At 56.7% G+C, this 138,870-nt stretch overlaps 5 protein-coding genes across 5 annotated transcripts; 4 read left to right on the forward strand and 1 right to left on the reverse strand.

Moving 5' to 3' along the window:
* Positions 1-401: 401 nt before the first annotated feature.
* On the forward strand, positions 402-36,917 carry TTYH2 (tweety family member 2). The gene is made up of 14 exons (XM_055326225.1): positions 402-573; positions 7,903-8,075; positions 12,713-12,824; positions 18,102-18,322; positions 22,271-22,366; positions 22,913-22,985; positions 26,748-26,817; positions 27,078-27,133; positions 27,397-27,489; positions 27,742-27,834; positions 29,336-29,478; positions 30,146-30,331; positions 30,753-30,831; positions 34,930-36,917. The coding sequence occupies exons 1-14, from the start codon at positions 445-447 to the stop codon at positions 35,008-35,010; spliced, it is 1,605 nt and encodes a 534-aa protein (XP_055182200.1). The 5' UTR covers positions 402-444; the 3' UTR covers positions 35,011-36,917.
* Positions 36,918-44,322: 7,405 nt separating this feature from the next.
* Positions 44,323-71,839, forward strand: DNAI2 (dynein axonemal intermediate chain 2). The gene is made up of 13 exons (XM_055328922.1): positions 44,323-44,396; positions 49,758-49,948; positions 51,392-51,553; positions 52,582-52,703; positions 55,817-55,959; positions 56,964-57,077; positions 59,862-60,001; positions 62,055-62,177; positions 64,867-65,090; positions 68,696-68,831; positions 69,290-69,436; positions 70,171-70,395; positions 71,204-71,839. The coding sequence occupies exons 2-13, from the start codon at positions 49,766-49,768 to the stop codon at positions 71,279-71,281; spliced, it is 1,797 nt and encodes a 598-aa protein (XP_055184897.1). The 5' UTR covers positions 44,323-44,396; positions 49,758-49,765; the 3' UTR covers positions 71,282-71,839.
* Positions 71,840-77,548: 5,709 nt separating this feature from the next.
* On the forward strand, positions 77,549-103,948 carry KIF19 (kinesin family member 19). Its single transcript, XM_055316280.1, has 20 exons — positions 77,549-77,665; positions 79,473-79,553; positions 90,396-90,506; positions 91,167-91,254; positions 91,588-91,724; positions 92,817-92,942; positions 93,467-93,661; positions 94,871-95,017; positions 96,363-96,485; positions 97,908-98,073; positions 98,928-99,102; positions 99,240-99,438; positions 100,043-100,313; positions 100,424-100,545; positions 101,014-101,147; positions 101,406-101,511; positions 101,678-101,774; positions 102,371-102,768; positions 102,977-103,136; positions 103,372-103,948. The coding sequence occupies exons 1-20, from the start codon at positions 77,627-77,629 to the stop codon at positions 103,500-103,502; spliced, it is 3,006 nt and encodes a 1,001-aa protein (XP_055172255.1). The 5' UTR covers positions 77,549-77,626; the 3' UTR covers positions 103,503-103,948.
* Positions 103,949-104,636: 688 nt separating this feature from the next.
* On the reverse strand, positions 104,637-108,924 carry BTBD17 (BTB domain containing 17). Its single transcript, XM_055316253.1, is given in 4 exon segments — positions 104,637-105,828; positions 107,216-107,492; positions 108,839-108,869; positions 108,871-108,924. Coding segments are annotated over 4 exon segments (1,437 nt in total). The 3' UTR covers positions 104,637-104,753.
* Positions 108,925-113,880: 4,956 nt separating this feature from the next.
* GPR142 (G protein-coupled receptor 142) lies at positions 113,881-116,511 on the forward strand. Its single transcript, XM_055316266.1, is given in 3 exon segments — positions 113,881-113,974; positions 114,808-114,966; positions 115,640-116,511. Coding segments are annotated over 3 exon segments (1,125 nt in total).
* The last annotated feature ends 22,359 nt before the right edge of the window (positions 116,512-138,870 follow it).

Below are 138,870 nucleotides of genomic sequence, written 5' to 3' on the forward strand. Positions count from 1 at the left end.
CAAGCAACGAGAAGCCCGGGGACCTCGAGGCGGCGGGGGGGAGAAACAGGAGCGCTGGGGGCAGTTTTCACTTTTCCTCCCACCTCAATTCGACCGCGGGGCAAGGAGGGAATCCAAAACAGGATTCAGGATTCTGCGGGTTCGCGAGGACGGTCCCCGCCCTGCTTGCAGCCCGGGGGCGCGCCCGGGGCGCGGGTCGGGACCGGGAGGGGCAGGGGCGGGGCCTGAGGTGGGCGGGGCGGGCTCGGGGGCGGGGCGAGGCCTGGATAGGCGGGGCGAACTTGGGGGCGGGACCTGAGGTGGGCGGGGCATGGATAGGCGGGGTCTGGATAGGCGGGGCGGGCTCGGGGGCGGGGCCGGGGCGGGGCCGGGCCGGGCCGGGGCGCGCGTCCCGGGCCGGGCAGCCGCGGCGGCCGCAGCAGGCGGGCGCACTCGGGCACAGCCATGCCGGCCGCGCGCGTGGAGTACGTCGCGCCCTGGTGGGTGGCGTGGCTGCACAGCGTCCCGCACCTGGGCCTGCGCCTGCAGCCGGTGGACAGCACATTCAACCCCCGCGATGAGAGTTACCGGGAGGTGAGTCCGCGCCGCGCGGACCCCGGCCACGGCGGGCGCCCCACGTCGCCGCGCCACCCCGTCCCCCTGCCGGCCCGCCCCCTGCGCTCCCCCGCAGCCTCGTCACCCCTGTCCCTTTCTCCCCCGGGACGCTTGGCCTCGGGCCTCCCGTCCTGGAACCTCGTGGGCCGGGGAAGCTGGAAAGATGGGAGCTCGGCCAGCGATGGGGAACGGGGAGGAAGGGCGCGGGGGCCGAGCGCCGGGGGAGGGGACCTTCGTGCGCCCTCGTGCCTGGAGCCGGGGGGTGGGGGGGGCTCCCCGGCGCGAGCTGCGGGGATGCCAGGGGCGCCTCGGGTCCCCAGACGGGCGCTCTCTTTCCGGGGGTGCGTGGCCGGGGAGAAGTTTGAGCAGAAGCTGTTCTCCGAGTTCGACTCCGCAGCCCCCCTCCTGCCCAGCCCCTGCCTGCAGGGGGGGAGTCGCCGCCCGCACCTCTGCCTGGGCCCCTCCTGGACGGCGGGGCTGGGGGCCTCCCCCGGGGGGCGCTGAGAGCGCAGGCGGGGGCCTGGGGGCAGGACCTGGCCGCGCGGCAGCCTCACCCCCTGCTCCGGAGGGACGCTGCACGGCCCTGGACCCTGGGGTCCCCGCTTCTGGGCCAGCCACTCCCCCCAGCCCTGCGCTTCTGCCCTTTCCTGGCTCTGCGGGCCCTTCCCTCTGCCGTCGGTCCTCCCCTGGAGGGGGGGAGGGGCTCCCCAGACCTCGCAGCCGGGGCAGAGCTAAAGATGCTGGGGTCTGGCCCAGCCTGCTCGGGCCCCTGTGGCCCAGCTGAGTCAGTGCACTGTTGGGTCAAAGATTCAAGCTGAAAAAACCGGGAGGGAGCCCACGTGTTGAGAGCCATGAGAGCAACGCTTGGGTGTTGGGACTTTGACCCCCGGTGGCCTCTGCCTGCAGTGTCAGGTTCTGGGGCAGGACCTGCGGGGTGGGGCAGGTCCCGGAGCGGGGCCTCTGCTGAGTCTCTGGAGGCTGAGCCGGGTGTCAGCTGTTTGCCTCTCCCCCGACCCGGGGCTTGCAGTGCACCGGGGACAGGGAGTCTAATAATAGCTCCTGTGTCCCGGTGGCCCTTAGGCCGCAGGCACAAGGTGCCTGCCCTTCCAGAAAGAGGGGAGAATGAGGACCCCTTCCTGCTGTCTGGGGGGGGGGGTGGTTGGGCGGGTCAGGCCCCCTCCTAATCCGTGTCTGCCCTCCCTCTCCCGAGCTCTGCCTGAGGAAGTCAGTTCCCTGAGAATGCCGCCGCCTGGGGATAGCTCCAGGGAATCTTCCGCTCCCAATGAATGCATGAAAAGAGGCGGATATGATTTCTGAGACAGCTGTGTTGTTGCTCTGTGTGTGTGTGTGTGTGTGTGTGTGTGTGTGTGTGTGTTCCTAACCCTGCGCCCTAGATCCTGTACCCGGGGTCTCCGACCATAATTTTCTCCTCTCCTCGGGAGGAAATCCAAACTGGCTGAGTCAAGAACACCTCTAGATGTGCGAGGGGTGGTGGCCGGGCACTCCCCTGCCTCGATGGCCCCAGAGACAGCACCTGTCCAGCCTGCAGCTGTGGCTGGTGGGGCCTGAACCTCCCCCACCCCCACTCATCCCCTGGAGAGGTGGCAGCTGAGCCAGAGGGACCCGCTCACAGTCCCGGCCCTGTTCCTCTCGGTGTAGACCCTGGCACACTGCGCTGGGCATCAGATGACTCCAGAGGGCATCCCCTTCCCGTGGGCCACTGCTCCTGGCAGCCCGACCCCGGGAGGCCCCTCCCGGCCCTCCTCCTGAGGGCCCTGAGTGGGATGTGGGTGCAGTGGGCCAGGATGCGGAGTCTGGCTCTGGGTGTTACTTGACGTGGCTCCTGTTTGGGTAAATCGCCCATTTGTCTGACCCTGGGTCTCTCCCGGAAACTCCCTTCCTCCCACGTGGCAGGTCAGTTAACGCCATGGATGGGCACCTTCTCCTGTCAGTCATCTGAGTACTTAGCAAACTTGATGGAGGCCAAATGCTGTGCCAGAGGCAGGGTCACGTGATGCCCAGTGCTGCCAGGGCCTCGGCTCCAGGCTCCAGGCTCCAGCTCCAGCAGCTGAGTAGGTAGGGCTGGGGCTGGGCCATCCAGCTGTCTGGGTTGGACTCCCGATTGGTTTTACCACTTACTGTGTGTCCTGGCGGGTGTCCACACCTCTCTGATCCTCACTCCCCTCACCTGCAAGTGTTCGATGAGATGCTCCATGCAGCGTGCTAAGTACCTAGCGGGTCCCGTAGCACGTAGTAGGACCCAGGGATACAAACCATGAGACTGGCCTTGGGGTTCAGTCATGTGTCCAAGGACAGTACTCCTCGGGGTGATACAGAAGGAAGAGACATTCTTCTCCCGACAGCGATCAGAGAACTAACTCTGATCACGCCCCAAGTGTCCAAATGAACGGTGGTGCGTGCGTGCGTAACTAAAGACCGTGTGGGGATGGAAAGAGGCAGGTGCAGGCCTGGAGGAAAGCTCCGAAGGGATGAGCTGTGCAGGGATCTGGAAAAAAAAGCAGGGGAGGGGGGGTGGTCTTAGAAGAGTGGAAATGACAGACTAGCAGCTCGCCTGGTGACCTGGAATAATCTGAGCAAATTCAGCTCCCAGAACGTTCCTGGGGAAGTAGGGGCTCTTCCTGGAGAAAATCACTGAGCTCAGCTCTGTGTCTTTCCCAGAACAAGCCACTGGAGTTCCCTCCTCCGGCTTCCCCACAGCACCCGCCCCCCCCCCCCCCCGCGCGCCCCCATTACAGGGAGGCCAAGCGCTGATGAACTAATGTACTCGAAATGTCTTAGTAAGTTCCAGAAGGCTGTGCAGATGTTAACGGTTGCCTCTTTCAGAGTGCAAGAGCCACACGTGTGCTTCCTGTCCCACGTCTTTCCCTGCTTCATGGACCAGCCATTCTTTGGGGACATGCATGAGGAGATAGAGACTTTTTTTTTTTAACTTTTTACATTTAGACATGTATTTTCATGCGTTAACTTTGGGTGGTTCCGTTCCTAGGCTCCCGCAGAGAGTCCCAAGTGTGTGTCCTCAGGCCAGGGGAGCGGACAGGCTGGGGCTAGCCCTGGCACCACTGGGCTCCCCCCACCCCCTGCCTTGGGGGCAGGTCTCAGGAGGAAAGGCCAGGCTGGGAGCCCAAGTTGGATGAGGAAGCCCCATTCATCCCGCCTGAACACTGAGTCATGGTCATCGGACAATCACGCTGCACCCCTCTCCCCTGCTGGAGGGCCATGGGGGGGGCTTAACCCCTCCCTCCAAGGGTTCCAGCTCCCCTCCCTGTGGCCTCACCCCTAGGCTGACCCCCTCTCTAGCTGTCTCCTGACCTCTTGGGGTGGGAGGTGGGGGTCTCAGGCTACCACCTCCTCCCCCGAGTGCAGAAGTCCCTCAGGGTCAACGTTCCCAGAGTGCTGCCCCAGCCTGGGCCCGGTTTCTTGCTCTGGGTTTCTCATCACAAAGTGCCAAACCAGAACGAATTGAAGTCACTTCAGTGAGGTCAGAGGCTGGAGGCCGAGCCCCGTGTTGGAGCTGTGGGCTGAGTGTTGGGCAGGGCAGGGAGGGGGCACCCAGCTGGCCCGGTGGAGGCACACCTGGGGTGGGCACCTGCCTGCCAGGCTCAGTCAGCAGGGGACAGGTGAGCAGAGCACCCAGCTCCCTCTGGAAAGGAGGTTTGCTCTCCCCCACCCCCACCTGCCACACACACAGGGGCTTGCAGTGTTAATTAGGGGCAGGAAAATAATTGCCTATTAGATGTCGGCAGGTGACACCCAGGTGGCAGGGAGAGGGGGGGGGACACTTCTGCTGCTACCACTCCTCCTCCCTCTAGCTCCTCCCTCCTCCCTTCTGCACCCTGCTCCCCCACCCCAGTCACCCAGTACCCCTTGGGGGAGTCCTGGAGGCAAACTGCGAACCAAAGGGCCCTGCATTTTGGTTTCCCAAATGGGAATGTGGGATGTGCAACTACTTGAGGCCAGCTGGCTGGCTGGGAAGGCCCTGCCCCCAGGACTGGGCTGCAGCAGGGGCGGGGTGCAGGGGCCCGAGCGGGTTCTGAGAACAGAAAGCAGGGGAGCCACCGCACAGACCAAGGACACCAGCTGGCTGTGCTTTGGGGAGACTGAAATGTCACCAAGCCACATCTAGACTGCTCCTTGGAGGTGCTTCCTTGCCGGGTGGGACACGTGGTGGAGTCGTGGCTTTTCCTGTTTGGGGAAAGACTGGGACTGGGACTGTCCAGACCAGCTGGGAGGAGGTCTGGATGCTGCCCACGATCTAATGTACACAAAAGGTCTGTCTGGGTCTCTGTTGCTTTTTTTGTTTTGTTTCATCAGGAACCGCTTACAGGAAAGTGCACAGCCTTAAGTGTGCACCTGAATTGGTGCATGAGAGAGACCGTTCCCCCCGCCCAGGGGCCCCTCACACCCCCCTCCAGGGCCATCCCCACCAGGGGTGGCTCCTGTCCCCACCCGTCACTCACTGTAGGTGCCCTTCTCTGACTTGGTGCTTTGTGTCTGCCGCTTGGCCTGGCTTGCGTCCCCCACCCTCCGGGCCTGAGACCATCCGCTGCCCGTGGTGGCTGTGGCTTTCTTCCTATGGCTCCGTGGTATCCCAGCTCAGGGCTTCGGGCCACAGCGCGTCCTGTGTGTCTGTTCTCCGGCTGGTGGACGCTTGTGTCGTTCCTGCTCTGGGGCTGGGACCACTGTAGGAAGCTGCCGTGGACACTCACGTGCGTGTCGTGTGGGGAACACGAGCCTCCTCTCTGTAGGGTGGATGACCAGGCGTGGCCTTGCCGGCTCGTGGCTCGTGGGGTAGGCACGTCGCCCGGTGGTTTGCAGATTGGTCAGGGGAACCCCGGGTTTTAGCAGAGGGGCCTCAGGGGCCTGCACAAGGGTGGCCAGGACAAAGCGTGGCATTGCTGTCCTCTCCTCGGGTAGAGGAGGCCCTGTAGAGCCGGGCTCTGCTGAGCGGGTCTGTGTCAAGAAATGTTAAGCTTCTGGAAAAGGCTTGAGAAAGTCTGTTGACACTCATCAGTGCTCCCCAGACTCGAGTGGGACTCCGGTCTCCTGGGATCATCTCTAGATGCACTTCTGATTCACTTGGGTCCAGAACGAGGCTTGAGACTCTGCACTTCTTTTTTTCTTTCTTTTTAAAGATTTTTTACTGGACACCTGGGTGGCTTGAGCATCTCAAATGGTTGAGCATCTGCCTTCGGCTCAAGTCATGATCCCGGGGTCCTGGGATCGAGTCCCGCATTGGGCTCCCTGCAGTGAGCCTGCTTCTCCCTCTGCCTGTGTCTCTGCCTCTCTCTGTGTGTCTCTCGTTAATAAATAAATAAAATATTTAAAAAATATTTTTTCATTTACTCATTTGACACAGAGATAGAGCCAGAGAGCACAAGCAGGGGGTGCAGCAGAGGAAGAAGGAGAAACAGGGTCCCCCCTGAGCAGGGAGCCCTACGTGGGGCTCGATCCTAGAACTTTGAGATCATAACTCGAACTGAAGGCAGATGCTTGACCGACTAAGCCCCCGGGTGCCCTGAGACCCTGAATTTCTAACGAGATTCAGCGCTCTAAGAGATGTCCCTATGTGCCGGGTGAACTTCACTCTGAGTAGCCGGCCCCTAATGCCCGTCCTCTTCGGCTGCCTTCGCCTTGGCCTGGCACTCCAGTGAGGGGGCATGGGCTGGGGGGGCCCAGGTGGCAGCTCCTTTTCACGTCTCACCAGATGGGGAGGGGGGCCTCCTGCCTCAGTCACAGGACAGGCCGAGTGGTCCAGGCCGGGAGCCCAGCCTGGCCACACCATGAGGACTTCAGGGACACTTCAGCAGGAGTGAAGTGTTTGGGTCCACAAGGCCATCCATGCGGCTGAGGGAAGGAGGCAAGGTCCTGCGGTACCCGTGACATTTATCCCAGGTGGAGGTGAAGCTCTTGCTACGATACCTCCACCATCTCTCCCAAATGAGCCATCCCTCCGGCCCTCTTCTGGGCTGGCCCCACCGCTTTGGCCATTTGTCCACGAGGCTCAGAGCCACAGGTCCAGATGGCCAGAGGAGCAGAATGAATCAGGTCCGAAGGCCAACCCGGGGCCTCGCAGACCTCAAGACAGGGCGGGCCCAGCAGGTGCCTCACCACTGAGGGTCTGCCCGTCCCCCCAAAATGGCCCTGGCCTGAGGACTGCAGGCCCCACCTCTGTTTGGCAGGGTTGCCTCCTGTGTGTGCACCGTCCGACCCAGGTCTGGTCTCCCCCTGAGACCGGGAGGTCCCGGCACCTGCCCGACTCTGCCCGTCACCACCAGCAGCACTCGGGTTCCCTGCAACAGTGGCTCCCAGCCCAACAGCCCGCACTAGAGTGCTGGGGGGCTCGAGCCCGGGGACTGCCCGGGAGCACGTGGGGAGCAGGGTGAGGCTGCCAGCCAGGTCCCAGCCTGGCTGGTGGCCACCGATCCTCGTGCCATCTGGCGTCCATCTGGCTGAATGGAGAGACTGGAGGGCAAGGGGGGTGGGGGTTGCCTCCGGACGTCCTGACAGCAGCTCGCTTTGCAGGACCCCAAGATGCTCGGCTGGCCCGAGACAGCACCTCCTGCCCCCTTCAGAATTGGGGGCTGAAAAAAAGAATTGGAGGCTTGCTTGCTGCTACCAATGGCACCAGGGTTGGGGAGGCGGGGAAGGGATGGCTCTCCCTTTGTGGCTGCAGTGAAAGGGACCCCACAGTGAATGTTCTGACTCCCCCCCACCCTCTCCAGCACAGAGCTGGCTTCTCGCTCCCCGGGAGGGACCCCAGCATCTAGAAGGAGGCTTGGAGGAAGCAGGTGCACCAGGCGTCCCTTCCTGGCCCTGTCCTAGGTTCCTCTCAGCTTCCAAAACATCCTGCCCAAACCGGAGTCCTCCAGGAGGCCACGGCCCTCGGACCCTTGGGGACGGCCCTCCCCTTGTCTGCCCCCAGCCACGCAGCTCAGCACCCACAGCCCTCACCGCCAGCGGGTGGTTCCTGCCTTGTCTCTTGAACGGTCAGAGCGGCCCATCGGGCGGGCCTGGTCGGTGGCTTCATGCAGGGGTGTAAGCCACCCACCAGGGCCCAGCCTCGAGCTGCTCCTGCTCCCCAGCCTCTGCCGTCCACGCGGCATCCACCTTCCTCCCATCCCTCTGCCCGCTGGGCCTGAGCGCCAGGCACTGTGTCCGGCCAGGAGCCTCAACCAGGGGAGGAGGGGGGACAGCCACAGCCCCGGTGGGAGCTCAGGGCCCCAGGACGGGGCGCTTCTCGAACCCTGCCATGGGACCAAGTGCTGACGCCGAGCCTCTTCTCTTCAGTCACTGCTGCTGCTGGGGCTGGTGGCCGCCATCTGCCTGGGCCTGAACCTCATTTTCCTCGCGGCCTATGTGGTCTGCGTGTGCTGCTGCAGACAGGACGAGGCCGTGCAGACCAAGCGGCGCAACCCGTGCTGTGTCACCTGGACGGCGGTGGTGGCCGGGCTCATCTGCTGGTGAGTGTCCCTCTGCCCGGGGCTCCGTGTGCAAGGGGTTGAGGCGGGACTGGTGCCCTCAGATGGAAAAGTCAGCTTGGGTGGGCCTGACCCTCCGGGTCTTGCTGATGGTTAGTCTTTTGACCCTGATGCCCTTTCCTTTCTCTCTGCCACCAGCCCCCACCACACCCCCAACCCCAAGTGGCTCATCTGCTCCCCGGCCACATCTCCTGACCAAGCCCTCAGGTACCTTGAAGGCAGGGCCTTCCGTAGGGTGAAATCTGTCCCTGTTCTTGCCAAGCAACGGGCATCCGATGCATGGGGGTGGTGATGGGGTCTCCCTAGTGTACCTCTGCCCCGAGCAGTCGTGTTCAGCCTGGCGGCCCCATAAGGAACACCTTGAGCAGTTTACTAGATGGCATTCCTGCACAGAGGAGGTGTCTGCTGTTTGCATCCTGGGACCTTCCCAGCTGCGAGGTCAGAAAACATTCAACTGCAGTCTATATCAATTCCGTCTTCTCAAGAGATCAGTATCTCTTAGTGCCATGAGCTGGGCCTTCTTTGCTTTGGGTGGCCCCTGAGGGTTTCTAACCCCGTGCAAGAGCCCATATTGCCCGGGCAGTACCCACAAAATATGCTGGTCCCGTTTTGGGGAGTTGGTTGTATTTTTTTGTTTGTTTGTTTTCATGGCGACAGATTTTTCCAAAAGCCTTGGATCCACCCTGAGATGCTCCTGGAGGTGGTCACTCTCTTGGGGGTAGAGACCCTCATTGCTAAGCACCCCATTGCATCCAAGAACCCACAGCGGGACTTAGCTCTCTGACTGGGCAGCAGGACGAGCGGCAGGCGGGAGGCAGTGGCCTGGGAGTGAGGGCGCCTGGGCTGCTGGCCTCATTCATCTGCGGTTTCTTCTCCGTCAGAGCATGCTCACATCCCGTCCTGCCTGCAGCATGAGGGTCCCTGAAGCCAGGGTAGGAAGCAACCGGAAGCAACACAGCAGTGATGCCAAAGTGCTGAGCACTAGACCTGGGTTCTGGGGTGGGGGTGGGGGCATGCAGCCGGTCCGAAATCATAAACAACAAGGAAAGACTTCTAAGTCAGGAGTTCAAAGACGAGTCTTGACTCCCAGCAGAGAGGAGCTCCCACCAAGTAACTGGAATAAAAGCCTCCTGCTGTGAGGGGGGGGGGGCAGGAGACAGCTGAGACACCAGTTGTGCTCACTACACGGTGAGCCCTCTCTGTGTGAACTCAGATTTTTTTTTTCAAAAACACGGCAAATGACCAAAGAAAACTTTAGGAGAGTAAGAATGACTTTGGAAGGTCCGTTCTAATAAGTAATAATTACTGGCTGTTTAAGGAAACAGAACAGAAGGAATGCATGTGGCATGATTCATTCTTCAAAATTCTACATGCTCTTTGTACCAGGCAAGCGAGAGCCAGCGGTAAGCAGCACAGGCCCTAAATCTGCCTTCTGCAGCTCTTGGTCAGAGAGGCAGAGAATCACACATTTGTGTTTTTTTTTTTTTACACATTTGTTTGATTTGAGTAAACTAAGGAATAAGTTCAGAGGAAAGGAACAAGCGTAGCTGGATGGCCTGTTTGAGTTGGGCATTCCTGGGTGATGGACGCCAAGATCCACAGGGGGACCAGGCAAAGGTGGGGGGCAAGGTGGGAGGAGATACTAAAGGCAGAAGAAAGAGGAGTGTGTGCAAAGGCCCTGTGGCAGGAGGGAGCCCAGAACATTTAAGGAACTGAAAGAAGAGAGAGCAGGTGAGGGGGGCTGGGATGAGGGTACTACAAGGGGTTTTGGGGACCAGCAGTAAGTGGAAGGGTCACCAGTCACCTTCGCTGGAGTTGTGCTCAGATCAGAATGAGTTGAGGGGGAGGGTCAGGGAAGGGGAGTAGAAGAGGTAAAAGTAGAGGGATCTGAGGTGACATTGGGGTGATCAGGAGGGAGAGATCGAGTTGAGCTCTGTTAGTAAGAAGAGGGGAGATTCGACCCATAAGAGAAAGTACCAACCGCAGGTTCCCAAAATGGCCAGAGGGATAGGAGGAAGCTCAGGATTTTATACGGGGAAAGATGGGCAGAGCCACCACCACATTTATCCTGTCTTTTCCCTCAAGCAGAATGGTCTGTGTGGCCCCAGTAGGACCAGTGACTCCCAGAGGGGGCCGGGAGGCCCTCATTAAACAGCCAGAGTGATTTCTGGTCCTGGAAATTTCTGGTCTTGGTGCCCTCCTGGGCCAGCTCCGATAAATCTAGACTATGGGAAGCAGAAAATTAGAATATCTCCGGTCTCAAAAACAGGGCAAGGGATGGAAAGGCTTTGGCTGGATGCTGAATCCTCAGAAAACACTAGATCATGACACAGATCACCAGTGGAGAAGGTTATAAACAGCAAAGAGCAAACGAGTCATTTTTCAGAGCATAATAAAATAATAATAATAATAATAAAATAATAAAGTCACTAAATAGAAGCTCATAGAGCTACAGTACATCTCATGCAGGAGCATCTCAGCTGGACGTGTGGTCCCCATGAGTGCTGCGGAGAAGCAGGGACTGGACAGTGGTGCAGTTAAGTGGATTCAAAGCCAGTTGAACATTCTGGTTGGAGGCACAGAATACACAGCAGGTTGCCAAACGGTAGCCAGCGCATGTGCGTGCATGATAACAGGCGCTCCGGGCGACTCCGTCCTGTGGTCCACACACCACTTCTCAAGAAACACAGCCCCCCCCCCGGGGGTTCCATCCCAGATCCTCCCTCTTGAACAAGAAAAGAAGACGTGCGAGTGTGTGCACGTGTGCATTCGTCTCCCACCCCCGCCCTCCCTAAAGTTAGTGTTCTGGGTGAAGAACCATCACCCCGGTGGTGTGCATCAGATGAAACAAGGCAGATGACGTAGGCGAGATTTGAGATGATTTGTCCAGGCTGGAATGTTGGACGAAAACCAACTAGATGCAGTTTCACAGGGATAGACTGAAAGTTCTGCTTTTGCTTAAACAAAACAGAAACCAGCGCAGCGCTACAGGAAGCAGGAGAGGCTGGGCTCGGTGGTAGTTCCCGCGAGGAACCCCCCGGGTATGGTAGAGCCACGGGGTCAGCGGTGCAGAGAGGGGGTGCCAGGGTTGGCCCCCAGTGCACGGAGCTGGATGGACACCGGGCTGTGGGTGCCTCACGGGGGGCCACGTGTAGGAGTGACAGTGATCAGTCAGAGAGGGGCTTGAACGCGGTGGACAGTGGTGACGTGGACCAGGGTCTGGAGGACACGCGTCTGACCTGGATGGCAGGAGGGAAGGGGGACAGGGAGCCGCGTTCTGATGTCGGAAGGGCATCCCGCAGAATTGGAGGCTTCTTTCGGGCTGCCCCCAAGGACAGTCAGGAGCCAGGAGGTGGGCCTCGGCTCAGTGTAAGAAGGAACTTTCTCCCAGCTGGAAGTTTTCAGTACAGCAGGCCGCCTCGTGGCTGCTGTGGGGAAGCCGAAGGAAAGGGTAGAGGATGGAAGTGGGGTCCCCCAGCTCCTGGAAGTTTCAGGAGAGACTTTGGTGGTCCTCGAGCCTCCCGATGACAGTCATCTGGGAGCTGGTGGAGGTACAGTTCCCAGACCTACTGCCGCAGAATCCCAAAGGCCAGGCCAGCAGCCCCCTCCCCTTCGGAGCTGCTGGACTGGAAGACGGTAGTAGTATTCCCCGCCTAAAGGAAATGTTCTGTAGAGCGAGCCGGCCAGGCCAGGAACCTGGCCATGAACCTTCACCCCTACCCCGCCCCACCCCGGGTCACCTTCCAGAACTCTCTCCCCTCCCATACAGCCCAGGAAAGAGCTCCGTAGTCCAAAACCCACTTTCCATGGGTATCTATGGCAGCTTCGTTCACGATCACCCAAACTCGGAAGCAACCAAGCTGCCCTTCAGCAGGCGAATGGGTAAATAAACTGTGGTCCATCCAGAAAAATGGAATATTCTTCAGTGCTAGAGAGAAATGAGGTATTTAGCTACGAAAAGGCCTTACATGCAGATCACTCAGTGAGCGACTCCAGTCTGAAAGGGCGCCAAACTATAGGATTCCAACCATATGACGTTCTGGGAAAGGCGAAACGTTGGAGGCAGTGAAAAGATCAGGGGTTGTGGGGCAGGGAGGGGTGGAGCACAGATTTTTAGGGCCTCGAAACTCCTCTGTAGGCTACTCTAGTGGTGGAGACGTGCCTTACATTTGCTCAAACCCGCAGAATGCACGAGCCCAAGAGTGATCCCCAGGGTGGACCGTGGACTCTGGGTGATAATGACGTGTCGGTGTAGGGGGATCAGTGTGCGGAATGTACCGGTGTGGTGGGGAGTGGCGGGAGTGGGGTGGCTGTTAGGGCAGCAGGGGGTATATGGGAAATCTCTGTACCTCTGCTTAACTTTGCTGTGAACCTAAAACTACTCTAGGAGCGCCTGGTGGGGGGGCTCAGTCGGTTAAGCACCTGACTTGATCTCAGCTCAGGTCTGGATCTCAGGGTCATGAGTTCAAGTCCCGCGTTGGGCTCCACGCTGATCATGGCTACTTATGATAAAATAAAATTGCTCTAAAAAATACTGGGTTTTTTTTTGTTTTTTGTTTTTTCATTTAACAACTTTCTCTGGGAGTCACCTCTAACTTTGTTTGGGGTCTTGCCTGCAGTGCTGCGGTGGGTGTCGGTTTCTATGGAAATAGCGAAACCAACGACGGCATGTACCAGCTCATCTACTCCTTGGACAACGCGAACCACACCTTCTCCAGGATAGACGCGCTGGTAAGGCTCATGGGTGGCAACGGTCCGGGCCGGGCCGGGTGCAGCCCGTGAGGTCAGTGTGCTCAGAACAAGGGCCCCAGTCACATCCCAGCCGGCTTGGCTCTGGGTGGGAGGGCGGGGTGGCCTCCCCTTGGGGCTGCAGTTGGTCCTGCTGGGAGTAAACAGGCCATTTCTGCTCTTCAGGCAGGGAGGGGTGGTGAGGACACGGGTGAGGACCAAAGGACAAAGGCTGACTGGATCCAGCAGGGACATGGAGGGTGGCAGGGGGGTTAGGTGGCACCCGTGGAATCCAGCCCTGTTGACCTCGGGAGGGCTGAGCACTTCCCCATTTGTCCAAGGGGACCCTGAACGTGAAAATCCACCCCATGGTGTTTTGTGTTCACTTCAAGTGCTGCATATGGAGTATCATGGGGTCCCGAAGATGTCAAGGTGTGAGGCTCTTCAGAGCCAACTAAGGCACCCCGAGGGGTGGCGAGGCGATGTGTCCTCCAGACTCCGATTCCAACTGGGGTCTCAGGACGGAGGATTGTGTGGTCTGGCCAGAGGAAGTGCTGCCCTTTGAGGGCAGGAGCCACGCTGCTGGGCCTCTGGCCTGAGTGAGACACCAAGCAGGGTTACCAGGGTTTTCTCCAACACTGACCTTGGCCTCTTGGCCCCCCCGGATGCTTGTCACTTGCACCGTAAATGGCAGGTGTTTTGGGCTGTTTCCAGATTGACCCCGTGCCCCTAGAAAAGCCCCAATGGAAAAGGCGAAGGGCAGTTTTCAGGGAAGCCAGTCCCTGGACACCCATGCTGTTCCCCATCCCCTCTAGACCCCAACGCGGGGGGCGGGGCGGGGCGGTGACCTCAGCAAATGGCCAGTTTGTGTCATCAGGTAGCCTCAAGCACAAAATCCAGCCCCAGCCAGAGCATTTGGACATTGCCCTGGTACTTGCTAGAAGAGGATTCGACCTCTTTGCCCCCTCCTTCTCCCTAAGCTCCTCTAAGGCCTTAATCCCTCAGCAGCCCTGGGAGTGGGTGGGGCGCTTCTTAAAGAGACAGCCCTGCTGGTCCTCGCACCCAGGAAGGCTGCTGAAGTGCGGTCTGGCCTCAAGAGAGAGCCCTTCTGGGGAGCGGAGGGTCCCATGCCAGATCGGGACACACCTGTCCTGTAGCACTTGTCCGTCACCCCTTGTGTCCACTGGTACCCATCGCTGGGAGACTGTGTCATCCAGACACTGGGCGGAGGCCACCCTATAGGGCGAGGATGGGGTGGCTGGGATGGGGCCCTGAGGGTGGCCTCGAGGCCGAACCCGCCTGGGCAGCCCTGGAGGCATGGGGGCCTCACCCTCTGGGCCCCTTCGCCCTGGTGGGGAAGGGGCTCTGGTGGTTACTGCCTCTAGGCCCTGCCACCCGTTCTCCCTCCACCCACCGACACCAGACCCCCTAGAGGAGGAACCCAGCCCCAAAAGGAGAGTCCTCTGCCTGGGGAAGCCCCAGAGTCATGACCTGCACTGGTTGACTTGTAACCACCATAAGGAAAGCCCCTTGTCTCCCCCGAGGGAGACCGAGGAGAGAATCCCAGTGCCATCCTGATGGGAGAGTTTGGGTTCTTCGTGTCCTTATCCCGTAAGATGAGAATGTACAGGGGGGCAGCTGGAACAAGCCCCCAGACTGGCCCATCTGCCCTGAGGGCTGAGTGCTCCAGGCCAGATGTGGACTTGCACAGCAAGCCGCACGTCTCCAAACTCCCCCATGTTCCCAAAGGGAAAGGTTCTGTGTTTCCCTGGACATCAGCCCCTCGTCTTCTCTGTGCCATTCCTGAAAGTCGATGACCAGAGTCCCAGGGTTTTGTGATGGTCCAGCCAGCTAGGAGCTGCCTCCATCCTGACGATGATCACAGCCTGCCTCCTCTGGGTGGCCAGGCATTTGCTCCCAGTGGAAAGGCAGGGCTCTGGGGCCTCACTGGGAGACTGGTTTGGGCTTCGAGGTGGGCACACAACACTCCTGGTCCTGAAAGCTGCAAGGGAGGGAGCAGATTTTGGAGGGCTCCCCAGATTCGAGGGGTGAAGACCAAACAAACACGGGGGAAACGATGCTCGATGACATAATGTCAATGAAAGTGCCTGGTAATCTACAAAGCCCCCCGAGTGGGAGTGGCTGCGACAATGCGTGCCGGTAATTATAATAACCGTAATTAGGTATGTTCCTCTAATCACCCTGAAGGTGACAGGAGGCTTGGGTTGGTGGGGGTTGGGGAGGGCAGGACTTGGAGCACAGGTCAGAGCGAGGTGGACCAGGGTTCTCCTTCCTGGACCAGAAGCCCCACCCTGTGCTCTTGCACCCTGAGGGCCCCAGTACAGGGTAGGGTGGGGGGTGGGTGCTGCCCAAGGCTCAGGCAGGCCTAACAGGGTTCTGGATCAACTGCACACTTTGATTTGGGGAGCTCAGAAAGGGTCACTTGGGAGTGCCAGCTGGGACCTTTCTGTGGCCCAGTGCCCCCCATCCACCTCCCCTCCTCCAGTAAAGGGGGAGCCTGGGCTCCAGTGACTCACTCAGGGAACCAGGGGTTCCTCTCACCCCTCGGGGTCTTAGCTTAAAATAAGGGCCCCGTGAGCTTGGCTGACTCAGATTTGAGCCACATGTTCCAGTGGCCAGGGTGGCTCCTAGGGACTGTCGCGTTAGAGCCAGCAGTAAGCCAGGGGGCAGCCCTTGGGTGAGGAATCTGGGACAGGAGAGGTTGCATTCCTGGCGCAGGGTTGGAAGCTAGTGTGTTCTGGTTTAGCCCTTCTCTCTAGGGCCCTCCCCCAAACCTGCAAGGCTCCACGCCTCCTTCCCCGGGTGCAGCTGCCCTTCTAGAAAACCTCAGTAAGTGGAGAAACTTCCTCCTCTGCGGGAGGGTTTCCTTTTTTTGACAGAGAGAGGGGTGGGGGGTGGAGCAGAGGGGGAAGAGAGGGAATCTCTAGCAGGTTCCTTGCCCAGCAAAGATCTCACAACCCTGAGATCATGCCCAGAGACAAAAACAAGAGTCAGGCTTATCCCATTGAGCCATCCAGGTGCCCCTGCCCTGGGGGTTTTCAAACTGAAGCGTGCATCTGAATCCCCTGCAGTGCTTGATAAATGCAGATTGCAGATCACTGGGCCCTCCCCAGAGTTTCTGATTCTGTAGGTCTGGGACAGGGCTGAGAATTTACATCTGGTCACCCTGCTGCTGCTGGTCCAGGGACCACACCTGGAGAACCACTCTTCCATCCTATGGGGACAAGAGATTTGACACCTGCTTGCTCACAGAGCTCTTCCCCAGGGAGGAGAACTCTGCCCCAACTCCAGGGTGGCCCTGTCTCTTGGGAGCTCTGTGTAACCCTCTAAGGACCCGGGGTGGAGTGGGGACCAGGGAGCTATATGTAGGTTAATGTTGTGGTTTTATTTTATTTTTTTTATTTTTTAAAAGATTTTATTTATTTATTCATGAGAGACCGAGAGAGAGAGAGAGAGAGGCAGAGACACAGGCAGAGGGAGAAGCAGGCTCCATGCAGGGAGCCCCATGTGGGACTCAATCCCAGGACCCCGGGATCATACCCTGGGCCGAAGGCAGACACTCAATCGCTGAGCCACCCAGGGATCCCAATGTTGTGGTTTTAATTTGTTTGTTTGTTTCCTCTGGGAAGATGACAAGAGGGGAAAAGAGGGCCTGGCAGATGTTTATTGGCTTCCATTTTTTTCAAGGAGAGATTTAAGAATCTTTCAGTCTTAAAATCTTTTTTTTTTCCTATTTTTTTAATTTTTTTTTCTTAAAATCTTTCAAGGAAAGATTTAAGAAGTTAAAACTGTAGAGCTTTGGAAGGAGGAAAAGTCGTCTTGCAGAAAAAGTTCCCAGACCACTTGTGGCAGCCCTTTGCTCTAAAGTCCGTTATCTGTAATAATAGGAACATAAAAATATTCTGATCTCAGCATGTGGTACTAGGGCCTTTTGGATCAATGGCTATAAAGCGCATTGACCTTACTGAGCTGAAAGGAGAGCTAATTGGGGCGATAGGGCATCTGCTTGTGTGTCTTTTCCTTCCGCGTGAAGCCGTAAGCTCCCCAACCCGGAGCATCCCTGCTCTCTGGTATCTGTTAGTCCTTCACCAGCTCGGAAGAACCAGGGACAAGCCGGAAAATGGAACAAAGCTGCTGACATTGAAAAAACAAAACAGAACAGAACAAAGAGGGCCATTCTGTCTTCTGGAGCGGGGCAGGGCGTCACAGAGGAGCGCAGATGTGAAAGGCCACAAAGTGGCCCCCAAGCTCCCTACCGCGCCAGCCGTGGGTCACCAGGAGCCGTGTCTCATCGGCTCCTTGCTGGGCTGCTGCTGGGACGCTCCCGCCCATTCCCGTTGGCATCGCATCTTCCTTCTAGACCCGGGGGAGCGACCCAAGCCCACAGACGGGGACTGGCACACGCTCAGCCTTGTGGGTTTGGCCACGCGTGCTTGTGGGTTTGGCTTACGGAACCTCTGAGCTGCGGGCTCAGCACAGGCTTGGAGGGCCGAGCTTGGGGTTCCCAGGCTGCATCCCTGGGTCTGGCGGGGACCCTTCGTCTGGGCTGTTTGGCAGCACCTTCCCGGTACCAGGCCGCGTACCTGGGCTCCTTGTTGGAAAGCCAAGGACAGGACTGCCATCGTCCTTCCCTCTGTGCCATTGGAAGGAAGTCACTTCCTTCCAGGAAGGCCCTCGCAGCCCCAGCCAAGGGAGGGAGCCTGTCCCTCCACCTGGCAGGACGGCCGGGCAGGGGTGGGGGGCTGCGTGAGCCCGCAGAACAGGCCCCCCTCTCCTCCTGCCACATGTCCAGGCTCTTCAGAGGCAGGATCGGTCCCTGCGTGTCATTTCAAAGTCCTATTGTTCTGCTTTCACGCAGGCTCCGGACGCCGGGAACTGTTGTTAGGTCCACAACAAACCCTTTCTCTTGGGAGGCATTTAGAAATCCCATAGTGGGAACAAAAGGTCAGGTAGCGACAGAGGAGCTTTTCCGTTAAACATCCTATCCTGCAATCTGAAAAAGAACTTAGAATCCAAGGTGTTACGTTTTAAGGGAATCGTCAAGGAAGCAAAATGGGTTCCCCCGCTTGTTTCCTCATCCCCAGATGAGCCGGGGTCTCGGTTAAGACCAGATGGGCCTGCCCCGGATGCAGGGACGTCAGGGCCTCGGTCCTGCTGCTGCTTGCAGGCCTCCTCCTCCTCCAGAGTTAGGGTCAGGATGTGTACCCCCTTGGCTTTGGCCCTCAGGAGGCCAGATTCACAACCCTGGCCCTTCCCCAGGTGTCCGGAACCACCCAGAAGATGGAGGTGGACCTGGAGCAGCACCTGGCTCGGCTCAGTGAGATCTTTGCGGCGCGGGGTGATTATATTCAGACGCTGAAGTTCGTGCAGCAGATGGCGGGCAACATCATGGTCCAGCTCTCAGGGCTGCCCGTGTGGAGGGAGGTCACCACGGAGCTGACCGAGCTGGCCGACCAGACCGGCTACGTGGAGTACTACAGGTGAGAGGCCAGCGGGAGGGGCACCGGGGGCTCCAGCGGCCTCCCTCGTCCCAACCTGCATCTGGGGGCCCAGGCAGGTTGGTGCTACTGCCAGAAGGCCTTCGTGAGCCGTTACTGAGGTCAGAGGAGTGTGCGTGCCGAGTAGTGGACAGCCTCCTTCTGCAGGCAGGCCCCAGAGACCCAGAAAGGGGTAAAGGAGCGGTGACGTGCCAAGATCGGGCCCTAGGGGCTGAAGCTGGCCTCCAGGGACTCCTCCGAGACCAGCATCCTCCGTGGCTGGTGCTGGGTGAGATGCCAGTGGTTTATAGGTTCCTCGCCTGCAGGGGGGTTTGTGGGGCAGGATTTCCCTGTGCCTGCAGACCACAGGCGTACAGGGGGCCAGGGGGACGCTGGCCTCTCCGCCTGCATAGAGCTTCCCCGGTGGCAACTTCTTAGCAAACCCAGAGGTGCCCCAGCTTCACTTCTGTAGAACCTAAGGGACGGGAGGCTGAGGGGCCCTACCATTGCCGTACCCAGATACACAAACTCGGACCTCCGTAACCTTTGGAGTCCGTGTACATCTCCCCTGCCTCCCCGGACACCATCCTGGGTGAAGGCGCTGGACACGGGTCCGCTGACTGGAGACCCGCTGCCTCCCTCCGTGTGCAGGATCCTAGTGGAGATCTGGGGCGAGCCAAGGAAGGACGAGGCAGTCTTGGCTTTGGGTGGCTCCTGGCCAAAGGGGGCTCTACACTCGTGAAGTGCACGTCTGTGAGCTGCCAGGGCCCAGTGCCTTGCAGGGTGGGAGGCTCTGGGGAGGGATGGATAAATGAGTCCTGCAGAACAAGTATCAGCTCTTTGGATCTACCCCCGACCCCCTAAATGTCTTAGTTTCCTATCAAGCCATTAGCAAATGTCAGAGGCTTCACCCGCCCCGTTGCACGATTTACTCTGGTTTTCTGGATTCATTTCTCTTTTATGAGAAAACCCCACCCCAGGCTGACTAATAAGGTCACAGAGGAAATGCTTCTGGTTGGACACACACACACACACACACACACACACACACACACACGCCCTAAACCTAAACCATGTCCAGGGCTCCTCCTCCCCAACCCTCCCCCCAGGATAAAGCCAGACCCTTTGGCAAGGGAAGCCCATGAAGTCAGCCCCCAGCTCTGGCTGGTGCTCCCCGCTCCCCACTCCTCATCTCTGCAGCCCCTGCATCCCCAGGGTGTCACATCCAGCTTCTCACTAGGTTTTGTGGGGATTTTTTTTTTGTTTTTCTTTCTCACATTCAAAACTGCCTTTCTCCCAAGCAACGGAAACTCCTGACTCGGGACTGGCCGTGACCCGTGACCTGAAACAGTGGCATCTGATTAGCCCTGTGACATGAAGGCCATTCGTTTTCCGAGCGAGCGTTGGGAACCTCACTTGTGGGGGAGGGGGTGCGGGGCAGGTGGAGAGTGGGTGTCCGCTTTGACCCTGCCTTTCTCTGCGAGTGGGCCTGCAGCGAGGCCGTGTACATCCGAGGGCAACGGACGTCGGACGCTGACAAAGATGAAATCGGTCAGAGTTTGCATGTCAAAAGGGACTTATTTTTAAGATGATTTCATTTAAAATGAGAGGAAGGGTGGTGGCCGTGCATCTCAGCTGTTTCAGCGTGGGTCACTGAGGGGGTCCCCTCTGAGCCCCCGTCCGCAGCTCCCCCATTCAGGCCGAGGCAGACAAGGCCTGGTCTGAGGACACCAGCACCCGTGGCTCCTGAAAACAGATGGTGTCGTGTCCCCTCCTCCATCTGCTGTTTGCCGGTTCCTCTCCCCGGGCTGTCCTGGAACAGAAGCCTTATTCCTCGAGCTAGCCAGCCTTCCGGGCTCCCCTGAACAGACTCCCCATCTTTGCTTTCCAGATGGTTCTAGAGCAGAGCCCTCCAGCTAAGCTAATATTTTTTACCACTTTGATTACAAAGACTAAGTATCAGGCAATAAAAAGCCAAGCCTCATAACGGCTCCTAACGGGTGTGACCGAGGGGTGTGACCGAGGCGTCCTCGGAGGCCAGATCCAGGAGAGCTTTGGGAGTAAGGGCCTCGCGCAGCTCCTGGCAGCTCCTGCCGGAGCCAAGTTCTTGGTTAGAAACACATCTCGGATCACTGCTGGGCTCCTCTGGGAAAACACATCCGCCTCCCAGAGCTGTTTCCAGGAACTCCTTACAACACGAGGTGTGGATGCAGAGAAAATGCATTGAAACACGATCTCTAAGTGTGAGTTAGAGGCACTCCTAACCTGATTTCCTGCCCGTGAGCGCAGCAGGGAGAGGGGTAATGAGAAACCTCTAGGCTTGAAATGTGAAACCAGGGATTTGAGAGGTGCCGGTGGCTGCAAAATGGGATCCTGAGGTCCCTTCCTGCCCTGACTCTGATTCTAGGAAAACTGGCTCCGTGACGGCGGGAGGACCCTGCACATCCCCCCACACCCCTTGCTCCAGTCCTGGGAGCCCCTGCATGCAGCAGGCCTGCCCCTCTCTGGGCAAGGAGTCAGGGGTCTTGATTAGCACCCTTTCTTGGCACTCAGCCTCCACTCATAAAGGCCGGAAGAACCTGGCTTGGCTGCCAGGTGGCCTCAGCGTGCTCCCCTCCCTCTGGGAGCCTCGGACTTCCAGCTCCACCCTGCTCCCACCCACACTCCAGACTCCTCCCCCTCCCCCTGCTGTTAATGGAGCAGCAAACCATTACTGGAGAAGAGGGTTCCATGGGTTTATTTGGCAGTTGCATCCAGAGAAATAATAAGGGTCCAAAGACTTCCCTCTTTGGGGGCTTAGAGAGGTCCCTTCTGCTTGCCCCCCCCCCGACCCCGCAGTGTGGAGCTGTTAGATGAGGCTGGTGCTCAGTTCTGAGGAACCCCTGGGGATCCTCTGCAGAAGAGAAAGGAGCTCCAGGGCTTTCCAGGGCTTTGCTTGGGCTCGGTTCAACGCCTTTGGATTTAGGCACTCTGGATTCCCCAGCCCGCGCTTTCGAGGACAGGAAAGCAGGGACTTGGAGATCCCTCGATGGCGTGCCTTATCAACCCTTTGGACTTAGTGAGCAAGTAGCCTTCTACCCAGCAGTAGAGGTTTGGAAACTGAGTCCCAAGGGAGGGAGGCAGCTCATCGGGGTCTGCCAGGGGGTGTGTGACTGCCTTTCCCTGTCCACGCAGCCCTGGGGGTGGGGGGCCCGAGGCGTGAGGGGTACCCCGGGATGCCCTGGCCTGAGCTCCCTGGTGGTCAGGGAAGGATCTCCCCTGCCACCCCCGCATCCGGGCACCCCTGGCGCTAAGCCCCATGCCTGACACAAATGTTGGTGAAAGGAATGTACAGGCCCTAAGTGGTGAGTCCAGGCAGCTGGAGGGAAAGACGGGAGGCCTCGGGGAGGCCAGGCTGAGCCTTCGTCACAGAAGCCGGCGTCTTAGGGCCTTTCTGAGATCTGCGGGCATAAATGTCAGGCCTGATCTGACGCCGGTGAGAGTTCTCGAGGCAGCAGGAACCAGGCTCCAAAGAAGTGCCTGCTGGGAGGCTGCAGAGAGACCACATAGACCTGCCCTGTCCGGCGCGCGCGGCCACTACCACATGCGGCACTGGGATTTAAATTACTCAAAAGCAGCTAAGATTAGAAATTAAGTCTCTGTTGCACAAACCATATCTCCATTCTCCAGAGCCACATGTGGGCCGGGACAGAGGCGGTGGGCAGTGCAGCGATCTAGGACATGCCCGTCACTGCAGAGTTCTAGCTGACAGTACTGGTTTAGATCCTCGGTGTGACCCCTTTGTCCAGGCAGATTGGGGGGCGCAGCCTCATCTCCTCTGCTCGGCTGCTGGCTCGGGGCAGTTTGTCCTAACGAAGGGTTAAGCGGGCCTGGGGGCTGCTGTGCAGGCTTCCCCGCTGGGCACCAGGTGGGGTGACACCTCACCCTGACTGTCGCTCCCCATCCACCCAGATGGCTTTCCTACCTCCTGCTCTTCATCCTGGACCTGGTCATCTGCCTCATTGCCTGCCTGGGACTGGCCAGGCGCTCCAGGTGTCTCTTGGCCTCGTGAGTATCCCCACCTGTGGGGCCGGGGAGGTGGACAAGCATGTGGGGTGATGGTGTCCCCATCATAGAGAGACGGGGGCCTGGCCAGGCTTGGAGGGTGTTGGGGGCAGCAGCCTGAAGCCACCATCTGACGCCTCCTTGGCCCCCAGCGGAGGGAGACGGCAGCCATTGACTTACCATCTGGTCACCAAGCAAGGACTGGGCTTGCCTCCATGTGTCCCCACCGTCCCCGAGGCCTGACCACTGAGCAGCTGAAGGAATGTGGCCCAAGCATTAGAGCCTTCAGGATCGCTAATCAACACCTCCCCATAGCTTGTGCCCTCCGGGCTGTTTCTCTTCGGCCTAGGAACCTATGCTCCAGGCACTGGGCTGTATGCCTTTTGCCCAGCAGGCTGCTATTAGGGGCCACTGCAAGAGTCTCAGGGACCAGGGGAGGACAGGATGGTGTCTCGGAGGAAGGGCACTGGAGGTTGGTGGGGTGACAGCCCCCTGGCGTTCCCGCCTCCAGCCTGTGCCTGGATCCCACTGGCTATGCCTCTCTCCTAGGATGCTGTGCTGTGGGGTGCTGGGCCTGTTCCTCAGCTGGACGTCTCTGGCCGCTGACAGCGCTGCAGCAGTGGTGAGTGGGGGTGGGGGTAGGGGGGTGGTCTGACCAGGACCGTCTCTCCGGTGGCAAGTTGTTGTGTCCTGTCCAGAGCCCCCAGGGCAGGGCCAGCTTCCGGTCTCTGTCCCTAACCTAGAATCTCGGAACTGATGGGGCTTGGATCACCCCCACCAGCCCCCTTGCCCTTCCTATGGGGACAGAGGCCCAGAGAAAGGAAGAGGCTTACCCAAGATCATGAGGTATTGGGGGCAAAGCCAAGCTAAGACGCCTGATCCCTGACTCCTTTCCCACCCCATTGGCCCATTCCCAGCCGCTGCTTGTAAGGCCGAGCTCGGATGGCCAGGTGACCTCTCTGGGTGTGAAGAACGAACCAGGTCTGATGGGGAGGGGCAGGGTCTAACCAGAGAAGCTTCAGAAGCACACTCTTTGGCCAGCTTCCCTGGGCACTGGGAATGTTGGAATGTGGCATTTAGCTTGCCTTCGTCCCGTCGCCTTGGGCTCACACACACGGCCTGAGACACAATGGTGTGTATTTCTGGATGTGGTGCCTCAGGGTGTTTTTTAAAAAAAAAACAACACTCAAGCCGGGGGAAGCTTCCTGTGTGGGTATGTTTGGTCTGCCCTGCACCAGACACTCAGGTTAAACCGTCCACGCGTCATTCATTCAGCTGACTCTCTGGCCCTGTGGTGTTCAGTAGTGCCAGGTGCCCAAGGATCCAGGTGCCCAGCAGGACACCTTGACATAGTCTGAGCCTGCAGGAGAGAGACGTGTACGCAGATCACTGTGACGTGTGTGAATGGATACCACGGAGGTGCATGCTGCATGTGTGTGAGGGGGTGGCCAGGATTTACCAGGGGGTTTCAGGGAACCCCTGCCTGAGTGAGAACTAGACAGGCATGAGCCTACGTCCCAAGGGCTGGGGCCCCTCCAGATGCAGGGAAGGGCAGGAGGGGGGGGCCCAGGTCACACCAGAGCATCCTGTTGTGGTCAGGAGCTACGCGGGTCCATAGTCCAGGGAGCAGCTGCTGGCTAGAGCAACACGCACAGCTGCCTGGCCGACAGCCTCCCTTCTGGGGACAAGTGTGAGCACAGGGAAGCTTGCACAAGGCAAGCTTTCTGGGGGGGCTCTCCTGCGCCTCGGGCAGCTCTGCCTTCTGGAAGAGGTGGAGGCTTCCAGCTTGCTGCCTTGAGCTGCCCGTTGGGAGACAGCTCCCGCCCAGCGGGGCCTTCTCCCTCTCCCCTGGCTCCAGTGTTCAGGGAGACCAGGGGCGATTTCATCTCCCAGCTGGGTGCCCCAGGGCTGCCAGCGCTGGCCTGGCGACGAAGGCCATTTCCCTAATTGTTGAGTCAGGCCTGTGTGAGAGTGTTGTGAGGGAGCTGAATGCGCCTTTGAGAGGGCCGCGGACCGTGCTGCATCCTAATGGGGAGCGGGGTGAGGGCGAGCGGGGCGGGAGGCCGCCGGCACAGGCTGCTGTGGGAGCTTTTGTGTGGTCCTGCTGGCCCTGCCCTGGGAGGCCTGCTCTCTCCAGAGCTGTGGGGCCTGAGCACAGAGGAGCACAGCCGCTGAGCCCCTCCCTCCCCATCCCTTCCCTGTCCCCTCCAGGAAGGAGCTGTGCCCCTGAGCATCTGCTCCCGGTGGGAGCTTGGGGAGCTGAGCTCTGGGCTTTGGCCCCCCCAGCCGTGCTGTGCTGCCCACCCGCTTAAGCACCCCGACGTGGGGAGGGGCTGAGGGCTGAGAGGGGAGAAAGCACCAGGGAAGAAGGAAGGGGGCCATGGGGGCTGGGGGCAGGGGGGAGGGGTCATCCAAGCACACGGGGCACCTGAGCAGAGCATTCCCCGCAAATCCATCCACTGAGGGGGAGGCCAGACCCACTTCACTGAGTCCCGCTAGGCAGGTAGGAGGGTGGCCTCTGGAACCTCCTGCCTGTTCCACATACCCTGCCTGCCGCCCCAGTGGGGCCCCCAGGAAAATCCGATGCTCCCCAGACCTCAGTTTCCTCAAGTGTGAAATGGGGAGAAGGGTAGCTCTTGCCTTCAAGGATTGTTGATGGATGAGGTGGGTCAGTTAACCCCCGGGAGGCATATGGGAGATGTTCAATAAGCAGGAACCTCGTTGGTTTGCTTGCCACACATCTAGGTCGTTATGTGAGGGGCGCAGGGGACCCCTGCAGACGGTCACCTCTGCTCTCCGGAGCCGGCTCAGCTGGGCTGGACGCTGGGCTTCTCTGCCTGTGCTCAGTGCCCCTGCCTCTTCCCTGGTCCCCACTGTGTGAGTAGTGCACACAGAGGCCTTTCTCTACACTGACAGCAAAGTTGTATCCTCACTGAAGGGTCTGGAAGGCAGACCTGCCTGAGTGGGGTGGGAGGCCACATCCCCAGGGGAGCCTCTCTGACAGGGGCCTCTTGTTGCTCTTTGGACCCCAAACTTTGGGGGCCGTGACCCAGGCCAGGCTGGCAGCCTCCCTTCCCCCACTCAGGTCTGACTCCCTCCTCTTTGCCACTCCAGCCACAGGGGTAGGGGTGCATCCCCGGGCCTGCTGGTACAGTGGCTCTGATCTGTAGTGGTAAGTCAATCTCATGGATGTAGGTGAGTGATTTGCATGTGGAGCAATTCTCCCCGGGTCCTGAGCACATGGTTGGGTGTGAGCGCAGGTGTATGTGTGTGTGTGCTTGTGCAGACGTGGCTCTGCGAGAGCTCTGGATCTAGAGCGGCACTTTATTCCCCAACCCACCCCCTACACACACACCCTTTCTAGACCATAAGTACCGTGATACAGCTTGCCCTGTATCTCGTGCCTGGACCAGCACGTGGCACCTAGTAGGTGCTAAGTGTGTATTTATCCACTCAGAGGATGAGTGCATGAAGCTCGAGCCTGGAAGCCTGAGGCAGCCGCTTCCGAAGGAGGATGGGGCACCCGCAGTGGAAGGCTGTGGGGAGGGGGGGTCCCCTGCTTGGGGAGCATGTGCTAGAGCAGGGCACATGTTCTAGGAACAGGTTGGAGGACCAGAGCTTCCCCTGGCTGCTCTGAAAGATGGGGGAGGGGGGCTCCTTTACCTGGTGTCCCACTGCACCCCCAGGCCTGGCTCAGGGGATGGCATCCCTGCTGCCACCAATCCCAGGGCAGACTCCAGCTCCCTCATGGCCCTTAGCAGTCACCTCTCCAGGCCATGCTGTGGGGCCTGGGCCCTCCAGCTCATCACTGCCAGAGCCTGGAGCCTACGTCCCCTAACCCCCAGCCCCCAGGCTTCCCAATCCCCCATCTTATCCTGAGCAGGACCCATACCCAAAGGCCCAGAGATGGATTCAATGCCAACATAACTCTTTAGGAAGAGAGTCTGGGGCAAGAAGGGGGGATGCTTCATAAATCGACACCCTGAAAGCATGTGGAGCTTGATAACAACAAGACCAAAAACACAACGGAGATGAACGAGGCCCGTGGTGCAGTAACTCCCCCACACGCGTCGTGCAATGTGCACGGGTCCCTGAGGTCTGTCGCAGAAGCATCGTTCGGACACAGAGTAAGAGCTAACACTGCAGAGTGCGAGCTCTCCGACACTCGCCTTCCTGGGTATTTTACTTCGATTAATTCACAGGGAGGGTAGCGTTTTTCTCTCCATGTTATAAGTGAGGCCGAGCTAGGAAGGGGCAGAGCCAGGATTCGAGCCCAAGGAGGACGGAGTGCGGGTCCAAGCCGTGGGGCCCGAGGGCGCCAGCTCCCCCCAGGGTGCTGGTGTCAGAACTTTCTTCCACCGCTCCCTGTCTCTCCTTGGCTCAGGGCACCAGTGACTTCTGCTCGGCTCCCGACACCTTCATCCTGAACGTCACGGAGGGCCAGATCCGCACAGGTAACGAACCCTCGGAGCCTCTGCTGTCAGAGCCGCTCCGGGTACTTGGACCAGGTCCGCAGCCAGCCACACGTTTCAGCCCTGTGGTCCCCCCCACAGTCCCCCAACCCCCACACCTTAGTTTCGAGGGGGGGGGAACCTCTGGGCCATTTGTTAGAAGCGCCTCCTTGGGGAGTTTGGGGACTGGCTTGGCCACTGAGGAGGGTGAGGGCCCGGTCGCTTGAGCGCTCCCGCCCGACACCGATACCTTTGCCTTGCAGAGGTGACCCGCTACTACCTATACTGCAGTCAGAGTGGAAGCAGCCCCTTCCAGCAGGTACGCCCGCCCAGCCTGGTCATCACCCTGCCCACAGCCTCCTCTGCACCGCAGGTCCCAGCACCGACCAGTGAGCTGCGGGGTGGCTGGGTGCCTTTTCCTTCGTTATGAGGCTGACGCTGCTAGTCTGGGGACCACACTTTGAGGACTGTGCTGCTGTCAACCTGAGGGATGAGGGGAAGGGCAGGAATTGGGCAGGGCTGCCCGGGAACAGCTTCTGGGAAGCAGAGCCTCACGGCGGGGCTGTGGTGTCTCCCTGCCAGGCATTGACCGTCTTCCAGCGCTCGCTCACCACCATGCAGATCCAGGTGGCCGGCCTGCTGCAGTTTGCTGTGCCCCTCTTCCCCACGGCAGAGGTAAGGCGGCTGCCTCCCACAGCATCTGTGCTGGAAGAAGGGGAGCCCCAGCTGGACCCTGACCACCCTCCCCACCCCACCCCACCCCTCCCGAGCTCCAGGGCTCCTCAGAGCCAGGCTGTGGAGAGCGCTCCCTGGCCTCTTTGCACACGCTGCTGCCTGGGGTTGTGTCTGCAAGCCCACCCCCACCCGCCCCCACCGCTCACTGTCTGCCTGTCGGCCTCTCTGCGTGTTTGCCTCCTCCTGCTTCAGAAAGACCTGCTCGGGATCCAGCTCCTGTTGAACTCATCGGAGTCCAGCCTTCACCAGCTGACAGCCATGCTGGATTGCCGAGGGTTACACAAGGTGCTTGGGTGGCCCTGGGGGGCAGGCGGGTGGGGACACCCGGGCATGCCACATTTTCCCAGACAGAAGCCAGGAGATGCTAGGAGAGTGGTTGCCTGGGCTCCTTGCACAAGGCCCTGGCATGGCACAGAAGCCAAACAGTAGGAAGGCAGAAGAGGTGTCTGGCTTCTTGTTTCTCTGAAGTAGCTAAGATGAGGGGAGTCAGTGAAAAGTACCAAGGGATGGGGGTAGGATTCACTCTAGAACACTGGGGGACCCCAACATACATGAAGGAGGCTATTCTCCAGTTGTCCAGACTCCCAGCCATCTGGTCAACCTGTCCATCTCCCTGGCTGCATGTGGACATCCCTTGCTCATTGCCAGGTCATTTCTCCAAGAGTTCGGAATACCAGAGAGCCTCTAATGCTGGGAATAATCTGGGTGTTTGCGAGCCCCCCACCCCACCCCAAGCAGTAAGCCAGTGCTTGTGGACGCTTATCACATCCCATACAGATTTAGCATGAAGGGTCATATAACGATCACAGCTGCCATTTGTTGAGTACTTGATTCGGTGCTCACCTGTTCTGGGCGGTTTGTATCCTTAGTTGTCACAGTTAATATCGTGAAATACATGTTATTTCATGGGCAGTTTTATAGATAAGGAAACTATTTGCATGTGTGGATGGATGGATAGATATGTACATATAGAGCTATAGATCTATAAAGTAGCTCACTGAAGGTTCCAGAGCCATCAAGTCAAGGGCTTGGGTTTGGACCCTGCCATTCTGACTTGAGAGCGGAGAACGTGTATCCTCTCCCCCTCTGCACCTCCCACATCCAGTCCCTCAGCAAATCCTAGCATCTAGACTCGCAGGCGTATCTTGAATCCTTCCACTCTTCTCTCCCCACTTCTGCCACAATCCAAGCACCACCCTGCTCCCCTGGGTGACAGCCGCGGCCTCCTGACGGCCTCCACCTTCTCTTGCCCCCTTGCCTCCCATGACCTTTCATACACAGCGGTCTTTGTAAAAGTGAGTTGGGTCATATCCCTTCCCTCACATCCCATCACCTTCTGATCAAATGCAAACTGCTCACGTGCCTACAAGGCCTCGTGGGAACTGGCGCCACTCCATCCTGTCTCTTGCTGGCCTTTTTTCTTTCCTGAACATGTCATGCTTGTCTCCTTCCCTCATCTGCTCAAGGCACAGTCCACTCCTTGCCTTGCTGGTCTTAGATTAAATGTCGCCTGTCTTCTGGCTCGCCCGCCCCGCAGCTGTGTCTGTCGTGCCCAGAGCTGACCCTCGTGCACAGTAGGTGGTCAGCATGTGCTTAAGAAGTGAACCCAAGAAGCCCCTGCTGTTGGGTTCCAGAGTATGGACCTTTAATGGCTGGACAAAAGGCTCAGGATGGGGAAAGGTAGGAGATCCCAGGCCCAGGCCTGGGGACAGGGGGTGTCGGAGACAAGCTCAGATCCCAGGCTCTGCCCCCACCTGCCTTCCAGCTGCATGTCCTTCTCCTGCAGGACTACCTGGACGCCCTCGCTGGCATCTGCTATGATGGCATCGAGGGCTTGCTCTACCTCGGCCTCTTCTCTCTCCTGGCTGCCCTGGCCTTCTCCACCATGATCTGTGCAGGACCCCGGGCCTGGAAGCACTTTACCACCAGGTAGGCTGCCTGGGGGCTTCCCTGGGGGAGCATGCAGGAAGCTCTGCTCTGGGACTCAGCCTGGAGCTGATAATCTGGGACGAATGATGGCAGCAGGGGACCCAGGCATTCAGCCTGAACGGGCTGGCTGGATTTCTGCAGAAGCTTCTGGAAGAGTCCAGACAGACTCCAAAAGGATATTCCAAGGGGCCAGGGCAGGAGCAGAGCTGAGAATGGTGACGGTGTGTCATTCCACAACCTGGTGTCCCCCTGCTTGTCCGATTTTCCATGCAGGACTTTGTGGTGTGAGATAATGAGGGCTCTGGGTGCTGGAGGGGCAAGAAGGATAGGTGGTAGCACTGTTAGCGGGGCACCTACATTCTCATTGAGGAGGTAGAGATGAGATGGTATTTCTGTGCCTCTGGGTAGATCAGACAAAAGGAAGCAGGGCAGGGAGGGTCAGTGTGACGGGGTCAGCAGGGGGCGCTTCCTGGAGGAGGGGACGTGAAGTTGGGAACTGGCAGAGTGATCTGTGTGAGGCAGGGCAGAGGACCGTGTTTTCCAGGCACCCGAAAGGGACACGTGTGGCCAGAGAGAGTCCTGGGAGCAAAGATTGGGAAGCAGACCAGGATCCCGCTCCTCCAAGCCTCAGCCCTCACGGCCGGCTGTGTCCTGTGTGTTGTTCTAGGGACAGAGACTATGACGACATCGACAGTGACGACCCTTTCAACCCCCAGGCCCGACGCATCGCCGCTCACAACCCACCTCGGGGGCAGCTTCGCAGCTTCTGCAGCTACAGCAGCGGCCTGGGCAGCCAGACCAGCCTGCAGCCCCCAGCTCAGACCATCTCCAACGCCCCGGTCTCGGAGTACATGTACGGCGGGGGCTCCCCGGGCCTCCCCTTGTACCTGCCCCCACACGTCTGGGCTGGGGCAGGGCCACCCCCCCCCAGCCCCCAGGGAGCTAGCTCTGAGGACAGCACCCCTGCCAGACGAGGAACCCCCTGTAGATGCCAGGCCTTCCAGCATAGACACTCAGGGCAAATCGCAGGCCCCAGAAGCTGTATTTCTCCAGGCCTTGCTGCTCCTGGCCCCTGGCACCCCATCCACTGCCTCCCCCCTGGGCCTCCCCAAGTGCTCTTTCCCGGATATTCCTGCCCGCACCTCCTCCCTGGCGCATCTCCCTCCCCCAGCTCGCACCTGCACCCCCATGGGCCCCTCCTGTAGCAACCCGAGCACCCCAGTCCCCACACACACCACGCCTCCCCATCCTGAGCTCTCCTCTCGGCCCCGCAGGAACCAGGCCATGCTCTTCGGCGGGAACCCACGCTACGAGAACGTGCCGCTCATTGGAAGAGGCTCCCCTCCTCCCACGGTAACCTGGGCTCTCAGGGCAAAATCACACCTATGGCCCTTGTGGGAGAAATGATTAAAGATGAGCCCTGCCCACCCGTTGAATCTCCTCTGCAAAGGTAGACAAAAATGAAACAGGTTTGTTGTTGGACGAGGCTGCCGTGCACATCCCAGGAGGTCCGCTAAGGTCGTGGCAGACAGGAAGCTCACCTCGTAGCAAGGCAGGCTCACCCCAGTGCATGCCTGTCCCCAAGCAAGACTCCATAGCACCTTTGTCGCTCCAGTCCATCGTAAGCACCTGCCGGTTAGGGTGGCCCTCAGTGTCGCTAGTTGCCACAGAGATGGGGACAGTCCTCCGTGATGCTTACCTTCCAATGAGATGGCTCCCAGGCTCTGAAGAAAACGTTCCCGGATCGTAAAGCTGGCAAGAGCCTAGTTTAGCCTATAAGAAGGTTTATATACATCTCGGAGGGACAGAGAAATCAGTTGCAGTGATAAGTTTGCTGAAGGAAATAATCTAAAGAAGGAGTGCATCCCTGTTTGCTCTAGGGAAATGGCTCGGCTTTGGGTCGCCTTTAACCCCTTGACCCCCCGGGCTGTGGGGTGGCAGCTGGGACACCAGCCTTCCTCCAGCCAGGGAACAGAGACGCCGGACTGGGGCAGGAGCCGGTGGCATGAGGGGGTGGCATTGCGGAGAAAAGGCTTTGTCCTCTCCCAGAGGACATTGTTGCACGTGGAGACAGGAGACCGTGCAGTTCAAGGACACGGACTCCGGTACCAAATGCCTGGGTTCACACCCAGCTCGTTGCTTATGACCCCTGTGACCTTGGACAGGCATGTCGCCTCTGTGTGCCTCAGTTTCCCCACTGTAGAAGGGGGATGGTAACAGCACACACCTCACTGTGGGGGGAATTTAATTTCGATCACTGTGTGTGTGTGTGTGTGTGTGTGTGTGTGTGTGTGTGTGGTGCCGTAGATGCTCTAAATGGGAGCTGCTTGTTTTACCCCATCCTCCCACCCCACCTTCTCCACAAGCTAAGGCATTTATAAGATGTGGGGGTGGGAGGGGAGCAGAGAGCAAGTCCAGGAGTCTGCGATGGGGAGAGGTTCGCAGCAGAGTCCTCAGCATCTGTTGGGGAGGCGCCCCTGCCTCCGCCTGGCCGGACACGAGGCATGTGAATTCAGGGGGTTTGGAAGGGGCCGTCCAGCTGCTGAGCTAGAAGCGCTGGGGACTGCAGGACGAGCCCAGGCCCTGAGAACCAGGATCCTCGCATCCAGTGAGTCAGCCCCAAACACAGATGGTGCTCCCGGGAAAGAGGTGGAGACCTAATCAGTGTCTCACAAGCACCTGTCTGACCTGCAGGGGGGAGGCTCTTGGGATAAGTGCTTTGGGGCCTGGAGGGAGGAGCTGACCCTCCTGGTCTGTGGAATCTGAGGAGGTCCGGTGCAGCAGGTGGCATGTGAGCCACCTCTGAGCAGGGTTTTCACACCAGGGCTGTTTGGCCCTCAGGTGACACTTGGCCTGTCCGTAGGCATTTTTGATTTTCACAATTGGAGGGGCAGGTGCTATGAGCACCTAGCAGGTAGAGGCCAGGGATGCTGCTCAGCATCCTTCTGCACACACCACATCCTGACCACAAAGATCCAGCCCCACTTGTCCCCAGTGCCATGGTTGAGAGACCCCACCCTGACCAGTCCCCCTTCTTTCCCACCATCACCCCATCTTGCTGGGTTTTGCCCAGAGCACCTCCCCTGCTCTCCTTAGCCGCACAGCCCCAGACCCAGGCCCAGCTCTTGAGTCCCGGGGTCCTCAGGAAGGGACAGTGGACTGTCAGAGCCAACATTTTACATTCCCACCCTGGCTTTCTCTACCCAGATGCCTCCTGGGTTCCTTCTCCTGCTACCAGCTGCTGCAGGCCCAGGAATGCAGATTGATTTTAATAATAATCTGAGCGAAACATAATTAGGGGGAAATCTGCTGCTGTGCATGAAGAATCACTCAGTGCACTGGGATGCCAACTACAAATGGTTTTTGGATTACCTTCTGTTTTGAAAGATCCAGGCCACTCTCCCTGCCATTAGCAGAGATAATCAAGAGCTAACCTTATTTGCAAGGCTCAAGGACAGAGTCCTTCTCCCCAGAGTTCAGACCTGCTCAGGAACTCTCACTGCTTCAGAGTTGGCTGCCCTGCCCCACCCAGCTCTACTTGCCCCAGGGAGGAACCCTCCCCACCATCACCTGCCATGCAAGGGGTGCAGAGGCATCGGCAGGTGGTGCTGACCACAACCCCCAGCATGAGGGTGTGGATGTTCACCCCCATAGATGGCACAGCTGGCTCTCCCTGCCCTCCCCCTGCACCTGCTCTAAACACTCCTCAGTACTCGGCAAGTGGAACATTTCACGTTTGGATGGTTCCCTCCCTCTGCCAGCCGCATCTCTGGCACAGACAGGGATTTCTCTACAGGGATGATAGCAAGCAAGGCAGTAGGAATGTACAGCCTGTCCCATTGGCTGGAAATGCGCCTCCCCCCAGCTCTCCCTTCGAGAAATCCCTCGTGTCCTCTCAGGCACCATGTCCTAGACTTGGCGGGCAAAAGTGACCCAGGCAATTATTAAGAATATCAGTACCGGGACTCTAAGCTCGCTGAAGCGGACGATCCGGGGCAGCACCTGGGAAGTTCTAAGTGTATCAAGCAGCCAGTGATCCTCATCATCTGGGAAGTTTGGGGAATAGTACTTCAAGGAGACGCTCACACATGGGTGTGTGTCAGAATCATCTGAGGACTTGTTGCAACACGGGCTCCTGGTCCCCAGGAAATCTGGGGTGGAGCATTTCTAACGCGTTCTGAAGGTCTGGGAAGCCCCCGGGGAGAACGTCAGTCTGATACAGGCTTCCTCACCCTCCACGCTATTGATGGGCCGGGTCATTCTAGGGGCTGGGGCTGCCCTGGGCACTGCGCGATGTTTAGCTACCTCCCTGGCCACTACCTGTCTGATATCGGTGGCTCCCCTGCTCCCTAGCCACCAGTTGGGATAACCAAAAATGCCTTCAGACATTGCCAGATGTCCCTGGGTGCAAAATCACGCCTGGTTGTGAACCTTTGGGTTGCGAAGCCTCAGCACCCACCTCCAAGCCCTCGCTAGCTGGAGCATGTGTTCCTCCTCTGGTGTCAATGGCCTGGACCTGGACCCCCCAAAACTTGCCTCTGGCCAGGAGACACTCGGGTCCTGCTGAACCCTGCTATTCCACGTCAGCAGACCAACAGCATCTGGCACTCACTCGTTCAAAATGCAGAATCAGGTCCTGGGATGTGAACTGTGGGCACGTGGGAAGCCCCATCTCTGCCCCAGAGCCGTAGCTAGCCTGCGGTCAGAACTTACCTTGCATTAGGTCACTGCTTCTCCAACTCGGCTGCATTTGGAAGAGCTTTAAAAAAAAAATGCTGGTGGCACCTTAAGATGTTGAAGTTCATGCGGTGTGGGTTTGGCCTCAATAAAAAAATATTGGTGGGCATGGCCTGGGCTATCAGGATTTTTTAGGCTCCCAGGTGTTTGTGATGCACAGCCGAGTTTGAGAACCGCCGTGCGAGGGGCATCGCCTGTTTGCTAGCATCCCGTCCTTGCCCTGCAACTGCTGAGGGCGCTCAGGTCCCTTTTGCGGAGGAGGCACCTGAGGCTGGCAGAGGGTGGAGAGCCCGAGCCAAGGTCCTGGGATGAGGAAGATGCGTCACTGGGATTTGAATGTGGGTCTCTGAGTCGTGGACCCATGCCCTCAGCCTACTCGCTAGGCAGGCTCCCCAGTGCACTGGGACACTTGACCTGGTCCCGGGTGCTGGTGGTGGACCCCAGAGTGGATGTGGCTGCCATAGCAGAGGGAGGGTGCTGGCCCGTGGGCATCTTGCACTTGAGGCTGGGAGCCAGGTGTCCGGGTGGCCCAGGACTGGAGGCATGGCCAGCAACGAAGCCTTGGCCAAGTCACTCTAGTGCTCCCACAACGCCTATGATAGAGACCCGCCCTGCCCCCAGTCCCCGGGAGCTCCCACACCCTCGCTAGCCCGGGGTCTGGTGCAGGGTCCCGTGCGGCCACCCCTGACCGGACCCCTTCCTTCTCTCGCACAGTATTCCCCCAGCATGAGGGCCACCTACCTGTCCGTGGCGGACGAGCACCTGAGACACTACGGCAATGAGTTTCCAGCCTAACACCCTGTTCTGCAGAGATGCCTGCCTCCCCGAGCCGGTTTGGTTTTGAATGAAGGCCAACGCGAGCTGCGTTTCTTTAATAGAAACCAAAGGCGTCTGGAGACTGGGCGCCGGCCCACGGGATTGGCAGGCTCTCGGGCTGCGGAGGAGCGTCAGCGATGCGGGGGTATCGACCTGAGCTCAGCTGAGATTCCCGACCGAAAGCCCAGGCAGACAGAAGACCCGTGACTCAGGCCAGCCTCTCCCTCTTCGCCCTCCTGTCCATGCCAGAAATGCCCCCAGGTGCTTGGCCAAGCTGAAGCTGGGAGCCTGGTTCCGCTCACCCCTACATCCTCTCCCTCACCAGGTGGGGGCTGGCATCGACGAGGGGCCAAGTCGGGCATCACCTGAGAGATGTAGGTCCTCCCGGATCTCATTGCCGGGCCTCTGGCTCCCGCAAGCCTGGCCCGCGGTCCAGGTGACCATTGTCTCCGAGTCCCCTCTCTCTCTCCCGGCTGCACGGCTGGTGGGCAGCGTTTCCCTGCAGGTAAAGGTGGACGGGCTGATCAGGAGATGGCTTTAAGGCAGGTGATGTCTCTGATACAATGGGACACTGTCCAAATCGATCCCCTGGAGCCAGACGGACCCTCCCTGGACCACAGAGGGAAGGTGCTGGGGAGCTGTGCGGTGGGTGGCCCCAGGGCCGGGGACCATGGCTGCATCGCTGGCAGGCTTCCACAGTGAGACCCCGTGGGGACGTGGGCAACAGCTGCCACCTTCTACCCCTCTCCCACCACCCTCCGCCGCCTCTCCATTCCAGAATCAATGCTGTGAGTTTGTTCACTACAGATAGGGACAGTCTCAGGTATTAATAGACACTTTGAAAGCGACACTAACTCTCCCTCCCCCCACCCAGTGTTTTGAATGTTTTGATTATCCAAAGAATTGAAACTCCTAGTGCATCCAGTTTTTACAATAGATGTAGGGCTCATTCCTTACCCGTGGGTTGTATGCCATTGCTTTGCAGATTTTGCTGGCATCAGCCAGTTCTTTATGGATCTGAAGGAAGGGAAGATTTATAAGCAAAGTAGAGACCCATGAGACATGCTGTCCCGAGCTGCTGCTTGGTGGGGATGTGGGTTCATCACGTTCAAGGAGGGAGGTCCTTTAGGACAGAAAAGCTTAGAGGGACAACTGAACGCACTCTCCTGTCCTGGGGGCTGCCCAAGTGAACGTCCCCTCCCTTATGTCTTCAGGCAAGTTTGTCTTAAAGGTTTTAGCAAAGTGGGACGGTGGTTGTGTCTTGCCCTGAGACGGGCCTCTTCCCTAATCCCATTCCATCCCGTTGTCCTGGGCCCCCTGAGCTCCACTTGCTCCGTGAGAAGTAGCTTATTGGCCAGGAGGAAATGACCCACCATCCTGCCTGCTGAGGATCCAGGGTTAGGGTCTCTGGTGCTTCTACTCTCCTGGCAACTTGGAGTGCACAGCACGGAAGCCCATGCAGCCTTGCACACCCAAAACCAGGGACACGGGGTGACCTGGCTGGGAACGAGGGCTTCATTTCCATTTTCAAAGAGCCACTTTCCCATCAGGACACTGACAGCAGAGCAGCTCTCGGTGCCCAGCCACACCTCTACGACAGAAGAGGGCCATAGGGCAGCCTGGACTCTTGCCTCACCTGCATTAACCTGTATGTACCGTGTACCATAAACGTATCTGTGTATGGCCACGTCGCACGCAGATAGGAACTCCGCGACGTCGAGATGTTGCTTCTTAACATTTTGTTGTTGGCGACTGTAGAGTTGTTTTGAATGCGTATAAACTAAACTAGAATCCTTTGGGTAGTTCCTGATGGAGCCAGGTGGGCACACCTCTGCTTGATGCATGTGCGCCCTCACCTGGGGAGAAATAAACCACTTGTACTAAAATGTGCGCTCTCGGCTGACTTCCTCCGCAGCGGGAAATAACGAGAGTGCCGCAAGCTCCCTGCAGGCTGGGTTATGGGAGGGAGGGCTTCTCTGCAGATTGGACTGATTGCAGTGCAAAAACTAAAAGACAGGACTTGGAGCAAGCGGCCGAGCCCAGGTGTCCAACCCAGAGCCCAAGCCGGGCACCTCTGTACAATTTTATGGGGTTGGGGCAGCGGTCACATCCCCCAGGTGAGATGTGAGGTTGCTGGCTCACCCAGCTTTCCCGTGGGTCTTTCTTTGCTGCACTCTGTGCCGAAGTTGTGTCTCCACGGGGGTGTCCCTGGGCAGGGGCACCTGAGATGCTCTGTACCCTTCGCACAGGGCGGACGCCAACTCTGTGCCTGTGGCCCTACACCCTGTTTACTCTTCTGCACAGCAGCCTAGGCTCCCAGAATCAACTGCATTTCAAGGAACTTCCTGAAGGGAGCAGCTTAGGCATCCTTTGGAGCACTTGAGACGTGATACAACGGGCTCTGTACAGCAGAACATGCCAGCCTCGGAACTGCTCATCCCTCAAAGCTGAGTGTCAGAACTAGGGCGTTTCTGAAGTAGGAATGTTTCCCCCACCCCATCTAGCAGGACAGGTGCCTTTCTCTCTCGTCTCAGGACATCAGGAGCAATGGGAAAAAGGCTTGGAGCAGTGGAGAAACCAATTTTTTAAAGATTTTATTTATTTATTCATGAGAGAGACAGAGACACAGGCAGAGGGAGAAGCAGGCTCCATGCAGGGAGCCTGACGTGGGACTTGATCCCAGGTCTCTAGGATCACACCCTGGGCCAAAGGCAGGCGTTAAACCACTGAGCCACCCAGGGATCACCCTGGTTTTGTTTTTTTTTTTTTTTTTTTTTTTTTTTTAAGATTTATTTATTTTAGAGGGGAGAAGAAAACAGAGAATCTCAAGTAGACTCCCTGATGAGCACAGAGCCTGACGTGAGGCTCAATCTTAGGACCTGAGCCAAAATCAATAGCTAGACACTCAACCTGCTGAGACACCCAGGCGCCTCTCCCCCACTGCCCCCCCCCACCGCCAAATCTGATTTTTTTTTAAAGGTAACTGCAATTCAATACTCAAATGAGATTCACTTTGTGGGCTTTCATTGACTCTGGGATCTGCAGAGAAGACCCGAGCGACAGGCAGGCCCTGCACGAAGTAGGAAGGAGGCCACATGGGAGTGCACAAGCTCCAGGGTGGTTTGGGTCCCCAAGTGTGACACCCCTCGAGCTGCATTTTTGCATTCCTGTCTTGAGGGAAAGGAGGGGGGCGAATAGGCCTCTCTGCCAAGCAATGCAGTCTTCCACCTGCCAGCCTGCCAGCTCAGCCTCACTGTTTCTAAACATCTCTGAACAGCCCCGACCCAGACCCAGGATCCTGCTCCCAAAGTAATGAACTCCATCGGGCCCCTCTGTAAACAGAGCCTTTGCCAGGAACAGGGGTGTGTGTTTGTCATTCAGGGCCAACTTCGCCATGTGGGGCAGTGGCAGAGTGGTCCCTGCTCCAAAGCCGACTCATCTCCAGTAGTCCTAAACTATGCTGTGCTGTGCGTTTTCCCTCTTCCCAAACTTCAAGGTCTCATATTTCAAAGCAGCAAGAGCAATATCACTGCCTCTTGGCTCTAAACTGCTGATGCAGCAACACTCGAGAGACATTGTGTGCCCAGTGACAGATACACACACATCAGGAGCATTTACCTTCCTCTTCTCTCCTTTTCAAATTTCTATTTTCTCCCTTCAAAAATGCATAGATTGCTTAGCACAGGGGCTAGCAAACTACTGCCTGTGAGCCTAGTCTGACCTGCTGCCTTATATGACCTGTAAGCATAGCTTCTATATTTTTTAATGTTTTTTTAAATCAATTATTTGCAACTGATTTTGACAGTAGAGAATACTAATTCTGAACCTCAGTTAAACAAAATGTCGTCTCCCTTCCAAAGAATTCCATTCTTCTCATTAATAAACCTGTATTATGGAAAAATTATATTTTGATTTGTTAATCAAGAATGTGTGGGAAATGTTTTCTCCCTTATCATATAAGTATCTACAAAATGTCTTTGATTTTCTTCTTAATCTGCAGCCTAAAATATTTCCTATCTCTTATAGTAGTTTACAGTTTGCTGACCTAGAGAAGCACATCACCTTCTCTAAATTTGGGGACTACAGAAACATCTAAGGCAATTGGCCCTTCACTTCATTGAGTTTACAAATAGGCAAGGCTTCCCGGTTGGCAGATGGTGCCTCTTCTCTATGTTCTCACATGGCAGAAGGGACTAGGGAGTTTTGTGGGGTCTCTTTTATACAAATGCTAATCCCATTCATGAGAGCTGCATCACATGACTAATCACCTCCCAAAGGCCTCATCTCCTAACACAATCACACTGAGCATTAGGATTTCAACATATAAATTTGAGGAGGATATAAACATTTCAACTGTAGCAGGGGTATATGGGAACACTTTGTACCATCTTTACAACTTTTCTGTAAATCAAAACTAACAGTGAACAATCTGAAAAGGACATTTAAAATAGTATCCCCCCAAAAAAATCCCTTAGGAGTTAACCCCCCAAAATGAAAATCTTGTACAATGAAATCTACAGAACATTGCTGAAAGAAATTAGAGAAATAAATAAATGGAAAGATATCCCATGTTCAGGGATTGAAAGACTTAATTTCATGAAGATGTCAGTACTATCCTAAGCGATCTACAGATTCAGCACAACCCCTATTGAAAAGTGACATTTTTTGCAGAGATAGAAAAACGCAGAAAAATCTAAGGCAATTGGCCCTTGACTTCATTGAGTTTACAAATAGGCAAGGCTTCCTGGTTCATAAATGGTGCCTCTTCTCTATGTTCTCACATGGCAGAAGGGACTAGGGAGTTCTGTGGGGTCTCTTTTATACAAATGCTAATCCCATTCATGAGAGCTCCATCACATGACTAATCACCTCCCAAAGGCCTCATTGAAAAGTGACATTTTTTGCAGAGATAGAAAAACGCATCTTAAAATCCATATGGAATCTCCTAGGGCCCCAAATAAGCAAAAGAATCTTGAAAAAGAAGGACACAGCTGGAAGACTCACACTTCTGTTTCCAAAACTCATTACAAAGCCACCATAATTAAGAGAGAAATGCTGGCATGACATCAGACAGAGACCAGTGGAAAAAAAAAAAAAAAACAGAGTCCAGAAACAAATCCTCAAAGACATGTTCAAATGATTTTCAACAAGGGAGTTAAGGCACCAGGGTGGTGCAGTCAGTTAAGTGTCTGACTTTTGGTTTCAGCTCAGTTCGTAATCTCAGGGTCATAAGATAAAGCCCCATGTCAGGTTCCATGCTCAGCAGGGAGTCTGCTTAGATTCTCTCCCCTTCTCCCTCTCCCCCACTTTCTAAAATAAATAAATCTTTAATTTAAAAAAGGAGGGGTCAAGAGCATTCAATGGGGAAAAAGGCAATCTTTTCAACAAATGGTGCTGGAAAAACTGGATATCCACATGGGAAAAAATTAAGTTGCTCCCTTACCTAATAACAAATACAAAAATCAACTCAAAACAGATAAAAGACCTTAATGTAGGACCTAACACTATGAAGCCCTTAGTAGAAAACATAGGGTAAGAGCTTCACAACATCAGATTTGGCAATGATTTCTGGAGCACGACCCTAAAGGTACAGATAATGAAAAAAAAAAAAAAGGAGACAAGTTGGAGCCACCAGAAGACACTATTGACAGAACAAAAAGGCAACCCACGAAATGGGAGAAAATATTTGCAAATCATGTATCTGATAAGGGATTAATAGCCAAAATAAATAGAGAAATCAACAACAACAAAATAAAACTTGATTCAAAACGACATAAAAAAAAAAAAAACTAGACATAGGGGCAGCCCCGGTGGCTCAGTGGTTTAGCGCCACCTTTAGCCCAGGGCCTGATTCTGGAGACCCAGGATCAAGTCCCACATCGGGCTCCCTGCATGAAGCCTGCTTCTCCCTCTGCCTGTGTCTCTACCTCTCTCTCTCTCTCTCTCTCTCTCTCTGTATCTCTGATTAATAAATAAATTAAAAAAAAAACTAGACATAGGACTTGAGTAGACATGTCTCCAAAGAAGACATACAGATGGTCAACAAGCACATGAAAAGATGCTCACCATCAGTCATTGCTGGGGAAATGTAAATCAATGCTATGGTGAAACATTGCCCCACATCCATTAAGAGGACTACTATCAAAACCCCGAAAAGAGGGATCCCTGGGTGGCGCAGCAGTTTGTCGCCTGCCTTTGGCCCAGGGCCCGATCCTGGAGACCCAGGATCGAATCCCACGTCGGGCTCCCGGTGCATGGAGCCTGTTTCTCCCTCTGCCTGTGTCTCTGCCTCTCTCTCTGTGTGTGACTATCATAAATAAATAAAAATTTAAAAAAAAAACCCGAAAAGAACAACTGTTGGAAAGGATGTGGAGAAACTGGAACCCTTGTGCACTATCAGCAGGAATGCAAAAAGGTACAGCTGCTGTAGCAACCAGTACGGAGGCTCTTCAAAAAATTAAAAATCAAGAAATTCTGTGAAGTCAATAGAATGACCATAGAACCCAGCAATTAATTCTACTTCCCAAAAGAATCGAAAGCAGTCTTGAAGACATGTTTGTACACCCAGGTTCACAGCACCATTATTCCGAATAGTAAAAAAAAAAAAAAAAAAAGTGGCAGCAACCCTCGCGTCCATCCATGGATGAGTAGATAAATAAAAATAAAAAATGCCATCTATACAGACAATGGAATATTACTCAGTCTTAAAAAGGAAGAAAAGTCTGACACAGGCTGCACCATGTATGAACTTTGAGGATACTGTGCCAAGTGAAATAAGTCAGACACAAAAGACGATGTGTGATTCCACTTACAATAGGTACAGAGAGTAGTCAAAATCATAGAGACAGAAAGTAGGTTTGTGGGTGCCAGGAGCTGGGGAAGGGGAAAATGAGGAATTATTGTTTAATGGGTATAGAGATCCAGTTATGCATGATGGAAAAGTTCTGGGGATGGATGGTGGTGATGGCGGCACAACACTGTGAATGTACTTAATGCCACTAAACCACACTCTTAACTATGGTTACGGCGATCAATTTTGTGTCATGTGTATTTTACCATAATAGAAAAAAGATTGGAAAAATCATAGCGAGGGTTGGACAGGAGTACAGTGGATCCTGGACAGACCTAGGGGTGGCTAGGGCCCGGGGCTGCTCTCAGCGAAGAATCTCAGTAGCCAATTCCCCTGTGATTGGGCAGACATCCGGGAGATGCAACTGAAAGTTGTTTTTATCTGGATGCCTGGGCATCTCCTAATTTCACGACCTCATGCTGGCTTCCCAGGGCGGCTGAGATGACGGCTGCTTTGCCAGAAAACAGAGCTGCCGCAGGCCCTGTCAAGCACGCACCCTGCAGGTGGGGGTGGGGAACCTGTAATAAATCATTGCAATAATATGAAAAAGGCAGCCACAGGACTCCTTCAGCTTTTCCCATTTCCCCATTCTCCGCTATCCAGTGCCCCCACTTTCCCACCCAGGGATTAATGCATGTGCTGAGGGTCTCAGCTCTCCAGGGCTGGGGGGAGGGCGAGGAGGATGTCTGTGTTTCCAGTCCCAACCAGCCAATGCTCCATTGTGGAGCCGATCTGTTTCTTCTGGACGCTTTGTCTGGGTCTGATTCGCCTCTGACTGCACAGAGCCAGTTCAATGGGGCTTTCAGACCCTCATGCACCCAGCCCCCATCACCACCCTCAGCACCCACCCCGAGACAGCCCTTTGCTTGGAGGCACTGGTGGGAGCAGGAGCTAAGGGGGAGGGGGTTGTTGGTGGCAGCGGCACTTTGGGGCTTGTTAGAATGGTTGGGAATTTTTTGCACCTGCCCAGTTAGAGGCAGATGGGTGGCGATGAAGACACATTTATGAAGATGGGGAACAGGAGTGGGGGGGAATTTGCTTTCTCCCTGTAATTTCTTAACTCCAAAAACCCACGGAAGCTGTCCAGCTGCCTGAGCCTGCCTCTCAGAACATCCCCAGCAAACTGCCCCAGCTGACCTTTGCAAATCCCCGTCTCATTTTCTCCCCTAAAGGGACTGTCAACTCCTGCCACAATGATACATCCACCCCCACCCTAAATGTCTTTCTCCATCACGATCACCCTTCCCCCCAATCTGGAATGCTCTCCCCACTCCTTCCCCTGCAGCTCATCCCCATTTTTCAAGACCAATTCCAATCCCCAATCCCACTTTTTGGCTGGCACAGCCCCTGTCTACCCCAGTCCCGACCTCAAGTGCCCATCCCTGAACTTGGGTAGCCTGCTTCCCTGTGGTGGCAAGTACAGGGCTGGCTTGGGTTTGGGTGCAGACTCTGCCATCAGCACGGGCCTAGGCACTCCGCCGTGTTGGCTCAGTTGGGCCTCCCAATTCGGGGTCCCTGTCCCCTCATTTTGTAGATGAACAATGTTCGGTCTTAGAAAAACAAAGTAACTCTCCCAGGGTCATATGATGAGTAAGTGGCCCCGCTGGGATCCAAACCCCTGTGTGCTAACCGCCAACCCCGTGCTTCCAGTTTAGACCATCTCGCTTCATTGCCTCATCCCCGGGAGAAACCTCATTTTATTCACTCATGCATTCAGTGAACACTCAGTGGGTGTTTACATGGAACACCCACCCCTACCGCCCAGGAGCATCCCCCCTGGTTGTGTAGTCGGGCTTTGTTGTTGTGCAGTGTGCAGGGCCTACGGTCCCACAGGGGAGATGCCCGCTGAGGGGTCAAGGAATCCCACAGGAAGGAGCAGTAAGACAGCCTGCCGGACCACAGGCCCATAAACAGCAGAGCGGGGCATCACCAGCCAGGGCATCACCAGCCAGGGCCCAGGACTTGCCAGGCGTGGATTACAATACTTTGCATTTTCCCAGGATCCTGCCCAGTGCCTTTCTGTAGACTTGGATAAGCACCTGGCAGAGAACCCCCGGACGGTTATTATCTCCGGTGTGATAAGAACCACTCATGCGGGGATCCCTGGGTGGCGCAGCGGTTTGGCGCCTGCCTTTGGCCCAGGGCACGATCCTGGAGACCCGGGATCGAATCCCGCGTCGGGCTCCCGGTGCATGGAGCCTGCTTCTCCCTCTGCCCCTCTCTCTCTCTTTCTCTGTGTGTGTGACTATCATAAATAAATTTTAAAAAATTAAAAAAAAAAAGGACCACTCACGCGGTTACTTTTTCTCCTCCTAACTCTGGATACCTCCTCCTCTAGACGCTGGGGGGAGAGGAGGGTCACGTGCTCCGCCCCGCCCCGCGTCCCGGCCCGGCCAGGGTTGCTAGGCAACAGGTCAACTCCGCGGGTCGGAGCCGTTTGAGCAGCGCCAGGTGGGCGCACAGGCTCAGGTGCTTCCCTTGCGGCCCCGGCGGCCACAGGAGCGGACCGAGGAGGGTAAGGGCGCGGGCCGGGGGGGATCTGGAGGCTGAAGAGGAGAGGAGTGAAGCGGGGAGCCCCCGAGGGTGGTAATCAGCGAGGGTGCAAGAAGCTCCTCCTGGGGGACAGCCATCCGGGAGAGCTCTGGACGCTGGGTGCTGGGGGTCCCCGCCCCTCCGACCCGGCTGCCCTCACTCCTCTCGAGTCACAGGAGCCTGCAGGTTCTGGTCACCTTCCCTCCCACACCCCGTGCTCCCAGTCGGTCTGGTCCTGATCCACCAGTCTCTTGGAGGCTGGGCCAGGGAGACCTCCACAGGGTTCACAGCTGGCTGGCTGGGAAGTACATTCTGGGCTGGAATGGCAGGAGGTGGGCTTTCTGATAAGAAGGGTGGGCAGGGAATTCATAATTATTGATCACAGACTAGGCGGCCGATCCCTGAAATGCACGGTTTTATTTTCTCCTTGCCCGGAGCAGGACATTCTTGCCCGGGTTGGGATACCATGCTCAAGGTCACAGGGTCCCTTCCACCTTCCTGCAACGCGTTCAGGGTTTATCACAATGTCTGGAACCACAGAGGGGTGTTCTCGGGTTTTCAGACCCTGCGCTTCCCCCTCTCACATCTTTACCTCGCTGGGCTGTGCTTTTCTGATGAGAAATGGAAGAGGAGGGGAGAGAGGGTTCTGGGGGAGAACCCTGGGCCCGAGCTGGTACGCAGCATGGGACGGAGGGAGTGTTGGGCTCCTTGCTGCACCAGGCACTGGGGACAGGGGTGAGTGAAAAGTGCATGGTCTCCCCCCAGCGTCATAGTGGGGGGATCGCTGGCAGACACCAACACAGCCAGCCTGGGGTCCTGGGGTCCTCCTCCCTACTCTGCTTGTCCTCATCATCCACGTGCCTCAGCTCCCCCGAGGTTGGCCCCAGTGTGCCTCGATAGATAGCGATAGCATTGCCCAGGTGGGATGACGCCGTGGTAGGGGGCGGGGTGGGTTCCTGGGAGATCTGCCTCATTTGAAGGCAAGTAAGTCCAGATTTTACATTCTGGAAAATCCGCAAGGACGTAAGGAAGAGAGAAGGAAGCCCGGCTGGGTGCCACACAGAGGCCATCAATCCCTGGCACAAACACTGGGGGCTGCCCCAGGGACCACGAGGAAGAGGAAAGTGTTCTCGTGTTTATATTACGTGGAGTCCGGCGTGGAGGGAAAGCAGCCACCCCCCCTCTTGCCTCCCCACTAAGCTCCCACCCTGAGCTCCACCCCAAACTTGGAAAACACACTTTCTCATGAGTCAGGGAGGTTCTTTCTAGGAATCACTTTACTCACTGTCGTTGCACAAGAGGAGTTTTTCTCATTGGTGAAGGTTCCGATCTGACCGTGCCGGGGTGTGGGAGACAGTTGCAGTTTCGACGCTCCCAGCCAGCACGCCTCCAGCCCTATGTTTCTTGTGTTTGAGACTCACTGCAGAGTCCCGCATGCCCCTGGGTCTCTAGGTTCCCACGGGTGGGGGACCGCATCCCCCAACTCCCAGAGGCCAGGGTTCCTGCCTGCCCCCTACCCCCCTCGGAGGCCCCCTTTGCAGACAGACAGCGCCGCCTGGGGAAGCCCAGCTAGTGGCACTTGTCTCACCAAGCGAGGAGAGACCTCCTGAGACCCCCAAGGCTGACCTCCCTATTCATCTTCGGGTTCTGCCGGCTGGTGAAAAAGAGCCCGCTCTGGGCCCCTGAATGAGCTGTCTTCCCGTCACCAGGCCAGCCTTTAAATGTCCCCTCTGTCTGCCTCCAGATAGAAAACAATGCCTCTGTTCTCGCTCCTGGCTTGGTCTTGGGAGGCACCGGGAAGGAAAGCAAGCTGTTTCGAATATGGTCTGGGCTAAAGAGGCTATTTTGTGTCCTTGGAGTTTCCTCATGCTCTTAGGCCTCCTTGTATGTCCAAAGAGCTGGCTTTTTCAGCAATTGTCTTTTAACAAAGGTAGAGACAGGCAGCTGGTGACAGTAGGGACCCAGGAGCCGCCCTGTGGCCCCACAACGATGTGCGGGCAGAGGCCAGAAGGGACCCACTGGTTCTTCTTCACAAGACTGTATGTTTTTGCCCATGGAGAAAGAACACATTAGGGCCACCGCCTGCAAGTTGGACTTCTCTTCCCACCCTCTGTGGTCTGAGCCGTTTCTTCTACCTCTCCTGGCTACAGTCTCCAAACCGTTAGAAAGAGCAGAAAATCCTGTTTTCTACGAGTCTGATTCGGGTGGAGCCGTTCTGGGCCTACGAGTGGGTTGGGGTGGTGCTGTCTTGGAGGAACAATGTATGTGGATACAAAGAGATCAAGGGGTTACCCTTCCCACCCTCACCCCTTCGCCTCTGCCTCAGCTGCTCCAAGGCCAAAGGCCACCTCGGGCATGTGCTCCTGGGCTGTCACACGGCCCTTGGCCCTATAGCTCAGGGGCCAGCCAGCCAGGGCCCACTGGTCCGGTTCCTTGCAGCCTTGGAGGTGAGGGGAGGCAGAATAGACATGTGTCTGGTCATAATGTTCATCCAGGGGAGATTGTGAAAAATACACACTATGGGCCCCGCCCCAGACACATGGTCAGCATTTGCGAGAGGAGGCCTGGGAATCTCCATATTGTGAACGAACATACCAGTTTTGAGACAGGCTGGCTGAGCGATTAAGAACCCTCACTTTAAGTTGGTAGTTCTTAACCTTGGCTGCATGCTGGAATTATCCTGGGGAGTTTGAAAAATTCCACGGAGAGATTCTGATTTCATTAGTCTGCTGTTTAACCTGAGCATTGTGATTTTATAACCCCCCCCCCCCAGAGCTTCTACGTATGTAGCCAAGGTTAAGGATCATCACTTTAGAGCCGGATGGACCTGGCTCTGCCTCAGTTTAAGAGCTGTGACCTTTGACAAGGTGTTTAAGCTCACTGAGCATTGGCTTCTTCATATGCAGAACAAGGATTGTATCTGAAGGGCCATGGGAGGCATGCAGTGAGGGCACCTGCAGACTACTGCTCACAGTGCCAAGGACCCCACAGGTGGCTATATAATCTAGATGCAAGTCCTTTTTAAGATACGATTTACAGATATTTTCTCCAAGTCTGTGGCTTGTCTTTTCATTTTCTTAATGTTACGGATTTAGGGTTTTTTTTTTGGCTTTTTTTAGAGAGAGAGAGAAAGAGCATGAGCGTTCGACCTGGGGGTGGGAGGGGCAGAGACAGAATCTGAAACAGGCTCCAACGCCCAGTGTGGAGCCCAACATGAGAATTGATCTCACAACCCGAAGATCATGACCTGAGCCAAAACCAAGAGTCAGACGCTTAACTGACTGAGCTGCCCAGGAGCCCCAGTGTTATTTTCTGAGGTGCAGAGTTTTTTAATTCAAACGAAGTCCCATTTATCATTGTTTTTTGCTTTATGGACCATGCTTCTGATGCCTTATCTAAGAAATCTGCCCTATCAGGTTCACAAAGATTTCCCTCTGTGTTCTTCCCCCTTAGTGTTATGGTTTTAGCTCTTACATTGATGCCTGTGATCCACTTTGCATTAGTGTGTGTGTGGTGTGAGGTAGGGGGTCCATGGTCATTCTGTCCCATGTGAACGTCCAGTTGGACTATTTGTTGAAGAGACCATCATTTCTCTATTGAGCTGCCTTAGTACCTTTTTCAAAAATAAGTTGGCCATAAATATAAAGGTTTATTTCTGAACTCTCAATGTTGTTCCATTGATATTTATGTCTGTCCTTATGCCGGTACTGCACCTTCTTGATTATGCTGCTTCAAGTAAATGTCTGCTGAATGAGTAAGTGAAAGAATGGAAACTGTAAGAACAAATACAAAGCATGAAGTCTGGCATTCACAAAACCTATGAATTCCTACAAAGTCTATGTAATTAGATTTAAAAAATAGACTCATTTTGGGTTCCCCCGGAGGGCCTCCTTAGACAAAAACTCCAATACAACGTTGCTTGGGAAAATGAGTTATCCTCTAGCATCTCTGTTGCATTTTTCATCTGTTTCCTAAGTTTGGACATTTTTCTGTGGGTTTTACTTAAAGCAGGACACATGTCCTCCAAGTACGTTCCCACCAGGTCCCCCTTTCATTCAAAGGTAGCAACACTTGCTCACAGGCAAGAAGCTAAACTCTGGGTGACCAAAGACCTTCAGTCATAAAACAAACCACAGCAAGGCTCTTGTATGGCTGTCTTCCCTACAGCTCCCACCAGCTCATCCAAGGGCTCCCTGCAGGCCCAAGAGCCTCACTGACCTGAGGGCCGAGCCCTGGGGAGCTTGCCATCACAGACACACTTTCTGAGAGTTAGGAGTGGCCAGCAAATGGGCAGCTCTGCTCACCTCACCTCCATAGTGCAATGTCATAGACAGACCTCATCAGCCAGTCATGGAAGTCACCGAGGAGCTCTCAGACCCCACAGAGTCTCCTGATGTGACAGGGGACAGTGCAGAGAAGAGCAATTTATGGGAACTGCCTAAGATTTCCAGTTAGCATCCGTGAGAGAAGCCTTCCCTGCATTACATACAAATGCTGGCTCTGTGGCCAACTGTCAGAGCCTTGCGTTTCAGCAGCTCAGCAGCTCAGTGTGTCAGGTGCGGGAGTGACCCGGTGACCCAGCCATGGTCAAGCAGCTGGTGAGTGGCAGGGCCAGGACTTGAAGTCAGCGTTCAGCCCAGCCTGCCTGCCAATTCCCCACTGTGCCGTCGTGACCAGTCATTTAAAGGCCCGTTGGGAAATGGTGTGGCTCTCTCCCCTTCCCAGGTGGACTCCCAGCCCCATCATGGTTAGAGTGATGTAGAGGGAGGAGGCTCTACATGGGGGGAGTGGTGGAGGGTAGAGTCCCATACCTAGAACTCCAGGAAGGGGTGGCCTTGTGGACAATCAGGTGGTTGGGAGGGAGAGTTTCCAGAGACGCCTGGGCTCTCAAATCTCTGTGCTGTATGACCAGGTCTAGTGCGTGCAACGTAATCGCTTCAGTATTTCGTCCTGCCTCCCAATGAACATATTAACTCAGTAAACACTATCATTTGGTGAGTAAGAGCTATGGAGTCGGTCAGAGTGGCTGCACCCCTTATTAGCTATGTGGTCCCAGGCAGGGCACTCAGGGCATCTCTAAGTATGAGATTCCTTCAAAGTAAAGTGAAGATTTTATCATCCACCTCAGAGGGCAATCCCAAGAACTGAACAAAATAACCCATGTAGTCATTACCCAATAAATGATTTTTTAAAAATGCAGATGCGGCTTCTGAACTTACCCCCTTGAACCCCTTCCCTCAACCAGACTGGGAACCTGGAGCCACCCCTGGTGATGCCCATGGGGATGGGGAAGCAGCCACGTGGGGCCCCTTACTGTACCCCCTCCCTCTGCCCCCCACAGCAGCCGGTACCATGGAGATCGTGTACGTGTACGTCAAGAAGCGAAGCGAGTTTGGGAAGCAATGCAACTTCTCAGACCGCCAGGCCGAGCTGAACATCGACATCCCGCCCAACCCCGAGCTGGCCGAGCAGTTTGTGGAAAGGAACCCCGTGGACAAGGGCATCCAGTGCTCCACTAGCATGTCTGAGCACGAGGTGGGTCCCTGCCCTGGGGCCCAGGCCAGTGAGCATGTAGCCTGGCAGGGTGGCGGGGCAGGGTGGTAAGTGGGACTGGGTGACTCCATCAGGGTGACTGGGAGCCAGTTAGAGTGGCCCAATGCAGATGCTGGAAGTATGAGGCCAGAATTCCAGAATTGCCCCATGACCCACCGCGGTGCCCAGGGGCAGGAAAAGACCCCAGACCAGCCATTCCCTGGGCCAGGTGAACATGAAGCAAGATGTTCTCTCTCCTGTGGGCTCTGGTCTCACCCCTAAGACTCTTGCTAGAGGCGTCTTAGGCATGTGGTACAGCTGGGAGAGGTATCCTGAGGGAGGAGGGATTCAGATCTATAGGCACCTGCCCAGCATGTGAAAAGGAAAGGGTACCATGGAAAGTTCTGGTCAGAGGGGCCTCCATGATACCAGAGTGGAGCGTCATGTTGAAGTTTGAGCTCCTGTCCATCTAAAGCGGGTGTGTGAGCCACCTCGCACAATGCCAGGCATCGCTGAGAAAAAACTAGCTTGAAGGAGGGAACCCACTTTGTCATGTCCCACATCAACCCAGTGAAAGTCACACTTGACTGTGGGTGGTTCCAGTAACTCATGGTTCAAACACTGAGTTTCCTGGTTTCCCAGGGCTAAATGCTGTCACAGAGACCGGGGTGACATTGTCCACGGAGTAGCCAACTAAGCAGGATGGCCTTAGGTTAGGGTCTCCTGTCGGCGGGTCCACCCCGTGAAGACTCACTGCTTTTGTGAGCCCTGGCTTAGAAAGGAAAGGAGGAGGGGAGCGACTGCTTAATGGGTTTGGGGTCTCCACTTGGGGTGATGAGAAAATTCTGGATCTAAAGGGGGTGATGGTGACACAACCTTGAGAAGGCCCCTAATGCCACAGAATCATTTTTTTTAAATGGTTAAAATGCTAAATTTATATGTATTTCCCCACAATTTAAAAAATGGGAGGAGAAAAATAGAAAGGAGGCAAAGCAACAAGTTTACGGGGTAAACTACATCTGTATCCACCATCCTCCCTGCCCCCAGAGAACGGGGAGAAAGTTGCGGATTCCCAACTTTCCAAGTTTCAATTCCTGTGACTTTGTATACGATAAAGCAGAACAGGCTCATTCACTTCTTTTTCTTTGGGATCGCACAGAACAGACGGGTGGGCTCCCCTGGTCCATTAGATAAAGTCGGGACTGGATTTTCCACGGCCAGTGGCCTCAGCCGCAAAGCTGCTGGCTCCATAGGATGGCACTTTCGTGGCTACCTATGACCACCTGAGGACCAGAAAGATCCTTGCTGAAACCTGACAGCATTGTGGCTTTGGCCACATGGGTCCATCCCCGAGAGTCCAGGGCTTGGGGTCGATGGGCCCGGGATCCTGGTTGGTGGAAGGGACACCAGGGGCAGGCATGTTCTCAGCCGTGGCTCTTTGTTTAGGCCAACACAGAGCGGTTTGAGATGGAGACCCGGGGGATTAACCACGTTGAGGGGGGCTGGCCCAAGGATGTGAACCCCCTAGAGCTGGAGCAGACCATCCGGTTCCGGAAGAAGGTGGAGAAGGACGAGAACTACATCAACACCATCATGCAGCTCGGCTCGGTAAGGCTCCCGTGGGTCCAGCCATCACTGGGGCTCCCCACCTGCATGCGAAGCCCTGGCCGTGCCTGGCGCTGTGCTCGGCTCCCGTGGCTACTCAGGGAAAGAACACAGACTGCCTTCAGGAACCTTCCAGACTGAAGCAGGCAGACCAGTCCGCAATAGCAGGCCAAAGGGAAAGGCGGGAAGGTACAAAGGCTGGATGGGCTTCAAGAGGAGTCCAACAAGTGCTCCCTTTGAGCAAAGAGGACCCCAAAGAACCCCACCCAGCAGCCACCTGCCAAGAGGGATCATTCATTCATTCCTTCAACACTTTTGGACTGGGCTTCAAGCCTCTGCCAGGCACAGCAGAGACTCCAAAAATGAATTGTAATAATAATAATAATAATAATAATAATAATAATAATAATAATTGCAAAAACTCACATACATCCTGCCCCAAAGAGTGTGTAATCCCCTGGAGGCCAAAGACAAGGACCAAGATATCACCATATAATATAGAAAGACATGCTGGAAGATGAGGGATGACTGGCTATTCTGTTCCATAAGGAGGGAGATTTGATTTCCTGCTGAAGGGATTGGGGAGAGCTTCCTGGAAGAGGAGACACTTGAGCTTGGGCTTTTCCTTGTTGGACATCTGGAAAAATGGAGAGGGCCCTCTGGGTGCCAGCCAGGAGATAGCTGCTGCATATGGAGGGATCATCCTGTTTCGTTGCTGTCTCCCAAAGAGCCTTTTCAGACCTTTTTTTCCAAATCGCCTCCCCCATGAAATTTTAATGCCATTCCTATATTGCTTATGTCCTCTATATATGTCTGTGCTTTATACTAAAAAGTCCTATTATTTGACCTGCCCCCCCCCAAACCAGTGTTTACCCCGTGGGAGGTGATGTCACCACCACTGAGAATACATGGGCTGGAAGGAAGGGGAAAGACCACTGGCTATGTCTTGTCCCTCCCAGACTCCTCGCGTCCCACTCAGGCTGCAGGGACGTCCTCTTCCTGCTAAGATGCTCTGCATGTGTCCTCCTCAGATCATGGAGCACTGCATCAAGCAGAATAATGCCATCGACATCTACCAGGAGTATTTTGACGACGAGGATGCAGTAGAAGTGACAGAGGAGGCCCCTTCAGCTAAAACCATCAATGTTTTCAGGTACCTCTCCAGCTAGGCAGGTGTCTGGCCAATCTCTGTCATCCCTACAGGGTGGGTGCTTCCAGAGGTCACCACTCCTTGCCGACCACTCCATGCCGTGGGTACGATGCCCTCTGCGCTCTGAGCTCGGTAAGGAGCAGAGCGATGGAACACCCAGCATCCAACTGGTCCCTACCTTGGGGGCAGGTCTGGTTGAGGAAGAACGAGGACTGACTCCAGAGAAAGACTAAGGGAATCTGCAGAGCTCTGTGTAAGGCGGGTCGATCCCTGCAGGGCAGAATGAGTACAAAATATGGGACATCCGTGAGCCAACAGCACTGTGGGCAGACGGGACCCTTGTCCCACACTCACGGGAGTGTACCTGATAATAAGCTCCAAGGACAGCAGTGTGACACCAGGACCATCCCATAGATAACGTGAGTGTGGAATCACTGCGTGAGTGGACATTCACTGCAGCAGGGGGTGTGCTAGCCAGAGACTGGAAGCAAGCTAAATCCCTCGGTAGGGGACTGCTTCCAGCAATCTGAAGGAGGCGGGTGACGGGCACTGGGGAGGGCACTTGATGGGATGAGCACTGGGTGTTATACTACATGTTGGCAAATCGAACTTCAATAAAAACAAAAAAACAAAACAAAAAAGGAATGAAGGAGGCAGCCCCTTCCCTGACAAGATTTACTTTGTGAAACCAAACCAGAACAAACACGGTGCAGAACAGTACATAGGGTAGCACTTTCTGTTTTGGGGTTGTTTTTTTTTTTTTTGCTTGAAAATATATATATATATATATATATATATAAATATATAAAATATATATAATATGTAAATATATATATAAATATATATAAATATATATTTATATATATATATCCCTGTGATTTTGGAAGTGGCTAGCCTCAAATACCAATTCTGGAGAGATTCGTTGTGCTACTGTGACCCCCTGAGGGTCCTGGGGAGCACCTGACCCAGTCCCAGCACAACTGGGAAGGACCCTTTTGTGATCCAGGGCTGAGTCTCCATGTGCAGAGTGGGGCCAAGGGTGGCCAGGAGAAGGGGGCCAGGGCAGGGCGCGGGCTGTCCTGCTGGGGTCTGACCTTCCATAGGGATACCTTAGCAGGACGGTGGGTTGGAAATTGTCCCATCCAGCCTCAACAGTTGACAGATGAGGGGGTGACCACCCCCAGGAGGGGACAGCGCTCAGGACACACAGTGGAGGAAGGAACTCTGGTCACCTGCACTCCTCTTATTATAACAATGCTCCCGGGGAGGAGTGAAGTGGAGGAACCACAGAGTGAGAAAGCTGTGTGGCTCCCCACTTTCCTTCGTTCCTTCTGATTACTTCAAGGGCAAAGTCTCAGTGTAGGCCTTTGCTACTTCTTGCCCTTTCTCCTTCCTCCCCCTCTTTTTTTAAATTAAGAGTTTATTTTTAAGAGCAGCTTTAGGCCTATAGCAAAACTGATTAGAAAGTACAGAGAGTTAAAAAAAAAAAGTACAGAGAGTTGCCCCACACCCCCTCCACCCTGCACCCCCACAACTTCCCCACCATCAACACCCCGCCCCAGGGTGGGGCCTCTGTCACCCTCATGAACCAGCGTTCAGGTGCTTAGTACCATAACTTGGGTGGCTTATAAACAAAAGTTTCTTTTTCACAGTTCCAGAGGCTGGAAGTCTCAGAACAGGGTGGTCGGGTTCTGTGTTGGGTGAAGACCCACTTCCCGGTTCGCAGACTGCCATTTTCTTGCTGCGAACTCACATGGCGGAAAGGGAGAGGGAGTTCTCTAGAGCCCCTTTGTCAGGTTCTAATCCCAACCTGAAGGGCTCAGGGCCTCATCACCACTCATAGCCACCCCCCTAATACCATCATGGAGATTAGGTTTCAACATTTGAATCTGAGGGACATGACCTATAGCCTATGGCACCCCAAAGTCCATAGTTTACATTAGGGCCCCCTCCTTGTGTTGCACATTCTGTGAGTCTTGACAAATGTATCATACAGAATAGTTTCACTGCCCTAAAATCCTGTGGTCCACCCACAGGATATATTCATCCCTCCCTACCCTCAAGCCCTTGGCCAACGCTTGATCTCTTTACTGTCTCCATGGTTTTGCGTTTTCCGGAATGTCACATAGTTGGAATCATACAGTTTATGGCCTTTTACAGACTGGTTTCCCGCACTTAGTGATGTGTGTTATATTTCCACCATATGTTTTCATGGCTTTATAGCTCATTTCTTTTTAATGCTGAATAATATTCCCTTGTCTGGATGGACTCCAGCTTATTTATCCGTTCACCTGCTGAAGGATGTCTCGGTTGGTTCCAAGTCTGGGCAAATATGAGTAAAGCTGCAGGAAACATTCACATGTAATATTTTGTGTGGACAAAAGTTTGCAGCTCTTTTGGGTAAATAGCCAGGAGCAATATTTCCGGATTCTCCACTTCCCCTTTTATTTCAATAGCAATGAGAAATCAGCCCTCAGACCCGAAACTTAAAGCAAATGAAAATATCGGACTAGAACTTAATATTCTTTTATTTCCATGGGTTTAGTGTTTATCAATGCCTTTTATCTATGGCCGGTGAAAGTGGGTTTTTGATTAAAGGAGTCCCTAAACTTTGTTCGTTTTGTTTGTTTGTTTGTTAAAGAGTTTTTTTTTTAAGATTTATTTATTTATGATAGACATAGAGAGAGAGAGAGAGAGAGGCAGAGACACAGGAGGAGGTAGAAGCAGGCTCCATGCAGGGAGCCCGACGTGGGACTCGATTCTGGGTCTCCAGGATCGCGCCCTGGGCCAAAGGCAGGCACTAAACTGCTGAGCCACCCAGGGATCCCCCTAAACTTTGTTCTTAAAATAAATTTTCTATGGGGTGCCTGGGTGGTTTTGTCGGTTGAATGTCCAACTCGATTTTAGCTCAGGTCATGATCTCAGAGTCCTGACATCAAGCCCTGCGTAGGACTCTGCACTGGGATTCTCTCCCTCTCCCTCTGCTCCCTCCCCTGCTGTCTCTCAATCTAAAAAGAAAAAAAAAAGTCTTTCAAAAAGAAATAATTGATTAAATAAGAGGTGTGGGGAGCCTTTCACTCCACTCCAGTCTTCTGCCCTCTTGCCCTCCGGTAAAGGGATCCCCAGGAGATCAAGCGGTCAGCCACGCATCTCTCCTGGCACCCAGATGGCAACAGGAAGTTGGCTGTGGCATATTCTTGCTTGAATTTTCAACGAGCACCTGAAGGCATGAGCCACGAATCGTACATCTGGGACCTAGGTGAGAAGCTAAGGGGTTCAGGTGGCTGGGAAAGCTGAGGGGGCAGGGCAGAGACCAGCATAACACCGGAGTGGGAGGTAGAAGCTACAGGCCGGGGACTCTTACAGGGCTGGTCCCTCATAGGGAGGGGCCAGGGACCCCAGAAAGCCCGTCATCCCTTCGCTGTCCAGGTTCAGGAGCAGCCAAACCAGAGTCACGTCAGAAGCAGGAAACTCCCTTCATTTCCAGATCCTTGATCAGGGCATTCAAGACCAGACCCCCCCAAAATCCCAATTCAGAGAGACTCACCTCTGTCCCACCTTTCCTGCCATTTGTCCTTAACCCACGGCCAGTAGGGGCAGTGTGTCCACTAATAAGGGTCTGCTAATAAGGTCTCTAAGGGACAGACAGACCCTTATTGACAGAAAAACTGACTCTGAGAGCAAGTGCCTGGTGGGTAGCCAGCGACGGTGGGCTACACACTGTCAGCCGTCCCTTCTCTGTCACCATTTCGAAAAGAAACATTAGGTCTTATTAGTAGGTGTTGGTGCCAAACTCAGAACGGAGCACATGACACTCTGGACCAGCCCAACAGATGCTTACAGCAACCCTGGGGGTGGACCCTACCATTAGCCCCACTATACAGACCAAGAAACTGTTTGGAGAAGTCAAGGAGAGTTGGCTTTGTGTTAAAAAAAAAAAAAAAAAAAAACAACCAAACAACCAAACAAAAAAACTTATGGTCATACCTGGTTTCCTACCAAACCTGCAGAATGGACACACACACGCACACACACTCCTGATTACCAGAAATAAAACTACTAGAAGAGTCCCTACGGTCAGGAGTGCCAGATTCTGGCCACCAGGGCCTAGAACTTGCAGCCTGGAGAAAGACAGGAGGGGCTTCCACTTCCCCGCCATCTGCCGCTTCCCAACTCCCACCTCTAGAAGGATTGGGCTGTTTGACCCTGTCCTTTTCTTTCTAGAGCTGGTGGGACCATTTTGTTTGTTTGCTTGTTTTATAGAAAATCCCAATAAGCCTGAAATTGTCTTGAAGCCGTCTTCTCCTCTTGTCACCTTGGAGTACAACCCCAAAGATTCTCACGTGCTTTTGGGAGGCTGCTACAACGGGCAGCTCGGTAAGGAGGGGCCCCGGGCTTCACTGGGAGCCAGCCCAGCCCCCGCTGCTGTCCACCAGGGCCCACATACCTGCCCAGGGCCACCCTCGGGGCACAGAGGGAGGTGGGAACTTGCCACAGGGGATGGACTCCAGACCTCCGGGTGAGTCGTGTTTTGCTCATAGCTCAGCAGTAGTTGTAATAGTTCTAGTTGTCTCTAGCGGCAATAGTTCAAGTAAGTCTAAAACCAGTTCAGAACAAAAGTTTTAAGAAAATGATAGGTCGGGGATCCCTGGGTGGCTCAGTGGTTGAGCGTCTGCCTCGGGCTCAAGGCGTGATCCCAGAGTTCCAGGATCAAATTCCCACATCGGGCTCCTGGCAGGAAGCCTGCTTCTCCCTCTGCCTGTGTCTTTGCCTCTCTATGTGTGTCTCTCGTGAATAAATAAATAAAATCTTTTTTAAAAAAGAAAAAGAAAATTGCCCTCTTTACCTAATATAAAGTGGCAACTTTGGAAATCAGACATTCATACCTGCACAGGGTTTGTTTTCATTGCTGTAGTTTGTTGTACTTGTTCATTTCTTCAGTAAATTTTCTGAACCAATTCTATGACGTCTGTACTCTATCGTGTGTGGCCGCCACAGTCTGCTTGGTTTGCTTAGTGGCTGGGCAGAGATTTCCTTTAGCACCTGCAGCCAATTAGTCTCTTTGCTAAGAGCTTGTGTGCAGCTGGCAATTGCCAGCCGTTCCTGAGCCTCTGCACAGAGCCTCAGGGTCAGCCAGCAGTAGGAGCTGAGGACCTCCTCGGTTCTTTCCTGAATGTGTGCACAGAACCGGGCACACACACAGCCCTACCCGGGCATATGGCCTTCCAGGTCTCTAGGAATGTGTTGGAGCTTTTCAAAACCCTGACAGACATTTTGTTCTCCAGGCTTGCCTTTTTTTTTTTTTTCAGGCTTGCCTTTCAAGCTTTGTGGTTAGTTTGCTGTTTGCCTATCTGCTATCCACTACTTCAGAAAGCTGCAAAGTTAATCAGTTGCCTGTAATTGTCATTATTTCCAACAGTTGCCTCCATAATAAGACTTTTTTTCACTTGGCAAGTTCCAAATCAGGTCGAATACAACTTTCAGGGGAACCACCAGACAGGTCAGATAGGAGACTGGAGACTCTGAATGAGCTCTGGCTGCTTTTCCCCTCCTGTGGCTGCCAGGTTACAGATTTTCACCAGGAAGGCAGAATGTTATTTTTTCAAGGCTACCGTGGAACTTGGAGAGTGTGGGGTCTTAACTAGGGAAAGTTAAAAATGCCACAAAACTCACTGTCCTTAGTAGCATTCAGCTTTCTCCTGAACACTCTCTGGATGGCTGTAACACTTTACCTAACTTGTTCCGAAAAAGCTGACCGGTGATTGTTGCCAGTTTTCTCATTGCTTTTATGCTTTTATGGAGGAGATTTTCAGAGATCCTTAGTCTACTGGTTTTGTTGATAGAACACCTAGAAAACTGGGTTTTAGATGCATAGGGGTCTTGGAAGGAAGCTGCCCATGTGGGTTCTGTCTGGCCCCCAAGTAGCAGACACTCCGCCTCCGTGGCCACACCCCAGGCCTGACTTGACCTTGGACCTGAAAATAGCCCTCTACCCTTCTCCCTTCACATATTCTCTGCCTTCCCTTCTCTCCCTCCCAGAGTAGGAACAGGATGGCAGAGAATCTTCTTAGACACTCTTCTGAGGCCTCTGACCCTCTCTCTCAGACCTGCCACCTCCTCCCCAGGAACAGACATAGCTTCCACAAGTCTCCCTGCCAAATTTACCTATGTGCCAGGGCTTTAGAAGATGAGTGGAGCCACTGTGCCATGATTTATTCATGAGTCTTGCCTCGCTCTTTATTCATAACCCCTTTCAAGGCTTTTCACGCCAGCTCAGAGTGGCCCTGACTCTGGGGCTCTGCTGCCTGTGGGAGGGGCTGATGGAGGGCCCACCCCCAAGTGCTATTCTGCTTAGGGAAAACCCCTATCTGGGCCAGGCAGGTCCAGGGGCCAATGCCTTGGACTTTGAGTCCATAAATCAAAACATGGGTCACTTTTTTTTTTTTTTTTTTTTTTTTTTACAAAACTGGCTTTCCTAGAAATAGCTCTGTGTAACAGAGTGGATCCTTGCTGCACACTCATGGCAAAATGAAAACAAAATCTGTCAAGACAGAAACTGGATACATTCCGAGGCTTTCTTGGTAAAGCAGAAGAGGTGAAGTCTTAGTAATGGATCTGAATAAAGGGTCTGTGAGCTGCATTCCCATCTCCCACCAGAGGCAGCCAAGGTGCAGAGGACAAAAGGGAAGGAGAAATTGGCCTCAACGTTCTTCTTTTCAGGAGGCTTTCCCTGGGGTGGAGACACTCTTCTCTCTGGCTGACCCCCCCACCCCTATCCTAGACTCATCCTTGGTCCGTGCTCCTTCGTACTCCTTCCAGGGTGCTTGCCCTGACCATCCCAGCACGAGCTCTACTTGCCGGTCCCTCCTCCTGCCTCTCAAGGAGAGGGGGACAGTCTTATTCCCAGAGGCTTCCCGAGGGCCTGGTGTGACGCTCAACCATGGTATGAGCTCAATGGAATGAGTGAAGCTTGCATAGAGATTGTGTGGGAACTTCGGGGGTTGGTAGGAAACTCAGGCAGGTTTGGATCGAGTCCTGATTCTAAAAAACCACGTACCTGCCAAACCAAGAGAAGCAGCATCCTTCCATGCTGTACTCCCTGCACCAGGGAAGGGAGCCTGGACTTCTGTTGACCTTCCTCTCATTACCTCACCCTGCTAGCCTGTTGGGACACCCGGAAGGGCAGCCTGGTGGCGGAGCTGTCCACCATTGAGTTCAGCCATCGAGACCCTGTGTATGGCAGCATCTGGCTGCAGTCGAAGACCGGCACTGAATGCTTCTCAGCATCCACAGATGGGCAGGTACCTACAGCGACTATAGGGGGCGGGAATGTGGGGAGCAGTGATACCTCCCTGGTTCCCCTTCAGAATTCCCAGGGGAAATATTTCCTTTTGCATTTTATTTTAAAATTGAAGAGTAGTAGGGGTGCCTGGGTGGTTCAGTCAGCTAAATCTGCCTTTGGCTCAGGTCATGATCTGGGATCCTGCTCAGTGGGGAGTCTGCTTCTCCCTCTCCCTCTGCTGCCCCCCCTGCTTGTTCTCTCTTGCTCTGTCAAATAAACATTCTTTTTTTAAAAATTTTTATTTACTTACGTATTCATGAGACACACACACACACACAGAGAGAGAGAGAGAGAGAGAGAGAGAGAGAGGCAGAGGCAGAGGGAGAAGCAGGTTCCATGCAGGGAGCCCGATGTGGGACTTGACCCCAGGATTCCAGGATCACGCCCTGAGCTGAAGGCAGATGCTTTAACCGCTGAGCCACCCAGGCATCCCTCTCTCTGTCAAATAAATAAATAACATCTTTTAAAAAAAAAATTGAGGAGGGCAGCCCCGGTGGCGCAGCGGTTTAGTGCCGCCTGCAGCCTGGGGTGTGATCCTGGAGACCTGGGATCGAGTCCTACATCGGGCTTCCTGCATGGAGCCTGCTTCCTCCTCTGCCTGTGTCTCTGCCTCTCTCTCTCTCTCTGAATAAATAAATAAATAAATCTTTAAAAAAATAAAATTGAGTAAGTGCACATAGAACAAAATCCAAAAGGTACCAAAGGGCAGACAGGAAAACACCTTCCTCCCTCCTCTGCCCACAAGCCTCCCAACCCCCTCCCCACAGGCGCCCAGCTGCCTCAGTTTCTTACAGCTGCCTTCAGAGATAGTCTCTGTATATAAGAGTGAATATATCTGTCTTCTTCACTCTCTTTCTGCACACCTTACACATAGGCAAATATCTGCACTTGATATTTTTCACTTAGTATATCTTGAAAATGTCCTATTTCATAAAGCAGTGCCCCATGCCTGTTAAGAACTGCATTAGGGGGACACCTGGGTGGCTCATTTGGTTAAGTGTCCAACTCTTGATCTTTGTTCAGGTCTTTTTTTATTTTTTTATTTTTATTTTTTATTTAAGATTTTTTATTTATTATGACGGACACAGAGAGAGAGAAAGAATGGCAGAGACACAGGCAGAGGAAGAAGCAGGCTCCATGCAGGGAGCCCGACGTGGGACTCTATCCCTGGGCCCCAGGACCACACCCCTACTGAAGGTGGCACTAAACTGCTAGGCCACCCGGGCTGCCCTTTGTTCAGGTCTTGATCTTAGAGTAGTGAGTTTGAGCCCTGCGTGTGGCTCCACACTGGGCATGGAGCCTACTCAAAAGAAAAAAAAAGAACTGCATCGGGTATACCATAATTTATTTAAGTGGATTTCAATATGTTGTCATCATAGGAATAACATAGCAAAGCGTATATTTGTATATAGGTTTTTGCACACATGCAAAGGCACACTGATGGTATGTGGTGGGATTTCTGGATCAAAGCATACAGGCCGGGACGCCTGGGTGGCTCAGCGGTTGAGCATCTGCCTTCAGCTCAGGGTATGATCCTGGAGTGCCGGGATCAAGTCCCGCATGGGGCCCCCTGCATGGAGCCTGCTTCTCCCTCTGCCTGTGTCTCTGCCTCTCTCTCTCTGTGTCTCTCATGAATAAATAAATAAAATCTTAAGAAAAAAAACATACAGGGTTTACAACATTGCTATGTATTGCCATATTGTGGGGATGCTCTAAGAATTCAGATTCCAGAGCCCACATTTGGCCATTTTGATGCAGTAGGTCTGGAGTGAGGCCCCCGCATCTGGATTTTATGAAGCTTGCCCATAACCCTGATGATCAGCCAGGGGGAGACCGTGGGCCGGAGTGGTGGTTCTTCAAAGTGCATTTTGTCCTGTAGGTCGCAGGGTGCCTCTAACACCCACCCCTTTGGCCCCAGTGACTGGCCCCAGGAAGGTGGCGGAGGTAGGAAAGGCAAAAGCCAGGGCAATTGAGGGACCTCTGGTCTCACAGTGGCCCCGTCCTCCCATCAGGTCATGTGGTGGGATATCCGAAAGATGAGCGAACCCACCGAGGTGGTGATCCTGGACATTACCAGGAAGGAGCAGTTGGAGAGTGCCTTGGGAGCCATCTCCCTGGAGTTTGAGTCTACCTTGGTGAGTGTCCCCAGCTCTCCCTTCCAGGACTTTCCATCCCTGGGGCAGCTAAAGCCGAGGCCAGGCCAGGACTACTGTGTGCACCGGGCAGCTGCTCCACGGAGGGCTGGTCCCAGTGTGGTCATCCTGGACCTGCGTGGTCGTTCCAAGGACTTTCCAGCAGGGGACAGCAGAGCTCCTCACGGAAAGAAGCCAATCGGTCTCAGTTGCACAAAGTCACTGCCTGGCTAGTGGCTGCAATGGGCAGAAGGCAGGTTTGGAAGGCAGGTTTTCACTGAGGACTGGATTCCAGAAAGGCCCCATTCTGGGGGAAGAGCCCTGCCGGAGACCAACACGGAGCGGCCAGGCCCTGCTTCTGCCTCGTGGGGGTTACTTCACTTTCTGGGGGGAAAGAAGAGACGTTAGGGAGGGAAATGAGGTCAGAGGAGGCTCCTTGGAAAACAGAGCACAGGCACAGTTATGGCATTTAGCAAAAAGGAGGAACCATAAAGAAATATCAAAGTTGACCAGTAACGTGAATGTGTCAAAAGACAGAAGCTTCTAGAAGCAGCAAATGAAGACTCTCTCCAAAGCAAGAAATTGACTTTTCCAGATGAGTCTTGTCTTGGGCTGATTCCTGGTTTATGTTTTGCTGAAGCCTAGACCTGGCTCCCCCTTGGGGGTTATCCCTTGTTTGCTTTCAGGTCACGTGACGTCACTCCCAGGCCCTTGGGTGGTAGAGGTGCTCTGGCCTCACCCCTGCCCTGACAGTCCTCACCTGAGGCTGGGGAACCCGTGAGGGTGAAGTGGGGTGGAAGACAATTTAGCTGACCCCCACCCCTGGGCGTCATAGTGAAGGGAGAGATGATGCAGAGAAGCATCCTGTCCTGAAATCAGGGATGTCTAGAGCAGGTGCTGGATGTGGTGCCCAGGCCCCCGCTAGGCCCCAGCTCTCCCACGCCTGTGACAGCGCAGGCTGTGGGCCGGACACTAACAACTGTCTTGCACGATGAGCTTGTGTAATCACACACCACTCATCCATAAATGGATGAGTCTTAGTGTGGTAAGTCATGCGCTCTAGAACACGGTGCTCCCGGGGCTCAGGCCCAGGGCTTGGAGTCAAGGCCCAGGCTCACCATGCCGACCCTGCCAAGAAGTCTGAGGCTGGTGGCACTGGGGCCACCTGGATCTGGGTGCTTCTCCCTGTTATGAGCTCGTAGGAGCCCCGCCGTGTACTTCATCACTCACTCTCCTGGGCCTTTCAAACTATCTCCTCATTTTCCTTTGACCTCCAGCCTGTAGTCCAGTTGTTGTTTTTTTTAAGATTTTATTTATTAGAGAGAGAGAGTGAGAGTATGAGCAGAGGGAAGAGGCAGAGAGAGGAGCAGAGTCCCCACTGAGCAGAGAGCCTGATGCTGGGATCATGACATGAGCTGAAGGCGGACGCTTAACCAACTGAGTCACCCAGGTGCCCCTTTTTTTAAGATGTTATTTATTTATTTGAGAGAAACAGAGTGCACACGTGAGCAGAGGGAGAGGCAGAGGGAAAGGGAGAGAGAGAATCTCAAGTAGATCCCCCACTAAGTGTGAAGCCCAACACCTTGCTGGATGGGTATCATAACCCTGAGATCATGACCTGAGCTAAAATCAAGTGTTGGATGCTTGACTGACTGAGCTCCCAGGTGCTCCTGTTCTTCCTTTTTTTCCTTAAAGATATTATTTTATTCATGAGAAACACAGAAAGAGAGAGAGAGAGAGAGAGAGAGAGAGAGGGAGAGACACAGGCAAAGGGAGAAGCAGGCTCCATGCAGGGAGCCCGACGCGGGACTCATCCTGGGTCTTCAGGATCACGCCCTGGACTGAAGGCGGGGCTAAACCACTGAGCCACCCAGGTGTCCCTGTTCTTCCTTTTCAAAACCATAAATTTCCTTCCTTTTTAAAGCCGACTGGTGTTCCACTGTAGGTACAGACCACATTTTGTGCAGCCATCCACGTCACTTGGGTTGGAACTTTTCCGTGTTCGCTGCTGTGAGTAACGGTGCTATGGCCATGGGGATGCAGTGTAGCCCAGGTCTGCAGGGAGTAGCTGGGGGCTGGCGGAGGGCCCTTCCAGCCTCATGTTTTACACTATTTATTCTTTCAAGTCATTCACTTATCTGTGAACAGACACTCAGGATCTTTATGACAAAAGGCCTAGTGGACACAATGATGCTACATGCAGAGGTGTTCCTCGTGTCGCTGCTAATGAGTCTCTCCAGGGCCTAGAAGAGTCGAGAGGGCTCCCTTAAGATAGGGCCCTTGGGGCACCTGGTGGCTCAGCAGTTGAGCATCTGCCTTTGACTCAGGGCATGATCCCGGGGTCCCGGGATCAAGTCCCACATTGGGCTCCCCGCAGGGAGCCTGCTCCTCCCTCTGCCCGTGGCTCTGCTTCTCTCTGTCTGTTTCTCATGAATAAAGAAATAAAATCTTGAGAAAAAAAAATGGGGCCCTGGAGCAGGGTGCTAGTGGAGGGTGGGATCTGATGGGGGGACAGGTGGGGCCGGCTCCTCAGGAGAAGCTGGAGAACAGCCTGAGCAGAGGCCTTCACCAAAAGCCCTCCCAGCACCTCTGGACCCCAACACCCCGACCCCAGCAGGCCGCTCGCCAGGACAATGAAGCCTAGAGCTGACGATTCATGGTGTCTTCCACTCCTGTGTCACCCCCTCCACAGCCAACCAAGTTCATGGTGGGCACCGAGCAGGGTATTGTCATCTCCTGCAACCGCAAGGCCAAGACGTCAGCCGAGAAGATTGTGTGCACCTTCTCAGGCCACCATGGCCCCATCTATGCCCTCCAGAGAAATCCGTTCTACCCAAAGAACTTCCTGACAGTCGGTGACTGGACTGCCCGCATCTGGTCAGAGGACAGCCGGGAGTCATCCATCATGTGGACCAAGTAAGAGGGAGGGGGAGAGGGACAGAGGGGGCCCCAGAATGCCCTGAGCCTCCATGTGTAAAATGGAGAGAACGCCCCTCCACACGCGCCTGAGCTTGTGCTAGGAGTGTCCTAATGCAGCCACTTCCTGAAGGAGTGTGCCTCAAACAGCCTGGGCTGGCAATAATTACAGCCTTGGGGTAATTTTCATGCTCCTCTTGTCTGCATCAGGGGACAGAACCAAGAGGAAGCAAGGCCACTTGCTCCTGGTCCCTCAGCTGGTAAGGAGCTGAGGTGGGGTCTGAACCCAGGAAGCTTGGATTAAGAATCTGGGCACCTCATCAGGACAGCTCGGTGGGTCTCCTCTCCAGTGACGGTGGGCATGTAGGAGCAGAGAGGGACAGAGCGGTGAGCTCTGTAGGTGGATCAGAGGAGCCTGCGGGCTCCCCCAGTCTGCTCAGAGGAGAGGCCAAGGGGGGTGCCGTGAGACGGATCCTCAGGGTGGTCCCACTGCCCCTGGGTGAGCCGGGGAGAGCCACATCCCCAGAGATGCTTCAATGACGCAGAGCCAAGAGACCAGAGCAGAGGCATGAGGTGGAGGGACAGGTGCCCTTTAGCCTTCATTTGTGTGAATCTGGGGTTCCTTTCCAGCTGACGCACAGACTCCTGCAGTGCTGGTGCTGCTGTGGACCCGGATGGGCATCTTCTTATCCAGGGGTTCGCAGATCTGGTTGCATTAGGATCTCCTGGGAAGGATTTTTTTTTAAGGAAGTTTTTTTTTTTTTTTAAGATTTTATTTATTTATTCACAAGAGGCAGAGAGAGAGAGGCAGAGACACAGGCAGAGGGAGAAGCAGTCTCCATGCAGGGAGCCCGATGTGGGACTCGATCCCCGGATCCCAGGATCATGCCCTGGGCCAAAGGCAGACAGTCAACCGCTGAGGCACCCAGGCGTCCCCTTTTTTTAAGTCCAGATTCCAGGGCTGCTGTATTAGATCTTGCATTTGACCCAGGAATGGGCATGCTAAGGATTTCCCCGGGGGGCTTTAGGATTCAGCCTGTCTTTGCTTTTGGAGCAGAAATCCGGTCCAATCTCCCCATTCTACAGGGTGGAGGGAGAGGTCCAGAGGTAGCACTCTGTTCCCGGTCCCATAGTGAGTTGGAGGGCACCACACCACCTGCCCAGGTTCTGACTCTCCCATCTCATACATAGCTATAGACTCATCTCATCTCACATATAGACTCTTTCATTTCATGTGCAGATACAGATGTTCACCCATTTTACTGAGGTGTCACTGACATGGAAAAGGCTGCACATCCTTAGTGCGCACAGCTCTCCGAGTGTGGGGATAAGTGGCACCTGTGAAACCATCACCACCATCAAAGCCATAAACATACCCATCACCTCTCTCCTACCCCCTTTATTATAAGTATTCTTGGGAGGGAGGGAGGGGGGGAGGGGGTAAGAGCACTCAGCAGGAAACCTACCCTCTTAAATTTTAGTATTTGGTACAGCGTCATTAGCTAGAGGCACTACCAGATCACACTAGGTCTCCAGAACTTATTTATCTTGCATAAATTAAAGTTTGGACCCTTCGACCATCACCTTCCTATTTTCCCCCTCCCCCCCCCCCCAGCCCCTGGCAACCAGCGCTCTACTCTCTGCTGCTGTGAGTTTGACTTTTTAAGACTCCACATATAAGTGAGATCATGTCATATGTGTCTTTCTGGGTCTGGCTCATTTCACTTAGCACAACGTCCTCCAGGTCCATCCACGTTGCTGCCAATAGCAAGATCTCCTTTTTTTTTTTTTTTTAAGATTTTTATTTATTTATTCATGAGAGACAGAGAGAGAGAGAGAGAGAGAGAGAGAGAGAAGAGAGAGGGAGGGAGAGGCAGAGACACAGGCAGAGGGAGAAGAGAAGCAGGCTCCGTGCAGGGAGCCCGACGTGGGACTCTATCCCAGGTCTCCAGGATCATGCCCTGGGCCGAAGGCGGTGCTAAACCTCTGAGCCACCCGGGCTGCCCAGGGTCTCCTTTTTTTAAGGCTGAATAATATCCTATTGAATTTCCAGACTACATTTCCTTTATTCATTCACCTGCTGATAGTCATTTAGGTTGTTGTTTCCATTTCTTGGCTGTTGTGATAATGATGCAATGAACCTGAGAGTGCAGGCATTGAGATTCTGATTTTAATTTCTTTGAGATTTGATTTTTATCCAATTTCTTTGGATAAATACCAAAGAAATTTATCCAATTTCTGTTTTCTGTTTTTTTTTTTTTTAATTTCTTTGGATGAATACCCAGAAGTGAGATTGCTGGATCGTAGGGTAGTTCTATGTTTTGTATTTTCAGGCACCTCCACACTGTTTTCCACAGTGGCCGCACCAGTTTGCATTCCCACCAACCCTGCACGAGGATTCTCTTTCCTCCGCATCCTCAGGAACACTGTTTCTTGTCTTTTTGATCATGGCCATTCTAAGAGGTGTGAGGAGCTATCTCTGTGTGTGTGCTTTTGTTTTTCTTCTCTTTAATCTCTTTCTGGTTTTGATTTGCATTTGCCTGATGACGAGTGATGGTGAGCACCTTTCATGAACCTATTGGTCATCTATATGTCTTCTTTGGAGAAATACCTGTTCAAGTCCATCGCCCATTTTTTGATCAGGTTATTTGCTTTCTCGCTATTGAGTTTTTTGGTAGGAGTTCCTTATACATTTTGAATAGTAACCCTTTCTCACATATAAGACTTGCAAATATTTTCTCCCATTCCATAGGTTGCTTTTTCATTTTTCGTACCCCACTTGTTTATTTTTGCCTTTATTGCTTGTGCTCCTGGCGTTATATCCAGAAAATGGTTGCCAAAGCCAATGTCAAGAAGCTTTTCCCTATGTTTTCTTCTAGGAGGTTTATGGTTGCAGGTCTTAGGTTTAAATCTTTAACTCATTTCGAGTTGATATTTTATATATGGTGTAAGATAGGGATCTGATTGCATTCCCCACCACAGAAATCATCAAAAAATCTAGATCCTACCCAGTAGGAAGTATAGCACTCTTCTAATGTCAATATTGGGAACTTTTCTGGGCACACTCTTCCTCTGACTCCTTTCAGTGAGTCCCACGGCTGGAAGACTGGGCCCAGATCCAGCAACATGAGCCTGTTCCCTGGAGTTAGCTGTGGAGAAACACCAGTGGCTAGCCCCTGGGCAGGACCAGAGACTTTTTTTGTTTTGTTTTGTTTGTGTTTTTTTAAGATTGATTTATTGATTTGAAAGAGAGAGAGCACAAGCTGGGAGAGGGGCAAAGGAAGAGGGAGGAGCAGGCTCCCTGCCAAACAGAGGCCAATTCAAGGCTCGATCCCAGGACTGTGGGATCATGACCTGAGCCAAAATCAAGAGTCAGATGCTTAACTGACTGCACAACCCAGGTGCCTCAGCACCAGAACCTTTAAAATGCCCCCTATGAACTGCTGGTGAGTGAGGTTGGCATAACTAGAAGTCAGACACAAGAAAGAACTTCCTACCCAGCAATGAGACCCTAGAGTCCAGGGGGCCTGGATGAGTAGAGCTGTGGCTTAGCGGCCTCTCTGTCCCTCCCAGTCACAGCGGTCCTGACCCCAGGATCCCCACAGGTACCACATGGCTTACCTCACCGATGGTGCCTGGAGCCCAGTGAGGCCAGCAGTTTTCTTCACCACCAAGATGGATGGGACCCTGGACATCTGGGACTTTGTGTTCAAGCAGTGTGAACCTGCCCTCAGTCTGAAGGTCATGTATACCCCACTCCCCATACAGCCAGGCCCTCAAGCCCTAGAGGCTCAACAAAATCACTTGGGAGAAACTTAAAAAGAAAAGAGAGGCAGAAAGCCTGACCTATCCTTTCAGCAGCCCTGGGATGGGCTCCTGGCAGCTGACCCTTCTGTCCTCAGCTAATGTCATGTTTGCAGAGCTAAAGCTGAGCCCTGCTGCCTTGCACCATGGAAGGGTGTGGGGTTTGGGAAACTGCAGGATGGACATGGGGCTGGGGACTGAGGGGTGGAGTGGAGGAGGGCAGGGGGCAAAGTGTCTTGACAGCCATTCTCAGAGCCTGAGTTTCATTTTATGAGTCAGGGGAGTCCCTGAGGGTGTTTGAACACAGAGCTTGGCTAAGTGCGCCCCTTCCCGGGGCCAGATCATCAGCTGAGAGTCTCTCCTCCTCAACCAGGTCTGTCTGGCCCCTCCAACAGGTGTGTGACGAGGCCCTATTCTGCCTCCGGGTGCAGGACAACGGGTGTTTCATCGCCTGCGGTTCCCAGCTGGGCACCACCACGCTGCTGGAAGTCTCCAATGGGCTGTGCACACTCCAGAGGAACGAGAAGAACACAGCTTCCTCTGTACGTGCCCCGGGCTGACCTGGCCCCCGGAGCAGAGCAGGCTAGCCGGAGAAAACTGTCGGGCTCCCCTCTCACCGCCTGGGAAATGCGGGGACCTCTGGGGAGGCCGCGAGGTGTCCTAAATGAGCATGGAGGTGGGGTCAGGAGTGTCTGAACCAGCCCTGGCTTGCCCACACAGTAGCCCACGCAGTAGCCTACGTAGTAGCAGAGCCACCCTGGGCCAGTCACCTCTCCCCTCCCAGCTGGTCACTGTCCAAGTGGTTGATAGGACAGTGCGTCTAGCTTCACAGATGACATTTCTTTGCAATAGAACCTGTCAAAGGCTCAGAGATGCTGTTAGAGAAAACAGAGGGAAGGCGGGGACCCTGGGGAAGAGGGCTAGGAGGCTGAGATTGGGTACCACCCTCCCACCCCACCTCTGGGGGCCCCCCTGCGGTGGGGCCTCCCCAGCACTGTGCACACATACTGTGGAGCTGAAAGCCAACACCCTGGCTCTGCTGGGACTGTGGGCCCGGCCCCCAGCAGGAGCAGGTGTCCCCGGGGTCCAGGGCCCCACATGCACAGCCACCAGCTGTGTTCTGGGAACCCCTCGGAACTGCGTGACTCAGTGGCTCCGCTCTTGCCTCCGCACCTCAGTGTCCCTCCTTTCTTGCCTTCGGGGATGAGTGGAGTCCCGAGCTGGGAGCCGGCCACCACCTTCTTCTCACGGGGCCCCCTGTCACCGTGTCCCCCAGATATTTGAGCGGGAGACCCGGCGGGAGAAGATTCTGGAGGCCAGGCACCGGGAGATGCGGCTGAAGGAGAAAGGCAAGGTGGAGGGCAAGGAGGACGACCAGAGGGAGGAGGAGCCCATCCTCACCCTGGAGGAGCTGGTCACCAAGGCCGAGGAGGAGTTCTTTGACATCATCTTCACGGAGCTGAAGAAGAAGGAGGTGGAAGCCATGAAGAAGTCAAAGCCTGTAGGTCCCGAGTGGGGCCGGGAGGAGGGATGCGGAGGAGGGACGGGGACACAGGGGGGAGCGGTGGGGAGGAGAGGTGGGGGCAATGGGGGAGGGGCGGGGACACTGGGAGCGGGGGAGGAGCCCCGGGCCTGGGTGCCCCCAGCTGGGCTCGCTGACCTCCTGGATCACCTCGGGCAAGTGGCCTCAGCAGTTGGACCTTAACTTGTCCACCCGGCAAATGGGAGGCATTATTCCCTTCCTCCTGAGAAATCCTGTCTCCAGGTGGGCTGCAGGCTGCTGGAGGGCAAGAGCCAAGCTCCACACTTCCCATGGCCCTCCTTCCCTCTCCGGGCCAGTCCCGGGGACACGCATGTGTCCGCCAGATGGAGGCCCCAGGGCCCAGTGAGCCTGAGGCCCAGGCAGGAGGGCCTGGGAAGGTGGAGGTGTGGTGGCCGGACCGCCGACCCCGCCTGGTGTCCGGGTGCGATTCATGCTGAGCTCATCCATCCGTGCCCCCCTCACCGCTAGGACTAGGGGAGCACTTTCTGCCTGAGAAAGTGGGGCTGGGTCCTTATACCCATTATTTCTAATCCGGGTCACAGCCTGCGAGGAATCACGTCCACTTTACAGGGGAGGAGGCCAAGGAGACTCAGGAGGAACTAGCCCAAGGTCACCCAGGCAGCAAGGCGACAGAAGTAGAACGTGTACCCGAGTCTGTCATGTGCCCTAGGCCGTTGCTGCCGTCCACACCCGCTGGCTCTGAGCAGCTCCCAGGCCCACAGAGTGGGTAACAGTCTCTGATTCTGCACTGTTTCTGCCGAAACAGGATCTGAAGGCAGACGAAGAGGTGGAAGGAGAGGACCAAGGGGAGGAAGAAGCTGCCCATGTCGAGACTCCGACCTAGAAGGGTCAGGTCAGCCGTGCCCGCGGCCCCACTCGCTCCGTGCCTCCGTCTCCCACCTCCTGGCCCTGCACTGGCTTTGCACATGGGCCCTGAGCACCTCCCTTAAAGTGTCAGCGGAGGGAGGGCTGGGGTAGCAGGGGGACCCTGACCCGACCCGACACCCCACAAAGGGCTGGCCCCCACTGACTCACTGAAGCCAGTCCCAAGGGACCCCTTGGAGGGAGGGAGGAGGCAAGGCTCATGCCCGAGCTGGGGACCGCTCCTCTCAGCCAGCCGAGCACACCCTGGGCCTTTAAGCCAGGCCCCGTGTGTTCCCTTGAGTTCAGCCTCCCCACAGCTTTTCGGATAATCATTTTCCTTCAATGCTTGCAGAGCCTCCAGGCGGGCTAGCCTCAGCCGTGGTGGGGCCTCCGAAAGACCCGTGCGCGGGACAAAGGGGCTTCTCCTTCTCCCTTCCTGACCCCCCCACCCACAAAAAACTGGGAAACACAGTCCGTCCACTTCTAAAATGTCCCTCACCACCCCTCCCCTCCCGGGCACGTTTACCTCTGAGAGGAGATGCGCCAACAAGTTTGATTATTCTTGGATGCCTGCAAGCTGTCTACTATCTTAATTCTTACAAAATTAAATTAATAATAATGGTGCATCCTGTGCTGAGAGCTTTGCGTGTTATCTCATCTAATTCTTTTTACAAAAATCCCCGGAAGGTTGGTATTCCAATTATCCTTACTCTGCAGAGGAACATTCAGATCCCGGGAGAAGTATGAGGACTCGCCCGGGGTCACAGAGCTAGCACAGGGCAGAGCGGGGACAGGAGCCCAGATAGCTCAGTCTCTACCCTGCACGACAGGCACACGCAGGGCCCATGGGGACACCAGGAACCGGGCACAGCAGGGCATTGAACGACCATTACCAGAAACACCGGAGGCAGGGGGGCCCCTCAGAGCCAGCTTGCACCAGAAGTCCCCCAACTGCCATTCTGTGGGTGTCGGATGGTCCGAACATTGACCCAAAGTGTCCTTTAAAAAATAGGGAGGGACCCAGGGCCAGCCACCCTTTGTGACCAAAAGAAAAACAAACATCAAGTTGCCCTTATGGCTAGACTTGGATAAAATAATCATTATGGGCCATATTTATCGAGTCCGTGATCTTCACAACAGCCCCAGGAGTGCGATGCCCATCTTCAGTCCCCAAGTCACCGATGTGCCACATGAGACACAGAGAGAGGGACCAATGCCTGAGTCCCAGGGAGAGGAGTGGGCTGGCCAGGATTCTGCTTCCCGCCTGGCATTGCCATCCGAGCAGAGGGCGCCCACACGCTGTGTGTCCCGCTCTGTACCGTCTCCCGCGATAGGCGCCTTAGTGAGCCCCCGAGCTGCCCATAGAGCCGTGGTTTCGACTGGGGGTGATTTTGCCCCCGACGGGACATTTGGCAACATCGGGGCACATGCACACTTTGGATTGACATAAGGGATGGGGGGGTGCTTCTGGCTTCCAGTGGGTGGAGGCCAGGGGTGCTTTCCGACATCCTACAGGGCACAGGACAGGCCTCGTTACAGAGAGTGATCCGGCCCAAAGGTCAATACGCTGAGAAACCCTGACTTAGAGAAAAAATATTTCTGCAAATGAATTGTCGGGGGAGAGAGTCACAGTGCCCTGCCTGTTGCATCAGCCCCAGGACACTGACGGACCCCTCCATGAGTGGCTAGGACGACAAACTCCAAGGGAGAATATTCTTTCCTATAATAGGATTTGGGCCTTTGGCAGGTGCTTGCAAAGGTGAGCCACCTGCTGGGGCGAGCCACCTGCTGGAGCCTAAAAACACCTTCAGAGAACACCCTGAGGCAAGGATGGAGTGGACATGGCAGAGGACAGGACGGCTGCTGACATCGCCGGGCAGAGGGCAGTGGGGGCTCTGTGGGGTGATGCCCAGCACTGCCTATCCTCACGGCCATGAACTTCTCCTCCCTGTAAACTGGCCTCACCCAGAACCGGCTTAGTCTTCTCCAAGGGAAGCAAAACAAGACCACGAAGCATCACTGGAGAACCAGAGGCTGCTGGAAAGTCCCTCCCCCCTGGGCACAGAATGCAAAATGTCAACGGTGGGGCCTGGATGCGGGAACACATCCGAGCAGGGCTGGAAAACGGTGGCAACGGCAGCCAGCCCTGGGGTCCACAGCACAGGGAGGGCCCTCCTGTCTGTGTGTGCACACCTGCGGGAGAGCGTGCTGCTTCTCTGGGTCCTGTTCTGCTCAGCCGACTCGATGATGCTTCAGCCTGCAGCTACGACAGCCCAGCGGACTAGGGGGGAGGTCACCGTCCCACATTCACTGCTGGCTACTGTGGGGTACTGGCTACTGTGGCCCTTCGGTCGGAGGCCCCTGGGGGGACACTGACTGTCAGGCTAGGCAAAGGTGACTACTGGAAACCCCCAGGGTCACACCAGAACCCTTTTTGGCTCTTCCCTGGCTCCCAGAACCAGAAACCCCGGAGCCAGCTCCTCTGAGTGCTAAGGACCTATGGGATGAAAACAAAACGGTGGACAGAGGCAGTGCCCTCTGGAGCTTACCAGCAGGTGGAAAGGGTTGAGCTCCAAGGTCTGCACCCTGCACCCAACACCCTGCCAGGTACAGACCACAGACCACAGAGTGGTGAGCAAGCCAGACGCAGACTCTGCTCTCCTGGAGCTTGTACGCCAAATGGGAGAGACAAGAGCTGACAAATACACAGGGAAATATAGTACAACAATAGCACAGAGTGACATCTTCCAGGATGCACAGTATGCTCCGAGTGGGATGCTAGCAGGAAGGAGGGCTTCTGAAGAGGAAAATCCTCAGGGGATGCCTGGGTGGCTCAGTGGTTTGGCGGCTGCCTTTGGCCCAGGGTGTGATCCTGGAGACCCGGTATCGAGTCCCACATCAGGCTCCCTGCATGGAGCCTGCTTCTCCCTCTGCCTGTGTCTCTGCCTCTCTCTGTGTGTCTCTCATGAATAAATAAATAAAATCTTTAAAATATATATATATATATATATAAAAGAGGAAAATCCTCGATGGATGTCTTGTTTCCCAGGGGCCTTTCATTCGCCCTCCCAGGCTGTAGGTAGCCATAGCCTCTCATAAGCAGGGGCCGACTTTCGGCCCAGAGAGTCACAGGGCCCCAGAGAGCCACAGGGTCTTAGAAAGTGCTCAGGGCTCATCGCAACCAGTGGATTCCAGCTGCGGGCAGGTTTGGAAGGAGGTGGAGAATGTCACAGATTTCTGACCGAACATACAGTTGTTTCGTGGAAATAATGGTCACTGGTGACATCGACATCCAAGAGCCCAGCAGTGGCCTCCTCCTAGGGGAGCCTTTGGCCCACTGGAAGCTTCAAGTAAGTGAATGAAGATCTGAAGAGCTCAGAAAAGGGGGAAAGGACGTGTACGATGAGTTTTGAAGTAGCCATTTGTCTGTGCGAGCCCGACAAGTAAGTGGAGGACGGACCTCCAGGGATGATCGGAGGGAGCAGCCCATCGGGAATGCTGCCCACGGTTGAGCACGGCCAGCGCAGGGGTAGGACGAGGGGATGGGCCAAAGATGAGGCAGAGAAGGCCAGGACTCCAGGCTCACGGGCACGCTCCGTGTGGAAGGCAGCGGGGAGCCACGGCAGGATCTCGAGGGAAGTAACAATGCCGATCTTTTAGGACGATGCTGGTCAATTGACTGGAAGGTAGAGAAACCATGCAGGCTGCTATGGCCATCCAGAGGGGACACTGTGAGGTCCCAGCCCCCAGGCAGGGGCAGTGGGGATGCAGAGGAGGGACAGAAGCAATGGGAATGGATGAGGGATCCGATTCCCGGATGGACTCAGCATGTGGAGGGTCTGCACTGAACCTGGTCCCTGCCCTCGTGGAGCTCACTCTCATGGGTCCCTAAGGGCATAAGTCGAGTTTTGTGGAGAAGAGGGGTCCGATATGGAGGATGAGCAGGAGTTTGACAGATGTTGGAAAGTGCGTAGAGGCAGAGGGACAGATGTGTGCAAAGGCCTGAGAGTGGGACCCAGGACCCACGTGTGTTGGAGAACAAGTAAGCAGTCAGTGTGGGTGGGAACCTGCATCTGTGATGGGCCCAGGGAGATGAGGCTGGGAGGAGGCATGAGGAGATGTGGAGAGAGAGGGAGTTGCCTTTGCTTATGCGTTAGAGCCACAGCTCCTCAAAGTGGGCAAGACCGGGGGCAGGGGCACCGCGAGGGAGGGGAGTGCATTGCTCCGGCGACAGGTGGTAAAAGCTCGGTGGGGGGGGGGAGTCAATGGAAAGGTGAAACACCTGCAAAGGTAGAGGCCCCAGGATCTGAACAGAGAGGATGAAGAGAAAGGGGATGTGACTGATGTGACTGGTGGCTCAGCGGTGTTGTTGACAGAAACACAGAAGGCGGGCGGAGGACTCGGTTTGAGAACAGAGACAAAGCTGTGACGAGTCTCTAAGGAAGGTGGGCTGTGGCCTCCTGCCCAGCAGCCTCTCCTACTTACCCCCTTGGGCCATCCTGGGTGGGCTTCATGCATGTGGAGGAACAGAAAAGAAAAAGAGCCCTAGGCCAAATGACCAGGGGTCTCCGGTGGCTGATCCAGATAGATGCAGGGTCTGGCCCACAAGCTGGGAGCGTGGTTTCTTTTTCTTTTCTTTTCTTTTCTTTTTTTTTTTTTTTTGTAGTTTTATTTTTTTTTATTTTTTGTGTGTCTGTGTTTATTTTTTTATAAATTTATTTTTTATTGTTTAATTTGCCAACATATAGAATAACACCCAGTGCTCATCCTGTCAAGTGCCCACCTCAGTGCCTGTCACCCAGTCACCCCCACCCCCTGCCCTCCTCCCCTTCCACCACCCCTAGTTCGTTTCCCAGAGTTAGGAGTCTCTCATATTCTGTCTCCCTTTCTGATATTTCCTACTCATTTTTTCTCCTTTCCCCTTTATTCCCTTTCACTATATTTGCACAGTTTCTATCCACATGCGCATCTTCAGGCTTAGCTGATTCTCGCTGCAGCACGCCCGTTTGCAAACCAGCCAGCCATGGTGTGCAGCCTTGGGGGCCAGAGAACAGGACAAAACCTTAGGGGACCCCCTTCCCCCAACGTAGGAGTGTTTGGTTTCCACCAAGCTTCACCGGGCTTATCCAGGTACCCAATCCAAGGCCACAGGTGGCTTCCTGCGACTGTTTATTAATAACTACACCGAACACAAGCTCCTCGGGGGCGGCCGGGGAAGCCAGTCCCAGGGCGCAGGCTGGCATCGTGCTCTGCCCCTGGATGCGTGCCAGGCTGTCTGAGACAGCCTCGGGGGAATGAACGGCTCTTCCTTACCCAGCTCCTGCCGCGGGAAGAGATCCCGGCCTGTTTCCCTCACGCAGTCCTTGCAGGGGGCCTGCCTGGCTCAGCTTCACCGGGGGTGGGGCGCAGGAGATGAGCCCGCAGGACCCGGAGGACACCAAGGCCCAGAGCAGCGACAGGAAACACCGGCTCTCCGTGGCTTAGCAAGTTGGATGCACATTGGAGCCCTGTTTTCCAAGGGCCTCCTGAGGCCGGGAATCTATCCACTAGGCTCCTTCCCTGTGCAATTGCTGTTATGCTCACCGACTGCAGACTGCAGCGTGCAACTCACACTTTCTGGCACAGGATGGTGGCTCTTTCAGCAGGCCGGGAGCCAGCAGGGCACACAGACCTAGGTTCTGGTTTACCTGTAAGGCCTTGTTCGGCAGCGGGGGACACTGAGGCAGGCTCTACTGCGAAACACGGGGAGGCATACACAGGTGCTCTCCGACACCAGGCAGGTGCACGGCCTGGGCAGAGACATCTCTGTACCCCTCTGCCGCTGGACAAGGGGGTGGAGACAGGGCCCCAGAGACCCCAGCCGCAGCCACGATGCGCGCTGTGCCCTTGGAAACACCAGGAAGCCCAGACAGCAGCAGGCAGGCAGGCAGGCAGCAGGTGCGCGCGGCGGGGCACCCCTTGCAGGGAGGTGGGAGAGGGCGGTGCAGGGGGGAGGGCGCCCAGGAGCTCCCAAACGGACGCAGGGGCCCCCGAGGGCGGGAAGGACGCGCGGGCAGCGGGCAGCGGCCGGGAGCAGCGCAGGCTCGGCGCCTCCCCGGAGGAGGCGGCCACTGTCGGCTGCAGCGCGGGGGGCGGGGGCGCAGGGGCGGGAGGCGCCGTCGGGGCCCTCCCCTTGCCCCGCCCCCGGTCGGCGCCCTTGGCCGCGGGCGCGTTGTTGGTTTCGGGTTGTCAGGCAGCGGCGGTGCAGCCGGGCTGCCAGGGACCCGCGGCGGGCGGCTCGGCCATGCCCGCTGTCGCGGCCTGAGCCCCTCCACCCGCCGCAAGCATGAAGGACAGCGGGGACTCCAAGGACCAGCAGCTCATGGTGAGACCCCGACGACCTCCTCCTAGCCCCCATCCATAGCTCTGACCCCGCACAGTCACAGCAGCCCTGTGCCCTGGCCCCCCGGCTAAGAGGACTCGAGGGTGGGGGGTGCAGGAGGGAGCTGGAGGGGGGGGGACTGTCCAGAGCGACTTTCCCCAAGTCCTGGATGCCAAGAAGGAAGGTATCACAGCCGTCCTGCTGATGCCTGAAGGTTGTGTCCAACCTCACACTCCCCCTTTACACCTTCCCACCAGGGAACCCCCCCAAACCCCAAAGCTTGAGCAGAGGGGTCTCTGGGGCAAGACTGCTCTCTGATCTAGAAAAGCCAGGGGCAGCGATGGAAAGCGGGAGTTTCCCCTAGCCCTGTGGGGTCTGGAGCTTAAAAGGATTGGGAATAAGAGGTGGGTAGACAGGAACCCCCCCGCCAGGTGCTGGAGCTGCTGGCATGGGGTTGAGAGAGGCTGGTCCTGGGCTGCAGCCCAGATGCTGTCCAGTATTTCAGAGAAGTGTGGAAGCAACCAAGACGCACCGCCTCCCTGAGCCCTGGGGGCTGGGGCAGATGAGGTGTGAGTGAGGGTCTCCGGAGCAAGTAGCGACTGAATACAGACCCCTGGCGGTGCCTGGACGGCTCAGTCAGTTAAGCATCTGACTCTTGCTCTCAGTCCAGGTCTTGAATTTGGGGTTGTGAGTTCAAGTCCCGTGTTGGGCTCCATGCTGGGTGTGGAATCTACTTTTTTTTTAAAAAAAGACAGACTCCCGATTATCAGCAGTGCCATGTCAAAGCAACGAGGGGGAGGCTCAGTGACCCCAAGGTCACTGCCCCTCCCCTCCCTCACCCTGGGGTGGCCCATACCCTAACTCCCAAGGCCTTGGAAGGGAGGGCCGTGTCACCGGCAAGTGGGTGACAATCCAACTGCAGGATAATGCCGCCCCCAGACACCCTGCCTCTACAGGGTAAATTTATGGCTCCAAAGAGGAGTTTGACCGCAGCCCCAAGAAAGCCCCAGGCTCTGGAATATTCTCTCTGGCAGTTTAGAATGTGCCTCTTGAAAATGGCTGCCTTGGCCTGCATGGCCTCCATCCCCCCAGGGCAGGGATGGAGGATCCTCCCTCTCCCACTCGTGGGGGGTGGGGTTTGGCCAAGGAGCCGCCGGTAAAGATGATCTAGCAGACAGCAGAGGTCCCTCGGAGGGTGATGTTCTTACTTGGCGTGAGGGTCCATCAGCGATACCCAGCAGGCATTTCCCCTTGGCCAGCAGAAGAAATGCACCCCCTTGTTCTCTGGGTCTCATCCTGAGACGCATGCACAGGATGAAGACCCACCAGCTATTACTGGCTGGAGAGTGGGGAGACGAGGGAGCATCCCATGGTGCTGTGCTGGGTAGGAACGCGGTCACGGGTTGTAAGGACATCAAGGTGAAGCTCCGTGGGCCCAGCCCCGGCCCCAGCCCGCCACCAACCGGGGCTGCTCCAGTGCCCAGGCTCCAGGTTCAAAGCCCTGGGGAGCTGCAGGTGCTTTATTTGGGCGTGTGACTGATGCAGGCTGGAGGAGCAGACGGCTCTCTCCCCTGGGGCCTGGGCTCCCGGGGAAACTCAGACTCACACGGTGCCCACCTGCCGTGGACCCGCTCCCCTCCCCCCGGGCGGTGGCCTTGAACCACTGCGTTTTCCTTAAGACCAAGGGGGCCTGGGATGGCCGCACAGGGGAGCGCCCGGGGCTTGCCCAGGGAAATCCCGGGGTCCTCTCGTCCCTCTGTCTGCCCAGCCCGGCCCTCTCCTAATCTCGGGGATGTGCCTTCCCTCCTAGGTGGCACTCCGGGTCCGGCCCATCAGCGTGGCAGAGCTGGAGGAAGGAGCCACGCTCATCGCCCATAAAGTGGATGAGCAGGTACCCGGGGCTGTGGCCGGGAGCCGAAAGGGCAGGGCAGAGGTCTACTCACACCTGGCAGGGCAGGCACCTGCTCACCAGGTGGGGCAGGAGGGTCCCCTGTGGCTTGCAGCATCACCCTTCCTCCGTCGGGGCCCTCCCCTTGCCCTGCCCCCGGTCGGCGCCCTTGGCCGCGGGCGCGTTGTTGGTTTCGGGTTGTCAGGCAGCAGCGGTGCAGCCGGGCTGCCAGGGACCCGCGGCCCTTAGTTGTGTCACTGATGACACTGTCAAGAAAGCCAGGGTTCTTCTTCCAGGAAGCCTTCCCAGATTGATCCAAGGAGAGCTGAAAGCTTCCCTAGTATGTGTGGTGGAGGGAGGGGCTGGGCTCCCCAATCCAGCCATAAAAATGTCACATACCTTCCATGGGCCCGACGTGGTCTAGAGCTCAAGCCTACACCCGGTTCATGTTTTGCAAAGACTGTTTGTGTTTCGTGAAGTCTTTGGATATCTGGTTGTTCTCCTGGTCCTCATGTCGCTGTGATGAGGTGGGCAGGGCGAGTCCCACGTCCGTCTGCACAGGAGGCAAATCTTTACCAAGTACCCACAACACACTGGGGCAGCATTCGGAGCTGGAAACCACAGAGAGCAGAAAAGACCCTGCCCTTCCTCTGGTACCTTAGGGTCCCCGTACAGGGCGACAAAATGCTAATCAAAGAATTAACCCCAAAGAGGCCGGCGGAGAAATGCATGTGTGGTCCTGGGCCCGGACTTGGCCCAGCGCAGAGGTCAGAGGTCGGGGAGGGCTCCCTCAGGAGATGGTGCTCGAGGCAAAGCAGGAGAGGTGAAGGGTACTTTGGATGTGCGCGAAGGGAGACCTTTCAGCCAGAGGCCATAGCACGTGCAAAGGCAAAGGGTGACAGCAAAGGCCGGTGTGGCTCAAGCAGGAGAGAGAGGGCCGACGGGGGACGTGGCAGGGGCCAGACAGCGCACTCTTAGACCACGGCCAGGAGGTCGGTTTGGGTAAGCCGGTGAGGGTGCAGGTGCCGGGGTGGGGGTGGGCACAGAGGTGGGGACAGCTCAGCGGCTCCTGCTGCTGGCTTCTCCTGACTGTCGGGGCTCATCGAGATGCCAGGATATCCTGGCAAGTCAGAGAAGTCCAGCGGCACTGCGCCATACAGCAAAGGGCCCGAGTGGGCACCTGCTGGGCCCGGTGGGCTGGACTCGGGAAGCCCAAGGGCCGTGAGACGTGAGCTGGAGGCAGGCCAACCAGCCTGCATGCCCGCCTGCCTCTGGGCTCCCCTAAGGACAGGTGCCCACCCCTGCCTCTTCCTTCAGCTCCGATGGGCACAGCAGAGCACAGTCTCACCAGCCTCCTGATTTCCTAGTCCTCTGGCCACTTTTTTTTGAAATATTTTTTTTTTATGAGAGATAGAGATTATGAGAGAGAAAGGAGGAGGAGGAGAGGGAGAGGGACAAGCAGACTGCGTGCTGAGCACAGAGCCTGATGGGGGGCTCAATCTCAGGACCCTGAGATCAGGGCCTGAGCCGAAACCAAGAGTCGGCTCCCTTAATGGACAGAGCCGCCCAGGTGCCCCTCCTCTGTTCACTCTTGGGAAAGGGTAGCCTTCCTCAGAGACCTTGGAGAAAGCAGGGGGTGGCTGGGAGGACCCTGTCTGGCTCCTGGGTAGGCCTGGCTGGAGGAGGGTGAGTACACCTGACTGGTGCGGGGTAGGTCCTGTCACTGCCAGCCATGTGGCGTTGGGCAGGTTGCTTCTAGGAGGCTCACCCGCCTCATCTGCCACCATAAGGACCTCCCTAGAAGGTCTTTGTGGGCTACTGCCTGCTTGGTGCTTCCCTGGTACCTGGCACCCAGTAGGAGTTAATAGCTGTGAGTGGACAGCATCAATTAGCGGCCGAATTCTCCCCAGAGCTGCTGGGTTGGCTCACGAGAGGGGCCTGATGAGCCAGAAACCTCCTTCCAGGCAGGGGCCACTCCCTGTTTGTCCAACTTGTCCCCCAGAATATCAGGTCCTCGGGGCTGGGACAATGATGGTTCTCTTTCTGGGCTGCTCCTGGCTCCCGGCCGGAGTGGGGGCTGATGGATATTAACTGGCGTTGATGGAAGCACTCTCTAGGGCGCAGCCCATTGTGTGCCCACACACGCCACACACTGGCTCCTTTCTGTCCTTGTGAGCAGAGAGGGAGGGTCCCGCCCAATCAGGCCAAGCAGTATCTCTAAGAAGGTTCTGGGCTGGGCAGTCCCTAACAGGGCTGCTCCTTTGTCCTCTGAGCAGTATGGGCTCAAGGCTGTCAGCACAGACTCCGGGGCCTGCAGGGAAAGCGCTGGGCTTCTGGCCTCGAGCACCTCCTGTCCCCATGGGGTTCGAAGAGGGCTTGCCTGGCCTGTGTTTTTGGAATAGCCACAGCATGTGGCAGGCTGGGAACCTCCTAAAACCCTGCCATCCCTCCACTGACAAATAGGGCCCTTGAAAGCAGGAGGGGGGACACAGGGGTCCGAGAGGCCAGAGGGACAGCCCACTTGCCTTGCCTTCCTCTCTGACCCCGTTTCCCACCCTCAGGCTTCTGTCCTTCTCCGGTGACCCCCACAGTGTGTCTGCAGGCCTGACCCTCCCAGCCTGCGTCTCCGACCCTGGGGGTGGGTTTCGGGGATGCAGGCTCTGTTGCCTTTGCTGACCGAGTAGCGCTGTTCCTTCCACCTGAGGTCTGGAGCCTGGAGGGCCGATGGGGGGGACCTTGGAAGCATCCCCAGGACACCATGGCCACAGAGTCTCTTCCTAGCCAAGATGCAGGAGGGCCCAAGCGGCCTCACGGTGCCCTGCATCCTCTGAAGCAGACGTGTGGCTGGGATAAAGAGTTGCCCCATACCCACCGCTTTCCATAGCTCTCTTACTCATGACCACCTTGGTCCATGTGGCTCAGTGCCACAGAGGAGCTCCCTGACCCAGATTCTTCTAGCCTGGGATTCTGGGCTCTGCCTCCCCTCTGTGTTGGGTGAGTTACCTTTCCCTGGATGTTGCCGTCGCGGGCCTGGGGGTGAGAGGAGCCGCTGAGCAGAGCAGCCCAGGGGCCACTGTCGGTCCTGGTGGTCAGCAGAGAGCCATGCTGCCAAGGCCCCACCCATCGTGGGTTCGCAGTGGGTTCTGAGTCGGGAAAGGTGGACCGACTTGGCTTGGGCCACCATGAGGGGTCCTGGGACAGCCTCCCTCAGAGCTAGGCATTGTTCTGGAGATGCTCAGGTTGTAGCAACAAGGCTCTGCAGAGGTGGACACTCCCACAGGCAAAGTGTGCTCCGGGGATAGGAGGCCAGTGTGCCTGGATTCTGGGGAGGCTGGAGTGAGGGTGGAGATTCGTAAAGGGGATGGTCTGGGGGCCTTGGCAGGCTTGTGGTCTTAGGGTCCCCCTTGCAATCCAGCACCAGAATCATAAGACCGTTGGAGGTTTTTGTGGGCTAATGTATGCACAGTGCTTCCAAGCGCAGGGCACACAGTAGGGGTCTAATAGATGGTAGTTTATGTAAGGGCTGAAATACAGGATGGCTTCCAGCCTAGAGGTAAGTGACACTTGGCCCTGTGTCAGAGCTCTCACCCCAACGGTCCCCAAATGGTCACCTCCCCACCCATGTGTTCTTGGAAGACTGTCGGTAGGAGCTCGGTCTTCTACTAGCACCTGAGCGGGGCTGGACCCTGACCCCAGACCTCTCGGGGATGCCATCGACGACCGCGAAGAGAGAGCAGGTGCAAGCCGAGAGGCTGCTGGGGCCCACAAGATCCCGGGTAGGAGAAGCTCTACATCTTCCCTCCCGCTCCCCACCTCCAACCTAGCCCACGGCTTGCTGGCCCTCCTCCCTGCCTTCCAGGTGGTTTGCCTACAGGATTTAAGTCACCGACAATATGTGTAATCCCCTAATTAGCCTTTGTCTGCTCCAAGTCCCACTGTCACCCCTGGGCTCCTGGGGTCCTGTCCAAGGAGCCACGCCCAGGCCCTCAGGTCCTGGCCAGCCTCCAGCCTCTTTGTCCTCGTTGGAAGACTGGGTATTAAGAATCTGCTCCACACTGCCCGAGAGCTTTGGGAGGCTTACAGGAGATCATGGCAGGAAGAGCCCAGCCACAGGCACAGCTCCTGCGAAAGAGAAAGAAAGTGTAGGGTGACAGATGCCAAGGGTCACACATGAGTGCTGTGGGGGGCGCCCACCTTCAGCCCCCTTCCCTACCCACCCACCCTCCGGGTGCTTCTCGGCCCTGTTGCCCCCAAAGAGCTAAGCCTGGCAGGGAGTGACTGGGAAGGAATCTGAGGGTTCTCTACCATGTGCCCCCCCACCAATCCTCTCCCCAACCATCTCCCCGGCCTCTCCCTGCCCCAGCCAACCGCTCATCTACTTTCCATCTTTATGCATCCGCCAATTCTGGACACTTCATATAAACGGAATCGTGCACTCTGTGGTCCTTCGTGTCTGGCTCCGTCACTGAGCATCATGTTTTCAAGGGTGGCCCCCATTCCCCACTCCCCAGGTGTCGGCACTTTCTTCCTTTTTGAGGCTGGATGACATCCCACGGGGATGGATGCACCACATTTTGTTGGCCCCTCATCAGGTGATGGGCGTTCGGGATGTTTCCCACTTCTTGGCCGTTGGGAATAAGGCTGCCAGGATGTAGGATCCTCACACCTAGTGACTGGATGTGTGCGAGGCAGGTGCTAGGTCAAGAAGTAGCTGCGTGTGGCTGCTTCCCCAGAGATGCTGATTCAGTGACTCTGGGCAGTGCCTGGGGGTCGGCCTCTTGCACGGTCCCTGGGGGACTCCAATGGAGGTGTTTACAAGCCCTGACGGATGCAGCCCTATCTACACCCTCGAGGTGAGGCCTCCCCTCATCCTGGGCCTCAGGGCCCCCAGAGTCCTGTAGGCAGGTAGGGGCCTGGGCAGGTGTGGCTCTGTGCCGAGCAGCCAGCTGGGCCTTGGTGGCTTTATGAGCTCGGCGGGCTCCCCTCCCATCCTTTCTGCCTAGCCGGAAGAGGACAGCCTTCTTGGGTTCAAAGTCTCCATTCTTGAGAGCGCTCCCAGGATGGTACCTTTACAACTAGAAACCCGACCAGCAACAAATTCTCCTTCTTAAAGAAACAGCAAACAAAAATCCAGAAGCAGCCTCACAAGGGCGCTACCCACCTGGAGTCAGCTTTAGTCTTGCCCTGGCGTGTTTACACCCTGAGACTAACGGGGCTGCTTGCCGGGCTCCCTGGACTGGAGCTGGAATCTCCCAGACTGGGGCCTTCCCAGAGTCTGCCTCTCAGCTGGGGCTTCCTGAGTAGGCTGGTTGTGTTGGTGTGAGCTCTTCTCTCAAGGCGATGGCCCTGTCGGCCCTCCCCAACTTCTAAAGGAAAGAACTTGAGGCCCAGAGAGGTGATGTCGTCTCCGCAAGGTCCCCCAGCAGTGTTGACCCCCAACCCGATTTATGGCACCCCTTTCCTTGGAGATCTCCACTGCCGGTCTCGAAGGCTTGAGGAGGAATGATGTAGGTCAGAGGTTTTCAGTGGCGGGGCGGCGGGGGTGGGGGGCGGGGGTGTGCTGATTCTTGCCCTCCAGGGGACATTTGGCAATGCCACGGCTGGGAGGAAGTTGTGTTACTGGCACCTGATGGCCAGTGATGCTGCTACGCGGCCTGCAGTGCGCAGGACAGGTCCCCCAAGAGCAAGCCTGTCCCGAGGGTCAGTAGTGCCAGGACTGAGCAACCCTGGCCTGCGTCTCGCCACCTGGAGGCCAGGAAGAAGCCAATTAAAACTGCAACGCTGAGCAGAGCGCAGGCAGCTTAGTGGCGCGTAGCCGGAAGAACTCGTGTTAGGCTTTGTCCGAGGTATTTCTCACCTAGGAGATGCTGGGGAGGAGCCCGGTCTACACAGGGACAGAGTTTACACACATCCGCCCGCTAGCCCGAGGCCCCGTCCTGCCCCATGGATCTTGGGCTTCCAGGCTCAGTGTCTGGAACCGTGGAAAGGGCAAAATCTGCCCTGAATTAAGAGCAGGTCTGAGAGGGAGGCAGGGGGGGCCTCTGCTGAGCCCAGAAGTCTGGAACTTGGGGAGCAGAGCCCGCCTTCCCCGCTCCTGGCCCTGCCTCCTGCCCTCTCGCCAGTGTTGGGAGGCCCCTGTGGACGCTGTGTGATCCATGTCCCCCCCGAGCCTCCCAGGGGCAGGTGGCCGGCCTGCCATGGGCGGGAAAGAGGATGACCCGGGGATCCTGAAGGTGAGGGCCACCTCAGGGCTGAGGGAGGGGCCAGGTTCTGACAGACCGCACCCCCCTCCCTGCAGCGGGTGAGGCTGCCTTGGGTAATGGTACACTTTGCAAGGCCAAAATAACCAAATACCACAGACGAAACGACTTTAACCACAGAAATCGATTCTCCCACCATCCCGGAGGCCAGAAAGCCCAAAGGGTCGGCTCCTTCTGAGGGCCCCGAGGATGCGTCCAGGCCTCCCTGCTCGGCTGGCAGACGGCCGTCTTGTCCCGGTGTCCCTTCAGGTCCTCTTCCCGCGACACGTGTCTGTGTCCAAACTCGGCCTTTCCAGGAGGACAGCGGTCGTACTGGGTTTAGGGCCCCCGCTACTCCAGAGCGACCTCACCTTAACCGGTTACATCTGCAGTGACCCCGTCTCCAAATAAAGTCACGTTCTGAGGTTCTGAGGGGTTAGGACTTCAACGTTTGAATCTGGGGAGGCCACAGTTCAACGCTAGCGGGTGGGCATTCGCCCAGCCAGGCTGCTTTTGCTCCGCTCCTTCACTCGGGAGGCAGGGGTGGTGGGTGGCCTGGTGCTCGGGGGAGCCCGGATCCTGGGACCAGCTCTGAGCTTGGCAAGTGCAGCTTTGGGATATCAGCAATCCGATTCCCCATCACAGCGGAGGGATGCTGGGAGTGTCCGGGAAAACGTGTGCAAAGCACTTAGCACTGCGCCCGGCACACACAGAGCTCCCCCAAAGGCAGCTTTATTCAGCAAACATTCCTCAGGCATATGCTGGGCGCCAGCCAGGGTGACATTTAGGGGGTGCGTTGGAGGCTGCACAGGGGACAGCACGTGGCTCGCCTCTATGGCCATCTTGGGCTCATGCTCTGGAGATCCCGTGAGTGAGGACAGGAGGGAAGCCCCTGAGCGCTCCCCGCAACCCTGCATGTCTCACAAGAACCCCCTTGAGATTTCTGAGCTGAGAACCGATGCCCACAGCCTGCCTCTCACCCCATGGCCTTGCTCACGCTTTTCTCTAGAATGTTCCCCTCCCCTCCCATCTCTCTGCCAAGGCCTGCTAATCCTTTAAGACTCCATGCTGGCACCACCTCTTCCAGGAAGCCTTCCTGTAGCCATAAGGCAGGATCAGTGGCCCTCCCTACACTCTGCCTCCTGTCGAGTCAGCCATGGGGACACCACCTCTCCCTTACTGCCTGGTATACACAGGGCCCCCCTGCCCTGTGCACCCTGTACGGCAGCCCGGAGCTCCCCCTCCCCAGCCCTCCACGGCTCAGCTCCAGTTCACCTGCCCGAGGGGCACAGGGACTCCGTTGTACGGCCGAGTGGACAGGGATGGGGGTGATGCTCGGGAGGGGGGGGGCGTGGGCTGGGGACCAGGCAGATGGAGACCCAGACAAAGACCTCTTTAAGAGGGGTCACGGCAGCTGTGCTGACAATGTACTGATTCAGGAGCCCGGACAGCAAAGGAACCAAATGTCCGGGGTGCCTTGAACTCGGCAGTGCCCGGAGGCTGTTGGAAGGTGATCGGTGGGTGATGAGCATCTGTGCACGCTGCTCACCTCCCCCCTGCACCGCAGGCCCCCAGAGGGTGCCCCTCGGCCGGCCGGCCCTCCTCGCAGCAGCAGGAGCGCTGGTGCCTCAGGGGTGAGAGCTGGCCCGGCTGGTCAGGTTCCTGCTGCACCCCACTGGGACCCATGCCAGGGGACTTGTAGGCGGCTCTGTCTTCATTGGGGTCTGAAACTTGATCAGAGCTTATGCTGCTGGCTTTGGGGCCTGAGACAGGAACCGGATCCTGGAGGAGGCTGGCAGGGCATTGGGGCTGAAGCCCTGAGGAGGTGGCTGGGGACAGGTGGGCACCTCACATAACAGTGCGGTACCGGACGCCCTGCACTCACCTCCCTGTGGCCACCCAGCCTCTGGCAAGCTGCGAGCAGGCCAAGTCAGCGACCTCATTCTTTCCCTGCACAAAACCCCTGCCCAGCCCATCTGGAGCTTTACCCCACACCCCACCCCTGCCACCTGGTCTACCTGAAATTACCTGGTTGGATGAGAGTTCTAGGTGAAACTCCCGAGGCTGGGCCTCCTGGGGGAGATGCCTTACCCACTCTGTCCTCCCTCCTCCATGAGAATCCCCGGAGAGGGCCCTGCTGGGATCCCCAGAGTCAGACCAGTCTACGTGCAGTGAGCACAGCTGTGTACCTACTGCCAGCATCCAGGTAGTGAAGGGGCAGGGAGTTGACATCAGCGCACACCTAAGTGCTGTGAGGAGTCTGGTGGGAGTCCCAAGCTGTGGCCCTTCCAGGACGGGACCTTCTAAATCCTGGCACTCGAAGGGGCTGCCCCCAGTAGGTCCCACTGTGGATCTCCCAAATGTATGGAGCCGGGCTGGCCTCCAGGCTGGCCTCCGGCTACCTCACTGTCAGCCCTGTCTGTCTCTCGGGGTGATTGCCCCTCGTGCCTTGTCTGTTCTCAAGCCCTTTTCAGGGCTGTCACCGGCCCAGGAAGGGAGCTCTGTCATGGTCTGTGCAACCTAGGACGGCACTAGGACAGCCCATCTTCCTCAGTGCCTGTCCTCTGTTGGGACTCAGTTTGCCTCTTTGGTCAGCATCTCGTCACCAGAGTCACATTAGGTAGGGCTGGTGGGCATAGTGGGTGCTGAGGCCTCACTTGGCAGGGGGACACCCTCCCACCACGACACCCCACCCTGCAAGGCCCCCGAGGGAGCAGAGGGAGCAGAGGGCATGTGTGAGAGATTCACAATGGTGGGGAGGGAGCCCAGGAGCCAGGATTCCAGGGCTCTAGTCCTGGCCCCACCATTCCTTAACTATGTGACTTTGGGCCCCAGTGTCACCATCTGAGGCTAATAATTACGAATTCATGTGAAAGCGGTGGGTGAAGATGAGCTATTGTTATTACGTGCCAGGAGGAGGGGCTGAGTGTGAAGGTGCCCACTCCCTCCCTCTTAACCACCCAGTGGGAACTGGGAGCGGAGGGCGCCTGCGACCACCATTGGCCCCGGAGCACAGCCGGGACTTGTTTTGCCCTCGCTGTCCAGCATGAGCCTGGGTGCTCCCGAACACAGAACTGCCTCTCAGGCGGCACCCCGAGGAGGACAGGGACCCAACCTGGCAGCTCAGCTCCCCAGGGGACTCAGGCAGGCCCAGAGCCTGTGGCATCCCAGTGGCCCCCTCCTCAGTGAGGCGGTGGGTGTCACCTGCATCATCCCTGCTGTCCCTCCTTACATCCCCTTGAATGAAGACCCTTGGGCACTTAGCATATGCCCCGTGCTGTGCCCACACACGCCACACACATCATCTCATGGGCTCACCATAGCCCTGCAGGCCCGTCTGGCGGAGGAAGAGACCCAGGCCCAGGCAGTTAAAGTGCCCACTCAAGGCCACTCTGCTAACAAGGGTAGCATGGGCATGCGGACCTTGCCCTGACTTACTCTCCCACCTTGTCCTAAATCCCCCCTGGCTCCAGCCCTCCCACGCATCTTTGAATGTCTTCTGGCATTTTGGTGAGTCTGGGCATAGTCTCTCTCTCCTCCTTCCCCAGGCCAAGAACCTCTGGCCAAGACCCAGCTTCCTTCCTCCGCTCCTTCCCTCAGAGTCCAAGACTGGGCTTAGCACATGCAGGACACCCGGGTCAAGGGAAGGGCAGAGTGGAGCTGGGTGTGGAGCAGGCTTGGAGATTGTTCTGGAAAATGGGTCCCTTGATTACCTTGGAGCAGAGGAGGAGCCTGGTGAGGTCCCTTGTGTATCCTCCCAGCGCCCCCCCACCCCCACATGCATACAGAGCATAGATGCCCCTACCTGGCAGGGAGGGGAGCCCAGGGATGGCCAATCTGTAGCATCATCCTAGCTTCCAACCTTGGGCCCCTGCTCCCACCCCCAGCTCAGGCTCAAAGCTGCAGGGCCCATTGATAAGTCACCCCAAGCCTCCCTCTCTGACACCAGTGGACAGTCCCCAAGCCCAGCGTGCTATCCTCACCCCCGTCACCCAGCAGTCAGTGGCTCTTTGCTTCACCCCTGGGTCTCCCTGCTGACTGAGGGCAGGGTGCAGAGGGGTGAGGCAGGGAGGGTCTCAGGTGCCGCACAGAAGTGGGGAAGGGGCTGCAGGCTTTGAACCCAGATCCCGGGTTTTGAGTCCTGGTTCCCCCACCTGCTGGTACATGAGCTTAGACAAGTGACTTCTCTGGGTCCCATGTCCTCATCTGTAGATGGGAATGATTATGGGCCTCACCGCCTGGCCTTGGAGTGGGGGGTTGAGCAAGTCTATGTGTCCAAAGTGCTTAAAGCAGGTCCTGACACACAATAAATGTGTAATAAATGGAAGCCATTGTTGCTGTTCCTCCCCCCCCTTCAGCAGAGGTACGCGGGCGTGGTGTCACAATTAGAGGAAGGGCCCCTCAGGTCCGTTATGGCCCTCTCAGCATCCTTGGGGCAATGTTAGGTGTTAGGAGGCTTCCCCTTGGGGCATCCAGAGCCAGGCACCCAGATCAGACACCCAGGAGCGGATGGGGCAGGGCTGGGCTTGAGCTCGGGGACCTATGACCTCAATGTGAGGCCATGGCTCCCTGGTGACAGCCAGAGGCCCCTTGGGGCCTTTTGCAGATGGTGGTTCTCATGGACCCGATGGAGGACCCTGACGACGTCCTGCGGGCACACCGTTCCCGGGAGAAGTCCTACCTGTTTGACGTGGCCTTTGACTTCACTGCCACCCAGGTGAGGGAGGGTCTGGGCCTAGGGACATACAGGAGCCTCTCTCCAACCTTTGTCCTCCCTCCCATCCCCCCCCCCACCCAGGACAGAGCCCACAGGGGACCTGCCACTGACCCTCAGCCTTCCCTCCACTGCTTGCTCTCTGGCTTCCCACTCTCCCGGGGCCCCATGCACGCAAATGTGCCCGTGCCTGCATGGCTTGCGCCCAGCCTCCTGCACCAACACATCTGAGTCGGTGTGCGGAAGCCACCCTATGTGGGCACCCACCTGCCACACCCCCGGGCTGGCCCCCACGGGAGCTGGAGGAGGGCGTGTGAAGCCCATCTGGTGCAGGGAGCAGAGACTCAGGGAAGCTGACACCCTCCCAGGGACCCCTGTCTTGGCCATCTGGGGGATGCTCCCAGGAGCAGATGTAATGCGTCGTCGGGGCAGGGTGGGGTAGGGAGCAGGTGTCTCAGGTGTCCTGAGCTCTTTCTCATGCTGGTGTCCCCCATGGGGCGAAAGCAGAGACCCCCAGCTTCCACTCCCCGCCCCTGCTTCTCCTCGGGCTGAGAGCCCCAGAAACAGAAGCTGCCCGAGCTGGGGCCCAGGACGCGCCAGTCGGTATGCGTGCTCTGCCCTGCCTGTACCCCGGGCCCCTGACGGGTCTGCTCTTCCCGGCAGGAGATGGTGTATCAGGCCACTACCAAGAGCCTCATCGACGGCGTCATCTCAGGCTACAATGCCACTGTCTTTGCTTATGGCCCCACAGGTGAGGGAGGGGGCCAGCCCGTGGGACAAGACTGCATGCCCCATCCGTCCCCTGGAGGACCAAGCCCCCTTGGCCTCCATCAGGGAACTACTCTGGCCCCAGCTGAGGTTGGGGAATCAAGGATTGTGCTGATCCAAACGCCCACAGGGCCCTCTGACCCCAGAGGTCCCTTCCCCAGTCAAGAACGCCAGCCTCGCCGCCCCCTGCCTCCCTGGCCATTTTCAGGGGGTTCCCAGGCTTGAGGACGGACCCAGGTTTGCCAGGAGCCCCTGTCCAGCAAAGCCGTGCTTCCAACCACCCACCCCGCTCACCCACCACCTTGTTCTGCCCCAGGCTGTGGGAAAACCTACACCATGCTGGGCACAGACCATGAGCCTGGCATCTACGTTCGGACCCTCAATGACCTCTTCCGTGCCATTGAGGAGACCAGCAACGACATGGAGTATGAGGTGTCCATGTCCTACCTGGAGGTGAGCCCTCCCCTGACCGCAGCTTAGGCAAGAGGCCCCTCGGACAGCCACATGCATGTCATTGGCCCCACTCTGCAAAAATCTGAGGTCCAGAGAGGTTACCCCACTAGGCCAACATCAGCCAGTCAGCGAGGGGGCAGGGATTCAAACTCAGGATCCTAGAGCTTGAAAGCCAAGCCCTGAAAAAAATAAAATAAAATAATAAAATAATAAAATAAAATAAATAAAATAAAATAAAATAAAATAAAATAAAATAAAATAAGAAAGCCAAGCCCTAGCCATCATGCCACACCTCAAAGTAGCTTTGACCCTAAGCAAAGCGTTCAGCCACCCTCCCGGATGGCTTAGCCCCTCGCCATCACCAAGGGCCCCTTCCCCAAACGGTGTGAGCCCTGCCATGCCATCTCCAGGCACCGTGTGCATGGGGACAGGTGAGACCCACATACCCGGGAAGGCCTGAACCTGCCGGCCTTTATACCCGGCCACAGCTGGGGGAGAGCCACCACCAGGCAGCCAGGGGACAGCATGCAGGGGACAGAAGAAGCAGACACGCCAGGGGGCTGCACTCCGCCTGGCTCCTGGCTGCCCCAACTCCCTGTGGGAGCTGATGATCTCCTGGGTGACAGCTCAGGAAGGGCAGGGAAGCGTTGCAGCCTCAGCCAGCAGGCGTTGACTCAGCCAGCAAGATGCACCTGGGGGGGGGGTGCACGGAGAAGTAGCGGAAGGGTTGCCTAGCAACAAGCAGGGCTGGCCATCGGTCAGGTCCCCCTCTTCTGCTCAGCGCCTGGCCTGCCTGCAAAGGGGATCCCACCTGGTCCTGAAGCTTCCTGAATCCTGGGTTCTGGCCGCCCAGGGTTTCCCTGTGGATGCTAAAGGCCCCTGACCCCCCAGCCCATAGAAAGGACGGGGTCTTTGTACTTAACCAGAGTTTCTCTGGGAGGAGCCCGGAGCTCCCAGGCTGGGGCTCAGAATGTGGCAGCACCTGACCCCTTCTCGCTCAAGACGGATGGGGATTTGGTCCCTGTCTGGACCTCCAGCCCTTAGGCTCCTGGCAACACCTGTCCCCCGCCCCTCCCCCGGCCGCCCCCTCAGATCTACAATGAGATGATCCGGGACCTGCTGAACCCCGCCCTGGGGTACCTAGAGCTGAGAGAGGACTCCAAAGGGGTGATCCAGGTGGCTGGGATCACCGAGGTCTCCACTATCAATGCCAAAGAGGCAAGTCTTGTGCAGTCAGTGGAGCAGTGGAGAGGGACATTCTGCCCTGTGGGGCAGGAGGGGACAGAGGACTGCAGCCAGGGAGTCGCTACCCCCTCAGCTGGGACAGGGGCCCAGGCAGGGGCTGGGGCAGGGGCTGGGGCTGGGGCTGGGGCAGGGCCTGGGGCAGGGGCCAGGGTGGGGGCTGAGGCTGGGGCAGGGGCAGGGGCCAGGGGAGGGGCAGAGGGGGGGGGCAAGAGCAGGGGCCAGGGGAGGGACTGGGGCGGGGTCAGAAAGGGGGGAGGCTGAGGCCAGGGCGGGGGCTGAGGCTGGGGCAGGGTGGGCTGGAGCAGGGGCCGGGGCAGACACAGAGGATCCCGCCCCCAAGCCCCCTGCCCCTGTGCCCCTGCTGCGCTGACCCCAGGGCGGGCCGTAATAGGCAACCAGCCTCCAGACTGGCCCACCCCAGCCTCCAAGATGCAGGGCGCGGGGGCAACCCCGTGGTCCCCCAACAGTGCTGTCCTCCCCACCCACTGCGCACCCAGATCATGCAGCTGCTGATGAAGGGGAACCGGCAAAGGACCCAGGAGCCCACGGCTGCCAACCAGACGTCCTCTCGCTCCCACGCCGTGCTCCAGGTGGCCGTGCGCCAGCGCAGCCGGGTCAAGAACGTTCTGCAGGAGGTGCGGCAGGGCCGCCTGTTCATGATTGACCTGGCGGGCTCTGAGCGTGCCTCCCAGGTGAGGTCAGCTCCCCCCGGACCGGGGAGAATGTTCTGGGGGGCTGGGGAGAGGGCAGGGGTGCTGACCGGAGATCAGCGGGAAGCCATCCTGGGGGTGGGGTGCCGGTAAGGGACTGAGGAGTGTCGCAGAGGAACAGGAGGGGAAGGGGGTACCCCACTGTTTGTAGGACAGGGCAGGGGATGAGGAGGGTTTCTCCAGGAAGAAGACTGGTGGCCCTGGAGGAGGGTCAGCGGGAATGAGGGTGCATGGGCCCAGATGAGCTGGGATGGGGGAGACGACCCTCCGACTCAGGGGGCCCTGCCTACCACGTTGAGGAGAGAGGAAGGCCCATCGCCAGTTCTCAGAGCATTGTCTGGCCCCGCTGCTAAGCCCTGCTTACCTGGCGCTGTGGCCTGGGGGGGGAGGGGTCCCCGCCCCGATGGTGCCCCCCACTGGATAGACCCGGGTCCCCCTCCTTCGGGCAAACCGGGAGGTTTCACGGTCCCCCCAGTGATGAGGCCAGGTGATGTCACTGCTAGCAAATGCCAGGGACAGGCCAGCGGCCAGGGAGATTTCATGTTCGAACACGTGGGATTAGGTTTAAACAGGGGGGTTCAGGAAGGCCTTCCTGGAGGGACACAGGGGAGCAGCAGCGGGGGGGGGTGCCCCGAGGCCCCAGCTCTGAGAGCCAGGCAGCTTTGAGCAGAGCCTCCTCCTCGGCTTTGACACTGTCCCCGTGGACCCAAGGAAAGGACAGGAACCCAGCACCCACACGTACACTCGTGTGCTCGCACACTCATTTCCCCACACACTCACACACACACATTCTTTCTTCCATACACACACACTCATTCCCTCACATTCTCTCTCTGCCCCCCACACACACTCACACACTTCCCTCCTTCCCCTGGAGCCAGGTGCCACCACCAGGGAAGCCTCAGCCTCCTGCCGTGTCATTCTTGGGGCCCTGGGGCCAGTCCCCCCGGGGGGGGGGGGGGAGACAGAGAGCCAGACTCTCAACGGTCCTCAGAAGCCTTCCGTCCCTCACTCTTCAGAGGCCTTCCTGTTCTCTCACCTTCTCGAATGCCCTCGATGACCCCTGGGAGGAAGGCGAGACCAGGCCCTCGGTTGCCACATTTCCGAGCCCCAAGAGAGAGGGAGGGGCCTTGGCCCAGGGTCCCCCGGGGCGGCGGTGAAGCCCGTCCCCTGCCCCCACTCACCCCGCAGACGCAGAACCGAGGGCAGCGCATGAAGGAGGGCGCCCACATCAACCGCTCGCTGCTGGCGCTGGGCAACTGCATCAACGCGCTCAGCGACAAGAGCAGCAACAAGTACATCAACTATCGGGACAGCAAGCTCACCCGGCTCCTGAAGGTACCGCTGCACCGGCCGGGGCGCTGGGCACCCGGAGTAGGGCTGCCAGATTGAGCAAATAAAAATACAGGGCGCCGGGGTGGCTCAGTCTGTGAAGTGTCTGCCGTTGGCTCAGGTCATGATCTCAGGGTCCTGGGATAGAGCCCCGAGTTGAGCCCCCTGCTCCGCGGAGAGTCTGCTTCTCCCTCTCCCTCTGCCCCTTCCCACCCCCGCTCATGCTCGCTCTCCCTCTCTCAAATAAATAAATAAAATCTTAAAAAATAACGGCCACCTAGCTACATCTGAATTTCAGATAGACAACAGAATTTGTTTCAGCATAAGTATGTCCCATACAACATTTGGGATATACTTATACTTTAAAAAAAAAGCATTCATTGTTTATCTGACACTCAAATTTTACGAGGTGACCCTGACCCAAGAGTGGGCAGCAGGGAAGGAAAGGTGCGGCACCTGACACCCCCCATCAAGGGCTGCAGGTCTGAGGGGACCAAGACCTGCCTGGATTTGGGAGTTCCAGGGGTCATCAGCCTCATGGATCAGAGTGTCTGCTGTCTGGGGACCTGCCCCTGGCTGGACCTCACCCAACCAGACTAGCTCCCTTCTTCCCGAAGCAACCTCGGCCGTCGGGGAAATACTATTTCCATTTACAGACAAGAAAACTAAGCGCAAAGGGGTTAAGTAGCCTTCCCCAGGGCCCACGGTAGTAAGTGCTGGAAGACAGAGTCTGTGGCCCCGTATAACTGCAGCGTCACCCCAGCCCGCCACCACCAGGGCGCCCACAAGCTGGGAGGTGGGACGGTGGCATGATTGCTGCCCTTTTAAAAAGCAGGGAAGCCAAGCATTAGGGAAGTGAAGAGCTTGCCTGAGGTCACTGTGCTGCTAACTTGGGGTGGGAGTCAGGGATCCCCACCTCCCACCCCCACTCCCCTCCCCTCCTCCATCCCCAGGGCTCTTGATATGAACGAGGCCACATTTAACCTTCATGCCCGGGGCCCCTGTCTCCCATCCCTCACTCCAGCCAAAAGGGCAGTGCCATCAACAGTCAGAAATGGGGGGCCTGGGGGTCACTTGAGAGGCTAGAGGTGATGAGAGAGGGAGCCCACAGGACACCTTTCCACTCGTGTCCCCAGCTGCCACGGCTGCTGCCTTTTCTCATTCTCTTGTATGAGGGGAGGGAAAGGGAAAGCGCCGGGGGGGGGGGGGGGGCTGACCAGGGTCAGAACCTGGAAAGTTTCAAATGGAAATCAGAAGTGGAAGGAGGGACAGAAGGAGGGGGGATGGCTGGACCCAGGACCCTGGGGAGGCGGTCCCGGGCCCACCACAGCCCACCCTCCCTGCCACCCAGGATTCCCTGGGCGGGAACAGCCGCACCGTGATGATCGCACACATCAGTCCCGCCAGCAGCGCCTTCGAGGAGTCCCGGAACACCCTGACCTACGCCGGCCGGGCCAAGAACATCAAGACCAGGGTGAGGGCCCTTCCTGAGCCAAGATGCAGGCCCCGGAGGGCTCCCTGCCACCCTACCCCACCCTCTGGAGCCCACCACCGCGGCACTGGCCTCCTTCCCCAGCCCCGTGTCACCCCGTGCCCTTCCCCGCCTGCCAGGAAGCGTGTGCACCTGCCGGAAGCCCACTTCTCCTGAGGGCCCCCTCCTCCTTGTTCAAGGTCACTTGAACGCCCCCTGCCCCATCCCCTGCCAGCCTCGGTTTTCCTTTCCAGATGCCCATTTGGACGTTGACATTTTCAAAGCCCCCAATCTGTCAGGCCGTCATGATTCTGAGCGCTTCCCTGCGTCCCCTCCTTTGCTCCTCGAGCAAGGCCCGACTCCCTACACTCCCATCTCCAAGTTGAGGGAAGCGAGGCTGAAGGAAGTTAAGTGACTTCCCAGCTGGGCAGTGATGGATGGCACTGAGACCCTATAGAAGTGGCCCTGCTTGCCTCCCGAGCCCACGTTGTCACCCTCAGGCAAAGGCATTAGGACCCCCGGAAGCCTCTCTCAAGCCACATGTGTGGAAGGGTGGGAATGGACACAGGCCAGATAGAACTTAGCAACACTCCTGCAACACGACACTTCACAGCCACCGTCCCAGGGGCTTTGTGTGTTACCCCAGCGCTCCGGAAACCCAACGGGTGGAGGAGGCCTGTCCCTGAAACAATTCATTGATGGTTCAGAATATATTAATAGTGGCAAGTGATGCCAACAGCAGATGCTGAGACAGCAAAGGAACGAGGAGATGGGGTGGCAGGGCCTGGTGGAGCTTTTTGGGGACTGTGAGTGGGACTCTGAAGGATGGGGAGGACATTCTAGAAGAGGTGGGTAGCAGTAAGCGTGTGGTTTCAAGGGCAGGAAGGAGATGGTATCTGTGATAGGAGTGGGGACAACAGGACAATTCCTCAACCAGAGCAGAACGTTCCCGATGGAGCAGTGATCAAATGAAAACTGAGAGGAGTGCCCTGGGGGCTCAGTCCTGATTTCAGCTCAGGTCTTGATGTCAGGGTTGTGGGATCTAGCCCCACATGGCGCTCCCCGCTCAGCGTGGAGTCTGCTTGAGATCCTCTCCCCCTCTCCCTCTGCACCTCCCCTGGCTCATGCATGTTCTCTCTATCTCTAAATTAAATAAATAAAAAATTTTAAGGTAGAAACTGAGATAGTGGTGGGTCCAGGTGAAGGAATTAGAGCATTCCTCCCAAGCAGTAGGGAGTCACTGAAGGTTGATGAGCAGAGGAAGCAGCATTTTAGGAGTCTGGTTCTGGTAGAGGCATGGAGTGTGATAGGTTGTGGGGTTGGAAGCCGGGTTGGGCAGGGGGAGAGAAAGAGAAGACACTGCAGGCTGGCCCCAGCATCCGGGGTGACTGGACCTGCTCCGCCCCCCGTGCTGTGCCCCCACAGGTGAAGCAGAACCTGCTCAACGTCTCCTACCACATCGCCCAGTACACCAGCATCATCTCGGACCTTCGGGGCGAGATCCAGAGGCTCAAACGCAAGATCGATGAGCAGGGTGGGCGGGGTCCGGCCCAGGGCCGGCTGGAGCGGGGTGATATTCGCCACATCCAAGGTGTGTGTGGCGGGGGCGGGGGGGGTGTCTGCGTTTGTGGGAGCCCATCTCGGGCAGCCCTCCTAGCCTGTCTCAGATTGCTCGGGGCTCAGGCTCAGGCTCAGGCTTTTTCTGGGCAGGTAGCCTTGGGCTTATCACTCAGCCGCTCTGCGCCTTCTGTCCTTCAAGTGTCAGACAGAACGGTGATCTCTGTCCCAGAGATTTAACATTAATTAAGATTAGATGAGATCACACAAGTGAGACACATGTGAGCGTTCAGCTGCGGGGGGGGGCGGGGGCCCACTCTCAGGGCTGTGAGGCTGTGCCCAGCGGAACGGGTACCTTTCTCTTGTAGATTTGTCTTTGCTTTGATGGTTTTCCAACAGAGGACAAGTGTCTAAGGGGCACCTTTTTATAGTTGGTGCTATAAGGGCTAGTGGAAGCCCAGTTCATGGAGAGGAGCTGAGAGTCCCCCTTGGGCTGCAGCCTGAAGACTCAATTTGGAAATGGGGTGTGGGAGGAGGTAGTAATAATCTAGGAGGTCTTTTGAGAGGAGTTGGTCAGACAGGAAGTAGTTTGGGAAGAAAGGGAAGAGGGGGACGCCTGGGTGGCTCAGCGGTTGAGCGCCTGCCTTTGGCTCTGGCCGTGATCCCAGGGTCTGGGGATTTGGTCCCGCATCAGGCTCCCTGCAGGGACCCTGCTTCTCCCTCTGCCTGTGTCTCTGCTTCTCTGTGTGTGTCTCTCAAGAATAAATAAATTAAATCTTAAAAAAAGAAGAAGAAGAGGAGGAAAGGGATAAGGGTGGGCCCCAAATAGGCCCAGACCTTCCTGGCCTGACCCTCCTGCCTCCACTGACTTCCGCATCCTCTGGGCAGCCGAGGTCCAACTGCACAGTGCGCAGGGTGAGCAGGCCGAGATGGGACAGCTGCGGGAGCAGCTAATCAGCGCTTTCCAGGAGCAGATGGACGTGCGGAGACGCCTGCTGGAGCTGGAGAATCACGCCATGGAGGTCCAGATTGACACCTCCCGCCACCTGCTCACCATTGCTGGGTAAGCACCCCCTGCCCCGGGGCCGTCCACGTCCCACTCTGGGGCCTGGGACAGAGGGGCTGGGAGCTGTAGCCCCACGCTATGCCCCCCACCCCGCGGCCTGACTCCCCTGCCTCCCTGGGGTGGGGCTGCGGCAGCTGGGAGCACGAGAAGTCCCGCAGGGCGCTCAAATGGCGGGAGGAGCAGCGGAAGGAATCCTACACCAAGGATGACAGCGAGAAGGACTCGGACACGGGTGATGACCAGCCAGACACCCTGGAGCCCCCAGAGGTGGCCTCAGCCCGGGAGAGCATTGCCGCCCTGGTGGGGGAGCAGAAGAAGCTGAGGAAGCAGAAGGTGCCTGGGACTGGGGGCAGGAGGGAATGGCCTGAGAGGCCCAGGCCAGAAGGGGCTGGGGGTGGGGTGCGGGAGGACTCAGACCTCAGAGCTCAGGCCTCAGATCCTCTGTGAGCCTGCTAAATTCCTCCTTTGTGACTCGCTTCCTCATCTACAAAACGGGAGTAGTCCTGGTGGGGTCCTGGTGGGGTTATTGGGGAGATTAAATCAGTGCCTTTTGCATACCAAGAACTCAAAAAAAAATGGTAGTCAGTATTTTAATTAGGGTTTTTCCAGATAATGGATATTTTCTTTCTGTTCTGGAGCATATGCAAACCAGGGGCTTTTGGGGGGCCATGATGAGCCCTGAGGGGTCAGAGGGACTGGGGTCGGGCCGTTATCCATGGAGCTGATTCCAGGGGCAGATGGTTTCAGGGTGGCCAGAAAGTGTGTCCAGAGGGGCCATTTGGGGGCAGCCCCTAGTAGCGGGGCCCAAGACGAAGGTTTGAGGGTTAGGCTCAGAATGGGGCTTCAGCCTGGAGGGTGCTCGGGGGCTGGAGGGGTCGGGTGTGGGGGTTAGGACCAGCCCCGGAGCTGACACCCCCCCCCCCCGCCCGGCCCCCAGCTGGCGCTGGAGCAGCGCTGCCGGGAGCTGCGTGCGCGGGGCCGGCGCCTGGAGGAGACGCTGCCCCGGCGCATCGGCTCGGAGGAGCAGCGCCAGGTGCTCAGCCTGCTGTGCCGCGTGCACGAGCTCGAGGTGGAGAACACGGAGATGCAGTCGCACGCGCTGCTCCGGGACGGCGCCCTCCGCCACCGCCGCGAGGCCGTGCGCCGCCTGGAGCAGCACCGCAGCCTCTGCGACGAGATCATCCAAGGCCAGCGCCAGGTCATCGACGGTAGGCCCCACGCGCCCCGAGCCACCCAGGGGCCCCCGAGGCCCTCGGAGGGACCCGGGGCACGCGCTGAGCCCTGCCCGTCCCTCTCTCCACCGCCCCCCCCCCCCCAGACTACAACCTGGCCGTCCCGCAGCACCTGGAGGAGCTGTATGAAGTGTACCTGCGGGAGATGGAGGAGGGCAGCCTGGAGCGGGCCACCATCATGGACCGGGTGGCCTCCAGGGCCCTGCAGGTGGGAGCGTGGGCAGGCCTGGGCTCGGGCATGAGCACAGGTAGGGATGGAGGGGGGGGATGCCCCAGGCAGTGCCTGCAGGTCGCTGGGGTGCGGATGGGACCAGGCTGGCTGGCACCCCAGGGACTTAGCCCTCCTTCCTTCTCACCCCACCCAAGCCTCACCCAAGTAAGGTGCCTGTCCCAGGGCATTCTTCTCTGGCACTTGTCCCTACCCGGAGTCTGAGGGTCAGGATTGGTTATCTGAGCAATCACAAGCGACCCCCCAGGAGACCAGGCCATCAGGCGGTGCTACTAGGGATGCCTAGCAGACCCCAGTTTATCCCCTGTGAGCCAGAATACAAACCCACTGCTCTCCTCCCCCACACCTAGGCCCTAGTCGCCTTGCGTGCCTTTGTCACCCTTTGCCATCACCTGGTCCAAGACCAAGTCTTCTGACTGTCCTCCCTCTGCCGCCTTCCCTCCCCAGGACAGCTCCTTGCCCAAAATTACCCCAGCAGGAACCACGCTGACACCAGAGTCTGACCCAGAGAATGTGAAGACGCTGAGCTCTGAAGTCCAGCGCCTGCAGGACAGCATCCTCCCTCCCCTCAGCGCCGAGAGGTGAGGCCAGAGACCGCTTCCGGCCAGTCCTGCCAGCCTGAGCCACCACCCGCTGAGCCGTATCCCAGGGATGCCAACCCAGTTTGGGGCTAAGTCCATGGGGCAGGAATGAAAGGGAGAAGGTGGCACAAGTCTGGAGCCAGGACCCCTAGGTTCTCTCTCCCGTCACACAAACAGCTCTCCCCACCCTGGGGTGGAGTTGGGACCTTAGTGGGTCCAGCCCAGTCAACAGCTGCCTTCCTCCTCTGCCAACCTCAGTGAAGCCAACCGCGTGTTCAAAGCCAGTCCTCGAGCCTGGCAGGTGAAGAGCTCCTCTGTGCCCACCCCACCCCCCATCCAGATCGGCAGCCTGGTGACCCAGGAGGTGAGCACCACTGCCGGGGGTGGGGGCACAGGGTAGACACCCTGTGGTTGGGATGGAGCCTTCCCAAGATGGCCTTCACCCCTGAGGCCCCGCTGTCTCTGCTGAGTAAGACACGAGGCCCCTGGTGGGTCCAATGCCTTTGTCTTCTCAACCACTTCACCTGCAGGCCCCCACTCAGGACAGCCTGGTCAGCCCCAGCAGCCAGATCAACTCTTCCCCCGACAGCAGCGAGAATCTGTCGGAGATCCCCTTGTCCTCCAAAGGTGCGCCCCCTGCCAGCCCGGTCAACGTGAGCCCAGCAGCATCTGAACTCTTCAGATCACCTAGTCCGTGCCCTGTGTGCTGCTGGATGCACCTTGCGTGCCTTTGTCACCCTTTGGTGACACCCTTTGTCACCAAATGGCTAGCGTTTGGAGCTACCCATTCTATACAGAGGCCCCAGTGCCCAGAGAGGATTAGCCACCTGCTCAAGGATGCACAGAGGGCTGAGGACACAATCAGAAGTCCGAATGGGGAGCACATGGCACTCAGGATCCTGTCCCCCTTCCCACCCAGTAGTAATTCTAAGAGCGAATATAGATGGAATCCCCACCCCGAAGCCCATTTTCTCAGTTAGTCCTCACAGTAACCCTACAGGGTTAGTTTCACCATCCCTAGTTACAGGTGAAGGTAAAGCTCAGAAATTTGCCCCAAGTTTCTTAAATAGCAAGCGAGGGCTGGAATCGGGACCCAGGCCTTCTGGATCTGCTCATGTCCTCCCTTATTATCAGGAGAAGGAGGGGGTGGGAGGTTGTGGGAGGAGGAGGGATATGTGGTCTTGACCCCAGGTTGGGTGCTCCTTCCTTCCGTCCCGCTGCAGAGAGGAAGGAGATCCTGACCGGCACCAAGTGCATCTCGGTGAAGGCTGCGCGGCGGCGCTCCCGGGCTTTGGGCAGCGAGGGGCGCCACCTGCTGCCACCCGCCCGGGAGCGCGGCAGCCTGTCTCCGCACTCGCCCAGCGAGGCTGACGATTCGCAGCCACCCGGCCCTCTGGCCTGCAAGCGGCCGCCCAGCCCCACCCTGCAGCACGCTGCCAGTGAGGACAACCTGTCTAGCAGCACAGGCGAGGCCCCGTCCCAGGCAGCCGGGCACAGCGGCGACGGCACCGGGCCCTGGATGCGGGGCCAGAAGAAAAGCCCGGGCAAGAAACGGGAGGAGTCACTGGAGGCCAAGAGGAGGAAGCGGAGGTCCCGGTCCTTTGAGGTCACGGGGCAAGGGGTGAGACGAAAGACTGGGGGATGACGTGTCTGCGCCCCTTTGCTGTGGATGGGAACCTGGGGGCTGGATTCCTCCAGAGGCCCCAGGACACCTTCAGTCCCTGTCCCCCAGGCTGGCATAGGAGGCATGCAGGGGGGCGGGCATACAGGGCAGATCCGTGTAGCAGATCCCATACAGCCCCGACTCACCTCACTGTTCTCCCACACAGCTTTCCCGCCCCAAGACACACCTCCTAGGGCCCCGTCCCATGGAGAGTGTCTTGGATCACAGGGTGCCAGTGTGCAGACACCCAGCCCCTGGTACCCGGCATCTGGGGAAGGTCATGCTGCCTTTGGCCAAGGTCAAACTCCCTCCAAGCCAGAGCACGGGTCAGTACCACCCAAGGAAGGAATGGGGACGGGAGCCCTTGGCCAGCCCAGGGAGGAGGCATGTTGAGCTCCCCGTACCTATGGCTACCCATTGCTGGAAACCGGGTTCTCACAGAGTATCTGTGAGACTGGCATCTTGGGATTGTGCCCCCAGGGAGTTCAAGGCCACGGGGTGACCCGAGAGGGAGTGAGAGGAATTCCTAAACCCCTGTTCCTGGCCCTTCCCCTGTTGCAGGCCCTGGGGACTCCTCACCCCTCACTGTTCACTCCAACCCAGCTGGTATTTCCCGACGGGCTGCCCATGGGCCCCGCCTGGCTCACGGCACAAGCACCCACGGCAAAGACGGACGCTTCCGGCATACCTGAGGGGTCCTGTCTGGAACCGGCCCTCCTGCCCCCAAGCCTGGATGGGGTGTAGCAGAAAATGGGAGATGGAGGCTAGGCAGATGGGGGTTGCCTGTGAGCAGGAGCTCAGGCTCTCAGAAAGCTGGGGCTCCTGAGACCCAGGAATTATGAGGGTGTCTGCCCAGCAGCTCCATGCTTTCAGTGCCACTGGGGAAGGGAGGTAAGCTCAGGAGGCATGGCCAGGATGACAGGACTTCCTGGCCTCCCAGCCCCGGATAGAACCCTGTTGCCAAAACCCTGTAGAGACCTGGGGCCGGACTCAGCCTTGGAGATGGGAGGGGAAGGGAGCTGTTAGTGGGACGGGGTCCTGAGCCCACATCCGGGGCAAGGGCATCTTGGATAGTTGGGGAAGGAGCAAACAGTCATTTCGGAAGAGTCTGGTTGGGGCAGAGGAGGGAATCTGGTTTTGTTACTTGGCAGTGTAACAATAAAATCCCATTTGGGTCTTGATGGTTGTGTTGGAAACTAGACCTTGTCTGGAATGTAAGGGGGGCCATGACTGATTAAGAGGCAACCCAGCTGCCTTCCTCCTCCCTCCCCGACACCCCATCCCCCTGTGGCTGGTTACACTGCACCAACCTACAAACACCTGGGGGGGGGGAGGGGTTTTTCCTCTAGCCGGTTCCTAGGAAGAGTGGGGCCGGCAAAGTCCGTTCATGCCCCACCCCACAAGCCTTCACACCTTCCTCGGCTCCCTCCCATGAGAGGTCAGAGACCTGGGGTGGCTCAGACCATAAAAAGTCTAATTACCCGGACGGGGGTGGGGGGTGGTACCCTCTGGAAATCAGGGCTTGGAAACTGCCCAGCTAAGTAAGCCTCGTGGCTTCAAGGTGAGAAAACTCAAGCAAGAGGTCCTGGAGTCACCCCCCCGCCCCCCCCCCATTTTTCCCAGGCTGGCCCATGTGGTTGCTCTTACCTGCCCTGTTCCAGGTGGGGGTGGGGGCCCTGGGTAAAAGCTAATGAAAGATGGGGGAACCCCCATACCTAGGAAGGCTGCTTTTACCTGGAACTGGGTGGTACAATCATCCCCTCCTCCGCTCTCTGAGCATCGATTTATTCAACCAAGAGCGCGGCCTCCGAAGCAGCTGTGAAACGGGGCACCTGCTGCACCACCCTGCACCCCAGCTCCGAGGCCACCAGCACCGGGCCACCCAGGGGACCGGCGTGAGCACTCCGGATGGTGCACACCCCTCCCCGCCGCGGCCCGCCTGGCTACTTGGGGGTCCGGATGAGGGTGTGGTAGACGGGCTTGACGATGAGGTGGAGGTGCAGGGCGTTCTCCACCAGGTACTCGGAGTTGCGGCGCTGCAGGTCCGCGTGCGCCAGGAAGTCGCCGGCCTCCTCGCTGCTCTGGTGGAAGCTGTAGGCGTGACGCACCAGCAGGCGGCCGTGCTGGCGCGCCCCGACCAGCACCGTCTTCTGGAAGCTCACGCCGGCTGCGTCGCCACCGCTGCTGGCCGGGGTGACCACCAGGCGCGGCCGGCCATCCTCGGGGCGCGCGGGGGGCAGCGCGGTGCCCGCGGCATCCGCGTAGACGGGCCGCAGGCTGACGGGCAGCCAGCGCGGGGAGAAGAGCACATTCCAGGTGACCCGGCGGCCCGCGTCGTGGCCGCTGGGGCCCAGCTGTGTCTGGAAGCTGGTGCTGCGGTCGTCACGGGCCGGGTTGCTGATGACCCACGGGGCGCCCCAGGCGGGCGCGAGGTAGTTGCGGGGCAGGAAGGCGCTGCCGTTGACGTCGAAGAACTTGGCGAAGTGCAGCGGCGAGGCGGCGTGGAACTGGTAGGCCTGCAGCAGCAGGTCGGCCACCGCGGGGCCGTGGCGCGCCAGGGCGGCCGAGCGCGCCTGCAGCTGGAACAGCTGGGCCGGCGGGATCATGGGGTAGCGGATGGCCCGCAGCGCGCGCTCGGCCACAGCCGGGGCAGGGCGGGTGCGGCCCAGCCACGCCTCGAGCGCGTGGAACAGCTCCAGCTCGTCCTGCAGCACCAGGTCCGAGCGGGGCAGCAGCTGCGCCAGCAGCTCGGGGCTCACTGTGCCCCACTCGGCGCTCGCCGCCACGGCCGACAGATTCCAGGCCAGGAACTGCAGGCAGCTCTGGCGCAGGGCCTCGTCCCCGGTGCTCACCGCATAGTGGTACCAGCCGACCGCAGGGCCCGCGCCGCCCGCCAGGTGCGCCCGCATGTAGTCGGCCACGCCGCGCTGCAGGGAGGCCACGCCGTACTTGGTGGCCAGCCGGTGCAGGGGGATGGCCTGGGCCAGCAGCACGGTCAGCTCACCGCAGTACAGGTACCTGCGGGAGGGGCGCAGAGATGGGGCAGGGTCAGGGCGCCCCCCCCCGCCATGCCCCTAGACACCCCCCCAAAGGGGACCCAGCCTTGGATGGAGAGCCTTGTGGTCAGCCCCACCCACCCACCCATGAGGCTTCCTATCTTCCTCTCAAGGACCGTTTCTTGGGGGGGACACGGAAAGGATGCGTCGTTACTGGGCATCTACTAGGCCCTGAGCCTTAGGCTACAGGACAGACGAGGCTCCACCGGTCCTGGGCTTCACAGCCCCGAGCTCAGATCCATATTGTGCTCAAGTCATTTAACTTCACTGAACCTTCTGCTAATCGTCCGGGGAGAGGGGTTACCAGGGTCGTTGTGACAGCTGGGGGAGAATGAACTGGACTGGCTACAAAGCAGGCCCTCCACACAGGTTAATTCCCTCTACCCCCCCCCCCTCCTTCTTGCAAGCTCATCTTTCTCCCTGGATCTCTTCCGGTGTGGCTCTTGCTCATTCACTCCCTGTCCCCATCTGCTCCCATCCCTCCGCTCACCCTTCTTGCCAGGCCCCACGCTCCATGGGGATGTGGCAAGAGCTGCCGGGAGAGAGAGCTGCACCAACACCCCCCCACCCCGCCCCGCTCCTCCTTCTGGCTGCATTTTAGCCCAACTATTTGCTTCTGGGAATAAAAGATGACTCTAAGCCTCCTTTAGAGTGGACATGGCCATGTGACTAAATTCTAGCCAATCACCTTCAGCAGAGGCACAGTATGGGGTTGGGAGAAGACCTCTTTGAAAGAACTGACTGGTGGGGGGGAAGACCCTTCCCCTTCTGTGTTATGCCTCTTCCTGCTGCCTGGCATTCTGCAGCCATCTTGTCTAAACCGTTAAAACAAGGTTACTTGCTCTGACTAGAGTGTGAATGGTGCCCCCACCCACCCATCCCATACAGCACACCGGCAGGGAGCAGGAGATGAGAGTGAGAGCACTGGCTTATTCCCCCTGGCCCTGCAGTTGGAAACCTGGCCAGACGCTAAAACCACACGGAGGCCTGAAAATAAAAAATAAAAAAATCACTGCCGAGCCCAACCCCAGACCTGAAGCGGATGACCGAGACCAGGGTCCGGGAATCTGCAGTTTTTAAAAGCTCTCAACACCAGGTTTGGAAACAGCTCTGAGAGCACTTGGTAGCTGGCATCAGAGCCAACGGGACTTGCAGGCAAGGGCAAGGAGTCAGGCTGGATTCGTGGGAAGGGCAGGGGGAGAGGGGACGAATAAAAGCGAAGACCTTGGGGGATGGACCTCTGGGGGATGCACATAATGTCTTCTGAGAGGCCAGGGCTTCTGGGACCCGGTGAGCGGAGAAGCCAGGGCCCGGGAAAGGGAGGAAGGCTTCCCCTAATCCGCGCCCACCTGATGAACTTGTCGAAGACAGCAGCGCAGTCCCGGGGCTCCTGAAGCACCACCTCACTCTGGTTACTCAGCAGCTCCCGGAAGAGCTCACTGTGTAGGCCCAGCAGCAGGCGGTGCGTGTGGAACACGCGGACCTCGTCCGTCCCCGCGGCCTGCACCCGCAGAACCACGTCGCTGGCATTGCCCTGCCGCAGCAGCTCCTGCAAGCGTTGGAGCAGCGTCTGGGAGTGGTTGATGGAGGTGCCCGTGGACTCGCCACCAACATCGGCTCTCTGAGCTGCAGCAGGAAGGAAGGCAGCACCGCTGAGAAGGCCCCTGGGCCGGGGGTGCCAGCCAGGGGTGCAGAGGGACCAGCTGGGGACGCATGTGCCTGGGTGTGGGCAGAGGGCGGCTGGGCCTGGGGAGGCTGTGTGCATACTTGTCTCTGCCCCTGGAGCACGCAGAGGTAAGCGTGCACGCACACAAGCACTTCCCGAGTGGGGAAGCTTATGAACCTTTTTCTGAGCAGCCCCTGAGAGGATGCTCTGCAAAAGGGGGGTAGATTCCTGGCGAGGAGAGATCATGAACCAGTGTGGGACAGAATGCCCGGAAACTGGTCTCCGTGATGCCAGAGCACCAGACGAGGAACCCCACCGCGCTCACCTCCTGAGAAAAGCACCAACCAGCAACTTAGACAGCCGGTAAGTACACAAATAAGCACTTTAGTTTGGGATTGTGATAAATAAGGAAGTGACGGTAGTCAGGATAGGGCTGCTTGAGGTGCAGAAATCCTAGACGGCTCCCTGAGGAAGTGACGGAAGGAGCCAGCCAGAGGACATGCGCCAGCCCTGCAGAGGCCCTAGAAAAGGATGGGCTGGGGGTGCGGGGAGCAGTGAGGGTCGGGAGGGACCAGAGCACAAGTGGGACGACGGAGGCAGAGCATGAGGGGAAGCCGTTTCCAGGCCCAGCTGCCCTCCTGGGTCCTGACCTCTGAGGCTGAAGTCCACTCGCAGCAGGTGGCTTGTGGGGGGACCAGAGAAGACACAGAGGACGTGCTGGTGCTGGAAGGGGACTCTCACGGGACCTGAGTGTCGAGCCCGGCCTCTCCCTTCCAGGCTGCCCACCCCAGGTCCTTGGGCTTCCAGGGATGTGTGAGGGTCAGATGGGGACATGCACTCCTGTCACAGAGAACTCAGTGACAGGAAACGCTGCCAGCCGCTTCCCCAAGCAGAGGACAGTGTGAGGAGCCTCAGAGGGAGACTAAGTGGGTGTCTGAGAGCAGCGGACGAGCACCCCCCGAACACACGCGCACACGCGCAGGCCCCTGGCCCGTGGGGACAACCAGAGAGCAGGGCATCTGTGTGTAACAGAAAGGGAGGCAGCAGGAGAAGGGGAGGGTGAGGGCCAGGTGGGTAGGCCGGTCACATCCCACGGTTGCCTGGGGCCACCTGTCGGCCGTGGGCGGTGGGCTGGTCTTCCTGTCGCTAAGACCCCTGCTGCCTCCCAGCCCTTCTTCCCTCCTCGGGCGGGCGGGCGCAGCGATCAAATCTCCCGGCCTGCTGGACACCGCCCCCTCCCGGCGAAAGGTCCGGCCTCTCCTCCCTGCCCTCCACCCCCACCCCACCCCACCCACTGCCCACTCACCGGCTCGAGTGGCCAGACCCACCAAGGTCAAGGACGGCCCAGAAGCTGGCCCAGGACCCAGGCTTGGCACAGCCCAAGCGAAGCATCTTCGTGCCCCGCCCCTGAGCTCACTGGAGGGGCAGCGAAGCCCAGACCACTGCGCTCACATCCCTCCTCCTTATATAGGATTCAGCACAAGGGATGGTGCCCCCCTTCCCGGCCAGCTTCCCTCCCCCCATCCAGCCTCTGCCGAGGATTGGTGGAAACTGGCCCCAGTTGTTGCCCAGGCAACCACTTAAGCCAGGGAGCAGCAGCCTGGGGCTATTGTGTGGCCCGCGGGCCCCCAAGGGGGACAGATCCGGCGAGCTCCCCCACGTCTTCCACCACCCAGCAGAGCTAGCCGGTTGTCTCCTGGGGGGTTTAGGCTCTCCAAAGGGCAGGCCAGGGGCTCCAGGACCTCTGGCAGCTGCTGGCCCAGAGGGTCCCCAGTCCCCTCCCCCAACCCCCAGGCCCAGTCTCTGTCCTGGCACAGAGCGTGCTTGGCAGCAGCTTGGCTAAAGTGCCTTGGTGAGCGGGCAGCAAAGGGAGGGCCTGGAGGAGAAGTGGGAAGCAGCGGCTCAGGCCCCCATCCCTCCCCTTCTTCCATTTTGGGGTGGCCTAGCTCTCAGAGAGCAGGGCAAGGGTCTCCAGTAGGGACCCATGGGATAACTGGTGATCCTTTCACGTTCCCCTTTGAGGCCGGCCCTGGCATGCCCTGGGGAGGGTGATGGGCCTTTGGGGAGGGTCCCCTGGGGACTGTGACCGTCATCCCCCAGGATGAAGGTGAGCTAGGATGGTGGGGCCGGGCACAGAGCACTAGCACCCTGCACCGTGCACCATGCATGGGAAATGCTCTGCCCAGAGCCGGGCTGGCCACCTTGCAAGAGGCTAGCCCTTGGCAGAGAGCACTCCCTACCCCCACCCCCCAACCAGTACAAACCTGGGCTAGGAGCCGGAGATGCTGAAGTACCCACCTGTCTGCCCTGTCACTTCCTTTAATTCACCTTCCCCAGTGCCTCAGGTCTCTCCGCTTACCTCTTAGAAGGCTTCTTTTACCAGCTTCTAACTTCCAAATATAAGGCTTCCCTTCCCAGAGTTCCAAGGATGCACACAGCAGACCCAACATCCCACCCCGACTGTAGGAGAAACTGAGGCAGAGAGCTAGGTCACCATCTCGACTGGGTTAGTGCAGAGGAGTGCTCTTCTAAATCCAAAGGAAAAGGGGGGGGGGTGTCAAGAGCCCAAGGGGAGTAGGTGTGTCCGTGTGTCCTGTCGAGGCCTCACCTTTTTGGGCAGCAAGTAGGGCCTGGCCCAGCTCTTCCAGGGAGGGAGTCCTTTAAGCTCGATGAATCGATGGACCCAGAGATCCAGCACAGTTTCCCCCAAGGCTGGGTCCTTGACCTGGGATGGAGCCTGCCCTCCCTTGCTCTCTGGATCCCAGGCACCAGCTCCATGCATTGATTTCTGCTCCCGGCTGGCACAGAGGCGCCGACAGCTCCACCCCCCCTCTCCAGAGCTGCAGAGAGAGCAAGAATTGGGTCTGGCACCTGCCTCGTCCGGGTTGGCAGAGACGGAGCCATCCAGCCCAGCGGAAACCCCTCCCGGCTGCCCTGACCTTCACGCCTGGCTCCCCTTGTCCAAATCCACCATCCCCTGGCTGCCTGCCTGCCCTTCCCGTGGACTGTACACCTCCCCGGCCCGGCCCAGCAAGACAGAGGCGCAGTGTGAGGGGGTTCTGGGCCTCGGAGCATCCCTGCTTCCACGCGCAGTGCTTTCCGGGAAGAACGTTATCGTCGATAAAGAGACTTTGGTAAGAGAACCCCGTACTCGGGAACCTGGCTTTCAGTAAACTCTTGTCATAACTCCAGCTTCCCTGGGGCTACATCTGCTTTTCTAGAAGGTATAGTCCACCTGTGTCGCAATCTCTCGTGCTCTACTCAGACGCCAGGACGCCTGTAATTTTCTAGGCACGTTGGGTGACTGTCATGTACGCTCCAAGCTAAGATTTACCTGCTGGAGTTAGATGGATGCCATTTCCAGCGTGCAGGGATCGGGCGGCCCCAGATTACCAAGAAGACTCGGAAGGGGATCCCTGGGTGGCTCAGCGGTTTAGCGCCTGCCTTCGGCCTGGGGCGTGATCCTGGAGACCCGGGATCGAGTCCCACATCAGGCTCCTTGCATGGAGCCTGCTTCTCCCTCTGCCTGTGTCTCTGCCTCAATCTCTCTCTCTCTCTGTGTCTCTCATGAATAAATAAATAAAATCTTTAAAAAAAAAAAAAGACGACTCAGAAGGGTCACCTCAAACCCCACCTCCTAAAATTGCTAACTTCATTGTCCCTGAACCCCCTCTAATGACTTGGAAAGTGGCTTTCCAGAAATAGGCATTCTCTGTTCTCCGCTTCTTAGTCTGAGAGTTGCTGGAGTGTGTGTGTGTGTGTGTGTGTGTGTGTGCACATACACATGCATCATGTGTGTAGTGTGCGAGAGTCTTGGAGCCAGAGAGAGAAAGGAGGGCATTTGCCCTGCACAGCCGTTGAGACCGAGGATCTGAGACACTCGGATTTATTTTGCCCTGTGGATCTGGAAGCTCCATCCTTCCTTGAGAGCGAGTCTGATGAGCTCACAAGCCAGAACAATTCCCAGAGAGGAGCGCTACTTCCTGCCTGAGACAAAGCGTGTTTATAACCTGAGTGACTTGTCTGAGATCTCACGGCAGCCTGAGTTCAAATGCCACTTTTCTGCTTGACTTTTTTTTTTTCCCATGACCCTCCACTGGATCCCTATATGCGAAGCTATTTCAGACTGATGTGATTCCCAATGGGCAAGGAACTTCTAGTGCTGTGAAAGCCACTGAAAATTCTCGCAAGCTTGGGGCAGGATGAAGGTTTTCTGAATCTGCAGAATGGGTGATCAGACGCTGGATGGGGGCAATACTCACCCCAAAGCAGTGGGCCCCCAGACCCAGCCCTACCTAGAGTGCAGGCTCCCTTACATCTGTAACATCTGCCTTCCTGAGCTGGGGTGCCTTCAGCACTTAGACTGGGGAGCAGGGGATCATGAGTTTAGGTTCCAGGCCCGTGTACTCGGGTGGGGGGGCACACACTAATAATAAACAAAAAGGAATATTTCCCTGAAGTAACTCACAGGCTACTGAAAGCTTCCGGGAAGCCAGGCTGTCCCGTTATGGTGGCACATCCACTCTCCAGCCCCAGCAACCTCTACCACGCTACCCCCCCACACACACACTGCAATGCCCCTCCCTATCTGAGTGCTCTGTATGACCCACATCCCCTCCTCCCAAAAGCCTGAGCCCTCCGTGGCCTCTTCCTGCCTGTGCACCTGTTCTTCCAGGACAGGTTGCATGAGGGAGTGACAAGTGCTTTAGGGGAGCAACAAACGTCAGTTCAAATTCCCGCTGTCAGGATCCCTGGGTGGCGCAGCGGTTTGGCGCCTGCCTTTGGCCCAGGGCACGATCCTGGAGACCCAGGATCGAATCCCACGTCGGGCTCCCGGTGCATGGAGCCTGCTTCTCCCCCTGCCTGTGTCTCTGCCTCTCTCTCTCTATCTGTGTGACTGTCATAAATAAATAAATAAATAAATAAATAAATAAATAAATAAATAAATAAATAAATAAATAAATAAAATTTAAAAAATTCAAATTCCCACTGTCACACAGTGGCTCTGTGGCCCTAGCCAAGCTGCTGAACTTCTCTGAGCCTCCGTCCCCTCTTATGTGAAATGGAGGTCGCCAGGGTTAGCTTGTGGGGCTGCCGTGAGGGTGACAATTGTAGGAACAAGAGTAAGTGCTCGGGAACACGCTTGGTCCTTTCAACGTGGCTGCCAGCAAGCTCCTCGTTCACCCACAGCCTCCTGGTGCAGGGAGGTGGTGGCCTGAGGAATTACCTGGGCTTCTGGAATTCCCTGGACCTGGGCGGACACAGCCTGGGGATCTGAGTGGGTCGTGCTGGTTCTGGTCCTACCTTGCCACCCAGAGGACCTGGCCCAAGGCCGGGGACTGTCAGAGTTGTGCAGGGTCAGAGCACAGCCACCAGGGGGCAACAAGTCCCTTGTGTTAGCCCAGGGTGGGTGTGAAGGTGGGAGTGGGCTGGGGCTGGACCCTCAGAGCCAGACCTGGGCTCTATCTTAGGGAGTCCAGAAGCTCTGCTCATTCCCAGAGATGGGCACAGCAGGTGATTCCTGACTGGAGTCAGGCCACCACGTCTTTGTCCCTGGCGCCCACTGTGGGCTGCACTGGTCATTTCCTCACAGGGCTGGGGGGAGCCAGTGGCCACAGATTCCAGCCTCACCAGAGTGCTCGCTGCACCTGCTGCTGTTTATTTGCATATTCCTGGGGGAATGGTCCACTTCGCCACAGCAAGGGAAACAACAGCTCGTGGGGGCCTCTGGGTCTTGGATTCCCAGGGCTACTGGCGGCCTGGTCAGGCTTCTCCTGATGGCCACTGCCATCGCGGCCCACGGCTTCCTGCCACCCTTCCAGGCCCAAACCCCCCAGGCAGCCTCCTCCTCCCACCCCCTGCCTCCACCGTAGGACTGAATCCTTCAAACCTGGCGTGTGAGGCCTCTCTCTAGATCTGGGCTCTGCCCATGGCAGCCTCACCCCTACCCTGCACTGGGTCCCCCCCGCCTCCCGCCTTTATGCCCTTCTCTCTTTGATGACACAGACGGGATCCTTCTGCCTCATCCTGAAGTCCTGGCACCCAGCGTGTCAATGCCCCGCCTGAGCCCAGGCCAGTCCCCAGAGTGCCCTGGGGCACAGGGCAGCCTATCCAGAGCCCCAGGCCAGCCACCTCCTCAAGCCCCCCCCCCCCCAGCCTGAGCACCCTGGGGGATCCCAGTTTGCTCCAGGCAGCATCCACTGTGTAGACTCATTCCCCTGAGCCTCGGCCCCACCCTTTCCTTCCTCCTCCTCCCTCCTCCCACCACCCCACCTCTCTGCACTGACCGGCTCAGTCTCAGTGCTGCGGGAAGAATCGTGGGCCAAACCACCCCTTGGAGAGCTGGCGATGCCGGGAGGGAGCCGCGTGGACCCCCAGAAAAGCCACGAGGTGACCTAGGACTCGGGACCCAGGAGCATGACGCTTGAGGGGCAGGAGACAGGTAAAGTATCCAGAACGAGGGTGGGAGGATGGTGGCAGGCAGGTGAGGAACAGGTGAGGAATCAAGAAGCTTGAAGCTGAACACCCATGAGTGGGGGGCAGGGAAACTAGGTGTAGCTGGGGTGGGGAGAGGGGAAGGGACGACTGGGTGGGGGGCTTCAGCAGGAAATCTAAAGCTGGACCTTGAAACCAAAAACCTAAAGTGTGGGCTGAGAGGAGCAAGGGCCAGAGTATGTGGTCACTTCACGCCTTTGGACGGTTTCCCGGTCTGAAAACCAGGGTCATCCCAGCTCCAGGATTGCTAACCTACGAGGAGGGCTGCTCTTTAGGGACGAAGAGCAGGAAACCTAGTAATGTCCCTCCGTAGAGACGAGGCAGCTGTTGAGGAGAGCCGGGTGGCCGCTGTGAGTCACCGTGGGTGAGAATCACCCGGGCCGCTCACTAAAGACACAGCTGCCCCAGCCCCGCTCTGGAGCGCCGCGCAGCCTGCCTGCAGAGCCCCAGGAATCTGTATGCTGAAACGGGGCCCCCCTGCCCCCCTGACTGTGCCTGCAGCCTCTTTCAGGGCCCTGCCTCCCAGGCAGAAGGGGTACCTCCAGCAACACAATGAAGAAATAGTGTCCACGGCAGCAAAAACGCCACGGAGGACTTCTTCCCTTTAACAGGGGCGTCAGGCCACGGAGGGGTGGGGTGGACCAGGCCGTAGGGATTGTCATTTGCTGGGCCTGACCAGGGTGTGTTCAGAGAGTAGGGGTGAATAGATCTCAGGGGCAGGGGCAGGCTGGAGAGAGACCTAAAGCTCGAACCCCCACTCCCCCCTTCCGCCCTCCCTAGCCGGCCCGCTCCGAGCGACCCTGCTGCCCACAGCCAACGGCAGTAGGCCAAGCCAGGAGTTGGAGGGCCATTGGCCAGAAATCCCAGGGAGGTCCCCGTGTGTGGCTGGTGTCATCCCTGTCATCTACTACAGCATCCTGCTGGGCCTGGGGCTGCCTGGTGAGTGGGGAAGCTGGGGTTGGGGAGCTGGGGGTGGGCAGAAATGGGAGGAGTCCTCCTTCCGTGGGTGCCCATCCTCTGTGCTGACCCCTGAGACCCAGAATCTTAGACACCAGGATACCCTTTGACTTTATAGGGCAATCCGGGTCTTTGGGGAGCAAAGCATAGCGGGGAGTAAAAGTGAGCGGCCAGGTTTTGGGGTGCTCAGCGGCTAAAGCTGAGGTTTCACCAGAAGGGAGAGCCACCCCCATCCCCCCCCACCAGCAGTGGGTACTGTGCTCGGCTGACTAGGCTCATGTAGGGCTGCTTGGTTGAAAGCTTCCCGTACCCTCCACTGATTCCAAAAGCAACAGAGCTAGGGGGCAGGTGGGGAAGTGGAGGCAGGAAAGGACAGGTGGTCTCAGCCTTGGGGGATTACCCACCCCTGCCTGTGTGTAAGGCAGAGGCCTTGCCCCGGGGTGAAGTCAGTGGCCTGTGGTGTACGGATGGACAGGGCAGGCCTGGTCTGGTTAGCCTCCCTGATAAAGTGAGCTTTAAGAAGCATCTGGAAAGAGGAAAAGAGGAGCCCGGCCCAGCAGGCAGAGAGGGACGATGATAACGCCTCGGAAATGTAGGCTGAGCTGCCCTTCTAACGCCTCTGCCCTCTGCCCTCTGCGACCTCTGCCGTCATCAGTCAACCTCCTGACCACGGTGGCCCTGGCCCGGCTGGCCGCCAGGACCAGGAAGCCCTCCTACTACTACCTTCTGGCGCTCACGGCCTCGGACATCGTCACGCAGGTGGTCATCGTGTTCGTGGGGTTCCTCCTGCAGGGGGCCGTGCTGGCCCGCGAGGTGCCCCGGGCCGTGGTGCGCTCGGCGAACATCCTGGAGTTTGCCGCCAACCACGCCTCGGTGTGGATCGCTGTGCTGCTCACGGTCGACCGCTACAGCGCCCTGTGCCACCCCCTGCACCACCGGGCCGCCTCGTCCCCGGGCCGGAGCCGCCGGGCCATCGCCACCGTCCTCGGAGCTGCCCTGCTGACGGGCATCCCCTTCTACTGGTGGCTGGACGTGTGGCGGGACGCGGACGCCCCCAGCCTGCTGGACGAGGTCCTCAAGTGGGCCCACTGCCTCACCGTCTACTTCATCCCTTGTGGTGTTTTCCTGGCCGCCAACTCGGCCATCATCTGGCGGCTGCGCAGGAGGAGCCACGGTGGCCCGCGGCCCCGGGTGGGCAAGAGTACGGCGATCCTCCTGGGCGTCACCACGCTCTTCGCGCTCCTTTGGGCGCCCCGGATCTTTGTCATGCTCTACCACCTGTACGTGGCCCCTGTCCACCGGGACTGGAGGGTGCACCTGGCCTTGGACGTGGCCAACATGGCCGCCATGCTCAACACCGCCGTCAACTTTGGCCTCTACTGCCTTGTCAGCAAGACTTTCCGGGCCACCGTCCGAGAGGTCATCCACGACGCCCACCTGCCCTGCACCCTGGGGTCGCGGCCAGAGGGCACGGCGGCGGACTCTGTGCTCAAGCCTCCCGGCCTTCCCAAAGGGGCAGAAATGTAGAGCAAGGGCCCAACCAGGGTGCTTGGAGGTGGCTCAGGGCCAGCTGCACTGCTGCCTTCGTGGTGTGCCCACTAAAACGGGGGGGGGGGCCTCCTTCCTGTGGGGGTGGCTCCCCGGGTGCAGGGGCGTACAATTTATCCAACCCTCACCTTAGCTTCACCAGCAATCCCCACTGCCTGGCACAAGGAGAGGACTCTGTCAGGGACAGGCTAGTTAGTAAGTGTCCGGTGCTACGGGCATTCCTTTGTGAGGGACGCTTCACCTGGCACGTTAGGAAGGCTAGGTGAACGTGGGTTGGATGACTGAATGAACGGCAAGATGGGTGGGTGGATGGATGGACATGAATCATTTCCAGCCACCCCCACCCCACCTCCGCACCCCCCATTGCTTACCTTTCATTCCCGAGTCATCACTTCTCTGGCTTCGGTGGCAAAGCCAGGATGCAAGGAAGCTAGGTGGGATTCCAGGCGTATTCGAGGCCGGGGAGCCAAAGTTTTTGGCCCAGTGAGGTGGTGGGGGGGGCTGCTTGGGAAAAGGGGTGATTTTAAAGCAGATTAGATGTCCCAGCCCTAGGGCGACACGGCTTGAGTCTCAAGCATCCTGCTTCCATTCCACTTAACTCCCTGCCCTGGAGCCAGGACAGGTTCAAGGACCCAGAACAGCCCCAGGGTTTTCATTGTCGCTGCTGCTGAGACAGGAAGTGCCTTCTTGGCCATCCGGCTGGGGAGGAGGGGATGGGAAGGGAGGACTCAGCGGGCTCCACTTGGAGGAAGGCCTCTTTCTCCACCACGGGGAGGAGGGCCCAGCAGACAGGTCCCCAGGGCTCTGCCCAGCCCCTCCCAGCCTCTCCTGGGCCCCTGGCTCCTCTGGGCCGTGGTGCCAGCCGGGAGAGGCAGCTGGGAGAGATTAGCAGATGGACCTCCCACCTGCTCTGGGCTTTGGGTAAACACATTAGTGGCTGCTTTCTGTTTCCCAGTCAGGCAGAGCCGACCTTTCCCCCCGAAGGGGAGGTCCAGGCCTGGAGTCCAGGCTGTCCAGGCCGGGGCCCACCAGCACCCAACCCCTTAGTGGGACGGCCTAGCCAGAAGAGCCAGAAATGCATGAGCGGAGCACATCGTCGGTGCAAAATAAATGCTCAGCTTTCCTCGTCTCCCCGGAACAGGGGACTTTCAACCGTACCCAGAACCATACCCTCCATCCCTTTTCCATAATTCTAAACTTTATCCGTAATTCTAAAGAGTTCCAAAAACCAAAGCATTTGTCCCAAGCTTGCCACAGTCACATTTAGCGGCAAAACCTGACCTGACCTGAGGCAGGACGCGTGAGTCTGGACACAGTGGCTCTGCGGCTACACACTGCTGGGACCGAGATCTAGCACATAGGACAGGCCGCACGTGACCTTTCTCTGTTCAGAAAAGTTGTGAATTCTGGGACACATCTGGTCCCCAAGAGTCCAGGGAGAAAAAAAGGGGGCCCTGCAAGCACCACCACTGCTGGCAGAGTGTGGTCCAGGCTGACCCTGGGTGCATTTGGGACACGGAGGCTCCCCACCATGTGCACACAGATGTGTCTGTGGGCGGGACTGGATGAAGCAGGGTTTCCTGCCTTGCTGTGGGGGGGGGGGGGGTGCAAGGGCAGGTACCTGGGGAAGCGCAGGCCCTAGGGGATAGGACAGTGCTTCTGGGGGGAAAAGGCGCCTTTTTGATGCAGAACCAAATGGAACACAGTGGAGGAGCAAACCTCTTCCCACTCTGTAAGAAACTCTGTAAGAAATCAGAAAAGACCATTGTCGCTGGAGTGACCAATGACACAACACTCTCTGAACCGGCCAGTGGGCTGTCCTAGGGAAGACCGATTTACTCCCCAGTTCCTGAGCACTGGTGAAACCAGGAACTTTCAGAAACAGGTGGGGAGGCTTTGTGGAGACAGGTAGGGGAGGGGGGTGCTGGAGCCACCAGAACCAGGGTGACCTCGCGCACACCCTCAGGATGGGGCGACATCAGGTTTTCCCAACAGCCCTGCGTCCTGGGTACAGTCGCCATCCTACAGACTGAGGAAGACTGAGGATGCGGGAGCCCAGAGGGGTTCCATGAGGAGCCCCCTCGGCGCCCCCAGCCGGAGAAGGGCGAGTCTGCTGGTCCGGTTCCTGCTCCTCCGCAGACTGGGAGAACGGCCGCTGCAGGGCCGCTTTGTGTCACTTACAACTTTTTGGTCCTGGACTTAACCACAGTTGGAAACCACGATCAGAGCTTCCGGATAAGATGGACTGAGCAGGGATCCCTGGGTGGCGCAGTGGTTTAGCGTCTGCCTTTGGCCCAGGGCGCGATCCTGGAGACCCGGGATCGGAGACCGGGATCGAATCCCACGTCGGGCTCCCGGTGCATGGAGCCTGCTTCTCCCTCTGCCTGTGTCTCTGCCTCTCTCTCTCTCTGTGTGTGACTATCATAATTTTTTTTAAAAAAGATATAAATTAAAAAAAAAAGATGGACTGAGCAACAGCTCCTCTTATATAACCGTGTAACCCTTAACAAGATGAGGAGCTCCCCACTTGGAGAAGCAGGTCCCCGACAGGTGAAGTCCTAGTAAAACTGCACTTGCAGGATGCCCGGGTGGCTCTGGTTTGGTGCCTGCCTTCGGCCCACGGTGGGATCCCGGGGTCCTGGGCTCGAGTGCCGCTTTGGGCTCCCTGCATGGAGCCTGCTTCTCCCTCTGCCTGTGTCTCTGCCTCTCTCTCTCTCTCTCTGTCTCTCATGAATAAATGGATAAAATCTTCATAAAAATTAAATAAATAAAATTGCCCTTGAAGCTTCCTTCGTGCATTTTTATTAGTAACTCTCAATGGCTTCTGGAAGGAGGACAGGGCCACGGTGACGCGCTTCACCCTCCTCTCCCTCGCCAGCCGGCTGCTGAAATCTCTTCGTGTCCCACAGTCAGCTGCGGATCGTTTCAGGTCCACACTGGGAGCACCTCTGAGTTCAGGACAGTTTTCCTTATGTCCTTACTCCTGATCGGGCGCTGCTGGTCCTCTTCTCTCTTGTTCTCGGGCAGGAGAGCAAATGTGCCGCTGGCCGGTTTCCCGGGCCCCCCAGTCACCGGGGCTTCTCCGTCCCGCTGGGGGTCCCCCAGAGGCTCGCAGGGCTTGCCCGCCTGCCCACGATCCCCTGCTCTGCTGTCTGCGCTCAGGTCCTGGGTTCTCCCACGGGGGCGTCAGCACTTCCGGGGCAAGCTCACTCCCCCAGGCCTGGCACTGCCTCTGCGGTTTCCTTCCAGCTTTCTCAAGCTTTCCCCTCCAGGGGCTCTACGGCTCTTTCCTCTTGGCCTTTTTGTCCCCCCAAAAGGGGGCAGGCTGGCTGGGTAAAAGGCGCTCACGACTGCCCCCATCCCCCTGGAGTGGAGAGTGGGAGGGGGCAATCCGGGGACAAGGGGAGAGGCTTCTAGGAGCTGTTTACAGCACCCACGCTGGGGAGCCCCCCCCCTCGCCACCCCAGAGAGCAGGACTGACTGAATTAAACACGGAGCCCTTTGGGCAGCCAGATTATAGATGTGGTGGCAGGGACCACGATGAGACGGTCTTTGACTCTGGAGTCTTGGGGATGTTGGCTTTCCCCACGCCCACCTCTGTGGATGGTGACACTTGAGCTCCTCAGAGGGACTTGGGCCCCCCCACTACCACCCTCCTTTTGCCTGTTGCTGGGGGCTGGGACAGCAGGGGGCACTGCAGGACTGGCCACTGGGAAACCCTCCCGCAGGGCTTCAAGCCAGATTTGTGGGAAGATCCAAGATACTGCGGAGAAAGTGCCTGCCCCGGGGCGCGCAGCCAGCCGTCACCAGGGGGAGTGGCTGGGTGGGAGGGATCAGCGGGTCCCCTTGTCACCCTCCTCCACCCTGAAGCCACGCCAGCTGCCACGCTGGTTGGTGAGCCCAGAGAGCCCACAGGTCACTGCAGTTTTCCCAGATCATTCTGGTGGTTGGAATGGTTTCCTGTGCGTGGCACTGTGTAAAGGGCCCTTTCATTGGCTTCTCCCTCCACCCACGGCAGGGTCCAGCCAGCCGCTCCCGCTGGCCTAGGATTCTAGAACTGCCTTCCCTGCTGTGGGGAGCCTGCCTGGGTTCAGGGGCCCAGGACCTCCATCAGAGCCTCGGGGGCCCACTCACCCCAGCTCAGTCCCGCCCCGCCCTGGACCCACCTCCTGGCCATGGCAGCCACTTGGGCATCCAAGGGAGTTTGAGGCTTGGCAGTGGCCCCACATGACAGGGATGGAGGGAAAGGGGCTGGGGAGGTGAGGAGGGAGGGAGTCATAAGCAGTGAGTCATGAGCAGAGGTGGGACCCAGGGTGGTTCCATCCTTGCCTGGAACCTTCCCTGGAGCCTGCTGAGTTCTTCCTTCTGGTCGCAAAGCAGGAGGGAGAGTCTTTTGGCTGCCTCACCTTAGTCCTCACCCCACCCCTGCCAGCCCCACTGAACTCACCAGTCTGCAGCCCCCCATTCCTAGCTAGGACGGCCTGGTGGGGCCCTGGGAGCATGCGTGGCACAGGCAGGAAGGCAGGCCTGGGCTGGGGCCGCCGTGCTGGGGTGCTCACCCACCACGTAGGGAGGAAGAGAAGGTGGAGGCTGATCCAGGGCCAGTCTGCCATGAGACCCCCACCTCCTGTCTGAGGGTGTTCCTAGGCCCTCACGCCTCTGTCCTGCTCCCCCTGATGCCCCTACCCCTACCCCTACCCCTACCCCAAAGAAGGTGGGCTGCCTGCCTGCCCGGCTCTCCCTCACCTTCTCTGTAAAAGGAGAGCTGAGTGGATTAGGGCCTGACTTAGCCCCAGGCCACCAGGAGATCTGAGCAAGGGAGCCCCCACCTGCCCACCTGCCCTCCTACTGGGCAAGAGTGTTGACGGGGCAGGGGGGTTGTGAGGGCACAGCTGGGCTCCTTCCCACAGGTCCCCACCTCCAGCCCTAAGCCTAAGACCCCATCCCTCTGGCCTGCTGTGAGGGGCTGGTCCTCCTGCCCTCCAGCTAAGCCTGGGCAGAGGCTCCTTGGGCACCCCTCCACCGGATTGCCAGCACCACCCCATCCATGTCAGCCCTCTGGTGGCTGCTGGAGGTGAAGGAGTTAACTGGTCTGTGGTGTTTCCTTCCCGGACTCGCTTAGATGTATATTTAGCCAGCAGAGCTAGGAATGCCAAGATGCCTTGGCACTGCAGCCCCTATTTGCCACAGCACCCCTTAGAGTTTGGGGGAGGGCAGTGCAGTGGAAGGGGGGCAGGTGCCGTGGGGGGTGGGATGGTGGAAGGGGCGAGGGTCCACTGGAGGAAAGGAGGGGCAGAGACGTGTTAGTGGGGTTGAAATGGAAGGTTGAGTGTCTGCGCCAGGGTGTCCCTCCTGGTCTGGGTGCCCACCCGGCCGGCTGGAGGTGGCCAGAGGCGAGATGGCTGGTGAGCGCTGTGCTGGGCGCTGCACTGTCCCCCTGGGACGGCAGACATGGAGGGGCTGGGGATAGGGTCCAAGAGTGATTCCAAGGGTTCCCCACCAGGATGGGGAGAGGGCCATTGAGGGGGTGACCCCGGGGGCTGATTGTTGAGTATCTGGACTTAACCTGTGCACCAACAGGACTCAGATCCTCCAGGCCCTCAGCCTATTGCGATGTTTGGTCACAGGGCCCATGATTTGTTGGCCCACTTGTTTGTTTCTCAGTGGGGCATCTGCACCATCCTGGAACCCCTGGAAAATTCTCGGCCTCGCAGCCCCACGGTCACTGCATCACAGAGCAGGACAGAGGGCTTGCCCCCACCCCCCTCATGAAGGGAGCCACTCAGATCCAAGAGCACCCTCAACGTGTCCTGGAACTGACCCACTGACCACTCCCTGAGGCCTGACGGTCCTGCACCGCCTGCCAGCAGAGGGATGGGCTCTCACTTTGCCCCAGTGAGTGGCGGGCCCTGCCAGCAAAGATCCAGGGATTGCCTGCCACCAAGACATGCCAGCTGTTACTGGTTTTAGTCTGTCTTGGTTCTATTGACCAGAGGGTAGCACCCTCCTAGAATTTTCTGTGTCACAAACTGTCATGGAGGCAACTAACCCAAACCCCTTCCCCAGAGTGCCCTCTCTACACACAATGAAGACAGCTGGCCCTTCTCCGACACCAATGCACCGCATGACTATGGGTAAAGCTGTTTCCAACCTCGAGGGGTCAGTTTTCTTGTCTGTAATATGGGGAGGTCGGACTAGTTGGGGCCTGGGTCACTTCCACGGGCAAGCTCCTCAGTCCCAGATGTGGCACCTTGTAGAATGCGTAGCATCTTCTGAGCGCTTCCCATGTCCCAGGCACGAGGCTGTGTTTTAGACGCACCATCTCATAGAATCCTCACCCTAACACCACCAGGTAGGAATTATTACGTCCATTTTATAGATGGACATACTGAGGGTCAAAGAGGTTAAGAAATTTGCCCAAAGAACACACAACTGGGGACGCGTGGGTGGCTCAGTGGTTGAGCACTATCTTCGGCTCAGGTCGTGATCCCGGGGTCCTGGGGTCCTGGGATCGAGTCCCACATCGCGCTCCCCATGGGGAGCCTGCTTCTCCCTCTGCCTGTGTCTCTGCCTCTCTCTCTCTCTCTCTCTCTCTCTCTCTCTCTCTCTCTTTCTCGGTGTCTCTCATGAATAAGTAAATAAAACCTTTTTTTAAAAAAAAAAGAAAGAAAGAAAGAAAGAAAGAGCATGCACTGGAAGAGGAGCAGGGCTTGGATCCGAGCACGTTTATCTCTGGGCTTTGTGCATCTAACCATCGTGCAGGGCTTGGGGAGATGCTGGAGTTGGCAGAGAGCCCAGATCCAGACGCGACGTGCGAGGGGAAGTCTACACGTCCAAGTACACGCAAGCACATGCCCCTTTATTCGAACTCTTGGAGTCAGGTGACAACAGCGAGTAATTTGGCGTAACGTTGGAAGAGTGGGCTGGTGCCGGTGTGAAAGGCCTCTCTGTATGGCATGCTGAGCTTCCGAAGGTTCTTAGGATTGATTGTGTTCCAGGAAGATCCCACCGGTAGCATTATGGAGACCAGATCAAGTCAGGAAACTGGAGACGTCTGAGAACAGTGGCCAGTCCAGGTGGGAGAGGGTAAGGGCAGGATGGAGGGGCCCAGATGTCCCTGCAGGGTCTGCTGAAATTAGAGGAGGCCTGGGGACAGAAGGAGAAAATGCCCCCACACACACACACACACTCTCTGTGGCCCCTGGAGCACTGCTGGGGAGAGAAAAGCTTCCACCACTGTAGGGATTGGGGGCTTCGGCTCTTCTAACCTACTGACATCCTGTGCCTGTGGGAACTTAGCCTGGGTCCAGACATTCAAAAGTGTTCCTCCAGACACTGGACACGGACCCAGAGGTAATCTGAAGGGAAGGGGTAGTTGCGGATGGGCTGGTAAAGCCACCTGCCCTGGGGGCCCTTGGTAGCCAGGCCTCACTCCCCACATCTCTGACTTGTTCATTTTGCTGCCGCTGGCACTTCTAGAGCCAAGGACACTGAGGACTGTCCTTATGGTGCTTACGTGGCTGCACGTGTGGAGAACAGGCCTGGAGGAGGCAGCCCCAAATACCTCCCACACGCTCAGATCAGTGGCCTGGAACAAGTTCAGGCAGTGAAGTCAAGAGGCTCCAGCCACTTACCTTCTCGGAACATCTACTCAAGTCCTAGCTGGGAATCTTTCTACCTGGAATCTTTCCCAATCTTATGCTTCTAGAGTCCTGGGCTCTTAACCAACTCCCACATCCCCTAATTTCTTTGACCCCAGTATGGGAATAAATGAAAGCCACCCACAGGAGAACAAGCACAGGCTAATGCTTCAGAGCTTACTACAAGCAGTCGGCCACCGTCACCTGTGTTTTGACAGGGACTCGAGGGAGACAGAGAGCAGGAAAGCTTATAGTGGCACAAACAGAAGACCTCAGATGTGCCCTGATGACAGGCTAGTGGCCAGGGCAGCTGCAGTGGGGGGCCTCACTAGGCACGGGGCCTGATTGAGTGGTTGCATACAGATTTGGTTGTCTCTGGTTGGTCCCAAGCAGGGACAAGAATTAGGGAAGCTGTCACTCACTACTCACATCAGGGCCATTTAGGGCCGATTGTTATGGGATTATTGTTTGGCTTCTGGGACCAGTTGCTAGAGATAGTGGTCTGATTTCCTGCACATCTGACTCTGCAGCTAGCAGGCTGGCTTCCTGGGCCGCTTCCTACAAACCACGATTGGATTCCTGAGCTGGTTGCTGCAGATTGTGGGTCACAGTTCTATTTTTATAGATGGTCTGGCCACTGTCCATCTGTATATTCAGTCTGTCACCAACAACCTGCGCGTATCAGCCCAGTTTCTCAGGCAAGCAAACCAAAAATTGGAAAGGTTAGGTGACAGCTCAGTTGCAGAGCCAATACATTTCAGAACTTAGACAAGAACCCCCTGGCTTTGTGCGCAACCTTCTCCTTCCAGTCTTCTGAAGGCAAGATTCCTGTCGCCCTGTCTCTTGCTCCTATCCCAATACCTTAAGCATGGTCTCCATAAATATTTATTAAATGAGTGAACACTAATTTTTATGATGCCAGTGAGGAAATCAGATAGAAATGTAAAAAAAAAGAGAGTGGGGCTGTCCTGGCTGCCAAGGCGCCTACACGTAGAACTGCTGGGTTCTGGGCTCTCTCCCCTCTGGCATCCTGAGAGCATCCCTGCGCTCCTGAGTTGAAAGTTGAAACCACAGCCTGAGACTTGTGGGTTCCTGCCAGTTTTTGCCAGAAGGGAACAGGCCTCTGGGATGCAAGAACAGTCTGCCGCAGGTCTGTCCACCCCACTCCCGTGCCGCTGTTATAATCAATGTATTGAGCATTCTGATCCATCTCACTGATTGACAGGGTGTAAGAGCTGGCCTGGGGGTGAAGGTAGGGCGGAAGGGAGCCTCAGGCCCTGCGGATGGCAGATTTCTAAGGTGACCCCATGATCTCCATCCCTGTTCTCAAGAGTGACTCTTTGATTATTGCAGAGGCCACTTTTAGGCAACAGGTTTGAGGATTAAGAAGTTGAACAAGGCAAAAGGGTGACCACCACAGTGACCACTGAGCTGATGCAAACAGGCTCATTAAGAGCCAGTTCCTGGGGGACACGTGGATGGCTCAGTGTTTGGGCATCTGCCTTTGGCTCAAGCCGTGATCCCGGGATCTGGGATCGAGTCCCACATCGGGCTCCCTGCATGGAGCCTGCTTCTCCCTCTGCCTGAGTCTCTGCTTCTCTCTGTGTGTGTCTCTCATGAATAAATAAATAAAGTTAAAAAGAGAGAGAGAGAGAGAGAGAGAGAGAGATCCAGGGCAGCCTGAGTGGCTCAGCAGTTTAGCGCTGCCTTCAGCCCAGGATGTGATCCTGGAGACCCGGGATCAAGTCCCATGTCAGGCTCCCTGCACAGAATGGAGCCTGCTTCTGCCTCTGCCTGTGTCTGTGCCTCTCTCTCTCTCTCTCTCTCTCTTTCTCTCTGTCTCTCATGAATAAATAAATAAAATCTTTTTAAAAAATTAAAAAATAAAGATCCAGTTCCTGAGATTACCAAAAAAAAGGAAAATCTCACCTGTCCTCACACTCCCTCACTCTACCCTATAACTATAGCCCCTCACCACCACCTCATAGCAGACAGACTCTCCTCTGCTGTCCTGCCGCTGCTCCCTTGTCATGTAGTCCATAAACTTCTACCTCTTTTGTTCTGCCTTGGGGGAATTCTTTTACACCCATGCCACCAGCCTCCACCCCATTGGGACGCCCTGCAATTATTTTATGTAGCACAGTAAAAAGGATTTTCCACATAGGGAAAACCACACGGCAGGAGAGGGCAGTGGTCTGAGAGGTCAAGTGACCTGGAGGGTAGGGGTCAGACATCCTGGGAGGTCAAGTGACCTGGGGGTCAGGTGATGTGGCTGCCAGTATGTATCCTGTACTGGTCCCAGAGCCCCAAGCCTCTGCAAGCCCCAGTTTCTATATCTGCAAAGTGAGCAGCTGGCTGGAGTAATCTAACCCTACCTATTGTGATCTGGATTCTTTTGAGCCCAAGAGAGGCCGGGATTAATGCCGACTCCCTTGGGTTATGCTGGTCAGGTGGGTCGAGGTGGCTCCTTGGTCCCTTGGAAAGAAGCAGAAGAAATCACTTCTGAATGTGGCCGCTGGGTCTGTGGCTCCAGCCACAGGTCCTCTCCCATCTGGGGTGGATGGGGCACAGCTATGAAGGGAAGAGATTTGGGGTGAGCAACAGGTGTGGCTGTTGAATTTTCCAAGGGCTTGGTTCTGCTTCCTTAGGTCTCTGTGTATGTGCGCGCGTGTGTGTACACACACACACACACACACACACACACAGACACCCACACACAGGAGGGGTGTGGTCACAACCTGACAGAGACTTCTCAGTCCCAGAGCCCGGGAGCCATGCAGTCAGTGGACCTGCGCATTGCACACAGGCTGTGCATCGGGAGGCCAAGCACGGGGAAGGGGATGCGACTGGCCCCTCGCTGCCCCCTGCCACGGCTCTGGCGCCCCGACTCTGGCATACTCGCTGCAGGAGGGGGCAGTGGGCAGGGACCCTCCACGCAGCCTGGAGATATTTCAGGGGCCCTGCATCCAGCCTCTGCCTTCTCTCTTCTCTTTTCTTTCTTTCTTTTAGAAGGGTGTCCAACGGAGGGCTTGGCCCCTGAAAAGCTAGGGAAAGAGGCAGGCATCAAGGGCTGGGGAGGAGGAGGAGGAGAGAGAGAAAACATGCAGAGGTCTGAGGATGCAGAGGGGAGGGAGCCCAGGAGGAAAGGGAGCAGCACCACAGGGGACAGAAGCAGAACCGCGGGGGACCAGTGGGGACCGAGAGGAGAAAATGTGGAAAGAGAAGGGCTTGAAGACAAAAGTCTCCTTCAGCAGAGCCGCCTGGTGCCAGATCAGATTTAGCATCATTTTCTTGGCAGACTCCATCGTGGACTGTTGGTGCTTTGGGGGAGGAGGGGCCTTGTCCACTGGCCTGTCTTCTCTCCAGAGGGTCCCCTCACCTCCTTCCTCCAGACTCAGGCTTGAGCCCTCCTCCCTTGTAGCCAGAGCCTTCTTTCTGGATGCAGTCCTGGCCTTGTCACTGCACAAAGCCCTCCAGTGGCTTCCCAGTGCCCCAGGATGACATCCTGACTCCTCGACAGGTCAACCTTCTGGGTCTTGGCCCCCAGCCTCTCACCTCTTCCTCTCCCCAACTCCCACCCAGGGCCCCAGCCCAGTGGTTGGCCTGGTCCAGTTGACTCCTCAGTGTGGGATACATGCGCGTCACTATCCATGCGACTGTGAATGCACGCTGGATGCACAATGATAACCATCCGGCCAATCAGATACTTCCTTTTCAGCTTTGAAGTTCCACATCAGGCCAGCATCACATCCAGGCACACCGCACCGGTTGACCATCCTTGTAGAGCTAATCCTGTCCTGCGGGCTGCATGGTCCCAGCCCCACGGAATGGGGAGGGCTCCCAGAGCCCGCTACCACCCACACTCCTTGTTGCCTGCAGAGAACCCCGCCGTGTCTCCTGCTGACTTCCATGGGGCTCCAGGGGAAAGGCAAAGTTGCAGGTCCCGGCAGCTGGCCTCACATGGAGCTTTGGGTTAAGCCATTGGACTGGACTCCCAGAGAGGGGCCCTCTTCATTCCTCCAGGCCCCAGAACCTGCCAACAAGAAGGAAGACCAGGGTCCAGTTAGGTGGGGTCAAGACACCAGCTCCTCACTGGGAAGGAGAGGGGGCTACACAAAGGATCTCTCTGCCCCATGGCCCCAGGAGACAGGCCCTCATCCAAGAAAACATTTTCAGTGGTTTTTGCTGCAGGCACCTACATTCCTGACTAGCTGGAAGGGAGCAGGCCCAGGTGGAGGGAGAGGTGGCCCCCCACCTGTCTTTGCTACAAGGAAGAGGCATCAAAAGGATCTAGACACATGTTACAAAAGGTGCTGGGAGCATGTGAAGGGCAGACCCTCAGGGAAGCTGGGCCAGCTGACAGGCCAAAGGCAGGGCTAGGAGGCGAGGTGGTGGGGCCTGACTGAGAAGCAGCAGCAAGTGGCCCAGTGGGCAGGACCTCCTCACCCCAATCTCCCCTGCCCTCCCCAGTGGCACACCATCTGTGGGGGACAAACCAGGAGCTGCTTCTCTGGGCCAGGCACCTTCTGGGTGGCCAGGAAGTGGGCCAGGGAATGCCAGGGGAGCTGCCAAGTCCTGAAATCACGGTGCCTGGGCCTGCCTTTCCCTGAGAGGGCGTGTGAGGGAGGGTTGAGGCAAGAGGGTGGTGAGGTTGGAGAACTTTGGGGCTGTCTTCAGGGCCTGAGACCTGAGTGTGGTGGAGGCAGGTAGAGGCGTTGAGGAGGCAAATCAGGCCATTAGCTCTGAGTTGTGAGCTCCCATAGCAGAGCCTGCCTTTAATTCTTTCAGATGCAGAGCCTCTCCTTGTGTGTGTGTGTGTGTGTGTGTGTGTGTCCCATTCCCCATGACGCTTTGAGAAAAAGGAACTGGCAGGGGCAGCGATGGGGGCATTTCTTTGTTCTTAGACCTCCCTTGTATATGTTAAGAGCTGTGGCCAGGCCTGTAGGTCAACTTGTGGATCAACCTACTGGCAAGGTGCTGAGGCTGGGTGGAACCAGGTAGAGCAGCTTTGTGACCAGAAGATAGAAGTCTCTTTAACTCCAAAGAATACCACTCTAAGATCCCAGATGCAAAGCCTCTGGTCCTGTGGAAGGGAGAATTCTAAGATGACCTCCTCCCTTGGGTTTTGCTCCTGTGGTTATATAAAATTATACAGCAAAAAGGGATTTGCATTGGAATTACAGTTACTAATCAGCTGACCTTCAAATAGGACAGGCATGTGGGTGGGCCTGACTTAATGACATGAACCCTTTAAAAGCAAAGTCTCTGGCAGCTAAAGGAAAGTCAGGATTCCAAGCATGGGAAGAATTTGATGCTCTGTCATGGGCTTCGAAGGTGGGGGCTCTGCATGGAAAGGACTTCAGGGCTGCCTCTACGAACTCAGATAGACCCCCAGCCAAGAGCCAGCAATGGGGACCTCAGCCCTGCAACCCCAGGAAGCTGGTTCTGCCTACAACCTAAATGACCCTGGGAGCAGATCATTCCCCGGAGCCTCTGATGAGAGCCCAGCTTGGCCAACACCTTGACTTTGGCTTTGAGACCCTAAGCAGAGACCCAGTCAAGTGCACCCCAGACTTCTAACCTACAAAACTATGAGCTGATAAATGGCTCATGTGGAGCCTCTAAGTTATGGTGATTGGTTAGTGAGCAATAGAGAGCTGACACAGGGGGAGCACAGGGACAGCTCCAGGTTGTACATGCTGACCCCAGGTGAGAAGGCAAGGGCAGCATTGTGATTTCACCTCAAACCCTGGGGTTCAGCCTCACTCTGTACTCTGTGCCCCCCCCCCCCCCCCGTCCACACATAGGCATCCAAATCTTTGTTCTCGTAGCCTCTGCCAGAAGCCCCAGTTCCAATCTGAGGGCCAGGAAGTTTGGACACAAATAATTTATAGATAGACCAATTGGAGGTGCATTGAAGCACAGCTTCTTAGGCCTAATGATCCAGGTTTCTTAGAAGTTCGCTTCTCTGCTAACTCTCCTGTATGTCTGCCCCATTCGGATGCTGTTGGATCTTCTAGTCCTTGGCAAAAGCAAAATCTCTTCTTGCCAGTTATCAAAGCAAGACTCCATACTTTAAGACACACTATTCTTCCAGGTAGTTCCCTAAACTTAGAATGAATTGGTGTCTCTCAGTCATGTGACCTAACTGCCTCAGTTTCATCCTCTAGCAGAGACAGAGGCCCACCAGAACCCATGCACGCATGCTCCCCTTTCAGAAGTTGTTATTAAGGGGCAGAAACTACATTTCCCAGCTGCCCTTGCAGGTAGGTGTGGTCATATGACTCATTCCCACCAATAGGAAGTGAGCAGAAGAGATGGGTGCCACACCTGAGCCAAGCCAATTAGAAGAAGGTGTGTCTCCCCCTGTTTCCCTTCCTCCTCTGCCAGCTGGATGTAGACACCAATGAGCCCCCCGGGGGAATGGCAGAGAACCCAGATGGAAAGAGCCTGGGGCCCTGGAACACCACGTGGAGGAAAGCCACTGGCCTATCAAGAATACCTGCCTTGGGCAGCCCTGCTGGCTCAGCGGTTTAGTGCCGCCCTCAGCCAGGGGCCTGATCCTGGGGACTTGGGATCGAGTCCCACGTCGGGCTCCCTGCATGGAGCCTGCTTCTCCCTCTGCCTGTGTCTCTGTGTCTCTCATGAATAAATAAATAAAATCTTTAAAAAAAAAAAAAAAGAATACCTGCCTTGAGGGGCACCTGGATAGCTCTCTTAAGTGTCTGCCTCCAGCTCAGATCATGATCTCAGGGTCCTGGGATCCAGCCCCACATCAGACGGTTCTCCCTATGCCCCTCCCCTACATGTTCTCTCTCTCAAATTAAGTAAAAACTTAAAAAAAAGAAAAAGAATACCTGCCTTGGTGTATTATGTGAGTAAGAAATATATGTCTAAGGTATTTGAGTCGTTATGCCATTATATATATATACATATATTTTTAAGATTTTATTTATTTATTCATGAGACACACACATGCACACACACAAACACACAAAGAGGCAGAGACACAGGCAGAGGGAGAAGCAGGCTCCACGTGGTGTCCCGGGACTCCAGGATCACGCCCTGGGCCGAAGGCAGACGCTTAACCGCTGAGCCACCCAGGCGTCCTCCCATTATATATAATTTGAACCATAATATATAGCTTGAATGATTATTACATATTTTGAGGTCCAGTACTGATTTTTAGCCTACACTTTACAAAGCACATATATCCCTCGGCTTGGCCCTCAACTGGAATCAAGTAGCACAAGGTGCTGACTAACCCGGATGAGAGCCTCTAAATATCTCTGTAGTTCACTTTCCTTGGCTGGCTCCCACCCCTGCCTTGGTTCCCGCTGTCTGCTTGCTCCAGAGTCTGGCTGACTCAGCTGGCCTGGGCCACCATCCATCTCTGTCAGTGAGGGCCTGGCTCGCAGAAGAATGCACATTTATTCCCCCCAAACATAGGGTTCTTATTTTTCAGCAAAGGAGGTGCAGCAGTATATTTGGAGAAGCGAGCTGCTGTTCAGCGCATGGCTGCTGGTTACTTTGGGACGCCGCCAGGGAGCACACGTCCTCAGCCCTCATTTCTAAGCAAGGGCCTCTAGTGGTTGGGGAAGAGGTAGAGAGGGCTACTGGAGAGGAGAGGTGACAATGCTCTCGGAAAGCAATTAAGCATTTCTTGGTGCCCTGGGGGACAAGCTCAACTTTCATACATTTCCCCCCGGGGAGGCTGGGGGAGGCGGTGGGGGCGACGAGGAGAGCACCTGTGGCTGCGGTTCTTGAAAGTTCTGCTTTGTGTGGTGGCTAAGACTGGGGGAAGCTCACTGCAGGAAGGCAGGGCCCACCCCTACTGCCCCCTGCCCAGGGATGGTCCTCCTGGCACCAGCAGCTGACGTACCGAGCAGCAGCGCACGGGGAGCCCTGGAATGGACCAGAAGTGGGATCCAAGATACAAAAGGGGCCCCCACTCTCGGTCCACTGCTGAAGAGCAGCTCTGGATCACCAGCTCCAGCAGAGCAGACAGGCTGGGCTGCGGACCAGGTTGTGGCCTAGGACGGGCCCCCGGCTCTACCGCAGCTCACAGGTGCCACAGTCCTGCTCTCCTGTGGGTTCAGATGGCCCAGGGGTCATCACGCACTCACACAGCAGCCCTGAGCTTCTTCGCGGGGCTCCAGGAAGACTCTGCCTCAACAATCTCCAGTGCAAATTTGCATTTTGTTTGATTCTGGAAATAACGGCGGCAGACTCCCCAGGGCCCAGGAACCTAGCCACTGGCTCCTCTTGGCATCTTCCGTCCAGGAGCAAGACGCAGCTAATTCATAGGGTGGCACTGGGGTTAAATTACAAGTTGACTTGGGCTGCCCCACGGATGCCAAGCCACCTCACAGAGATGGCCAGCAAGGGTCCCCAGCCTCTCCATGCCTCTCGTTGGTTGCACCAGTGGCCTGAATCCTCCAGGAGCACCAAGAGGGTGTCTCACTTTCAGACCCTGGGCAGGGCTTACTGTGGGCCCTGATGTGGTTAACTGAGCAGCTGGGGCTGGGGGCATCTCACACAAGATGCCTTTGGAGATTTCTGGTGAGAATCTCTTCCCAATTTTCCCGACCCCTTCTCTGTGGCTCACCACCGATCCTTTCCTAACAACTAAACCCTCCCTCCCCTGCACCCAGCCTGGCTCCTCTCACTCTGTCACTTACAGCTTGGGACTTTGCTCATTCGTTCCTTCCGAATGTCTCCTCTCCAAGTCTAGCTGAGACTTTTTCCATGCCTAGTTTGTGAACACGCCTGCCCTGATCGCCACCTGCACATCCCCTCTCTCCCAGACGGACCAGGGAGCCCGGACTTGACAGGTGCAACAATCCGGTATGCATGGGTGCTGGATGCCTGCAGAGAATGCCAGGGACCAAGGTCTTCCCAGGACTGGCAGCTCAGATGGCTCCCAGGGCAGAAATAACCTGAGCCTGCTGCCCTTTCCTTCTTGAGTGACTCAGCAAGAAGCTAGGGGCCAGAAACACAAACCTAGTCCCGGATCTTGCAGAGGGGGTAGTGGTCAAGGCCACGGCCCTCGGCTTTGTGTGGAGAGGAACCGGTCCAGGGCTGGGCACTCAAAAGATGCTCAACCTCACTTGGATAAAAGAATCAAACGAAAACAACACCCAGGCCCCATCTTCTACCCAGCAGATTGGCAAAGATCAAAGGTTCGACAATGCACTGAGCTGGCAAGGATGGAGAAAGGCACTCTCATGCTTTGCCAGCAGGACTCTAAACTTGCACAACCTCCACAGAGGGCAATTTGGCAATATCTATCGAATGCACAAATTCTGTGACCCAGCAATTCCCCTTCTAGAAGCATAACGCCCAGCTGTGCACGTTTGTGACATGACCTAGGGACATTGTTTATAAGAATGACAAGGGATCGGAGGTGCGCTCCATAGGTGATGGATCCCACCCTTACGGTATGCCCAGGTGATGGAACACAGCAGCCAGGACAAAGGAACCACTGATGCATGGATCTGGACACATGTCCCAGTTAACACTGTAAAGTGGAAAAGCTGAAGAAAAGCAAAGCAGGGGCAGCCCTGGTGGCTCAGCGGTTTAGCGCCTGCCTTCGGCCCGGGGTGTGATCCTGGAGACCTGGGATCGAGTCCCACGTCTGGCTCCCTGCATGGAGCCTGCTTCTTCCTCTACCTGTGTCTCTGCCTCTCTCTCTGTGTCTCTCATGAATAAATACCTAAATTCTTTTAAAAAAAAAAAAAAGTAAAAAGAACATCTCTAGATGGATGGATACCCAAGAAACAGGTTTCATCTCTTCCATGGGAGCAAACATTTTCATTATATACCTTTTTTGTAACTAAATATTTGAGTTGTGACAACAAGACCTATTGAAGAAGAAAATACAGTTTCAACTATGTGGGCCCCACCTCTGGAATGGAAAGCAAAGGAAAAGAAAGGAAGGGAAAGGAATGGAATAATCCCAGGCCTCGAGGGGCCAGCGAGTTCTGGGACAGAATGAGGTGGTGGACGGGAGCTGTCATCTCATCCTGCACTCACGCAGTGTGTGACATTTTACAGACGGCTTCATCTGTGCTGTGCCTTCAATTCTCAGGCCAGTCCCTTTCTTTCAGATGACGAAATAGAAGCCCAGAGAGGGAAAGCGGTTTCTCAGAAGTCACACAGCAGGTTGGTTGAGCCAGGACTCGCGTCCAGGTTTTCTGGCTTTTTCTGTACACCTTTTCCTACCTCCCGAGAGAGTACTGGGGACTCACATCACTGCCTGCCGTGATGTCTACCTAGAACATGATCCAGGCCACAGTGCAGACTGGTTCAGGCACCAGCTGTGATGTCAGAGACTGGCCTCGAACTCTGGGTGAGCGGCATCCTACCTGGGGGACTCTGGGGAAGTTGCTTCTTGAGCTGACCCTCATTTACTTCATCTGTGAAGCAGGACCAGACTAGATGAGACCACCGCCCACTTCAGAGGGTTGTTGTGAGTTTGAAAGGAGCTAAGTGGGAAGGCCCCACTGTGAGCTGCCTACCTCTTCGGAATCTTGCATGAATCACAAAGAAAAGCGTTCTGCATGTATTGCAGTGTTGCTTCTGCACCGAGGGGCTGGCGCGCCTTCCTTCTGACATTCTGTTCTCTTTCCCTTTTATTCCCACCCTGTCTTGTCCCTCCCAGCTCCTGGAACGATGGCCCCGAGATCCTGCACGGAGCCCCAGGGCAGCCCCCTGACCCCCAACAAAGAATGGAGGCCACTTGCTTGTGGCCCTCTGCCTCTTCTCATTCCTGCCCCCTACTCCCACTGAAATACCCCAGACCTGTTTTCTTTTTTTTTTTTTTAAGGTTTTATTTATTTATTCATGAGAGACACACAGAGAGAGGCAGAGACACAGGCAGAGGGAGAAGACTCTCTGCAGGGAGCCTGATGTGGGACTCAATCCCAGGACCCCGGGATCATGCCCTGAGCTGAAGGCAGATACTCAACTGCTGAGCCACCCAGGTGTCCCACTTTATTTTTTAAATTAACATAGAATAAAGCTGACTTTTAGCTGCTTTTGGTGTTTTGTTGTTTAGACTTATGGCACCGTCCACCGTGGCCAGGGCAGGACAGTTCCCCCACCGGCCCTGACACCCCGCTGCAGGCCTGCCCTTGGGGAGTCGCACCCTCTCCCCACTCCTGGCCTCCCCACCTGGCAACCCCATGCACTCTGCATCCCTGGAGGTTGTCTTTTTGAGAATAGGTCATAGAAATGAAAAGTCTATGGCATGTAACCTTTTGACTGTTTTTTTTTTTCACTCAGAATAATGCCTTTGAGATTCCTCTCATTGCACCTGCCAATAGCTCCCTTTACAGCTGAGTCGCGTTCCATCGTCCCAGTGCCACAGTTTGTTCATCCATTCATGTGCTGGAGGACGTTTGGGCTGTTTCCAGTGTTAAGTGATTATGAATAGAATGCTGTAAGCATTTGTGCACAGGCTTAAGTTTGCCTTTTCAGAGGGCAGGGGGGTCTCAGCTGGAGGCAGTTCTGCCCTGGGGGACATCTGGCAATGTCTGGAGAGTTTTTTTTTAAGATTTTTTTATTTATTTACTCATGAGAGACAGAGAGAGAGAGAGAGAGAGAGAGGCAGAGACACAGGTAGAGGGAGAAGCAGGCTCCATGCAGGGAGCCCGACGTGGGACTCGATCCCAGGTCTCCAGGATCAGGCCCTGGGCTGAAGGCAGTGCTAAACCACTGAGTCCACCACCACCTCCACCCACCCCCGCCCCCTCGGGCTGCCCTGGAGACATTTTTGTTTGCAGTGCACTCGGCATAGTCTAGTGGGTAGAGGTCAGGGACGCTGCTAACATCCTAGGATGCCCAGGACTGCCTCATAATGCAGAATGATCAGGCTCCAAATGGTCACTGGTGCTGTGGTCTACAAAACTTGGCCTGGGGTAAATGTATGGAAATTGAGGTCGCTGGGTCATAGGGCGTGTTCAGGTGTAACTTTATAAGAAATTGCCAAACTGTTTTCCAGAGTGACTTTACCATTCTGCATTCCCACCAACTATATAGGAGAGTTCTAGGTGTGTCGCATCTCTCTGCCAGCGCTTAATACGGTCAGTTTAAAAAAATTTTGGCCATGTAAAAAAAAAAAAAGAAAGAAAAAAATTTTGGCCATGTATGATAGGGGGATAGAGGTATCTCGTTTTGCTTTATATTTACACTTGCCTAATGGCTAAGGATGTGCTTACCTGCTACCTGTATGTCCTCTTTGGTGAAGTGTCTGTTCAGGTCTTTTGCCCCCATGGAACTGGGGAGCTTCGTCCTCCCGGCACGTGGAGGCACTAGCCCAGAAGCTTTTCAAGTCTTGTTCTTTTATATAGCCCCTCATCCGTGGAAGGGGCCTCTTACTGTCTAATGACTTGCTCTCCCTCATATCCAGCCCCAATCCACATGCTGGTAGGGACCCCCACACTAAGTCTCCTCTTTAGCATAAGCTCAGAGAGAGGCAGTTGCAAATAACAAAAGCCCTTTCTCTCACTTAGGAAAGGACAAGGACTTTAGGAGTTCTGCACCTGGAACAGAGGACAAAGACAAAATACATTTTTTGTATAAATAAATAAAATCTTAAATATATATTATATAAATAAATATATATATATTTTTAAGATTTTATTTACTTAAGAGATAGAGTGTGGGAGAAAGAGCACAAGCCAGGAGAGGAGCTGAGGGAGGAGAGGCGGAAGCAGACTCTCCAGTGACCAGGGAGCTGACTGCAAGACTCAATCCCAGGACTCTGAGATCAGGGCCTGAGCTGAAGGCAGACGCTTAACCGACAGAGCCACCCAGGAGCCCCTAAATATTTTTCTTATTGCACCACAGGTATAGGCTTACGATGATGCCCCAACTCTCTTTGTCCTAGCGAGGACTTTCCTACTCACATCGGACTTTGTGTAGGCTCTAAGGGAGGGGAGAAATGCTGATTTTATAGAAAACTTAAAAACAGCCATCCCCTTGCTTCCTGGGAGAACAGATTGTATTTTGCCTGAGGAATAAGACGAATGCAAATTTGCTTTCTTTTGCTCACTGTGGAGTTGGTAGGTGTTTATAAAAAGATTCACAGACAGATGAATGCTCCCCACTAGCTCCCAAGACGAACTTGTGTTTTACTCTGACAGCGAAACGATTGTAACACTTCTGACTTACCCTGCCCGTTATTACTTATCCGTTTGAAACACGGCTTTTCATCAGATCAAATATCGTGCCAGAAAGTGCACACATAATCTCATCCAAAGTGGAGTGGGAATCCATCCTGTCATGCTCTGTGATCATTGGGTCTGAGGACACTGCCTTCCAAGTCTCTGGATTCTAGGACAGGTGAGCCTGCGAGTCTACACCAAAGCTAGGAGGAGAGCAGAAGCTGAAAGTGGGTTCCCTGATGCAGGGATCCAGCCAGCACTGGGGACTGGGACACTGGATGCCACTGGCCTCCTTCCTGGGACTGGAGACCTCCCTGCCTTCAGCCTTTCCTCGGCTCCCAGGGTCTCGAGCCTTGCCACGGCCCCATTTTGCTGCCTGTAAACTGGCAGCTTCCCTATCTGACCTGCCCATCTCATGGAATTGTTTCCAGACACACACAGTCAAGCACAGAAAATGTCTGGAAAGCTATGGCCGAAACTGGCTTCTCTCTAAGGGAATGGAACGGGGTTAAACGGAGAAGGAGGAGGGAGGGCCCGTTAGGATGTCTTTCGTGTTCAAACAACTCTCACATTTTTTTAAAGTATGAATTCCTTTTGTGATTAAAAAAAATTTATATATGTTCACAACGATTATATATATTAACATAATGATGTATTTTGTGGTCTTCCAGAATTTTCCAGCCCTACTACTCTTCTACACTTGTGTGTGGGTCGCTTGGCCCAGTGTGGCCACTTTCCATCTGAGGGTGCCACTGAGATCGGTCAGGAGGGGGATCTGGGATCCAGGGCAGGTGACCGAAAGCGAAGGGGTGGCTCCCCGTTGGCTGTGAGTCGGCTCCTCCCTCCTTCCTCTGAACCCCAGGTATGGGACATATGTTCCTCCCTGGGTATCTGGCCAGACCAGCCTGCAGGCGGACGCCGTGGTGCCAGAGGGAGGGATGCTTCAGGACAGAACGAAGTCAGCACAGAGTACATTAAAAAAAATCAATTGCTGGAGCAGCAGCCCACCAGAGTAGCGGGGGGCTGGGTGCTGGGGCGGGCCTCCCAAGGAGCCAGCTTGCACCGGGGTTCTGGGCATGCTGACGGCCCAGCAGGCGCTGAGGCCAGCCTGGGCCAACTGTATTCGGTGGCCAAGGGCACAGCCAGGGGCTGGCATACCTTTACCGGACAGCAAGGAGGAATGGGGCCGTGTGCATTTGTACTTGTTTATTTGTGTTTGAAGCTGCCTGGGTGTGGGTGCTGACTTCTCCAGGAACCTTGAACCTACACAGGAGGGGCCCTCCCTTGCTCACAGCCCCTCCCAGGGACATAATCCTTGGGGATCCCAGGATATCCCATTGAAGAGGGATCACATAAAGAGACCACCATTGTTTCTAATAGGATCAGTCTCCACCGACTGTCACTCTGCCCTGTCACTCTGCCCGTAACAGGAGGACAGGTCCCCAGGATGTCCCCCCGGAAGGGGGAGATGGGAAGGAATGGTGGGGAGTCTGGGTCCCTCCAGCTAACTGCATAAACCAGGTCACTTT

Source organism: Nyctereutes procyonoides, unplaced genomic scaffold (genome assembly GCF_905146905.1).
Source record: "Nyctereutes procyonoides isolate TBG_1078 unplaced genomic scaffold, NYPRO_anot_genome, whole genome shotgun sequence".
In the NCBI taxonomy this organism is placed as follows: Eukaryota; Metazoa; Chordata; class Mammalia; order Carnivora; family Canidae; genus Nyctereutes; species Nyctereutes procyonoides.

Coding starts and splice junctions, on each gene's coding strand:
- DNAI2 (XM_055328922.1), top strand. CDS start 49,766: ATGGAGATCGTGTACGTGTACGTCAAGAAGCGAAGCGAGTTTGGGAAG. Junction 60,002..62,054: donor CAGCATCCACAGATGGGCAG/GTACCTACAGCG, acceptor TCCTCCCATCAG/GTCATGTGGTGGGATATCCG. Junction 70,396..71,203: donor CCATGAAGAAGTCAAAGCCT/GTAGGTCCCGAG, acceptor CTGCCGAAACAG/GATCTGAAGGCAGACGAAGA.
- TTYH2 (XM_055326225.1), top strand. CDS start 445: ATGCCGGCCGCGCGCGTGGAGTACGTCGCGCCCTGGTGGGTGGCGTGG. Junction 27,134..27,396: donor GAAGCAGCCCCTTCCAGCAG/GTACGCCCGCCC, acceptor TCTCCCTGCCAG/GCATTGACCGTCTTCCAGCG. Junction 30,832..34,929: donor GAGGCTCCCCTCCTCCCACG/GTAACCTGGGCT, acceptor TCTCTCGCACAG/TATTCCCCCAGCATGAGGGC.
- KIF19 (XM_055316280.1), top strand. CDS start 77,627: ATGAAGGACAGCGGGGACTCCAAGGACCAGCAGCTCATG. Junction 95,018..96,362: donor AGCTCACCCGGCTCCTGAAG/GTACCGCTGCAC, acceptor CCTGCCACCCAG/GATTCCCTGGGCGGGAACAG. Junction 98,074..98,927: donor TGATATTCGCCACATCCAAG/GTGTGTGTGGCG, acceptor TCCTCTGGGCAG/CCGAGGTCCAACTGCACAGT.